This window comes from Phalacrocorax carbo, chromosome 5 (genome assembly GCF_963921805.1).
Source record: "Phalacrocorax carbo chromosome 5, bPhaCar2.1, whole genome shotgun sequence".
In the NCBI taxonomy this organism is placed as follows: Eukaryota; Metazoa; Chordata; class Aves; order Suliformes; family Phalacrocoracidae; genus Phalacrocorax; species Phalacrocorax carbo.
The window spans coordinates 57440584-57584762 of NC_087517.1; the positions used below are offsets into that span (position 1 = coordinate 57440584).

At 39.0% G+C, this 144179-nt stretch overlaps 1 protein-coding gene across 1 annotated transcript; it reads right to left on the minus strand.

Moving 5' to 3' along the window:
- Positions 1-3711: 3711 nt before the first annotated feature.
- Positions 3712-119236, minus strand: INSC (INSC spindle orientation adaptor protein). Its single transcript, XM_064453267.1, has 13 exons — positions 119008-119236; positions 111264-111357; positions 75285-75630; positions 74727-74779; positions 72983-73106; positions 70401-70514; positions 59073-59198; positions 24565-24736; positions 22327-22505; positions 9630-9696; positions 6615-6770; positions 5870-5946; positions 3712-3879 (listed from the first exon to the last, which is right to left on the minus strand). Exons 1-13 carry the CDS (start codon positions 119234-119236, stop codon positions 3751-3753), a joined length of 1866 nt encoding a protein of 621 aa, XP_064309337.1. The 3' UTR covers positions 3712-3750.
- Positions 119237-144179: the final 24943 nt, after the last annotated feature.

Genomic DNA, 144179 nt, shown 5'->3' on the forward strand with positions numbered 1-144179 from the left:
GCAAAACATGCAAGCATCTAAAATAGATGACCCTGTGTTTTCCTTGTTCCTGGTTCTTTAGCATGTCAAGGGCTGAAACTATTTATCCACCTGCCCACCAGCTAAGTGCTTCCAACTTAAATGAACAAATTCACTCTAGACATATCTTTCAAAGCTCAATGCCATCTTCCCTCCTTCCTCTTAAAAATGAGAACACTAGTGAATAATTTTACAGTGTCTAGAATGTTACTTTCAATACATTAATTTTAATATAAGTTTAAACTGAAAATCAAAGCAGATTTCTCAAAATACAGAAGCCAATGTTATTTTCACGGTGCATTGTTGTTCTTTAAAAGGACATGGTCAACATAGATATTTGGAACAAGCCATATGAGATACCAGAATCGGTCTTGTGCTAAGGCAACATGACACCCTACAGACTAAGTCCCATCTTTTGGATACTAACAGGCAAGCCTGAAAAACAGGTGACATCCAATTTACCAAGACATTATCTTATCCCTTATAGATACAAATATTATTTTAAACAGAACAGGTCAGACAAGTAACATTCCACATAAATGACTCATGTACTAAACATCATAAACTGAAAAAATAAAATATATTCTGCGAATGAAACATCTGGGCCCTGAATATCTGTAAACCGTTCAACTAAAGCTGAAATTTGAACACATTGTTCAAAGTCAATGGAATGTAAATCAAATCCTGCAGTTCACTGCACGTTTGTCTAACATTTCTAATCTCATACAAAATCTAAAATGTTCAGAAAAATGTAAATGAAACTACAACATTTCTGACAAGCATAACATGCAGTTTCCAGAATGATTAAGCTAATATCTAACCTACATGCAATCTCTATAGGTCAATGAGTCCACATATATGAATTGATATGTCAATGTATTACACATACTCTCTACCTCACTCTACTAACTATGTATGTATATACACAGGGAGTCAAAAGATTGCTTTACCAAGATACGTATTTTAGTGAAAATCTTTTGATATGAAATATTTTGTTTCATACTACATTGAAATTAAACATGTTTATTCTGTCTTAAGCCGTTCCCCCTTTTTTTCTTTGTTTTTTAAAAACTGAAGAGTCACTTCCAAAGCAAACATTTTTAATCCAGAATTCATTCAGAAGTAATGAAAAATAGTCTTTTTCATTATCTTTAATGAATTTATCTCCAAGTTAGTTAGCAGGAAAGGAAGAGGTATGTTTATTTTCTCATAAACTTTAGCATATAGAAAAATAAAGTGCACAACTTTAGGTAAAAGATTCAGACCTAGCAAAAATGGTTTCAATGACGCTTAGGTGATAACAGGTCTGAACCTGCTCTTTCAAGATATATTTTTCTACTACAGATATGAGATCCACCTAAATGTATTTTGTTTCTATAATGTGAACAGCCACATTCATAATATGAACACATGTAAATGGACAATATAGGCCTAGAATTATGGTCACATATTTACAGATTGAGAATATCTGTAGTAAAATCTATTGATGCGGATTGTATCTGAGAGCAAATTAGACTCGTTCATTGATAATGGCCTGCTCACTGAATATGTGATTGACCTATTAGAAGTGGCTTTAAAACATTATTGGTCTAAATTGCATTTTCTTACTAGCTACTTCAGTTCACTTTACATGTGTGGTCTTTTTTTTTTTAATGAGATTTTAACTTTACCTATTACAGGATAAACCCTACCCCATCTACAAACTAATAACTCTTGTGTTAGTTGCAGCTGACAGGATGAGGTTTGGTACAGCACATTCACAATGGAATTTGATGTGTTGTGTTCTATAAGGAATTATCACGCTATCAGCCTGATAGCAATGGGACCTTATTGAGTTAATTTTTTATGATATTTTAGTTCATTGTTTAGACCAAGAATGTTGATTTAACCATTTAAAGGACCCAGGGTTCAAACGTGTTTCTGCTTAATGATGGAAGTGTTAAAGTCCATCACTTGTATAATACTTTTAAAGCTGTACAGTACCATACATCTTAACAATCTCAGGGGTTTAAGGAGCTGTCTCAAAGTAAGCAAACAAAGCAGAATTCATCTCTGCTCTTACTAGAAAATTACATCTGTGAAACATCTGATTCAATGCTTATCTTTGAGTAGTTGCTTATGACAGAGGTCATTGTATGTTTTCTAATGTTTTAAAACTTCATTCAAGATAGAGCTTATCATTGAAATAAGAGATCACAAGGAAGAAATGTTAAGGCAGAGACTTATTCATCCATATACTCAAGGGGAGAAAAAAGTAGCCACCATTTATGACTGCTTGAAGCAGGACAGATTTCTTAGACACAGAAAATGTGGAAGGCAATCACAGCTTAGCAATTTCCTGGTGCCTTTCATCTAAACACCACATAATACTAAATAAACATTAATGATTTAAGCTGCTTAACATATCTACAAAGTAAGAACAGTAAAGAAGAAATGTACTTACTTTCTTGGCAGATGTCCTAGTACCCTAAAGTTGCCGATCATAAAATGATCCAGAGCAATAGTTGCAAGCCATCAAGGAAAAAATATATATACTTTCATAATCTACAGAGTGCTTTGTGAGAAGTTAGGGGGAAAACACTCTCAAGATATTGCTGGTTGAGTAATTTTAAACTCATGTGGTTTCTTGATTAAAAGAAGAAGGCTAATTTTAGGAGGAAAGTTCATTTAAAAAAATCTATTGTAAAATAATTTCTATTTTTTATGTTGTTATCCATTGGTAAACTCTCCTTTTGTCAACTCCAAGAGGTCCTGAAAGTCCTGTTTCATCGTTTTAGAAATACAGGACTAGTAAGAAAAACAGAAAAATAGGAATTCAAGTTACAATTAATTTGTCTGTTCTGATTATGTACTGTATGCATGCACAACTTTTCACAAAAGCAGTAGCTTGAATATTAAAAACATGTCTGGACACGCTCACTTCCAGTTCTTGTAAGGCTTGGAAAGGAGGGAAAATTATCAGTGTGTAATGATTTTAAATCTTATGTCACTTTGATGATGTGTGTTTGATTTCATAAAGATTTTTCTAGAATTCTCTCAATTTCTTTGGGAAATTCCAGTAAATGTAAATAAAAGAGATGTTTGCAAGTATGTATCCTCTAATGGAGCACATCTTTATACAGCGTCAGAATGTCCTCTAACATCATTCCAGGGCAGTATTTGAAAATCTTCTGAAAAATGTTCTCAGCTAATCACAGTTAGGTACTTTCATAATTCTATTAAAGAAACCCAACAGTTAAGAACTGGACTCAAACTGAAACATCCCTTTCATTTCAAAGCATATACTTAGAGCTTTAAGGATTATTTTTCTTGCAGCAGCAAATGCATGAGAGCATTTTAAAGGATTTCTTAAAAAAAAGCTGCAAAATATTCTAACTATAGAAAAGTATCAGCAATGAAACAGTATTAGAAGCGATTGACATCAGAGCACCAAATTCTTGGCTTCGTTACCTTGATTCAACTATATTAAACAAGACAACAACATTTTGTTAGATTGCAATGATAAGGTCTGTTGATGTGTCTTGGCAGGAAAATAAAACAAAAAATTATCTTTGCAAACCACTGAAACCAGTTTGCTCATTCTGTTTCTTTGCTCCTACAAACCGTATGTTCATGGTTTTAAAATAAATAAGTCATAAATAACAATAGGACTAAAACTAAATAAAATCATATATGTATTATATCATTGTATACCTATCATCTTGATTATTTTCAAATGTTTTTGGCTCGCATTTATACAAAGCTCTCTTCCATATTTGTGCATAGCAGAAAGGAATCCACAAGTCTGGGCTTTACAAGCTGCTGAAAATCTGAATCTTCAAGGCCATCAGGACTCATAACTGCTAGTCTCCGTAAGGCTGCCTAGAAAAATAAAGCAACACAATTGTATTACCGTTAAGGTTTGACAAAGTCTTCATTGCAGGAATCCATTATAACTATCTCTAAATAACAGCCAAGACTCAAAACTGAACTGTGCAGGTCTATGGACTCTTCTACCTGGCTAATCTCTCGTTACTGTCTTCATCTGTCGGCTGAACCTGCTCTCAAACGCAGCTATTACGTGACAGTTCTTTGGGCACATTACGCAGACCTGAGCAGCAAGGACAGTGTGTTAGCACAGAGGTGAGAGTCAGAGCACTTTGATTGTAAACCTGTCTCTGATCTGCTCCTCGTCTCACACTGCCTCTCAGCTTTTGTCTTATTTATGAGAAATATAAGCCATCTGATTCAGAAAGTGTGTGCTACTGAAGTTTTATGCAATGCCCATAACAGAAATCTTTTAGATACTAGTGTAGTAGGAAGAAGCCATACATTTCAAACCATTGGGAACAATTAAAACTGCCAGTTGTTCTGATTATGAGGCTGCACAGTACAAATTGCATTGATGTTACTGTTACCTTCATAAAGTCTTCCCTTCTAAGAAGTTACTTGTTTTTCTCACTGGAGAAAAATACACAGCAATTACATACCTTCTAGCAACCTGACGCAACAGATGCAACTGGAAAGTAGGCTGGCTTTCCTCAAGAACAAAAATTGTCTTCTATTAGTAAGGTCTGATAGTTGTGATCAGCTTATCTCTGTGCTGTTTGTCAATGCAGCACTAACAAATGAGTTAATCGCAGGCTTCAAAATATACAAAAGGTAAACAACCAAACTAAAAATACCAAAGAGTACAAGCCCTCAGACTTTAGTGACAATACCTGTCAGAGCCGGAAGCAGCTTATGTCTCAAGGACAATATTTTTGACACATGTTTATCAAAAAGTATCATCAGGCAATTACTAAAATATCAGGAGAAGCAGAATTGCTGAGACAGACAGGCAGGTAATATCTGAAGCGATAGGCATGAATTCAAGGAATGCGCAGCAACAACCTCAGTGAGACAGAAAAATCGCAGTCTGGTTTGCTGCCATCACTCTGTGGCCTCTGCTCTAGCCATCCTTAACAAACATGCTTGTTTGTCTCTAGCACAAGATTAACAAGCCTTCTTGGCATGTGTGCAGAATAACCACAATATTTCTTATGCTTACATTCATACTCTCCTCATCCTGAATGAGTACTGCTTAAATGAATAAAACTTCTTATGTGCTGGTACAAAGCCAACTGTTAAGAAAGCTGCAATAACCAAGTTTTATTTCTACATTTAAAATAACATTAATACTAAAAAGCAGTGTCAAACAATAGTCTTCAGTCTTCATTAATCAAAACCTATCTCCTAACCCTAGATCACTTATGCCCCCAGAGCACTTTCCTCTCACAGAATACGAAGTGAAATTACTCAGCTCCAACAGCTGGCTGGGGTTCACAGGCCATGCAGTGCAGGGGCAGCAGCTGGACTGTTTCTCTTAAGCAGAGAAAGCGTTAACCGTCTTTTGGCCACTCCTTGGCTGGACTCTATATTGTCTTGGAGACTCAAATTTAAAAAAATGGATTGTAGTGAAAGCAAGAAATCTCCTTTCCTCTCTTTGGCCTCTTTACATAAATATTTCCGTACATATGTGTGTGTGCAGATAAAGAGCTGTTACCCCTGTGATTCAAGGCTCATTTCAGCAAACAGAGCATCATCAGAGAATGGAATTTAAGAATTACTGAAACCTTAAATTCTGAAGTGTTCCACTGAGAAGTTTTAGTGCTCAATGTGAAGATGGAGACATTTTTCCTTATGTGCTTAAATCTTCAATCAGAGGATAAATAATTGGCACTGTACAGGATTATGCTTGAAGGGGAAAACCAGAAGACCCTGGCATGGATTTAAAACATTTCTGCAATACTTATGCATTTTGAAATCTAAAGGGATGGTTTTTCTGCATTTTTTCAGAATAAGCATGATAGAAATATTAAAATGTACCTACCAGGCATGCCACTAAAACAGAATCACTGTTATTTCTTTCAGTTGGTGATCTGCAAAGTTTAATTAGGCGAGGAATACCTGAGTGCACAAAAGAGTATCAGAGGAAATAATTTAGAAAAACAAGCTCCTTATTTTAAGATGAGGCCTTTTTTTAAATGTTTCATATTTATCTTCCTTAGTAGATATGATCTCTAATGCAAAGATGATATGCAAATACTTTATGGACTGTCCATGGAATGATGCAGCTCAGAGTAGTCATAATTAATAGTTGTAAAGCATAAACAAACAAATGCATTGTTTTTACCTGCTATTGCTGTTTCAGAGTGGAAACTGTGACCTCCATTTCTTCCCTATCAATCCTCCCACATGCCCTTAAAAATCTCCAGCCAAAAGAACGTGTTGCTTCCTGTCAGATTCATAACATCTGAACCTGCAGGGGTCCAAGTTTCTGTCCACTGACAGATCCTGCACAAGGGTTTAAATAAAGGAATGGAGGAGGCAGAACTGTCAGTTGGCACAGTCTGCCACAGCTATGTTTTGAGTGGATGCTGCACCTCAGGTTCCTCTGGGAAATGAGCCAGAGGTTCATTTCGCACAACCTCCTCAGTCACACTCTGGACAGACTGCATAGGGAACCTGTTCCATAAAGTATACCAAGTGAGGCTAAAAATCAAAAAGAGCTTCTCCATGACCGGCAGTTCCTCCCTCTTTTTCAGTCTGCCATTAAGCTAGTGATATATCCTTACAGCTGAGTTTTACGGCTGCATCTGCCACTTCAGGATCTCGGCTGAGTCGTGCCAGTGTAACTGCAGATTTCTGTTGGACTCGCTCACAAGCAGCAACTTCTGCTGAATTTCCTGAAGATGATCTTTCAAAGAGCATTTCCATTAAAAGTTGAACACCTATAAGGATGTAAGAACCATTGTTATACTCTCTCCAACAAAAAAACTCAGTCCAAAAAAGCGAAGGGAAAAAGCAGGCTATGTAAGTACAGACAAATCACTGCCCAAGTAAGGCGTGAATACTGCATAAACGTGGACTGCAATTTGGCCATCAGCATTCAGGCACGTCTGATCTGTGCATAAGTTTGTCTTCACTAGGAAGCTAAAGAACTTCTGGAATTAGAAAATGAACTAACACTTCCCTCCTCCACCTTCTTCACTCCTCTACAAGTTGGTATTTCAGATTTCAAAAATTAATTTCAGTCAAACTAAATGCAATTCTTTATTTGCTTCTAAACTAACCTGAAGGTAATCACTAATCTAAAAACCTGTAGTGACATACTTCAGCTCTCTACGTGAAGTTTTGTTGTGAATTAAAGGAAAGTAAAACTTTTTTCCCAGCCTTTAAAAGTTCCCATCTCAAACTGTTTAAGGGTATTTTAGAATGGAGCGTCCTTTAATGAAGGAAATTATTAAACTCTGCCTCTTTACTGTGCAGCTAAGTCTTCACTTCAGAAGAGACAATGTCATCCATGTTGAAATTGTTTCATTAACTTATTGTTGCCTGTAAGAGTTGATATTCTTATTGTAGCAGCACAAAACCAGATGAGACTGTACTGATTTCTATTTTCTAGATTATTTTAAATGTAAGGACAATTATGTGCTATTAGATTCCATATGCTATTAGGCATTCAGATTACTTCAGGTAGCAGCAGAGGATTTTAACTGTTAGAACATTTGCATAAATAATTAAGAGAATTAGCATCAGAATCATGCAGCTACATAATAATCAACGTACAAAAAAGTCAAAGTTGAGAAGAAAAGATATCTAAACTCGCCACGATTCAAAGATCTTTCTCAGTTTGTTAATCGGGCTTCTGACCAGCATCTGGTTATTACAACATTAGGCAGACACGAAAAACCTTTATACACAAGATGAGTGCTAACCCTTCTCAAAAGCCTGGGGGCAAATGCTTCTGTGTGAACTTCCATTGCAGAGTGTATACACAAACTTTACTTCATCACATTGCGCTTGACAATTCACATGTACATCTCCATCTACTGTGGCATCTAGCATGAGTTAGGCCTAGTTGGCATGGCTGTTAGTATTATTTCATGAACTTCAGTCAAGCTTTTACTGTCATAGAAGGAGATGAAATATGATCAAACACCTGTCCCAAACAACAAAACAGGTTTTGGTGTGTTCAAGGAAATAGATAACCAAACAATATAACTAATCTGTTAATCATAAAGGCATGCAAAAGCTTCCAGGGCATATCTAGATTGTGAGTGCTAACAACAGCAAATCAGAAAACGGCAGCACAAGTCAAACCTATGAATCACCAACCATTTGTATTCTCTACCCAAGCCCATAATTACAGATACCTAGGGTCCTGGGAAATATCAGGGTCATACCAAGAGTTTCTAGAAAAGACTCTGGGTAGGGAAGCCCCATATACCTGCACCAAGAGGTCCAGGACCACCACTCCAACCTCTAGGAACACAGGGAGCTTGGAGCAGGGGCATGGCAGGAACCACCACGTGGACCTGACCAACCTCTCTCTGGGACTGCCCCAACTATCCCATGCAACAAGAAGGTCATATAAGACACCACCATGCCTTGCTTCTCCCCCTCACTGCACTGTCTTCTGCACGGAACAGGGAAGTCAGTAATCTGCAAAATTGCATATACCTGTGATTAGATTCCTTCAGTATCCAGATCCATTCAATCTCCACATTGTCATTTGGTCTCAAACTGCAACACCTATCCACCTTGGCAAGGACATCAAACGCACACTCCTCTGCGCACACATGGATCATGTCAACCAAATTAGTTGTGCCTGACTGGCAAGGGCCGGTCATATTTGTGTGCACAGAGCTCATTTTTTTCCACTGAAATGCAAGAAACATCTAAATCTAATATTACATAGGAATTGGCCAATTCTATTTCAAGGCCCACTTCTATGTAAATGCTTTCTGAAACCCCTTCTCTCACCTACAATCAACCATGTCTGAGATTCAAATGGATCCAAACTCCAACTATTCCTATCCAAACCTTAATTAAAAATTTGTGGAAGGCATATTCCTAGGACAGAAAAAGCAATATATGTGAAGCTTCACTGTAATTTAATATCTCTCATTAAAAAAAAAAAAAGCTGTCTCGCTATATTACTTGGCCATGAATTTGCTGGTAGGTTTATTAATAATGCAGTTACCTCTTCCTGTATCCTCATCCACAGAATTATTAACCTAACTTCTCAGACTTTTGGTAGACCTATAACACCTAGGATTTTTTCAGTATAATGTATTTCTCATAATAAGGTTTTTAAAGAAGTGTGGAAAGAAACTGGCAACTGCTGTATAGTAATAAAAACATTATGCTTCAAAATCTATAATACTTCTGAATACCTGTTAAAAAAGTAACACAAAATGCAGGTATGCATGGCTCGGTATCAGATGATGTCTTTAAGTGCGTAAGAATTGCCTCCTCACACAATGTAATTACCAGAATAAACATTGTTAAAACACTTTGTACTACTTTGCTTTATATCTATGAATAAGTCATACAAACGGAGAAAATCAGCTATATGGTCATACATGCAAAGTTTTCTAAAGCAGTGGTAATTTATTTCAGTTACATAGAACCATCCCAAGGACTCATTTTGCACCCTGCAACAATGCGTAACATCCAGCAGAGACAGGATGCAAAACAAAGTATTGTTAGTGAAGCCTTTCTCCTTTACCTTCTAACCACTCCTTTCCCATGTACCCACATTGTCCACGAACAAATACAGAATACAATTCAGCTAAAATACATACCATTTCCTTGAATGATTTCTGAAGCACACTGGTCCAAGACAGACATGTTTGCCAATATTGTTACCACCTGTTATTAAAAAGAGAAGGAAATATGAAGTATAGCCCTACAATTCAGTAATATTAAATAGCACTGTGGTTTATAAAGTTAGTATGGCAGAAATATGTCAAACCCAATAAAATTAAAAAGCATTCTTGTCTATTCCCACCTTTGTGATTTCTCAGGGGTCTTTATCTTATATATGGTTGTTAACTGAAATCCAGAGAGCACAAAAGTAAAACCTCTTTTTCTCACACTCTTATACTCATGCATAAAAGTCTATCATACAGATATCTATGCAGCAGAGTTTTTCAGTGGTCAAATTGGTAGAAAGAGGAAGATAAAAATTTATAATAACCAACTAACCAAAAAAAAACCAACCCTCGAGTCTGACAAAGAATTCAGCCAGGAGCTGCCTGCCCTCAGGAATCTATCCGGTAGTCACATTCCAGCTCAGGCAGAGCTCACAGTGAAGGCTAAGAACGAGCACATAGAGTATGTTCAGTAGCACTAACTTATTGCTACCTTTCTGCTTCAGGGTTCAGCTGAAGTGCTGAGAAATCCTTGCAACAGATTTGGAGTTTTGAGCCTTGATTCAAGGGAGTATTTAAGGAATACTTTTCCGTTTTATTGAAGCCATGAGTTGTGCATATGTTAAAGCATTGTCTCAAAATGAGCTGGATTTAAAAATCTGTTTATACCTTTCCTGAGTTAAGGCCAGGATTAGGTTTCCTGCCAACAGAAGCACTTTTTGAGATCCTGATTTACAGAATTTCTTATCCAAAATAGCACAAACTGTTTTCAGGATTAGGTGTAACTCAGCTTGCTTAAAGTGACACAGCAAGCCATTGACAGAGACTGGATCATGTGGAGCTGTTGGCCTTCAATCACCCTTCATTCCCATCCATTCCCTTCATTGATATCATATACTATCTCTCATACCTCCTGAAAGATATTCTGTTTTACTTCATCCTTCAAATAACTTGCTTCCTGCATGCAAACACATCTCAATATAAACAGAACATATGAGAGAGCAACTAATAAATGTTACAGACCATTAGAATATAAAATAGAAATAATATTGTTTCTTAAGAGTTTTCAATTTTCTCTATTCTAGTTGAGAAAAAAATTATCAGCCTTAAAAGTAATGATCAATATGAGAACTGGTTATCAGCTTTTTAACAGTACAGTGTCAGTTCACAAACAAGCAAACTTCTTAGATGTAAGTAGGCATGGGATCAAATCACCATTCTGATCTCACTTTGCCATTTTAATAACACGGATGACTCATTTCCAATGCTGTGACATAAAGGTCTTCCACTTTTGAAGGTAGTGTTACAGTGTCATCTCTCTGAATAGATATACTTACTTAGGATGCAAATGAGTTGCTGAAACTCTAAAGAGTGACAGGTAGAAATATGGTAACTCTGTATATGTCTATGTGTTTATTCCATATTAATTATTAACTGTGTTTCAGGCAGACTGTGTATGTTTTCTCATTCTAAATTATATCCTGTTAATGAAAATTGCTTCCTCTATGCAGAATCTGTACCCCATGTGGCTCTCTAAGCCACAGATGAAGAATTCAATTAACCACAATTTGAACACGTGCCAATTATTCCACTGCTTCAAGTTATTTTGTCTAATAAGTATTTTCATATATAAAAATATTTTGTGTGTCTCTTTTGACACCAAAAATTATTTGAGGTTATATCTATACTTCCTTTGCATTGATTACATGGCCCCCTATATTTTGCAATGTATTTATGAACTAGCCTAAACGGTTTATATGTAACCTTCTCCAGAGGGCTTTATAAAAGTCCCTTATAATCAATAACCATCAAGTTCTACCTATATTACCTTTTAAAATCTTAATAGGACTTGAAAGGCAGTTAAACTGTAGATTAGCTCACTCTATATGGATAGATTTTTCTTTCCCAAAAAAGTCACATTTTCCTGTGATGTAAACAATGTAACATGAAACAGCATAATGTAAACGCATAATAAGCAAGCTGAATAAAAAGTTGACGTTAAAATGCGATATTTCTCCTATACTTGCCTACTTTAAAATTCAGCACACATGCAGCTTACACAAAAAATTTCCTCTGTAAACAGACCAAAGTTCAAGGAAGCTTAATAGTAAGGATGAACTTTCTGGAGGAAAACACAAACTTAAATGCAGACTCAATTTGCTTTGAAAAGCAACGCTTCTGTAAGCACTGGTATTAATGAAGTCTCATTTCTTTTGGATTTAGTGTTGATCGAAAACCATAAACAGAACTTTTCCAGTGGCAGCTCTCCCACTGTAGATTTTTTTGTCTAATGATACATAGGTTCACACTACAGTCTTTATCTTAGCCTCTCTTTTCCCACTATCTGGCTGCAAATTTCATAAAGCCTTAGGCAGTCTCTCAAAAACAGCTGTGAATTCCTGCTGACTCAGCAAACCAGTTCAGATGCTATTGTGAGACATGGAGCACACAAACAGATAGAGATAAAAGTGACTACCTAAGGCTCATTTCCACCAGAAAAAAAATAGATTAAAATTACTGGAAAAACCTCCTTTGGTACTGAAATAATTTTGAAAGGATTGAAAGACTTGAAAATATTTAACATGGAATCTCTATTGTTCAACTGCAATATTTAGTATTAATTTCATTAATTGTTCAAGATATTTCTTGTAAAAGATTACACTCCAAGATTATAAAGGATTGGCACCTGAGGCAATTTATGATTCTTGCAATTTTTCGATTCCTAAGACATGCAATGAACTTGTACTCAGCTCAAAGTATAAAAAAGAAGATATCCTGAAGCCAGGACATATGAGCTCTGATCAACTGCCAGGGCTGTCATACCGTGCAGAAAGTCTGTGCTGAAGCCACCCACAAACTCCAGCACCCTAGTGATATCTTGATATGTGGGATCTGCAGATGCACTATTAAGCAAAGACTCTCAGAGATTTTCCAGAGAGAGAAAAAGAAAAAAGTTGTTGCTTCATCATATGTGGAATTTTTTAATGAAACATCTGATCGCATGTTCTATTGCCAAACCTAGTGCAGGATTGTAGTGGACTGCCTTAGAAACATGTTCTGCAATTAGATGTGACCCCATCTAATTCCCTCTCAGCGCCTGTATGTCTGCTAGGCCGATCTGTTCTGGAGCTAGATCTTGATCCATGCATCTCCAATATCTGTATTCTAGCAGAGCTGTCCAGTAGATCAAAGCAGACTAGTCCACACTCCAGTCTGTTATCCAGATCCATCAAAAATTGCAGGTGCTTCTCTACGGCAGGACTCTGATAAACATTGTGGCTGCAGCTTTCTCTGAAAGAACTGGCAGCCCTAAAACCACTATAGTAATGAACATCACAGAAGAATAAACTTGATCAACAAATAATGAACTAATACATTTGTTTGCCACCAGAGGAAAGCTGAATTATTCAAGTCAGTTTCACATGATTTACACTGCTAAAAACAACCAGAGGAACAGGCCTCTGGGGTTTATCCCTGCGTTCACCACCTACCTGTTAATATGTGCTATGTACTACGCACCTAAAACACGAAGTAGTGAGATACAGTAAAAAACAAAATGCCAGGAAGAGAATTCTCAGAGCAGCTCATGTTTTAGCACCTTTTGAAGAGCCACCAACTTATCAGAATATTAACACAGAGATAGTTCCACCGGGACTAGTAAGATTTTTCATAAGACTAAGGAGTTAACTTTCAGACCTTAAAAAAAACCATACCCAAAATCAAGGAGCTTTGAAAGTTCACCTTTAAATGATTTGTTGGTGAACTAAACATGCAAGGATATTTGGACGGGAGGGGGCTCCCCTTTAGGTCCATGGGAAATTTCCCTACTTAATAAATAAAATAATAGAGATATTAAATATCTCTATCAAAAATAATAGAGATGTTTCATACTTTTCAAATGTCAGTACAGCATCATGTTGCTGCTCTGGCAGTTGCCCTGGAAATTAATCTAAAACCTAACTAAAAATCTCTATTTCCATAGACAAAATAAGTAAATAGACAGCAAACACAGATACCTCGCTGTAGTGAAAATATCATCTATTATTATAAAATTGGCAGTGTTGATCTTGTTGCTTACTCTAGTAAACAAAATCTATTTTTATAATTTGAAAAGTGTTTTTAGTTCCACATAGTTTCCTTCCACTCAAGCAGCCTTTCACATATACTGAATTTATGAAAGAGGAACCTTCCTTTTCAGTTCTGTAGTCTGCTTTGCACTGAACCATAGGAATTTCAGTTGTCAAGAGTGATTTAAATTTGAGAAACCTTTTAAGGTTAATTAAGAACCTTTAAAATAGTTTTGTTCAAAACCTCTTTAACAACAACAGTGAGCTTGGAAATGCTCTTGCTAAAAAATGTAATCACTAACACTATAATCACACACTTCCTTCTAAACGACTAATGGTGACTAGTGCTCATTAACTAGTGCACAAAGGTACAGAACATTTGTTGCAACAGCGAAAAGTAGAAAAATAGAAAATGCTCTGTTATAAACTAAGATATATACACTGAGAATGTAAACCTCAAATGCTTTAGGTTACTAAGAGATTTGAACCTAAAGAGCACATAAGAAACAGAAGGCTTCTTTGATAACTTTCCAATAAGAGGAGATTTAAGACGATCTAAAAGTGTTTCTCATTACTGTGAAACCAGCTACTCGGGGAAAAAAGATGCAATAGGATTTGGAAGATGAAAGCACACATTTTAGCCTGTTAAAAGGGCAATATCTTCTACATTTGAGGGCCACTTACCTCACTTGGGGGAAGGGGAGGTGTTTACGGAGGTGGAAGTTGTGATGCTAATACACCTTTATTGATAATAAAGGCACACTGTTCAGAAAGCATTTATTGACAGTCCGGACATAAACAGAAAGACACAAGCTCAAAATGAGAATTAGCAAGTAATTTAATTGAGTGGCAAAGCAGATCAATATGGAATTGCTAATTCTCTTAGTTAATTGCTCCTTTAAGGCTGATTCATCACTAAGTAAAATTAATTTTTCTATATATTATAAGAGTATTTTCTAATTTGTTCAAATAACTGACATAAGGATAAATTAGAGTGTGACTGCAAAGTTCCAGATACCCATCTTCAGAAAAAAAGGGGCATCAGACAACAAATCAGAAGCAAGGTGGAGTCTTCATTTCTGAATGTATATTAAAAACATCTGAGCTTCACAATTCAAGATCAATCCACAGGAAGACTGCAAAAGAGTTCATACAGCAAGGTTCGAGAACAGGCATTACATCAAGCCTAGATAGAAAACCATTCAGGATATTAGTTATTCAAAGAAAAAAAACTTTGCTAAGAAATCTCTAGAAATTTCTCTGGGACATTTTATTGCTTAAAATAGAAAACAATTCCCATTGCCTCTGACAGCCATTTTTGTGGTTGGGAATTCAGTTTTCTTCCTGAAAACAGAAAAATAAATATACCTAGATAAGTGAATCAGTAGGTCTCTCTGTCACCTGAATGGAAGAGGCAAACATCCCCATAAAATAGTAATAGCTGTTACAGGCAGGATCTGCTTGCAAAGTCTAGATCTACTCAGAGCCTGTGTCAGGGAATTGTAATCTTGGAATGCTGAGGCAGAGCAACAGAGGCTAAGACTAAAGGAATCTTACTCTTTGGAATGAAGGATGTCTTACATATTACATTTTTATTTACTTTATATTGCTGACTAATCTAGCTGATGAATAGGCAGAATAACCAGATTCTCACGTTTTTTGTTTAAAGAAGCACTTAGGAAATGCATCCTGCATGGGTCACATGGTGAATGGGCATGTCCTATAAACCAGGTCATATGACTCTAAAATAGTGATGGAGATAGAGTGTGTCTCCTCCTTCACTTCTGAGGCCAGTTTTCTATCTTTCAGATGAAAATCTGGGCGGGAAGAAACCAATCATCCCTCAGGCTTCCTTCATGGTATTAGAAAGCTGCTTAGATTTTGAAACTGACTCAACCAACCAAAGACACCTAAGACGTGGTGTCCGTAAAGCAGAGCACAATTCGGCCTAAGCCAATGCAGAGTTGTAGGAAACAACTTTGCTTGTCTAGCTAGTCTAACTGGAATCAGGGTTTGAGTGTGAGGGAGGAAACTTAATTAGTCCCGTTTTAGAGGAGGCAGAAAGCGCAGAGAACTAGTTCAACTGCCACCAATTCAAGGAGAGTGGTCAGGAAGTAATTTGTGGTGCCTATCCTAGAAGGTAATAGTTTTCTACTTGAGGAGGAAAAAGAAACAAGAAATGTAATTTGTAGAAACACTGTTTATGAGCTCACCTGCTCAGAACCAAGACTGAAAGCACAACCTTCACCTAGGCAGTGATTCAGTTTTGGAAAAAAAGATCAGTGGAAAAACTCAGAGGCTGTTCAAAATCTGCTATCTCATTTCCTGAAGGACTGAAGACAAAAAGATGACAAACACAGCAAAATGCATACATAACCATCTCTGACGTACAGCTTTATGACTGGTACAGCATACAGCAAAGTCTCTTGTTTATAGTTTCTGCAGTAAACATCCCAGAACCAGCCTGATTGTACTGTGAACCTGGCAGGCAAGGGCAGAAAATAAAAACGGCAATGAATCGTGCTGACATAGCACGTTTCCTCTAGAGAGACTTTACACTGAGTAAGTGCAATGTCTGCCCAACTTTACAGATGATTAAACAAAAATGCAGTGAAGTTAAATTGCTTCTTCAAAATCAGAGTAGCAGCAATATTGGGAATTGAACCCAGGAATAAAAACCTCACCACACCAGGCTATCAAAGAATAGCAGAGTTCTTCAGCTGAGCTGAGATTTTACTCTTCCAACTGAACTGCTTGCTTTGCAAGTTGGAGCACATTGTCTTATCCTGCATCAAATCTAAATGTTAAAGGCAGAACTGTAACTAGATGGGTGTTTTGTCTCAAGAAGGTTTAGTGTTTAAGAGAGAGTCGGTGCTGGACCTCTGAAATGTAACAATCCATAACTCTGACCACATAATACCAGTCAATACTGTTACTGATATTTTTATATTGTTCAAATGTATATGCATAGACAGAGATAACCAGTTAAAAAGAAAGGACATCAGGGAAGCAATTACAGTCTTACACATAAAACTAATTTGGATATCAATGATGCTATGGCATGGTTAAAATTCAGGTACAGTCAGGTGACTAATTTTCATTTTTTCATTTGTTACTAATTGTCTAGTTTCTTGCAGAATTTCTTAAAATAAGAAGTTTTTAAATAATTTAATTATGTAATTTATCACCTCTCTTTCTAGCTATATTAGTTGAAAACATGTTTTCTCAGTATGATCTAGTCAATATTGGAAAGGATAACACAATTTTAGCATATAGTTTACCAACCACGGTTCACAGCCAGAGTGCTGAGAGGGAAGGCAGTTCTAACCACACATCTTGTCATCATTATAATAATGTCAGAGCTGTATATTAACAAGCAGTTGTGGAAGAAAACTGTGAAGATACCCTTTTATGACCTAGTTGTCCTTATGTAAAGGCTTTGTGTTGCGTTTTTACCCACAGTATGTAAATGTAAAGAAGTGTTTTGAACTGCAGAAAGGATTTGTAAGCATGCAATTGAACCATTTGGGACTGTTAAATTTTACGTGCAGCTGATCGTGAAAACAATCTTCAAGAACTAGAGAGGAAGCTTAGGTCTACTCAAGTCAGGCCTGACAGAGGCGGACCACCAAGCTTTGCTCCTAACCCCATCACTGGCTGCTTGTGTAACATGCCATAGGTGATTGAGTCCCAGGGTACAACATGCATTTCTTCTCTGGGAAAGACCAGCCAGTGGCTCAGCAGTGGAAGGGGTATTCCTCTTCTGATCCAGCTGGAAGAAGGAGCTCCCGCTTCCAAACTTGTTTTGCTCCAAGAAGAGAACATTAAAAAGCATAAACGAGGGCTCTTCATCAACTGTTTTCCCCCTGACCAGCAATGATTTTGTCTAATACTTCCTGTCAGATGTAAGGAAGACAGGCACCTACCATGGGCTCAAACTCTACCCCAGGTTCCCTGTTCTTGTTAGCCCATACTGGCTTCCGTACATTTGGGAAAATTTGGACAGCAGTTTAACAAAATGGAGTCGGGAATCCCACAGTCTTCATGACAACAAGCAGGGGAAAAAAAAAAAAAAAGCAGTCAGCAAGGAGTAATAAATTCCCCAGTATTCAAGAAACTCAGATTGACAAATAGCACTGCAAGTTCCTTTGCATCCAGGCAGGGATTTTCAAAAGAAGTCTAAACACCTGTTAGTATTATTAAAATCACTGCTCTCAAAGTTTTTCACTGGGTGTTAGGGAACATTTAAAAATCAAAACTTCTTTATGTTAAAGTAATATCTGTCTCTGCTCTCCTTTTGACCCTACAATCTCCCATGTAAGAGAAGAAAGGGGGGAAAAGTCAACAAAAGGAATATGCAAATACCCTGAAAAAAATGGAAGAGCAGAGAAAAGGATCTGGAACCTACAGGAAGGATTGTATTAAGGGTTTCAAATCTTAAATGAGACAGAAGGTCTTAGCTTCAGAGCCTGCAGAATCTCCTAAACACCAAGAAAACAGGAAAGAATTTAGCAGAAAAAAAGCAGTAACCTCTTCCATTTTCTTCTTCCAACTTAGAAGCCTTTCTCCACCTCAAACTTTTTGAAACATAATTCTCTGATTTTAGACCTAGAAATAACCACTTTAAAATTTATGTGTTCACTGCACATTAATTCGTTGTCTGTCTGAATAACAGAAGATCAGAAGCTGTTAGACTGTACCTCCACAACTTCACAGGTAAGGTGAGAATACTAGCAACACTGAAGAGACAAGTGGGAATGCAGAGAGAAAAATTTTAGTATACATAAATATCCTGTGCACAAACATACATATTTCAGATTTTTCTATCTAGAGTCTAAGATGATGGTTAAAGTAAAGAAGGCTCTGAATGATGAGGGCCTTGGCTAAACCCTGCTTCTGACACTGCCTAAACTCCATTAAGTCATCTGACTGTATACATTACACTGCTGAATTTAGGCATGAACCCTTCTGAAAGAATATTTTGATGCTCCTTTGAAGTAAAAAATCCTGCTCTCCAGAAAATAAGTATCTGCAGTCAGAAAAAGAACATGGCATGTTCATATCCATTTTGACCCAAAACTAGAGGCTAAGGCATCTGGAAATTATCGCTTTATCTGATGACTCTTGCACAAAGTATTTTGTTATAAAATGTAGCAATCTCAATGTAATACTGCCAGTTACAGAAGCAATACATGCTTCTATAAAATGGGCAATGCTTATCTTGCTCATCAGTAAGTCCAGCACTCAGCTGTAGATTTCTTACCTGACCTAATATAACACTGCCTGGGAAATGAAACAGGAAGGAGGCTGGTTTTCAGATAGTGAAGTCAGGAAAAGTTTATTATCATTTGCACACAAAAACTTTTCAGAAGTCAAAAGACAGAACATTTTTAGAGGTTCTTGAGCAGAAAAATACTTTCTGCAGGCAACACATAATGCATCTGACATTCAGCTCCTAGGCAGAAGGTTATTTATTTGTACCATCATGGATGGTGATAACTAGTGAGTGCAAGCTGCTCTTAGAAAGGTTTTATAAAAGGACATACTGTGACTTAGAGATAAAATGGCACAAAAGAAAACGAAACTCACTGTTCCCTTCTTGTATTTCAGCCATCTTTCTCCCATTTTTGGCTTACAATAAGCATGATTCAGTCTATTTTAGCAAATTACAATTTTCTTAAATCAGCAGTAATGCTAAAGTAGTAATGAATCATAGAATCATAGAATTGCTACGGTTGGAAAAGACCCTTAAGATCATCGAGTCCAACCGCTAACCTATCACTGCCAAGTCCGCTACTAAACCATATCCTCAAGCACCACGTCTACCCTTCTTCTAAATACCTCCAGGGATGGAGACTCCACCACCTCCCTGGGCAGCCTGTTCCAATGCCTCACCACTCCTTCAGTAAAGACATTTTTCCTAATATCCAATCTAAACCTCCCCTGGTGCAACTTGAGGCCATTTCCTCTCATCCTATCACTTGTTACTTGGGAGAGGAGACCGACCCCCACCTCGCTACAACCTCCTTTCAGGTAGTTGTGGAGAGCGATAAGGTCTCCCCTCAGCCTCCTCTTTGCCAGACTAAACAACCCCAATTCCCTCAGCCACTCCTCATAAGACTAGTATTTAGGAATACTAGGTAGTTTTCTATAGGATAACTGTGTTACTTAAAGTTGTCTATGAAAAACAGGGCATTTAAGTCTGAGGGGCTCTTTCATAATATTTTATTTTAATCAGACCATATTTTGTTGTATTTGCTATGAATCCTTTCTTACTTTGTTTAATTATTTCAACATTTAGTATAGCTTAATTCTAAGTTGTTTATTTTACTGGCCAGGATGACTTGATCATTCGGAATGGACATTAGTCCATAAAATATATTCCACAGTGGTTGCATATTCCAAAATAAGACCTTGAATCAAAAAATTTCCAAACCTACTCAACTTTAATCTACATATCCTTAGGCAAATGTTTGCTGGCTGGGACGTAATGATATATATAATGGGAAAAGTTAGCAACTATATTATGTACCTGAAAGGAATTAAAGTACATGTATCAAAAGCCAAAATGGTAATTTAGAATACACTTATAAAATACAGTATTGTAGTGTTGTTTTTCTCTCTGGCTGAGTGTGCTTTCTTCATTGCAACAACTAGGCACAGAACAAATTAAAAAGCAATATATTCCATAAAACTGTCATTATTGGCAGACCACGCCCCTCCCCCAATATGACACTGAAACAAGTACCCTTTTGAAAGGTGGGCGATCTACTCAAACACACATTTGTTCAAGAATTCAAGGGAAGACTTCTCTTAAGGCTGTTGCATTACCAAAACTTCTTGACTAACAATACTGACAGCTCTTAAAGACAAGATGAGCAGCACTCAGATTCTGCCTGAGCATCAGGTGCTCAGTAACAGAACAACACAAGGCAGGATTTCATAGTCTCCTTTGCTGCAGAAATAACAAGAGGTCAGCTCAGAAACTTACTGCAGCACACCACAGAAAATATCACACCTTTCTGATCTAGTTTTTCATTCCAAGAAGGAATGTAAGGGGTTACTGGGGATGAAATCACCTCAATTCTTGGAAGGGAGCCATTCAGTTCTCTGTTCCTCTAGCTAATGAGATGTCCTGCAAGCTGCAAAAGGCCTGGAACTAGCCTGTTACCTAATAAAGTCATACATATTTCTTTAAATGTCTGCCTTCCTCATACAAAGAAGGGGCTTGCTATGCTACCCACAGAGCAAACTGCAAACTCACAACTGACAGCAGAATTAAGATGAGAGCATAAATAAATAAGGAAATCAAAACCATAAGAGCTTACAGGAGGAATAAAAAAGAGAACATGAAGAATTGTACATATGTAATAATAGTATACATCCATGTCAAACACCACAGCTGATGTCCTTGACTTTGCCCAAAAAGCAATATAGTAATTATGGCTTAACTTCACCTTTTCATAAACAATTCTGAGCTGGAAAACTCCTGAGTGCTCTTAATATAAGCTAAAGCAGCCTTAGTAACCCCTCTAGAACACCAATAATCTGTTTCTAAGGTCCCGTGTACCTTGATTTCCATGGCCTGGCTCCTGTTGAAGGGTACACAGAATTTTCTGTGGCAGTGCAGATCCCAAGTCTATCGTAAATCATCTTGGGACTACTTCAGAGGTGGGAAGGGGATGGGCTTGTAAGGCCTGAATTATGGACCTTTAGTTATATTCGCAATGTCTCATAAACAGAAGTAGGTTAGCAAAGCTGACTAGCAACCTCCATCCCTCAGTAAGAGCTACTGAAACCCTCAAACCTCATACTTGTTACTCTGCTGAGGTGAAATTCATCACTGAGATGCCAAGCGAGCAGTGCCTTTGCAGCACCCCATTGCATGGCGGTACCTGACAGGAACAAAAGAATTCCTTCTGACTTCGTCTATGCATTAGCACAAGCCGTCAATTTTCTGTGTCTCCTTACTAAAAAAACTGGTGAAAAAGAAAGGGAAATGCAAAAGTACATCAGCAGTATTTGCCAGTAAAACTTGCAAACCATCTACCACGCAGTTAGGACTTGATCCAAAGCCCACCGACGTCAATGGGCTGAGGATCAGATCCTTATTCAGCTTTTGGAGCTAATTTATCTTTGAACTGACAATTGTATATTTAGACTGCAGTCTCCACATATATATATTCTATCTGCCTCAAAGCTTTGTCCAGTCACAATTCCAGTCCAGTTTTGAATACCTCCAAAGATGAAGTTTCCACAGCCTCTCTTGGCCTCTGTGTCACTGTTTGGCCATCTTCATGATGAAAAAAAAAATTAGCATCTTAGAAATATGGAACTACTTTTTTTTTTTTCCAAAATCACATTAAATCTGTCCTATTTCATAGTTCTCATAATAAAAAGGAACAGAAGCAGATAAAGAAAGAGCAATGTATTGAACAGAAACAAGAACGGAAGACGTGAAATCAACTTAGATTTGACTACATCAAAACAGCCATAGATCTGAAAACTGTTGACTTTTACGCAAATGTGCTCAGACAGCATCTTGCTGAGAAACTGCTCACCTGATCTCGGGAGTATGGAGTATCCACTATGTGTTTGTCTGAACATGCTGCTAGAAGAATCTTCATTGCATTTAACTGGAGCAATATTTCACAAGCCATGGTATCAAAGAAAGTAATATTGGCAAGAGCTGCTGAAGCCAGCAGGAAAACTTCACCAGATGAGGCTTCTTGGCACAGTTCTAGGAATACAGAAAATAAGTTGAATAAAAGTCATTCCCTCACTGCAAATAAAAAAAAAAAGTGGTTAGGTGTTTCAAAGCAATATTTAAGCATCTGCAACTTGCGTTAGTAATCTCACTATATAAGACCAAGTTCATAATCATCAAGATAAAAAATAGAACAAAGCAAAGAAAATAATCCTAATTTTCTCAATTATGTAATATGTCACACTGTTAGGATGTTTTATAAAGGATATTAACATTAGGTACCTTCATCTGAACCACAGAAGCAGGGGAAGATGGTAAATATGAACCTAGACACCAAGTGTTTCTAACATTCACCTAATTAATGAGATGATCTACCTAGTATACCATTCTACAGGGAATACTCCACTGAAAGTTGTTCAACATAGAACTTGATATAACTAAATAAAATTAAATACAGGAGGCAGAAGGCCAACAGTAACTGATCCATAAGAGAATAATTCTGCTATATATTTGATTCTTTAGAATAAGATACATATGCATGTTGCCTATCTCTAAACCTGTTTCTCTATAGTTAAAGATCATCCTGCATATTTTCCAGTTTCAGTAAGAAGCGCTGAAGACTCAGCTCCCTTTAAATTCCTTGCACACGTTTATTTGAACTAAGATCTGAATCACCTGGCAATTGGATTTCAGCATGGTTTAGAAACTAAACATATTACAGTAATTCAATTACTGAGTTATAAATATTACAAGGAAATTGGTGTGTGATTATTGAAAGGGCTCTTCCAAAGTTATACATGTTCTATTTTTAATGGTCACATTTCTCGGGCAGAGTATACAATTCTAAAATTCCTGTGGAACTTAAATAGTGACAATCGGGGAAATGCTCCACCTGCTAAGGTCTTCTGGATAGGCTGTTCAGATTGTCCTTTGACTGTTATAATAACCTGGAAAATCATCTTAAATAAGTCAGGCCACATGCATCCAGCAATCTACATACAGCAGAACCAAGCTCAGCACAGGTTAATTCCACCCACTGGATTCAGGACAGGTTCGGGGCAAAATCTTCAATATCTGCTGATGGACAGTACAGTCATCAGGAATAAATTGTTTCCTTGATTTCTGCAGCACTAGTTCTGTTTCGGCATATCAAAGAATGCCTAAATACATCTCAGCTAATTCTCAGCCACTGCACAATCCTCAAGCACTGGCGCTACTATACTTTTTTCTTGTTCTATTTAAGAAAAATAAAACAAACCCACCGCAATAACATTCATGAAAATTGAAGTGCTGTAGTTTAGCTCTAACCATTGGGCTCAGTAGAGAAATATCCAGACCTATTGATCTATTATACATGAGAAATCAAACCAGATGACCCAGACTGTTCTTTCTGACATGAAGCTCTGGGAGACTCTGAATTTCCAGATCAGAGAGAGGAAGAGAATGCTTGACTGAAAGCTTCTGGCATTTGAGAAGGATGGAGTACAGTGCCAGAAATAAGAGATTCCTCTCTTTAGAGAGTCATGAGAAATATCATCTTATTTTTCTGAAGTGTCCTTACTGACCCTGGTTAAGGAAAAGCTTGCTGTTACCTTTGTCTCATTTTACCATAGATCAGAGGCCTAGACAAGAAAGGCAGATCTATTATTTTCTTGTAACAATGCCCATAAATTATACGATACTGTACTTTTCCTCTGAAGTATCATACAAATGTAGGTGCAGTGGTGAGCTTGAGTTCTAGCAAGTTTAGAAAACACAACAGGCATAAAGGTTAGCAGCTATTAGAAACTGCTCTTTTACCGACAAACATGGGAAAAGATGATACTTTGGTGAGACATTTCTGTGGCTGTAATGGTAGAATTTCACACAGATATTATTTTGACAAATATGCATAAATTCTATTCAAATATGGATTGGAGTAAAAAATATTATGCAATTGCAGAATGCTCTGATTCAGAATTAAAACTGAGTGCTTTTATCGGTTAAGGAAAGAATGGCAAACATTATTTAGGGAATATTTCTAATGAAAGGAAGCCCTACCCCACCCTGTCATTTTAACTGGAAAGGCTCAAAAGCCCTATAAAGAACTTACTGACAAGTGCTGTTACAATTTCTTCCATATTTTCCAGAAAGCTGCTGAGATGCTGAGTGAATGTGAGATGTGGAGATGTGATCTGTGCAATTACTGCTGCTGCTTCTGCATGAGTAGCTTCAGAATGGGTGCTGTCAGTAAGAATGTCAGCCAGGCACAGTATCCCATCAACCTATGGAAAAACAATAGTTATAGCTTGGAAATACTTCAGGAAATACTTTTTCAACCGAAGATGGGTTAATAGTTCTCTTTTCTTGGCTATTGCTAAACTACTCAGTTTATTTTCAACAATGACTTAAACTTGGTGGCATTTAAGACATAGAGAGTTTCAATTTAGCAAATACAAATGAGTTCAGCAAAGTTTGTTGACCAGCAAAAGGTCTTGCATTTCCTTCTCCCGTAATGGTCTGCTGAATTGATTTTGGTCAAACAAACAAGTCTTTTCTGACAGTCGTCTCAAGTTAAACCAAGTCAATCCAAAAATAAGCTCTGATAAGGAAATGCTAACAGCCACTGCCTTGTCTGGGTGTCTCTCACTACAAGACCTAAGCCTGAGTGTGCAGTAAATTCTTCAGAGACATATTTTTTTGCCACCTTTTTCTGACTTTTTCACAGAGCCAATGCAGGATCCAAAAATCCTGTTAAGGAGAGACCCTGACCAAACTGCACCTGATGAGCTTGCACAGCTATCACATTAAAACTAATTCCCTATATCCTTTGCTTACTTGGAAGAGAAACAGAAAAATTAGTAAAATGTACATAACTTTATGCTTTTAGAGTGTCTGAAGTGTTCTGAGCTCATTCCTTACACAGTTTAGGCAGACACATCATTTATGCAAACTTTGCTCTGGATTAAAGGAGACCCATTGCAAAACAAGACTGCAACAGACCATAGCCAATGGGAGAGCTTAAACTGCAGAAACAAATCATGTGTTAAGAGCCAAACCCGGCAAATGAAGGTCCTCTGTAGACAAGGACATAATCTGTGAACTTTCAAATTAATAGGACTATGCTTCTCTCCTTGTTTAACATATCCCTGAATAATCCATCACATTGTCAAGCAGGTAGGTAGATGTCCTTAGAGGGACAGAGCATGTAGATTTATGTAATTAATTATGGACATGTTTATGTCAAATCCACATAAATTCACTAATTAAAATCTTTATGAAAATGAAACTAATGTAACTATAGGACAGTTTACAAATGATCAGAGCTTTTAGAAATTTCACTGAATGGTTTAAAAACTGGCCTTATTTATTTATTTATCTGAAGTTCTGAAAAAGTGTGGGGTCAATTGCCTTATATGTTGCTTGGACACTTTATAGATACAAAGAGGAGTTATGAAGGCTTAGCACTGAAATATACTTTAACAGTCAAACAAAAGCAAACCCACATTTGTGTTGTACATTCACCAAGAATTTTTCTTAGGTCTGTTGTTCAGACTGCATTCTCTGTCTATTCAAAGCTTCCTCAGAACATGCACATTAAGTCTTATCCATTATCTCCACAAAGGATATTTTATTTGCATTTTTGTTAGTTATTAATACAGAATATTGAGTTATCTTAATTACTTATCCTGTGATGGGCATGAATTAAATTATTTGGTAAGCACTGACAGTTACTGTATTTTACAAGAAAAGCTCTCAGATTGATGGGAGCAAAAATCTACCCTCTGGAAGATCATTCATGGGAATGTACTTTTTAATAGGCAATAGACTATATCATTGGAACTCTAATAACATAGATAAATACAAAAGAAATTATATCTCTATTTTCCCTCAGATTACAAATGGGATTTAGTATAGAAGCTCAAGTACTGGCAAGAAGAGGAAGAATAAATTTTCAACGTTAAACTTTTTCTTGACAAGCTTTCAACATTAATCTACCTACAGCAAAATATTTCCTCCTGGTTATGGCAGAATTCTACAGCTTGAAACAGCAGATTCACATAATTCACTTGGCTTCAAGGTATATTAATAGATCTCAGTGTCAAGAATTAATAGATGTCCTCACAAGATGATTTAGTAGCCAAAGTGTGCTAGACAATATCATATGCAAAAACCCCCAACTTTGTCACCTTGAAACCTCCTCAGATCACACCTTGTCTGGGGTCCAAAGGATGCTAATAACAACAGTCAGTATAAAAAGTTAAATATATTCCCAGGCATTCAAAAAATACTTCACAAGAAACTTCTAAGATCTGCTAACAGGATACAGCACTCTTCAGCTCTAAATTGACTAGTTAAAATTCACTTGGCCAACTCTTACGACCTCGAAAAATGACTTTAGAGTAGTTTTATGCTGTTTCTGAACAAGTAATGGTTCTTGAAAGACAGGTACAAGCACATAGTCAGATTTTTCCAACACCACTGATTGTTTATATCTATGCTATAAAATACAAGCTTCTAACAATAAAAGGGCTATACTCAACTTTAAAATTACATATTTGATTTTTTTATTTGCTAAGTAATTGTTTTTGGAAATCAGGAGTTGCTGAATTGTAAATAGAAGTGGATATATGTTTTTATTCAGCATAAAGATAAAATACATATTTTGGATCCATGAAAGCCAGCACTAGTTACTCTCCTTTCTATTCAGAATCATATAAAATACTAAAAAATTCAGCCTGGAATTTGCTCTATACACATTTGTCTCACATCTTAAATATAGAAAATAAAATAATTCTACTCCAGCAGGCAACCCCATTTACAAGTGTCTAGCAATAAATTTTAAAATGACAGGGGAACAATCTAATAAAAGCACTTTAACATCCAAAAAGAAATTGCTGCTCAAAGCATTTTTATAATTAGCTTTCACACTGAAAGGAACTTTGGATGGCTGCCCTGTTTTCTGTTTAATTTTGGTGAAGTAATCAGCTAAATGTCAAATCTGTTCATCACCTTGGCAATACAAAAGAACCAGTTAGCCAGATAATGCAAACAAATGAATTCCATGAATGCAACAAGGTGCTGTTTGGACCCTGCATTTGAGGAATGGCGTTCAGTAAATGCTTAATCACTAATATTTCAATATTGATAACTGGAAAAATGCCAGGAACTTACATCCTTACGAGCATAGGCCTGTTATAGAAACTTAATCCAAGTGACAAAATAAATACGTGACCTCTTTACTGCATAGTTCAGGTCTTCTGAATGGAAATAATTTCTTTTCTCTGCAACAGGAATGAATGAGTTCTGGGGCAGCCCTCTTCTTTCTTCAGTATACCTGTTCTTCCTCCTAAAAATATTAAATAAAACTAGGCATCTGTTAAAGATACCAATACAGAACTTGGGATGAATTGTATTAAGGAATTCATGATTTGAAATATTACACACGACAACAATCTTAACTATCTGCTTTCCTCAAGGAGGTTCAAGGCAGGCTTTCCATGCCACTCCAGGAACCAGGACTCATTGCCTTCTTTTCAATGTCTGTCTTCATTTGTATAAAATGCTGCTGAAGGCCTTTTCTCACACTATGACTTTCTCTAACATTCCTGTCTGCCCACTCTTAACACTCAGGTGATCTCTACATATTGGTAAACTTTCTGGAAAGTTTTTTTGCATTCTCTAAACTGATCTCCCAAGTCATCTTGCTGAGATTGCAAAGCCTTACAGGCTATCGGCTGATTTCCCACTGTCAAATCCATGGATAACACTATCAGCCTACAACTAGGTGCTTCTGGAAAGCAGCATCAGTGGGTTCCAAACAGTTTTAAAGGAAGAATGGAAGGGAGATGCTGAGATCCAGATATAAGATGGCAAATGTGGAAACAAAATCACAAAGGAGATTCCTTCTTAAACATTGTCTCAACCTTCCCAGGAGGGCAGAGGAGGATTTCAAAAGCAGAGGCTGCATCAAACAGTCAAGAACTGACAGATCAGAGTTGTGTTTGGTTTATCCTTTCACACATGCTGTGTATTAGCACCTTCAACTTGAAGCTAAGGACAGGTTAACTCTATAGGTGAAGACATGAACATTAGCAGACTAGATAGAAACTGCATAGCTGGATAAAAAACCAAACACATTAGAATTTATGGGATAAAGAAGAGGGAGACAGAGAAGGAAGGAAGGAAGGAAAAATCATATTCAGAAAATGTTTGGATCGCCTGCTCAGCATTCTTTAAACACAATCTACTTCACTCGTCAGACCATCACATGAACCATGAAGTCACCTCACTATTCTACAACTCCATCGAAAATGTCATCCAGCAGAATTGATGTACTGATATTTTGAATTCCTGGTCATCAAGGCTGAGGCATATCCTATGTCAACTTCTGTAACTTATTCTGCACCTGTATAAGGCCTGCAAGTCTTGTTTAATTTCTACATTGAAAGAAAGGAAGGAAAAAGGACAAAAGTATTCTACCTTGCCCACAATGATCTTTCATATTTGAACAGTTGCCCTGCCAAGTTCTCTGCAGAGAAAAACTGCCTTAGCTCCACTAACTGAGAACTGTGCTGATTTATACCAGATTAAGATTTGGTCAGCTATTTTTGAAGTGAGATGATATATTTATAGAGTGATGCCATTAAAATTTCCACAAATACTATTCCAAGTAATCAAAGCTACTGCAGCAATTCTGTGGCAGCATCAGTGACCAGTGGACATAACTGCAATGATTTTTATAACTACTGCTGTACAACAGTGGCCATGGAACCTCATTTATAAGCCATATTCTATACTCTACAGAACAGTGTGGGGCTGAATAAAGATTGAAAGTTTCCCATATCAGCAGCTTTAAAACTGCTGGCAGCAACCTTAACTTTGAATCTAAATTGGCTGTGAGTGGGTGCTTTGGTTCATGGCAACATCAGCTAAGGCTTCCCTTTTAAACTTCCCTCCTTCAGAATGTGGTCAAGCTAATGAAGAGGTATTTGTTCTTCCTTGCATTCAGCCATCAAGGGGCAGCGTGAAGATGATCTGATCTATATGAGGAATATTGTTATACGGCATGAAAAAAAAATCTCAACCTTCTCCCCCCACTCCCCCCCCCCAAAAAAAAAAAAAGAGACAGTTGGCTGTATCAGCTTGAGGGATGCACTAAATGTGGCAATGACTAAGTAGCAACCTTGCAGCCATGCTGTAGGAAAAACCAAATTGCAGAGCAAGATGAAATAACGAGTTCCTAATTCTGGGCTAACTAGGATTGAAAGGGTAAATAGTATGTAAACCTTTTCTCCCTATGAAACCTAGGGAAAGCAGTCAAGCAGTCACTTCACAGTGCATGTTCTTTGGCACTCAGAGATGCTCTAAGCTTGTTGCAGATAAAAAGTACAACTGTTTGTCAAAGAGGTAATAGAGAACAAGTCATTTTACAGAAAGGATGGACAAAATCAATAAGATTGACTTCCAGACATCTATCTTGTCTTTGCTTCAAGAATAAGGGAATAGCTGGCTTTGAACTCCCTCAATTTTGAGAACTGGTAAGAAGGGTAAGACAGTTTTTTAAAGTATTATTTCTGTAGTCAATAAAAGAAACAAGGTGCTGCACTGCTATTAGCCTAGCAGTTCACATACTCTCACTCCCATAAGTCACAACTTACATTGCTTCAAACCACTCTCTACAAACATAGGTGAACCACCCAAGGATACATTCAACTTCCCTGATCTACTCCTCACATGCCTCCAGTTCTACAGGATAGCTGTTGAGTGGCTGCGAAGGGCAGAAGGAGAAGAGACTGCAATGGAATTCACTTGCAGTGATATAGAAGTCACCTGTAATTCAGATCCTTCTACTCAACCACTGCTGGTGTTTATAGAATTGGGATGCATTGATAAAATAGAAGGAAAACTACTGAGCACAAATGAGTATGGTGGTTTGGAAAACAAAAGACATTTGCAATGGCCTTTGCACTCAGCATTTGTTACATTCTTGTTCTGTCACAGCTAAAAGACCATCACAATAATGACTGTGTTATCTGTAATCTCAGAGGCATATAAGAGGGGAGAATTATTTGTGTTCACGTATGATAGAGATTAAATTCATGTTATATGACACATGACAAAAGCCAAAGTTTTCTCAGGTTCTTTTGCCCTACATTTTGTTGGGCTGAAGATACTGGCTTCGTTTTAAGCTGCAGAAATCTATTCCTATTTGTAGGACGTTCTTGATATCTGCATTACAAGTTCCGGAAAGTATATGCTTGATTCTTTTAAATAATGGATAAGGCTTCATATATTATACTTTGGGGTCTGAATTTCATTAAAATGAAGCCACACAAGGCACAAAAAGGACTTGGCAACAAGATGAGAGGAACTGTCATGTGTTATATAAGAATGCTGAACAAGATACTGGGACCTGAAGTCTGAATTAGGGAAAGACCAAACATTAGTAGTTTCCACAGAGCCCTCATTTTTATTTACCCTGGGGGATCATAGTCTGAGAAAAATAAAAAAACCCACCTCAACTATTCCTATAAACAAACAGGGGCTTCAGGGTTATGCATAGCAGGGCACTCCAGAAAATGAGATGTGCTCACTGAAAAAAACATGCTCCGATCATCTAGTTTTAAATAAATAATGTCACAGACACTTCATCGCATGAGGGCATATTCTGAAACACCTGGTGTCTGGCATTTAAAAACAAGAACACTCTTTCAACATGTTTGATTACTTTGTATCATTTAGTTTTTGGTGTGCCACCATGGGTTTTATTTTCAAGAAGTGTCTGTTAGTGTACCTCTTCATGAGAAAAAAAAATCCCATGCACACCACATTTTTAGAGGACCCTCTTCATCTGTTACAATAATGAGAATGTGGCTCTATCCAAAAAGAGCAGCATGGAGGTCACAGCCAGAGAATCAGTCATTATCAGCTAATCTAACTCTTCATAGTGTCTTTCTTCTCTCAGGAAAAGTATCTAATAATCTTCCTGCTAGAATTCTGGATGTGTTTAAGTCAGTGCTTTCAAACCTTAACATGATTGTGCTAAAGCATTAATAAAAGGGATTATTATTATTATTACTGTAATTTTGCATACAACCTCTCCTTTCATCAGATTAACATTCTTGAACAAATCATTACACCATGAAGTTAGAAACAAACATAACCCTACCCTATGCTCAAAGTATGACAATGAAAACACCACAGCAGGAAGTAGAGAGTTACATTAGAAAGTTAGAGAGAGTGAATGAGCAATGGAGATAGCACAGGATGTCACTTTTTTAACTATTACTTTAAATATGAGATTCTGCAAATGCATTCAGAAACAGATCCTTATGCAAAAAGTTTTCATGAAAATATTTCTCATTTCAAGAGTGTCGGTTTGTTTAGCCTAAAAATTATCCAGAGTCTCTGAAATGCAAGGCCTCTATGGTATTTGAGTCACAGGTACACTGATTAAACGTACCATAACAGTAAGATATATATCTAATAGAATGTATTAAATATATACAGCAACTTGTTCAGAAAAATGCTTTTAAACTTAAACTTATATAATTGCCGAAACTGACTCAGTGCTTCAGACATGTTGTTCTCTCTAAAACTTTTTGTTGCTCTTAAGGAAAGCACAACGAGGCACCAAAAGTTAATACAGTTGTTTGCTACATTCATTACTTCATAATGGCTGTTGAATTATTTGAATAAATTAAGAATAAATAAATAAATAATATACTATATAATATTAATTAATAAATAAATTAGCTCCAGAACCGACTTTGTGTGTGCCAGATTTTTATTGGCAGAGAATTTTTACAAGCAAGTTATAGAGCTTTATTATAGCCATTTATAATGAAAACACTCACAGCACTTTAGCTATAAAACTTTTAGTGAGCAACTCAATAAAGATCCATTCGTGTTGTAATAACAACAGAGGAAATTGCTACCCTTATTCAAACAAGAATTTCAAAAAGCAAAAAAGTAGTAGTTTTCATCTGGTGAAAATTGATGCAACTTTACTGGCTGCAGCAGACTCAAGCTATTTGGTGCTAAGATTGCTCTCCTGACAGATAGGGAAATCTCCTTGGGTCTCCTACAAACATTGATTTATTTCTATGACTGCAGTGGCAATAAAATAATTTCAGAATTGCTTTAAGCATAAGAAATCCAAGTTTAAGATCATCTGTTTGCATGGAATCTTTATGAGCAGCCAGAGGTCTATTATGACCCATCAGGTAAAGTGATCTCAGAGGTTTTTTCCTCCATTAACACCTCCCAGTACTGCTCTTTGGTCAAATACAGTTGCTATATTGATTCTATATTAGAAGAAATAAGGACAATGCTAAGAGGCTGACAGAATGGAATATTTTTACAAGCTGAATTTTGACTTCTTCTACTCAATGTTGTTTGCTGCCTTTCCAGGTCTCAACATAAATAAGCACCCTTATTGAGGATAACAAACATATATATTTAAAGTTAAGCTACTGTTTGAACACTGCATTGAAGAAGGAACAAAACCACATATTTGTTTACACTTTCTATTGATGTTACTTTTTCAGTAAGCAAAGATAGCACTTTCGTACAGGGGCAGTTCCAATCTGCTTTCAAAATCATATCTGCAAGTCAAGCTTATTTTCATAAACTGATCTCACATCAGAAAACCATGTCAGAACTCGCTGAAATTGAATTTACCTAGTGAGCAGATTCCAGCTTCAATAGCCCAGGAACTTCTCTGGTTATATTAGATGGAAAAATGTGTAAGCATTGTGTTATGGCAAAGATAAAACCTCAACTCACCATATTTTACCTAAGAAGCTGCATAGATGTGGGAAAATAAGCATGTTGTTGAGGAAAGCCCCAAATACTGTTCTGATTCTGTCATCCAGTCACTGTCTATTTTTCTAGTAGTGTCCCTAATTTATGAGTCAGTTCGTTCACTCTTAGAATAATACTCATAAGAGATGTTATGACAGAAAGAACCTAACAACTAGCAAGTAGTTCACTTCATATAAGCAGTAAAAACACTAATTCCATACTCCAAACCAACCTAATCCTCCAGATCTGTAAAGCCCAAGTCTGGGCTAGAAGTTTCACGTGATCAGGCTTCATTCTGCCACCTGCCAGCCCATAAACAACACAAAAAGAACCACCACAGCTCTCCACAGAACAGTACTGGGCTTCCCCTGGCTCCAGGAGAGGCTCCCAGGACCTATTGTCTTCTGTTTCAGAGGGAAGCACACATAACGTCATGGGACATCTAGAAGAGATACTAGAAAATGGTGACAACTAGAAAACAGGGGTATAAACATGTCACTCTGAAATCAGAACTACCGAACCCTTGCAGCCAAAGAACATAACTTTAGATCAAAGTATACCAAACTTGTAGAAAATGTTCAAATTCTCTTAAAGATCCAAGAGTCTGGGAGAAAGAAAATGCTGTTTTGGAGGACAGCGCCTTGCTAGGCACTAGAACGAAATAGTGGCTTACAGGATTCTCTCCTGAGACGTGCTTGCAGTGCACTCTCCCTTTCCAACAGCACTAACAAACAGAATAAACGTCATTTGCCTGAGAATCTATTTTAGAATAATTCAGATTGTAAATAAAATATTAAAATGGAAATATTTTTACAACACTTCAGCTCTACAGCTGACAAAGAACAAAAGGAAGAAATAATTGGGAACATGTTTCTATTTATATTAGGGTTGGAAGATCTTTCAGCCACCTCTCTCAGTACAGCTGTGTCCAGCTTCATTGGGTAGCAGGTAGATCCCTGGTCACATTCTTCTTACCCTTGGGAAAGTGTTGCACAAGACTGACCTAGCACTGTAAGCGACGATAGCAACTGCTAGGGAAAAGCCAGTGGAAAATCTGTGATTTATCACTCCCGCTATTTTTCACCAGAGGTGAGTTCAGCATATTTTTGAAATTTACTTTGATTAATGTCTGATGAAGAAAGAAAGCTATACAAAACAAGACTCAACATAAACAAATTATGCCAAAATCAAAGTCAACAAGGATCTGGGTAGGGGGAGGGTGTGTGAGAATAATCAGTGCAAATAATTTTTAAAAATAACCCACACATTTTATTCTTGCTTATCACTAGATTAGTAGACTCCAAACAAAAAGTTCAGGCCAATATCTCTTACACATTTTCTTTTGCTCTCTACATATAACTTAGAGATGTTCTAGTAAAGATCATTCAAAACTTTGTCTTGGACTGAGTCTCTGGTGTGTGAAGAACCACCATCTCTCTCACTTTCCATGAACAAAGAGCTTAGTTTCACAGAAAATGTGTGAAATGTGCCTTGCAATTCAGGCACGTTAATCATGTGACAATCAGAAGTCTTATCGTTCCCCAGTGAAGTTAGGAGACATCAATAAAAGTCTTTCCACAGGATCAAGACCTAGTTGAGCTAAGAACTGTTCCGTGTCCCATATTTTCCCAAATTTCACAGTAGGTCTTTACAGTTACAAATACTCTCAGACTGCCTAGACACCTAGATGTTCTTTCTGTTCACAGTGTCTGTTTAATAACCTATACAACAGTTGATACATTGAACAAGTGGGCTTTTGTTTTCAAAATATTTATAGAATTGGCAGTTCTTGAAGAGGCTTTGTGTGTGCGTCTGTGTGTGTGTGTATGTACAATAGTTAGACTCACAGGGTTTTGCTGGGTGACTATACATTTACCCAGTACCCAAATCAAATACCAAAAGTAATTATCTCCATATTGTTCCACATCAAAATCATTTCCATATTGCCAGTAGCAAAGATAGCAGCAACACCGCTGGAGTACTCTAATTAAATGCTTTCACTCAATGCCTTCTAGCGGTTCTTCCAGAAAGCTTATGGACAAAAGTTTGTCACAACAATGTGAAATTTTGTTAACCGTGAGAGCTGTTAAATATCAGTATATTTACTAGATGTGTCTTCACAGTCCCAAACCAGCTAGGTTACCATTCGTATGTACATGGTATTGCTCTTGAATATATACACGTTTTAAATGTGTTTCCATCTTGCTTTTCTTCCCTGGCACTGTTATGTCATTCTTAGAAGTTACAATGACTGGTTGACAATTAGAGAGTACCACTTTTACATTCAACATTCAGACCCCAAAGAGAACACATATTTATAACAGCACTCAGACTTCAGCAGAGCAATGCAGAGGGGTTTTTTAAGTCTTTTTCTAAAACACTTTTTAAACTACTTTGTAAAGCATCTCTTATCATGCATCCAGGGAATTTTAGAAACAACACATTTGCTTCTAATTAACTGTTGATTTCCATTTATATTTTCTCAGGTCTAAAAATCCATTAACTTTGAACTCTGGAGACTCATTAATCACATCACTGAGCAAAGGTACCTTTGTAGCAAAGTAGACGCAAACTACCTTCTAGATGGTCCTTGCCACTGCAGAAAGCTAAGGCTTCCCGCTCATTATGCACAAAGCCTGCAGGGTGTGTCTTTGTCATTTCCATTGCTAGCCATTATGGACTAGTAGCCCAGCTGCAACAGAGATATTGGCTTAGCTTTTATGGACAGCTATGGCTTAGATCCTTCGTTGTCTTACTGAAGGGCACCATTAACCATAGGTAAAATACAGACCTCATTACATACCAAGATGAATGGCCAAGGTAAATGCAAAACAGTACCTACTCCAAAGCCTGAAGGATTTTAAAGGAAAGCGCAGTTATGTTTCTGTTCTAAACAGCTGGCCACAAACCGTTCTGCTTTAAAAAAATAAGGTGGGAGGGGGTGGGAAGTTTATTGAGCTTGAACAAATTATCTTTCTTTCTTAATTCAATTGTAAATCTTAATCCATGTTACTGAAAAGGTCTTTGTTTATTATATCCTTTCCCCTCTCTCTCACTAGGTTATTTTCTCTTTCCTGCAACTCTGAAATACCATTTATTGGTGTAGGCTTGGCCTGGCTGCCTTCTTTTTAGGATTAGAAGTCAGCATTCATAGCTTTCTTTAAAAACTAGGAGTGAAAAGGAAAGAAAAAAGCCAGCAGCATCTCTACTTAAAATTACTTACTTTTCCATTACCAATTCCAGCAATTGCCATACTTTGTGTCTTTTTTTTTTTCTGTGAGTAAAATCAATTGTAATTACATGAGTATGTCTCAATTACCTGTCCTTTTTTGGGATGACAGTCTTAATCTGCTTAATTGGACTTCTCTGTCCTAATGTCTTCTCCAATGCCCTATGTCCTAGGTCTCTTACCTTCTTCATACATTTTGTGGCAAGTCCTTCATTTTGACTAGTTCATACAAGACAGAAATCCTTCTAGCAGAGAAGTAGTAAAACTGTGCCAAAAATTAGATGCAAGTGTGTTATGTCATGTTTAAAGGAACTTGAAGGGAAGATGAACCAAAGGGGAACAGCACACAGAACTTTTACTCGTAGTAACATCAATATCACTTGCAATACAACTTAGATGGCAGAGCCAGTACAGTAAAAGTGTAGTGTGCTTCTCAACATAATCTGACATAGCAGCACAGAAGTGTCATGGGCTGGGGAATTCAAACGCTGCTAGTTCCCTGGGGCACAAATCCTCAAAAATCCCCTTCTGAGTTAGAGGAAAAACAATTTGTTATAGCCTTTAAACACATACAGTAAATTCTTCTAACAGGAGGAGGAAGTCAAGAGACATATGGCTTCTTCTTGCATAAGTATTTCCTAGGTGTGATCCTGTGACTTGTAACCCAGTTCTTCCAGGATACAGGACGAGATGGGAGTGATCTTTAGTGAGTAACAACAAAAGTGTCTTATGGCTTTCAATAATTTTGCTCAGAACAAATCAATATCTAGCTAAAAAATAAATTTCAAACCTATTCTAACGGCTCTGATTTGCCTTCTTTTTCATTATCATTTCTTCCTCAACCTAGACAGTTGGACAACATCGTGTTTGGATCAGCCATGAAGTTCACATAAGACATTTGAGGCAGCTTCTTACTCAAGTTATTTAATTTTGCTCTCACACCCTGTGCTATAAAATTAAGATAACAATCTACTTACCTACAGCCTCAGAATGCTTCGATAAATGCCATTGCAGTGATGCTACCTATTATCATTAAAATAAGCTGTCATTTATCCAGAAATTGTGAGAGTATATCTTACTCTGAATAGTAACCTAATCAACAGAAAGTCCTGGTCACTGAATGGGATCACTTGCAAAATATAATAATGCAACAGTGACAGAGAATGCACTTAATAAGGAGCCTCTTCTGCTTAGTGACTGTTGCACCTATGAAAACAATTCCAAAATGTGTAAATAAACTGATCCAACTTGTCATTCTCCCTTTCTTAAACTCTTGACTGCAAAACAACAGTTACTTGAACATGCTTTACTGCATCGAGCCTCTCCTTGCATATCTAAAATAAGTCCCACACGGCCCAAATGCCAAAGCATCCAGTGCTTACAATGAAATGTTAAAATAAATGCAAAAAAAAAAAAAAAAAGGGAGTAGAGGGTGCTAAATCAGTTAAAGGTGACAGTTTTCTAGGAACTCAGGTCATCATCCTCATTAATCACATTTTTCTGATAATATCAGACACTGAGTAAGTGTGCAACCTGGAACTGAAATCTAAGCTCAATACCACTAGGCGCACAGAGGCATTATTCTAATCCATTCAATTCTCTTTGGTACTACAAGTCAGTTACTCCCAAAACCCTCCCCGCAACTGTTTGCATTACATAACTCCTGAGAAAACAACATAGAGAGCATGACACATATAGCCTCATTTCCCATGAAGCAGTGTGTTGACCAGCCTCATAGTAAATAATATATTCTTTAGAGAAATCTGATATTCCATGCGCATTGTAACTTATCGAGAACTCCACATCATGGGACTTTGATCTGCTTACAGCTTATTACTAATGTCCATTTGGTTTTGGTGGTGCTACTGTTAGCATTGCCTGGATTTAAAATGTGAAAATGTGCTCCCTAGAGACTTCCTTCCCACCTACATGACACGTCTGGCATTCCTCCTGTTCTCACTCCTCTCTCACATACCTTACAGCCTATTCAGACTATTGCATCTAAGCCCAGACAGCAACTGAATCAAGAGACATGCTTTCCTTCTGTTCTCCCTTGCACCCATGCACACATGCTGCTCTTCACTTTCTCTCCAAGCTTTTGAGGCTCGTACTGTCACTATTCAGGCAGTACTTTCAGGGCAGTGGGAGTAGAGGGCATTTTTCCCTCCACTCCCCAGGAATCTCTGGCATTAGATATTGCTTAAAGTTTGTGAACTGATGCAACTAAAGCAGAGGATCTATCCAGCAAGAAAAAGGCCCTCACACTATCCACAGTTTGTTGTGAATAGCTAGGTAAATATGTGGATAGCCTAAACTTTTCAAATTAAAAGCCAGGTTGACAGGTAAGAGTTCTTGATTTAGGAGAACTTTTAAGTTGTGCATAGCTTTGGTCCTCAGAGACCTACCTTCCCGAATCAATGCCTGCAGTCCTAAACTCGGCATAGATTTGGGCAAGCCTTACCCAATAGCAACAGAAACTTTGCTGTAATGCCAGCCTCCACTGGGTGCCAGTATTGCATAACGCAATGTATGGATTACGCTGCATGAATCAACAAATTGGCAAAAATTACTTTCAACCTGCACTTCACTCTCACGAAGTTTTCAAAACATATTCAGAGTTATAGCTCATTTTTTATGTCCTTAAAATGCCATATGATAATCCTTTTAGACAGAAATACAAGGAACACTACAGCTAAAAGGCTCAAAAGCAGAAGTGCTCAGATTCTGTCCTGATTTTGCACTTGAATAAGTCTTTTAGCCCCATGAGTGAATCTGTTCCTCCATGCTGACTGATAATCAACTCAGCACTCTAATTTGACCTATCTTTTTTAACCTCTGAAGGGACAATAACCACCTCTCCATCTAATGTGCTTTGATGACAGCTTAATTACCACAATGGTAAAACCTTACTACAAACCCATATACGACTCTAACAACATTTACTTAGTAAATGTTCTTAAAGTGCGTGCATGTCAGAAGGATGGCAGTAATGCTCAAAATACATTATCAGCCTACCTTTGAATTTAATGGCAATTAAATATTAGTTTTATGGAATGGATATAATTTCCATTTGATGGTCGGTGGATATCTGCAACTTGCTAGATACCAAATTTCATTCTGGTGACTTAATCTGGAATCCAAATATACGGAACTTGAATGTTATGAATCACTTTCAAAAATTCTGGCCAGAAAATATAATCTCCTTTAGTCTATTTCACAGCATTGCTGCTCTTGGATTTTACTTTATTTCCTTTTCCCAGGCCTCTGATAACTAACTAACTAAATAAATAAATAAATACTATAAAGATTTCATTTCAGTCTTACCTAATGGAAGATTTTGAGAGCTTACACCAAACATGAAAAATTCTTACAGGCAAGAGATTGTTGTGAAAAGATTCCATGCTTTCCTTCCATACTGGAATCATTTGTCTTACCCTTCATCTGAGAGTACTGGCATAACCACAATTGTTTCCAGTTGCTGAAGGCGGGGGAAGCAATGTCTCAGTGCTTATGAAGCCTACCTTTATAACTTCTGGTCTTTCCTCTCACTCCTCTCAACACTCTTGTCTGGTTGACAGTCGGTGGCATTGGTAAGTACAGCCATTTCTACAGCCATTCATCTCTGAAAGAATCTTAGCCTTTTCCTAGCAGAAATCCAAAATACTTTCTTGAAATTCTGCTATATTCTGACACAGATTTTCCTGCAAATATAGGCTTATGTGACTCTTACATGACAACATCAGTTGTATTATCACAGAGATGGGCAAAAAGAGAGAACATGTAAGCAGCTGTCTGGCAGTACAGGCTCCTCTAGAGCAAAGAAGATATAGCAGTAAGAGAAAAAGAAAGAGACTATATGACAAAAAGAAATCCACAGAAGCGGAAAACAAGTAGACTGAAACTTAATCTGACCCACAGTTTTTTCACAGCCAGCCAGTTTTTTCACTTGCACCGTGCAGCGAAACAGACCTGTGGTGCAGGTCTGCAGGCAACAGACAAGCCCGGTGCCCTGAAGTCTGGCCATTCCTGCATCCCTGAGAAACTCAGAAGTGGCTGATTGTGGCTAACAAGAAACAGCAATTCATTTGGCAAGGTAAACTGCTAAGTTCAAGAAATTCACCCAGAGCAGGAAATAGAAGTACTTGCAAAAGGCGATCGAGACAGAGGCAGCATTTCACTTTACAATAGCCCTGCTAGGGCTCTCTTCTCAGCATGCAGGCTGTTGTTTGTCAGACATGACAAGCTCTGCAGGAATGACTATCACCCACGTAGTTGCTCCCATTATGACTACTTATTGAATCATATTAAAAATAGCAACAAGATAAAACAACTGTCTACCTGCTCTTTAAATTGATACGTGGATTTTAGACATACGGGTGTGGACGTAAAGAAAACGTCACAAATGGGAAGATGATCAGGTTTATAAATCAATTTGTGCTATCACAAAACTGGAAAATCCCTCTCTTTCCATTACAGCTCAACTGAAAATTTCTCAGCAGGAGAAAGACCCAGTGGTACTTCAGGAATCTAGAGCACGTATGTTCTTCCCTACTTCACCAAAGCCTAGGGAAATTGAATGTTCATAGCCAACAGAAAGACTTTCCAAAGGGGTCTTGTTCTGCCTTCAGAGTTCTTCAGAGCAATGGTCAGGCTACCAGAAGACTTCAACCTCAGCACTGCTGTCTCATTTCACTTATTTGTTAGAGATTATTTTCTCTTTTCGCATGTGATGATGTCATCACATGCAGACCTTGCATGGCTCTAGCTGCACACCTTCACGTGACAAGGTCTCCAGTGGCATAGGATTTCACCTTCAGTCCCATGAGCATCCAGGTCTGCATTGCCTTCAGACCAAGGATGGAAGACGCATATTTCCTTACCAAAAATGATGCACAAACAGGTGGGAGGAAATGATATTAAGTCCTGGGGCACAGAGGCAATGATTTTAACTGGTATCTCAACCACTCAAGTGTAACTAAGGACAGCAGTGTAGGACTAGTAAAACTAATGAGACACCTTCTGCTTTACAAAGATATCACTGTTCACAGGCCCTGAAGTTAAAAAGTAGGCTCTATCACGAGTTCTGCGTTTTAGAAGTACCTGTCTTGCCTTTGGAGAATTCAGCTGCTACAGGAAGTTGCTTCCTTCTTCGGCAAGATTACAGAAAAAGTTAGAATTATAGAATGATAGAATAGTTTGGTTGGAAAGGACCTTTAGAGGCCCCCACAGTGAGCAGGGACATCTTCAACTACAGCAGGTTGCTCAGAGCCCCACTCAACCTGACCATGAATGTTTCCAGGGATGGGGCATCTACCACCTCTCTGGGCAATCTGGTCCAGAGTTTCACCACCCTCATCATAAAATATTTCTTCCTTCTAATTAGTCTGAATCCACCCTCTTTCAGTTTAAAACCATTACCCCTGTCCTATCACTAAAGGCCCTACTAAAAAGTCTGTCCCCATCTTTCTTATAAGCCCCCTTTAAGCACTGAAAGGCCACAATAAGGTGTCCCTGAAGCCTTCTCTTCTCCAGGCTGAACAAGCCCAACTCTCTCAGCCTGTCCTCATAGGAAAGGTGCTCCAGCCCTCAGGTCATTCTTGTGGCCCTCCTCTGGACCCACTCCAACAGGTCCATGTCTTTCCCGTGCTGAGGACTCCAGATCTGGATGCAGCACTGCAGGTGGGGTCTCACCAGAGCAGAGCAGAGGGGCAGAATCACCTCCCCCAACCTGCTGGCCATGCTTCTTTTGATGCAGCCCAGCACACAGTTGGCTTTCTGGGCTGCGAGTGCACACTGTCAGCTCACGTCCATCTTTTCAACCACCAGTACCCCCAAGTCCTTCTCAGCAGGGCTGCTCTCAATCCCTTCATCCCCCAGCCTCTCTTGATACAGGGGGTTGCCCTGACCCAGGTGCAGGACCTTGCACCTGGCCTTGTTGATCCTCACGAGATTCACCTGGGCCCACTTCTCGAGCTTGTCCAGGTCCCTCTGAATGGCATCCTGTCCCTCAGGGGTGTCAGCCTCACCACTCAGCTTGGGGTCATCTGCAAATTTGCTGAGGGTGCACTCAATTGCATTATGTCATTGATGAAGATGTTAAACAGTACTGGTCCCAGAACAGACCTGAGGGACACCACTCATCACTGATCTCCATCTGGACATTGAGCCATTGACAACTACTCTCTGGATGCAACCATCCAGCCAATTCCTCTTCCACTAAGTAGTCAACCCATCAAATCCATGTCACTCCAATTTAGAGAGAGGGATGTTGTGGGGGACCATGCCAAAGGCCTTATTGAATGTGTCCTGGTTTCAGCTGGGATAGAGTTAAATTTCTTCATAGTAGCTAGTATGGGGCTACGTTTTGGATTTTTGCTGGAAACAGTGGTGATAATGTGGAGATGTTGTAGCTGTTGCTACGTAGCAGTTACACTGGTTGAGGACTTTTTCGGCTCCCCTTGCTCTGCTGGGTGCACAAGAAGCTGGGAGGGGACACAGCCAGGACAGCTGACCCCAACTGAACAAAGGGATATTCCACACCATATGACGCCATGCTCAGTATATAAAGCTGGGGGAAGAAGGAGGAAGGGGGGACATTTGGAGTGATGGCGTTTGTCTTCCCAAGTAACCATTACATGCGATGGAGCCCTGCTTTCCTGGGGATGGCTGAACACCTGCCTGCCGATGGGAAGCAGTGAATGAATTCCTTGTTTTGCTGTGCTTCCACGCACAGCTTTTGCTTTACCTATTAAACTGTCTTTATCTGAACCCATGAGTTGCCTCACTGTTACTCTTCCGATTCTCTCCCCCGTCCCACCAGGGGTGACTGAACGAGCGGCTGCGTGGTTCTTGGTTGCTGACTAGGGCTAAACCATGACAGAAGGCCAGACAGATGACATCAGTAGCTCTTCCCTTGTCCCCTGATGCAGTCACTCCACCACAGAAGGCCACTAGGTTGGTCAGGCAAGACTTGCCCTTGTTAAAGCCATGCTGGCTGTCTCGAATCACCTTCCCGCCCTCCATGTGCCACAGCTTGTAGGAGGATCTATTCCATGATCTTCCCAGGCACAGAGGTGAGGCTTACAGGAATCTTTTACTCAACCAGGTTGCTCAAAGCCCCAGCCAGCCTGACCTTACACACTTCCAGGGATGGTGCATGCGCAATTTCTCTGGGAAAACTCCAGCGTCTCACCACCTCATGGCCAGAGGCAGTTCCCTCAGCCTGCCCTTGTGTGTAGGGGGCCCCGGCCCCTCACCATATTGAAGGCCCTGGGCTGGGCCCACATCCCACGCATCAATGTCTTTCCTGGTCTGGGGAACAGAGAAGTCTTCACTGGGAACAAAAAACACATGAATGACAGTTCATAACCTCCAGTTTCACCTTCTAGATAACATCCACTGTTGTCCCTATTACTACTCAAGTCCATTTGTGTTGCGCTTTCTCAGTATGCCCGTTTCATCTGAATCACTGGCTTTTTGCTTTTTAAGTGCTGCGTTTTCATTTTCTGACTCCACACACGGGTCCTCTTGGGTCAACTCTTCTGCTTCGCTGTAGCTCTCACAATGGAATCCAGCATTCTCTGCTATGACAGCAGGATCATCCTCCTCGTAACAACAGCAGCACTCCTCAATGCTTTGGCTGTGACGAAAGTCCCTCGCCTCTTCACTGATGCCAGTTACCTCATATTTTTTCTGCATTAAATCATGACCACCCCTTCCCATAGTGAGATCAGTTAGCAGGGTTTCATTGCACAGATGCTCCTCATATTCTATGCCCTCCATCCTTTCTGCCAGTTCTTCTGCAGAGGGCTAGCTCAGGTCAGGTCAATCTATGAGTCCTGTTTGTGCTTGTAGCAATCAGAATTATTATTGACAGGAGGGTTTCAGCCCTCTCTCAATTATTGCCACCTGTATGATGAATTTAAGCTTCCTGACAGCAGTGTGCTTTCTTCTTTGGATTTTGTGGATGCCAGGGATTTGCTAGAAGCAACTGCTTTACTAGTATAAAGAGCTTGATGCTAGGAACATGGTGTAAACGATGCCAGTATAACGAGGTTTGTTTTTACAATACCCATCAGACATGCTTGTTTCTCAGAAAATAATCTTCCTTTCTCTTTTCCTTCTTCGTTTATATCTGCCTGGATGTGGAGGATGAGAGCCCCTCTTAGCATTCATGCAAGCAGCCACCATACAAGAAAACCACACACAACAAGTCTATTACAGACAGGTTTATCACTAAGCAATGCAACTGTTACACACTTACTGCCATCCTGCTATGTAACAGTGCATGTTTTCCCCCGTGTGCTGTTTCCCACTTGTGTGCTTGTCACCTGTCAGAGGACACTGCCGTGAAGACGTGCATGGAAGCTTAGCAAAGAGACTGCAGAACTGAAGCCATTAAGATTCAGCACCACTTAATACTGAAGAAAGAGCTCCTCCTGAAGGCAAAAACTGGGACCTGTGGGTCTTTAACTTGTTTGAACTTTCCATGTGTTTGCACTGCAAACAAGAAGATAACGCTTTTTTACTATGCTTGCACTATATTGAGCCCTAAGCCCAGAAAAAGGAATATGCAATCCAAGGAGTGCAGTTACAGCGAAGCAAACAAAAGTGCAAACGGGCTCCATTGACAGGTGGGGAGGAACTCCAGCATGCAGGCGAGGCAGTAGCGTGTGCTGGGGAATGACAGTAGGGTGATTTCTTGCCAGAGAACTGGCGCGCTGCTTGGCACCGCTTAGGGTGAGTAATGGATTTCAGTAGTCATTGACAGACTATGATGGTCACTGCTTATGTTGCATTATATTGGCAAGAGCTCTGTCCATACTATTTGTTTCTCTCCTAAACAGCTTGATTTATGTGCAGATTTCTTCACGATGGCATTTTTGCCCATTTATTTCTATTTCGGGCCTTATCCAAACCCTGCTGGTGTAACTGAAAGCTCCTTTCCAACTTCTGCTGTCTCCATGATGCCATACTTGCTTGTCTCTGCAAGAGTCCTAACGTCATCTTGTCTGTCTTTGTTTAAAAGTGGGTTTATCTGGATCTCAAAACCTGGACAGTATTGGCATGAATACTTCAGAAAGTGGATTTAGAAAGGAGGACAAATTTTCCTCTTATGTACATCCCATGAAGCCTTGGTGAAACTCCAAGGGAGATCTAAACTGTCTACCTGTGAAGAGATTGACTTTTTCTATTAAACGTGCTGTCAGATTCTATGATGTCATTGCTGCAACTTAACAGGGCATATAGAAGAACAAAACATTGCTAGTAGTTGCCCAAGTTTTAAGGGATAATAGTGGATAACTGACCCTGCACAAGAATTAGCAAATCACACAGAGAGTTTACCTTAGAAACAAGGTCTGTAAGAAACAAATCTCTTACAGTGGGTTCCTGTAAAACATGTATGAAAAAAGACAAATACTGGAGCTTTGTTAATTTTGTTAATATCTTGAAAGTGTAAAATTTTTTTCTTGTGATTGAAACTAACAGTTTATTTCAAATAAAAAAAAGTGCTGTACTTGGTGACAGGAAAATAAGGCCATCTGGCGGTTATATAAAAGCGTAAAGGGGGCACACATACGTGCCCAGTATGGCAGGATTTGCAGTATTAGGGTATAGTGTCCAAGGCCTTAGAGAAGTCCAGACAGATGACATCAGTAGCTCTTCCCTCGTCTACTAATGTAGTCACGCCACCACAGAAGGCCACTAGGTTGGTCAGGCAAGAGTTGCCCTTGGTGAAGCCAAGTTCTTGGGGAACCTTTCCCACACCTTCTTTGTGAGAACGAAGTGTCAGAGATGAGCTCTTATTAAAACTGGAAAGGCTTCTGCCTTCTCCATTTCACCTGCTGATCCTACAGGGATTCCTTCTGCTAGGCCTCATCTCAGCTGAAGATCCTTGTCAGATCAAACTTTTACTTGAAGTCTAAAAGCTAGTGGGGTTAAACAAAACCAGCTATGCACAACAAGGCCTAAGAGGCAATCTTCAAAACTCCACATTACTTACAAATTAAAGAATAACACTAAACACCTTGCTCAAGTTGTCAGCTCAGGTTTATGTCAGCCCTGACTAATCTGTGGATTTTACCTACCTACCAAGATGCAAGCTGGAGAGGGAAGCCTGCCATTCTATGACATGCAGCAAAGTATCTCTGAAAATTGAGACTGGTTTTGCATATCAGTATGCCCTGATCCATGCAAAATCTTGCTCATCCATTCCCAGGGACAGCAAACAAACAAATTGAAAGCCCTCTGAGAAGGAAAGGCTCTAGGCAGTACTGGCAATGGAAAGAAGAGTCAGTGAAAGAGCTATTGTCTGGGAACTTAATGATAGACAAGAGAAGTAAGATACAGTAAATATATGAACAAAGCTGTTAGATGTTTAGTTTTTCAAAAACAGGATTATCTTAAATGGATGAGTTTGTTTTTCCAACAGCTTTTTAAATGTTTTCAAAGATGCTTTATGAAACATGAAAGTTTTAGTATAAATCAGGCAGAGTGCCAGACCTAAGTGGTTTCCTGCAAACAAGCCTAAGCAAAAAAACCCATTATACTGACGAACAGACACATCTCTACTTCACCTGCCATTAATTATTATTTAACCTTCACTTTTTTAAGAAATACAGGGAGACTCATACAATACCATGGGTGAGCTTCAGCTAAGCCACATGGCAGATTTTAGCTCATGACAAATGTGAGATAACAAAAACAAAGGAAGGTAATTGTGTAAGTTTTTTCTTAGGAGCACACACAGGGTGCTTTACCTGACTAATTAAATACTTCCAGCCCTGACTGAAAATGCTTGCCACGTGGAAAGGATACTGAGTTTCAGGTAATTAGTCAATTGGCTTACACTGGGTTTGATTACCTCTGTTTCTTTTTCACAACTACCTCTGGGGAAAAAAACTCAGCTCCAGCAAGAGTTAGCATTTGGCCCCTGCAACAGAGTCAGAATATACCAATACTGACAGGAAAGACGTGAGATAGTTTTGGTTTATAATATAAAATTTTCCTGTATGTACTTTTTCCCTGTTTTGTAAAGTGTTTTCTCACTTTGTTGCAGTGATGGGTACTTGAGAGGAGAAAAGAGGTTTTGAACCATGTATTTTGAACATAATTTTGGCAAACATTGGGTGAAAACAAACAAAAACCACAAGCAACTGTATATGTATAAAATGAGATTTTGCAAAATACAAATTTGTGAATTTCCCTCCCAGTAAGAATATCCAGAGCTTGCATATTTTGGGAGCACTGCTGGGACCTGATTTACAAAGGCTCCTTAGTACCTGCAGCTGGAAAAGATTCCTAACTTACACCAGCACTGAACCCCGTGTCGCAGCACAACTCTTACAGCCTCACTGCTTAAGCAAGTGTGAACACTGTTAAGTGCTGTGATGCAAGAGGCTTGTTAACCCCATGTTGAACTCAAAGAAGGGTAGTAGCACTCATGGGAGTACAAGAATTACAAAAGTGGTTTTGGAGAAGAGCCAAGGTCTAAATTGAGCATAAGCTGAGGTTTATGTATTTTGCTAGTTTGAAATACTACTGAAAAACAAGCCCAAGGAAGTGGTCAAGCTGAGAAGCTAACTCAGAATACAGATGATTTTATGAGGAAAAACAAATTTCTGCAGCACTCCTAAGTCCCAATAGATGACCAATATTCATTACCAGACCAAAGTAAGGCAGTCACTTGGTCTAGCAGCCTTCATCATGTTATCCTCAGGTATAATTGAGATCAGCTCATTTATGGATGAGTCAAAAACTCCAGCAGATGGAACATACAGAGCTATGTTTCCTACTGGTATGCCCCAGAGAAAAGAAATATAAATCACCTGGAACAAGGAGAAATTATTTTTTGTTTCTGATCAGTTTGGTCATTCAATACTTCTGTAAGTGTAGTTTTAGACTAGTGAGGAATTCCATATCTGCAGTTAGATGAATGAAGAAAGGATTTTCTCCTTTTACTTTTTAGTAATGCGCATCTGTGAGAGTTCAGTCCTTAAAAATTAAACATGTGTAAAAAGTTCAAAGTTACCATTATGCAAGCAAGAATAGATGTACAAGAAGCCACACAGAGCACCAGAAAACTCCAAGAGTCATAGTTAATTCAGGTAGGAAACTAAATGAGGCAGAAGTATTAGAAGGGAAAATAACACTAGTACTGAACTCTCAGGCTCCAAAGTCATTTCCATCCCTGTTGTGTAACAAAATCTACATAGATGCACTTTTCTTCCTGCAGAGGTCTCTGAAATCAGTGGGGGTTTAGGCAAGCTCAAAGGTCAGCCAAACAAGAAAAGGAGGCTCTGAGCAGTAAGCTCTTTGGACTTTTCTAACGAGTCACAAAAATCATTGACAAGACCGAGCCCTGAAGTCCGCAGCAGGATGGGTCAGTTAAACTAGTGTGTCTAATGTCAGCAGAGATTTTGTGAGGGTGGAGCTATCTAATGTGTCTGTCTCATTTAATAAGTATTTTCACCCCTGTCTCCTCACACTTTATTATGGCTACAGCTAAGCTATTTAATGCGTACAATGTAAGCACATTCAGTATGTGTGGTTACGTATGGATACAAATGCAGATACGCAATGCAACAGTTTCTTCCTAAGTGAGAAGAAGAATTATGAAAGCTACTCATCTGATAGGTCTTACTGTAAGGCCATGTTTTTCCAGTTTCTTTTCTGCCTCTATCAGGGACAGGAGGAATATTTGAGGCCCAATCTAGCTTTCCCCCTGCACTCTTTTTAAATGCTTCAATTGATTCTCATTAATCTCTGCCTTCAGTTTAGGGGCTGAGTAAGCTTCTTCTTTCATCTTAAAATTAAATTTGCTTGATAGATTATTATTATTATTATTAGGTAGGGAAAACCCACCTGTCATTTGATGTGTTGGCTTCTGTTCCTTCAGACGTCATTCGTGGATCATTTGCTGCCCTGATCACTGTCATCACTTTAAGCAATATTTTAAATCATTACAGAAAAATCATCATCTGGTGATTTCCAAATTATTTTTCATTTATAAAATTCTCTTAACATCTTGACTTTTGAAACATAAATCTGGAGCTATTTGGAGTGCTTGAAATAAAATACTTAGTGAAATATAAAATCAATAGGTAGCATAAAATACCAACATAACTGACTGCAAAAACCATGTGTAAATTATATGGGAGCCAAACAAGTGCAGAGTGGTAACCTGGCACCAGCTCAAATTTTCAAAATGAAGTTGGAGGGAATGGCAATCTACAGGCACTGCTCCAATTTGATCTTGCACATTGAAGTGTACGCCCCAGTAACCTGGCATAGGCTGAGGACTTTCCTCTTCAGATTTCAATGAAACTTATCTTTTTAAAACAAGAAGAAAAAAAATCTGAAGACACTCGCTTCTGCACCTCAGCTAAAAAAATAAAGGTGTATAAAAAGACAGACCTGAAGGGTGGATGAGAAGTTGTGCCTCCTACGGTAACTGCATCATATAGGGGAACCTAATGCCAGAGTACACTGATTCTATCAGCTCTCGCTCTGCAAGAGCACTGCTCTGGAGCCATGAAAAAGATACAGCAGAGCAGTGGCAAGATCTGCTCTCAGCACATCATTGATAATACCTGAATGTTACTGCAATGCCTTCTCCTGATCAGGTCTTACTGAAACATGACACAACTTGAATAAAACAGGGCTGCTTTAACTGTTATGAAATTTTTGCACGTGGACATGTTACCACAGATCTGTGCTTAAACAATATACCACCCTCAAGCACAGGACAAGGGGAAGCAAAGCCTAAATATGTGGGTGGCATGCAAGGAATCACACTAAAGGCAAAAGACTTAAAGTGTTCATTGTTGCGTTAGAAGACAGCTTGTGCTTTTATTATCAATTTATAGATATATCTATCAATTCATAGACTGCCTGCTGTGCCTCTTACTGAAAAGACAGGCAAGGTTTGTCAAAAAGGTTTTGTATCTATTTGATCTGACTCTGAAAGTGTTGCTTTGTTCCACAGCACTACATGTTCGGTGATCACCAAATTTATTGCGGTCTGAAACCTCAATCATGATCAGACATGCACATCTGTTGACATTTTTAACAGGTGGTGGTTCTCTTGTTTTTAAATGAAATTACTCACATGCTTAAGGCTAAGTTCATGTGTGTATGTTTGAAGAGATTGGGCCAGGCCTGATATCTAAATGAGGGTCTACTGATAAACAGAACTTGTGTCCTCCAAACAGCAGCTATTCACCAGCTCCTTCGCTAAGTCTCCCATTGTCCTACTTTACCAGTATTATCAAAGTGTTTATCTTTAGTGCTACGCTTGCTGACTCCTTTCTCCCTCTTCTAAAACCTGTAATATGATTAAAGTGTAGCAAGGTTTGTAAGGAGAGGTAATATCTTTTATTAGAGCAACTGATACATATCTCCTTAGACCATCAGGGCTACATAACACAACCAGTATAATTTAATTAGTCATTTTAACAGAATTGGAATAATGGCAGTGACCTCAGCCAAAGCATTTTGTGTACATTTTTTTCCTACAGAGATCTGGCAATGCCCCATAATCCTGCACTAACATGCCTGTCTTTATTCAATTCCACATCTCTTGAATAATAAGTCCATCAAAAACACCCTTGCTTTTTGCTTTGCATGATGAAGTGGATACTACCATAAAACAAACAAATTTTGATCTGCTGTGTAACTGGCAGAAGGTTTTCAACAGACCAAATGATACTGCAGAGATTAGCCACCCGTTAGTTTTCAGGGTGGTGTTGGTGTTGTTTGGGGGGGGTGGGGGTGGGGGTGGGGGGGTGTTTTGGTTTTGGTTTTAAACATGTTTTCACACTGCTTTTCAGTATTCAGAAACATGTCCCTTCTATGACGTCCAAAGCATTTTGCCCTAGAACTGCAGCCGGTCGCATCTGAAGATGGTCAGATTCTGTAACGACCTAAGGAGTCATGCTATGCTTGCCTGGGGTTGTGCTGAAAGAAGCTGCATTTACTAATTATGTATACATAGCTGTGTAATCAGGAGGTAAAATTTGAAACACCACCTAAAAGATATTAAGCCAGCAGTTGAGGAAGGGCAGTTCCTGCACCCTCAGATATGATTTAATGAATCTTGCAGGGGCTTTGACAGAAATGTAATTTGCCAAACCCAGCACATTTTTCACTGCCAATTAATTAAACTGCATTATGGAGAAGAAGTGTCCAGTAAATTAAAGAGCTGCAAGCCTAGAACTTTACATTATCTAATTGTACCAAACTCAGCTACTGAAATAGATTTGCCTGGTTATCAAAAAGGCTATGAGAAAAGCAGCTTTTGAAAATGTTCCCCACGCTATTCCTTAAGGTTGACTTACATTTCTGTCTCATGGTAGCTCTTCATTCTCCTGTGACTTACACCACTACCCATTGATAACGGTGAGGCACAGTTCACAGCTCGAGCTATCAATGACACCAATTTTCATTGTGCTCTGCACTGTGTGTCAAAAGTTGCATGAATTAGTCTTTAAAAGGTTATCATCCTCTCTCAAAATCCAGAGCAACAGAAATCTCTTTATCCATTCCTGCTTACTGTTTGTAACTTCACAAGCATGATTTCAAAGCCTGGCTACAAACGGCCATGGAAGATGAGCCAAAGCAATGTTCTCAGGTGGAGAAAAAATGCATTATGGAAACCAGAAGAAGATTTGACTCTTCAGCCAAAGGGTTGTAAAAGGAATGAATCACTTGAACTCTTTCCAACTAAGTCATCTCTCATGTTCTTAGCATGCAAGGCAGTGTTCTGTGGTTTTAAGCACACAGAAAGTTTCCAGTCTCTTCCCATCCATGAAGCTTCACACGCACAATTTTGGAGAACAAAGAAGAATTATGTTCTCCATAAAACAGTATTGAGAATGTGTTTGGCAACATGACCTGTGAAAAACCCAGAAAGGATTATAACTTTGTGTGTTACCTGTTTTTGTGGGAAAGACACAAGAGCAGGGCCCCTCAGCAACTTACCCCCTTCTAATGACTTCTAAAAGTCCTTTATTTCACTGTTAATACCCAGCTTTGTCCTGTCTCACTCAGGAGACAGAACAACATGAAATTCTACTTTCCATGAATTAAAACTAAATTTTGAAAACTACAAGCTTTCTGAAAATATTTTTCTTAAAAAAAAAAGCTTAATTTTAAGCTCATTAATTTAACTAGCTTTAGATTAAAATACCTATGTAACTTTTTGCATCTTATAGGCCCTGCTAATCCCTTCTTCTGAAGCTAACCGGGTGCCAAACTACTGAAACAGGCTATAAGAATTTTTTCATATGTTAACGAGAAAAAAAGAAAGCTCTTCTCTGAGGAGCAAGAGAGGCTAAAAGGCTGAGGCAGACCTCTTCACTTCCTGACATTTTCTCATTGCTGGAAGTCCTGTGAATAAGCTGCAACTTGCCATCATAAAAATCAGCATTCGCTGCTTCTTAGAAAGCCGCACGCTACTCTTGCACTTCTTACAAGCAGCAAACAATCTGCAGACATGCTTTTAAATGTCACAACCTACGAGCCTCTTCTTCCTAATCACTGGTAATCTCACACACCTTTTCTAGGAGATCATTACTAATGTTTTGCTTCCCCTGGTATTTTATACTTGGAATATTCAAATATGAAGACAGCTATGCAATTAATTCAGACCAGGCAAATCTGTGATCTCTTATATGGCACAAAGTTATTTCCAACACCTACCAGGTACTGTGAAAATAAAACCATTCATCATTGTGGAGCATTCACATGGTGTGACAATGAAATCCATGGGTCATCAGCTAACTTTTGTGTTCAGATTTTAGAAGTGGTGGCTGTAGCCTTTTATGAGGCCATCCAAGCTCTCATAATCAAACTCCGCTCTATAATTCTCACTTCTGTCTCACCCTACAGCTACATGACCCTTAGTGGTTTTAGCAGCTGAGATTTAAGGCAACACATACTTCATGTGAAACCAAGTTAGTCCCTGGTTTTGACAGATTAAAGTTCAAAGTGGTTAGAGCTGAATAAAGTAATCAGCTCATATTCACCCAAAAGGCATGAAAAAATTGTAGTTGCAGGTTCTGTAATAAATGTTTTACTTAATTCCCACCAAAAGCTCATTTTTCATACATATCATTGACAGACTACATCCCCATCATGCAGAAATTATTATTGTGTGTAAGAACACAGTTGTTCTTAAAGATCAGACAGGGCTCACAGGGCTCACAGTGAACAACAGACTTTAGGTCACTCATGTTTACAAAGTCTCCGTGATATTCATACAGTTTCCCAACCACAAAAATTGCACACTTTCTACTTGCTTCCCCCTTCTTCAGATTCTTTTTCTGGAGGTACGTAATCTGGTATAATGTGCTTTAAATTAAGGTTTCAAAGCAATTTATAATCTATTCCTAGGCAATTTTGCTTAAAGCACAGTGATAAAAGCTGTGTTATTTGTTAAAAAGAAGGGTTTATTAATGAAAGTAACAACTGTTGACACCAGTCTCTCTGGAATATCTTCTCTTAATGAGTTGATTCCAGGTGTCTTGCTTTCTGGAGTAGTTTAAATAGTGTAAGTAAACATACACTGCGCAGTGTTAATATTTAGGCAGCTGCTTGAATGACTGTTTGTATAAATCATTATGGTTTTGTGGCAGCTGAGCCTTGATCTAGCTCCCAGCTGAGTTGCAGCTTTTTAACGTAATAATGTTTCACATGCATGGTAAAAATTGCAGTACATCGCACTATCTGTTTCTCCTATTTATTTCTGAACTAACTCTGCAGATCTTTTACTGCAGCAGGAAGTTTGCCTCAGTGAAAATTACACAACTGAGCTGCAGCATAGTGCAAAAATTGGAAAACCATGTCTTCTAGCACCAGCTGACAGCAAGCATTGTATGGAGAGACCTGAAACAGAGAAACTGCCAGTCTTTAGACTTTAATGAGGCTGAATGTTAGCATATCAACAGAGAGTTCTGCAAAACAACGACCTAAGGAGGCCTTAAGAGGGGAAAGGGCTGAAGAACCTCTTTAGGCAAACAACATGCAAGGTTGCTTCACGTTGAAGACAATATCTGTTAGATTTTATGAGTGTCTTGACAGTGAGAATGGTATTTGAAGTACAGTTATTCCAAATGTAATTTTCAGGATGTATATTATCAATCAAGAGCATAATTTTCTTTTCCTTTTTAACCTTAGGTTTCATGAAACGCACACATTAATCTATCCCAACTCTGTTCCTTCAACAGTCCTTCCTATATGAGAACCCTTGAGGTGAATTAAGTTTCCAAAGCACACTCATGAAGGTTCAGATATTCTTCCCTCTAGAACCCTAAAACAAATGTCTGTGATGACAACCAATCTCCCACTACATCATTGCATTTCTGTCCTAAACCTCATGGCTGAATACACAAACAGGTCTGTATGTTCAGCACTGACACTGTTCTTAAGTTTCCAGTCATGCTCACCCCCCCACCCCACCCCAACTCCTTTAATTTCTGGTTTTAGCAATTTTAGCTATTTTCTCTATTATCTATTACCTGCATTATATATTGTCTCTGCATAAACTCTGGAATGCCTAGACCAAGAAAAACCATCCTTTCTGATGCAGTGAGCTTTCTCCTAAAAACTTTGCATGCTCAAGTGCCACAAGACACAGATGACAAAGCTCTCTTGGGTACAGGGAGAGGCAGCAACAAGAATAATGCAAAGAAGGAAAATTCTAATTGCTTTTCCAGTGTCTCTCCAATCCTCTCTGCAGTGATAGGGCAGCTGAGCCCAAAGAATAATCTCAAACCTGCTGGTGTTGCAGTGGATTACAAAGTTAAAGTGTACCAAACAACCAGACATCCATAAGCAGCTTGAAGCACCAAAATTACCACTTGTGGAGCACATATTACATAGAACAGCATTCTTTTAAACTGAGAACTCGGTCACAAAATGAGACTATTTCTTCGCTATCCTTCTACTTTAATTACTGTCCTAGTTTCAGCTTGGATAGAGTTAAATTTCTTGATAGTAGCTAGTATGGGGCTATGTTTTGGATTTTTGCTGGAAACAGTGGTGATAATGTGGAGATGTTGTAGCTGTTGCTACGTAGCAGTTACATTGGTCGAGGACTTTTTCAGCTCCCCGTGCTCTGCCGGGTGCACAAGGAGCTGGGAGGGGGCACAGCCAGGACAGCTGACCCCAACTGACCAAAGGGATATTCCACACCATATGACTCCATGCTCAGTATATAAAGCTGGGGGAAGAAGGAGGAAGGGGGGACATTTGGAGTGATGGCATTTGTCTTCCCAAGTAACCGTTACATGTGATGGAGCCCTGCTCTCCTGGGGATGGCTGAACACCTGCCTGCCGATGGGAAGCAGTGAATGAATTCCTTGTTTTGCTGTGCTTCCACGCACAGCTTTTGCTTTACCTATTAAACTGTCTTTATCTGAACCCATGAGTTGCCTCACTGTTACTCTTCCGATTCTCTCCCCCGTCCCACCAGGGGTGAGTGAGCGAGCGGCTGCGTGGGGCTTGGAGCTAAACCACAACAATTACCTGAATAATTTATTTTTGTTTAGTTCCTGGAGCTCTGTAGTTCAACATACAACAAAGTAACAGTATCTTTTCAAAAGGCAGTAAAGGACTTGCAAGTGAAAGAACTATTCCAAAACTGGCATTTTAACCAACTGATTTTGCATTACTGTACAAATAGCCAAGTAGATTCACCTAAAAGAATAAAAGCTAGTCATTGCAACAACTATTTGGTCACTGTAATTATAGAAAAGATCAGCTTGTTTATCAGGATGATAAACATCTTGATGTTTGTCAAGATCAAAAGTAATAATGGCTTTTCCAAGTGTGCTGGTAAGAGATTGGTGCAGATCTATATTTAAAGATGCATGACTAGGAAGAACAAGAATTATTTTTTAAAAATGAGGAAGGTATTTTTGCTTAAAATAGGCAATTTTCTACATCTTTAGAAATTAGCATTCAATTGTTACTTTCCTTCATTAGTAAACAAGAGCAGTATTTTCACGTTGCAATCCAAAACTCACTCAGGACAAATAGTTTAAACCCAGTATAACATCAGCCACATTAAATTTGCACTAGTAAAGAAAGCCTAATATTCAGGTATCTTAAAACCCAAGAAAAACGTTAAAATACACTCTACTGGGATTGGCTCCTGTTAACTACTGACTTCCTTGCTTGTTTTCTAAATAACCATCTACATTAGCGCAGATGTTCTTGTTACCTTCTTGTGTTGCTACTGAATTGACAAGATCAAAAAGCATTGGATAAATAAAAATATTCCTAATGTCTTTAGTAATTAAGCACTGCAATTACTGTCGACCACCCCGTTTTAGTTTACCTCCCAGATAAAAATTCCATTAGAAATGATAGCTCTTGCTGCTTTCTTCTAAGTGGTCTTTTAAACACTTTAATGGTTGTGAAATATAATTGAAAAAGAGGGGGAGAATGGGCTTGTGTGGGGTTTGTGGTTTTTTAAATATTTTTTTAATCTTGAATTACCTAATCTGAATTATCTGAGGCCAAGCTTTATTTGTTTGAATGAAGTTTCTGTCATTAAAAATCAAGTTCAAATTGCACTGATGTTTTAATGCACTAGGTGGCATAATGATATTCATATTAGGGCAAATTAAATGTTTTACCACCACCCAGGTACTGAGTTGGATTAACAGAAGATACCCTTTCTGCCAAATAAGAAGTCCTACAATGCTGGTAATTTCTGGTAATTTCTGATAATATGATCTGAATGATAATGTGATTCTGTAATAATGATAGGAATGCTAATACTGTAACTTTCTTTGTTGTTCTTTGCAAGAGTACTTCAAATTCTGAAAGAAAAAAAAATTCTGATTTAAAGACAACAATATAAAAAACTGTTCACACCAAAATACTGGTCATCTGATCCACGCATTTTTCATTGATTCCCTACGTTCAGAATATCTTGTTGCCTCTAAATAGGTGTGCAAAAATGATGAAAAGAGAGTACCAGGTGCAGTAAAACTTTCTTGTTTACTATTCTTCTTCAGCTCTATAGACTGGCAAATCTGGCTGTCACCAGCTGACAGATTATTCACAGATGACAGCATTGTACTGCCCTGTGTTGTTTAACCTCCATTAGCACCTGGAGGGACATCAACCTCCTTGCAGAGAAAATGTCTTTGTTTCTTTTGATATATGAAATATCCCATTCTCCCCCACCAGAAACCCAGGCATATACTGGACCCACATAACATACAGATCCTCAGCAATGCAGTTTTAGGCAAAGAAGTTGACAAAGTGATAACCAGATACCCCTGTCATAAACCTGTCTGTTCAGTCAGGTGAGTAGGATTAATGTCCAGCCCCTCACTTTGCAGACTTTGGTTTTGCTAAGATGTGATTTAAGAATTGAAGGCCCAGGTAAAAAATTAACTACTGAAAGCAGTTGTAGGGATTTCAGTTAAAAATCCTTTAAACACTACTCCAGTCCTGATTGTGACGAAGTTTACCCCGAGCAATTTTACTTTTGACCAATATTAAAGTAGATCACAGACGTATAAGCTTGAGAATTATAATTTTTCTAGGACTCCAGTTTCGTCATCTTTGATATGGGCCACATTAAATGCATACTGACACTGCCAGGAATTAGACCAGGTGAGTTGAATCAATCTTTTCCATTTCTAACTCTATTAATTCCACTATTATAGTGGACATAATGAAAGAGCCTTTTAGGTGGATTCTGGTGTCAGACTGAACCAGCATTATGTAAAAAAAAAAATTAAGTCGTCTTCATTTACTGTAAGCTCAGAGACTTGCTTTTTGCTGCAGATGTTCTGTCACAGTTTCCTTGAGTTCTGGGCAGTAAATTACAAGATATGTCAACGTAAAGTGGCAGTGAAATCATTTATCATTAACTTGAAGAGGCCATTATTCAGCTGTGGAAGATGACTGTTTTACGAAATACAAAGGATGAGATCATGATTTAGTGCCCAGAAGTGTTCATTTTCCAAAACACAGCAGTATGTAGTGAGAGTGAGAAAGGAACGGAGCCTAAGCAGCTGATATAATTTTATCTGGATAATGTTTTGATGTTTGCAATCCCAGGTAAAATCAGCTTTTATGAGACTTGTTGCTGATTAGCAGACACATTTTTCTACTGGCTAGCTGCTATGTGTGTCCCAGTTCTTTCCGTGCAATTACAACTCTCACTGTAGTACCACAAGCAGGTGCCCTACCTGAGCACCAGGAAAGGTTTTTAAGAGGTATAAAGCTTTCTGTCTTTTAAGGGTTACTTGAAACATTGGAGTTTCTAAACAAACACTTCAGAGAGTCCAGAAATTATTATTTCCATCTCTTTTTTTTTACATAGTCACTAAACTGTTTTATGAAAATCATCCTCTTAAAAAGCGTATTTGTGCAAGTAACTGAATAGGATAATGTTATTGCTGGGTCTAATTTTGTGAAGACTGAAGAAGTGTTCTGCATAGAAAAAGTAAGCATAGTATGCAGCACAGTATCAAACACCACCAAGTTATCAATTCTTAGAAGAGTTTAGACAGGACTTCTCTGTTTTATGACACGGTAAAGAACACTGAAGCGCCTACCTTTTCCAGCTGGTGCATCCCTTCCTCTACACAGCAAATGGATGCCAACGTTCTCAGTGTCTGGGGATAAAGGCACCTGAAACAATCCTGGCGACAGATCTTAAAGAGGGCAACTACACCTCCTTCCTGCAGGGGAAAAGCAAAATCAGAACAGAAGCACTGATCGTTTCCCTAGTATTTAAGTGAGACTGAGGTGGGGGGGCAGATTCCTTTAGTAATTCATCCAAATTAGTTACAATCGCACCACCAACAAAGAGGATGTTAAGCTCACACAGCGAACTCAAGTTGATTAATGCTTATACACTAAGTGATGAAAAAGTAATATAGCCTCAGTGGGAGGTGTGCTTAAGCGATCGACTTTAGCAGTTACAAGCATAATTTAAATTAAACTTGACAGTCTTGTGAAAATTACAAAGAATTATCAATAGGTAGCAATTGGAGTGACATTTAAGTGACAGTTCAACCATGTACTATTAGGTTAAAACAGATCTTTGTTAGCATATATTTCCCATTCCTCTACATTTCTGAGCTCCTTACAATATTTACTTAATGCTAAAATATGAAAGAGAAAGTCATATCGTTGAAAAGCTACTGAAAATAATGTGGAAACAGGTGTCAAGTTCTATAAAGATATAATCCATATCTTCATCCTCTAATACGTAAAATTTGCACTCCTACACTTTTTTCTTTAAATATGGCAGTAATTACAAGGATTTGAGTACCCATAGATCCTTATAGTAGCTATCCTTAATGATTTCCAACACATGGAAGTGTTAGCAAAGTTCACGTAATAAATGAAAGATATAAATAAATACAAACAATATATGCACTTCATGTAGTGGGGCTTTTTCTGGATTATCCCACATTTCAAAATGTTATGCCATCAGGTGGATTACAGATGCCTTATATTATAAAAAAGCAGACATATAATGAAAAGGAAAACATTTAAAATATTAATGACAGATGAAAGATCTCAGACTAAAGTATTCAGATTACACTAGTAAATTAAAAGTAATTGGAATCATAGACCAAGTGTAATATACACTTTTCTTTTTAAGCCTGTTTCAGTAGCTTCTATATAAAAATATTTTTCAGATTCACAGAAGTAATCTTTTTTCTTCTTAACTATTTGTGTTATTTGAAAGCTCAACAAGTTCTTCCAACATAAAACCTCCAGACTACCATTCAGACTTCACTCTCTTTCAGAATCCTACATTTTTGTACTAGTTCTGCTGGAATACAGTAGAAAGTAATAGAGCAAGCAAAGCTACCTCTTCAGTCTAACAAAAATATATAAAAATTTATAAGGGAGTTAGAATTCGACAAAATTAACACCTCATGTTTTAAAGATAGAAGTTTTATATTATGTCTTTGTACATGTGTATGTAATTTCTGTGAGATCAGTGAAGACAGTGGGCTTACTGAGGTCTGCTAAGAGTAAAATTTTTTTCTGGAATTAGAAGAAGTTCACATATATCTGTACGAGTTATTTTATATTTAGTACTGCTATGTATAGCCTACTACAGAAAGACATTTGAGGGTTTGTTTTTTTTTAAAGGCAGTACACTAACAAAAAAGCTTCAGTCATATTTTTCCTTCCACAAAAGGATACTGATATTTCACAATATACAAAAAAAAGCTATTAACAGCGTTGTCCTCAAAACCTAAGGTAACTGGGATTATTTTTTTTTTTAATGTTGTTATGAGTTTGAAAGTCCCCACAGTTCAGTGGAATCCAAGATGATCTGATTCTCTGATTTAGTCATCATAAGCAGGAGTTTATGAACAACACTAGTAAAGCTCCAGTGATGTTGGCACATTTGCTTCAAGCTTTCTGTATGACAAATGGGTGCCCTGCTTTTACCTCTGATGGACAGGAAGTGATTTATCATTGCATTTGTCAGGAGGAGATCTAAACTGTTTATTTTGTGCCCTGTGTGCCATTACCAAGCTGTAAAATATTGATTACAAGTAATGAACCTGGTGAGCTGTAGGTGAAATATGAGTGAAATATGGAGTAGGTAGGAAATGCTGAGCCTGATTCTATGGCTGATCAAAAACACTCACCTCACTGGGATCTCAGCATTCCCCAGAATTTATCTACCTTTTTCAAGATTTGTCCCCTGTATCTTTTGCAATGATGACAAAACTATTCCATCTGACAGGGATACACATAAATTGGTTAAATGGGTAAACAGTACCATACAGACAAAGAAACAAAACAGCACCGAGCTTTGCTTGCTCTGGAGATTAACTTGCATCTTTCCAAAAGCTCCTGTTATGTCTACACATGCCTTTATTTATCCTTTGCAGACTTTTGGTCAAAAACTGGAAATGCCAAAATAACAAATGAAATGCTGCACTTGCTGTAATTCAAGTTTCATTTGGGACAGGCTTCACATACTCTGTGAAGCAGTGTCTGAAAAAGAACTTTCTTTACTGCTTGATGACCTACTTCTCTCCTATATTGGATTAATAGGAATTCAATTTCCTGGAGACATTCCTGAGATGCTTTTCATAACGGCTAGCAGTATATAACAAAATCCCCTGAAATACAATCACAAAAAGTATGTGGAGGAGGACATGAGTATAAAAAGCCCCGATGTGCATAGTGAGTTGAGTGAGCAAAGAGGGGAGAGAAAAGACATCCAACTCTAAGGTGTAATATTTTGCAGTTTCAGCCTGAAATGACTCAAAGTCCAGTGAATTCTCATCATCCTCATGATGGGCGACAACATTTATAATTGGCTTGAAAGATGATCACCAAAGAAATCTCCATAGCAAATACTTGCTAGAAAAGGAACTGATGCACAAAGAAGGTAAGGCCAATACGTATTTGAAGCTTCTCGGATCAAGATATCTGCTTCATATCTGTAGGCAACTCAAATAGTCAAACATTTACGAAGAGTGTGATCAGCAGGTATAGATATCTTCATTATAATTTCTGCCTCTATGTCTTTTAGAAGACTATTATTATAGCATCCAATACCAATTGGTATTGGACTCTAATAGTCATCAGTGGAATGGATTTATTAACAAAGACCTTTTTTTGGTATCACTCTGTCCCAGCATTTATTTGTTGTAATTGTGGAACTGATTTTTACCGATTCTTGTTGTTACAAAGCCAAATCAATTTAGAACAAGTCCACTTCAAGTAATGCTAATTTTTGACAAGTGCTCAAGTCCACTCAAAATTTATAATTTCTGGGGTTTAGTGTCTCCTTAAGCTCTCCAAGCATGAAGGCAGGGTTTTAACAACCAAGATTAACATATGATTTTTAATATGAAAGATCCCAAGATCAAAATATATTTGATTTAATCGTAGAATAGTTTGGGTTGGAAAGGACCTTTAGAGGCCATCTAGTCCAAGACCCCTGCAGTGAGCAGGGACATCTTCAACTACAGCAGGTTGCTCAGAGCCCCACTCAACCTGACCATGAATGTTTCCAGGGATGGGGCATCTACCACCTCTCTGGGCAATCTGGTCCAGAGTTTCACCACCCTCATCATAAAATATTTCTTCCTTCTAATTAGTCTGAATCCACCCTCTTTCAGTTTAAAACCATTACCCCGTCCTATCGCTAAAGGCCCTACTAAAAAGTCTGTCCCCATCTTTCTTATAAGCCCCCTTTAAGCACTGAAAGGCCACAATAAGGTGTCCCTGAAGCCTTCTCTTCTCCAGGCTGAACAAGCCCAACTCTCTCAGCCTGTCCTCATAGGAGAGGTGCTCCAGCCCTCAGGTCATTCTTGTGGCCCTCCTCTGGACCCACTCCAACAGGTCCATGTCTTTCCCGTGCTGAGGACTCCAGATCTGGATGCAGCACTGCAGGTGGGGTCTCACCAGAGCAGAGCAGAGGGGCAGAATCACCTCCCCCAACCTGCTGGCCATGCTTCTTTTGATGCAGCCCAGCACACAGTTGGCTTTCTGGGCTGCGAGTGCACACTGTCAGCTCACGTCCATCTTTTCAACCACCAGTACCCCCAAGTCCTTCTCAGCAGGGCTGCTCTCAATCCCTTCATCCCCCAGCCTCTCTTGATACAGGGGGTTGCCCTGACCCAGGTGCAGGACCTTGCACCTGGCCTTGTTGATCCTCACGAGATTCACCTGGGCCCACTTCTCGAGCTTGTCCAGGTCCCTCTGAATGGCATCCTGTCCCTCAGGGGTGTCAGCCTCACCACTCAGCTTGGGGTCATCTGCAAATTTGCTGAGGGTGCACTCAATTGCATTATGTCATTGATGAAGATATTAAACAGTACTGGTCCCAGAACAGACCTGAGGGACACCACTCATCACTGATCTCCATCTGGACATTGAGCCATTGACAACTACTCTCTGGATGCAACCATCCAGCCAGTTCCTCATCCACTAAGCAGTCCACCCATCAAATCCATACAACCATAATTCAATTAAGAAAATAATCCATACAGCCATAAAGTAATAAAAAAGATTTCTGTGAATACATCCCTGCAAAGCAGCCCCAGACAATGGTACAGCAGGGAAGTAATATTGATGCTTATGTATGGCAAAAGACTTGCCAGAAGAATATTTTAGAATCATAGAATCATTAAGATTGGGAAAGACCTCTAGGATCATCAGGTCCAACAGTCGAGCCAACACTACCATGTCTCCTAAACCATGTCCTGAAGTGCCACATCTACACATCTTTTAAATACCTCCAGGGATGACAACTCCACCACATCTCTGGGCAGCGTGTTCCTATGCCTGACCACACTTTCAGAAAGGAAATTTTTCCTAATATTTAATCTAATCCTCCCCTGACACAGCTTGAAGCCAATTTTTCTCTTTCTATTGCTAGTGACCTGGAAGAAGAGACCTTGCTACAACCACCTTTCAGGTAGTTGTGGAGAGCAATAAGCTCTCTCTTCAGCCTCCTCTTCTCCACACTAAACAACCCCAGCTCTCTCAACCTCTCCTCATAAGACCTGCTCTCTAGACCCTTCACCACCTTGACTGCCCTTCTCTGGACATGCTCCAGCAACTCGATGTCCTTCTTGTACTGAGGGGCCCAAAACTGAACACAATATTCAAGGTGTGGCCTCACCAGTGCCGAGCACAGGGGCATGATCACCTCCCTGCTCCTGCTGGCCATGTGATTCCTGATACAAGCCAGGATGCTGTTGGCCGCCTTCGCCACCTGGGCACACTGCTGGCTCATGTTCAGGTGGCTGTCAGCCAACACCCCCAGATCCTTCGCCGGGCAGCTCTCCAGCCACTCCTCCCCAAGCCTGTAGCGTTGCATGGGGTTATTGTGACCAAAGTGCAGGACCTGGCACTTGGCCCTCATACAGTTGGCCTCAGCCCATCGATCCAGCCTGTCCAGGCCCCTCTGCAGAGCCTTCCTACCCTCAAGCAGATCAGCACTCCCACCCAACTTGGTGTCACCTGCAAACTGACCAAGGGTGCACTCGATTCCCTCATCCAGATCATTGATAAAGATATTAAACAAGATTGGCCCCAACACTGAGCCCTGGGGAACCCCACTCGTGACCAGCTGCCAACTGGATTTGGCTCCATTCACCACAACTCTCTGGGCTCAGCCATCCAGATGGTTTTTTACCCAGCAAAGAGAGCACTTGTCCAAGCCATGAGCAGCCAGCTTCTCTAGGAGGATGCTGTGGGAGACAGTATCAAAGGCTTTACTAAAGTCCAGGTAGACAACATCCACAGGCTTTCCCTCATCCATCAGGCAGGTCATCCTGTCATAGAAGGAGATCAGGTCAGTCAGGCAGGACCTGCCTTTCATGAAGCCGTGCTGGCTGGGCCTGATCCCCTGGTTGTCCTGCACTTACCTGGTAAGCTCACTCAAGATGAACCGCTCCATAACCTTCCATGCTACTGAGGTCAGACTGACAGGCCTGTAGTTCCCTGGATCCTCCTTCTGGCCCTTCTTCTAGATGGGCGTCAGATTGGCAAGCCTCCAGTTGACTGGGACTTCCCCTGTTAACCAGGACTGCTGGTAAATGATGGAGAGTGGCTTGGCAAGTTCTTCCACCAGCTCCCTCAGTGCTCTCGGGTGGATCCTATCTGGCCCTATAGACTTGCGAGTGTCCAGGTGGAGCAGCAGGTTGTAAACTGCTTCCTCCTGGGTTATGGGGGGTTTCTTCCACTCCTTGTCCCTGCCTTTCAGCTCAGGGGGCTGAATACCCTGGGGATAGCTGGTCTGACTGTTAGACTGAGGCAAGGAAGGCATTTAGTACCTCAGCCTTATCCTCATCCTCAGTTGCAAAGTTCCCCTGCACATCCAATAGAGGATGGAGATTCTCTTTGGTTCGTTTGTTCGTTTGTTAGTGTATTTGTAAAAACATTTTTTGTTATCCCTTACAGTAGTGGCCAGGTTGAGTTCTAGCTGGGCTTTTGCTTGCCTAATTTTCTCCCTGCAAGACCTAACGAGATCTGTGTATTCTTCTTGTGTTACCTGTCCCTTCTTCCAAAAGCAGTAGACTCTCCTTTTTTTCCTGAGTGTCATCAGAAGCTCCCTGTTCAGCCAGGCCGGTCGTCTTCCCCACCGGTTCGTCGTGCGGCACGTGGGGACAGCCTGCTCCTGTGCCTGCAAATCTTCTTTCTTGAAGAAAGCCCAGCCTTCCTGGACTCCTTTGCCCTTCTGGACTTCCTCCCAAGGGACTCTCCCAACCAGTGCCCAAAACAGGCCAAAGTCTGCCCTCCGGAAGTCCATGGTAGTGGTTCTGCTGTGACGCCTCTTCTCACTTCGCCAAGAATCAAGAATTCCATCATATCATGGTCACTAAGCCTAAGACAGCCTCCAACTGCCACATCTCCCACCAGTACTTCCCTGTTTGCGAACAGGAGGTCAAGCGAGGTACCTCCTCTTGCAGGTTCATTTACCAGCTGCGTGAGGAAGTTGTCTTCCACACACTCCAGGAACCTCCTAGACTGTTTCTTCTCTGCTGTGTTGTATTTGCAGCAGACATCTGGTAAATTGAAGTCCCCCACTAGAACAAGGGCAACCAATTGTGATACTTCCTCTAGCTCCTTGTAGAGCACTTCATCTACCTCTTCATCCTGGTTGGGTCATCTAAAACAGACCCCCAGCAGGACATCTGCCTTGTTGGCCTTCTTGGCCTTCCCCCTCATCCTTACCCATAAGCACTTGACCTTATCATCAAAGTCACTAAGCTCTATGCAATCAAGGCACTCCCTAACATACAGAGCCACCCCACCACCTCTCCTTTGCCCACCCCTTCTGAAGAGCTTATAGCCGTCCATTGCAGCACTCCAGTCATAAGAGTCATCCCACCATGTCTCTGTGATGGCAACTAAGTCATAGCTATCCCACTGCACAATGGCTTCCAGCTCCTCCTGCTTGTTGCCCATGCTGCGTGCACTGGCGTAGGTGCACTTGAGCTGGGCTATCGGTTTCACCCCCTAACCCTGTCATGCTACCCCATAGCTCCTCTCTGGTGGGCCTGGCTACATCCCCTTCCCTCTTTGAACCTAGTTTAAAGGCCTCTCGATAAGCCCCACCAACTCATTTCCAAGAATCCTTTCCCCCTTTGTGATAGGTGAACTCCATCTGCCACCAGCAGGCCCAGTGCCATGTTAACCTTCCCATCATCTAAAAAACTGAAATTCCACCAATGGAACCAGCCTCTGAGCCACGTATTAGCAACATTTGGTTCCAAAGGTTAGAAACTGATTTGCAGACAGAAGCCTGCCCAAAAATTTTCCTGGGTAGTTGCAATAAATACTCTTCTTGGGTCATCCTTTCCAAATTTTCTCTTTTTGCTTTTAATATTATCTAAACCAGTGGAGTTTGGATTATGCTGCCATCAGCGTAGGTGTTGTAGATAAACACTACATATCACGGTTTGAAACTCACAACTCAGTGTTGGTTATTCTATTAGCTCAGATTTCAAGGATTTTTATTATTATTATGGCTTTCTCCCTTCATTTCCTATCTTACCCTTGCTACTAACTAATTTTTGTTAGAGATTTTAGTCTTTATACTTCTGACAGCTAGTAAGAACCACTAGCTTGCTGCCAGGGAAACTCTGGTGTGCTTTAATGTTGTAATTATAGCTTGGGACAGGAAAAACGCTAACAGCGTTCCACAAGATCACTCATTGTCATGGAGAGTAAGACTTCAAGTTTACATGAACAAATTTCTTTGGTTTGGCTTTCACTGTAAACAAATATTCCACTTCTCTGGTTAGTTTTTACAAAGTTAATGATAACTCTCAAGGGAAATTCTGTGTCTGTGGGAGATTTTGAGATCTTTACAAAAACTGAATCCATACTCACACTCTTAATGAGTGGGTGCAGTTCCAGATTTATTTATTTTTTTTTAATCATCCTGCACTGTCGCTGTCATAGCTAACTACTCAAGTGGCCAAATTCAAAATTCTGGTCTGTTATAATTCCTCTGCCACCTTGCTCACTGATACAGATAACTGAGGCAATACAGAGGGTGAAGGGTGATAGCGAGTCGGGAAAATATATTTCACAGTACACAGAGGAAACAGACACACAGGACAGGCCATGCAATCACTGCTGTAATTCAGCAACTAAACACCACTTGGGTTCTTTGCATAATGGGGTGCCTTTCCTCACTTGTGAACCTGTGTCACATCCAGGTTTTCACAAAAATTAATTTAGTGATTTATGGAAGGTCAAACTTTATTTCTGCTAAATTATGGAAGTCACACAATGATAAAAAGCACAAGACCAATTTTCCTCAATCTGTTAGTTCTGCACTTCCTCAATACTCAATATTTTAACATTGTTTTTGAATACCACTGAGTGGAGCTCAAATATCAAATTTGGAAAAAATTAAGTCTCTCAGGCTGCTGCCAGGATCCACTACACGTTTCTGAGTCTGCCTCATCTGCAGCCTTCAGAACATAGCAGTACCTTTTATGGTGCAAATACCCATCTAAAGGCAGATCAGAAGTAAAATGTATTAAAAGCCACTGTTTAACCTCATCTCTGAAGCAGGGCAAGGGATTGGCCCACCACTCCACAAGCAGAAGCTTGGGAAAGGAGGTTTTCTTCTTTCTATATACACTGTGGATATGATTATCCTACCCTCAACCTCACACAATGCCCTGCCTTTCTCACTTTTTCAAGATCCAAGTGGCCTCAAAGGTGCAAACTCTGCAGGGATTGCCAGTATCATTGATGTTGGCAAAATGATTCGTTTGTAACAAAAGTTAGCATCAACTACTCAGGGAATTAGAACACAGGCTGACAGAAGTAACTATAATGATGTTCCTCTGCAAAAGGAAAACAATGGTTGCAAAGTATTTTTAAAATTACATCTCTACATATTAATAATATCTCTAGCCACCTCTGGGCACACAGCTGTTTCTCTGCATACTCCTGAGGCATATACATGGTCAACTGTAAAGTTTCTCTTCACTTCTGTGGCTGGTACTTAAAAAGTACCATCAGGAGAGACCCTAAAAGAATGCCCAAGATGCTGAAGGGAGTGGTAATGGCTTATATCATTGCAAGGCCACTCTCCATAACCTTTGAGAAGTCATGGAGAACGGGGGATGTCCCAGAGGACTGGAGGAAGGCAAATGTTACCCCTGTCTACAAGAAAGGCTCGAGGGAGGATCCGGGTCATTATAGGCCCATCAGCCTTACTTCAATCCCTGGGAAAGTTATGGAATGAATCCTCCTGGGGGCCATCACAAGTCAAATGAAGCACGTGATTGGGAAAAGCCAACATGGCTTCACTAAAGGCAGATTGTGCTTGACAAACCTGGTGGCCTTCTACGACAAAGTGACTTGCCTGGTTGACATGGGGTGGGCGGTGGACATTGTCTACCTGGACTTCTCCAAGGCCTTTGATACAGTCCCCCACAGCCTCCTCCTGGAGAAATTAATGCGTTATGACCTAGACAAGCGGTCTGTGCAGTGGGTGGGGAACTGGCTGACAGGCCGCACCCAAAGGGTGGTGATAAATAGCTTTTTCAAAATGGCAACCTGTCACAAGTGGAGTCCCCCAGGGATCGATGTCGGGCCCAATGTTATTCAACATCTTCATAAGTGATCTGGATAATGGCATCAAGTGTAGCCTGATGAAGTTTGCAGATGACACCAAACTGAGTGGGGAAGTAGGCACTCCAGAAGGGAGAGCTGCTCTGCAGGGAGATCTGGATAGGCTAGAAGAGTGGGCCAGCAAGAATCTTATGAAGTTCAACAAGGACAAGTGTAAGGTCTTGCACATGGGAAAACATAATCTGGGAGCGCAGCACAGACTGGGATCCACCTGGCTGGAGAGCAGCTCCGTGGAAAGCGACCTGTGGGTCCTCGTGGACAGAAAGCTCAACATGAGCGAACAGTGTGCTGCTGCAGCCAAGAAGGCCAACAGGATGCTGGGTTGCATCAAAAACGGCATCGCCAGCAGAGATAAAAAAGTCATTATGCCACTATACTCAGCACTTGTCAGGCCACACCTGGATTACTGTGTACAGTTCTGGTCCCCGCTATACAAAAAGGATGTGGACAGGCTGGAAGGGGTCCAGCAAAGGACCACCAAGATGATCAAAGGACTGGGAAGCTGCCATATGAGGATAGGCTGGGAGAACTGGGTTTGTTCAGCCTTAAGAAAAGGAGGCTTGGAGGGGATCTCATCACCATGTACCAGTACTTAAGGGGCAGCTACAAAGAAGATGGAGACTCCCTTTTTACAAGGAGTCACATGGAGAGGACAAGGGGGAGTGGACACAAGTTGCTCCTGGGGAGATTCTGATTGGACGTGAGAGGGAAATTTTTCACAGTGAGAACAGTCAACCGTTGGAATAATCTCCCCAGGGAAGTGGTTGACTCGGCCACATTTGACAGTTTTGAGACTAGCTCAACAGGGTGCTGGGCCATCTTGTCTAGACTGTGCTCTTCCTAGAAGGGTTGGAGTAGATGATCCCTGAGGTCCCTTCCAAACTGTGATTCTGTGTGTAATACACCAGATGGCACAAAGACAACTGTAGTTGAACCAATGGCCAGAAGCCTGTTGGAGTTTACCATCCTACTGCAGTTGCTTGCACGGGCATTGAGCTTTACTGAAATAAAGAATTTTGGAGTTTGCACCTTTTTTGTTGTGTGTGGGTTTTGGTTTTGGGTTTTTTTTTTTTAATCTAATAGGGTATTTTTAAGTCAGGCTTGCAAAAAAATTAGTTTTTCACAGTAAGTTTTGTTTTTCTTTAAACTAGATTATTTGTCTCCTTAAATACAAAATTTCATCTTGTACAGTACATTTCAAAACTTGCAACCACTACTGTGTTAAGTAAAATAACTTACTTTTATTAGTGGTTTCCTTTGGATTAATCCATAAATCCCCTTACCTTAGCTATGATACGGCACAGATGGGCACCTTCCTGGGTAAGGCTGAATAAACTACTTATTGCTGACTCAGTGATGTACACACTATCCGACAGTTCAGTTTGTCTCAGCAGGTTCTGTGTGACATAAGATAATAAACATAATTTACTTCCAATGAAAAACATTGCTGTGATATTTAAAAATAAGACTGAGTAGAAAGTTTAGTTCATTTAATCCATATCATCTTACTTCTCACCCAGAGAAAGGAAAGAAAAAGAACATGGGCAGGAGTCAAACTGATAACACTTTAACATTTATCATTGCATTTGAGTAACCAAGAATAGTGATATTTAAAAATAAATATGAATACAGTAAGAGAACAGGTATGTGTTTGAGAATTTTCAGTAAAGAACCTTCAGCTACTTAGTAAATTATTGTTGGGTTTGGCCTGGGATTGCGCTAAAATTTTCAGAAAGCAACTAATTGTCTTAGTGCTGAAGCTGTATCACAAAGTGGTACAAGATTTCCACTTTATTTATAAGGAATATTGCTATACCCTTTCTAACACTACTTTCTAAGGCTCTGGGTTCATCCCTATTCTCAGTATACACAGAAAATATCATTGGCCCATATAGGGAATTTTCATAGAGAAATACAGTTTATTTCTCTAATGTATGAAATAGGTTAAATATTTTTATCTTTGTAAATAGTTGTCTTGCTTTTGCATGTGTGCCATTGCAGCTTCACAGAGAAACACAGTTGCCAGAAGAATATGAAGTTTATTTAATTTTACTCTTTCTAAAAGTACATACAATTGTTAGAGGAAGACTTAATCATATTTGCTAGGAGGAAGGTGGTAAGTATTTTTATATTTAAACCAACTTTGAAGGAAGTGCAAAGAAATATGCCACACTTTACACTGTTCATTGATACAAAATTAAATTATCTTCCCTTTAAGAGCCTGTGTTCTCCCACTTTTAGCACGCCCCCTTCAAAAAATGTTCCATAAAAGACATAACTTATCAGTTCACATTTTGATATGAACCTATCCTAAAAAAATTCCTGATACACTGATTAGAAATGAAAGGTCTTCAGTCCACAATTTAAGCCGAGAGTTCTGGCCTCTCACAGGCACTTAGTCTGCTAAGACAGAGCAGCAAGCTACCCATAGACAATGCTGTTATATGGCAGAAGTGGGCTCACAGACTGACTGAATGCCTCAGAAACCTGCTCTTAAAAATATTTTAGTTAATGGCCTCCAAACTAAGCCTTCAGCCACACAGGATCGTGCAGAGTAGTTAATTCTGCTCCCTTAAAAGAAAAAGGGACACGGATTTCAGCTGCATCAGTAGGTATCAAAGTGCCCAAAGACAGAAATATTAGCAATTATTAGAGCAGAACTGCTCTTGAGATTAAAAAGAACAACCGCAACCTACTCACTGAATTTGCAATATGCAAATTTATTTACACACTTCAACTCATATGTGGCATTTCATTTAGTTCTCACAAATCCTAACCAAAGTGAATTAGTTTCTTAGGCTTCTTAGTTTGACTGTAATTCTGCAAATGTATTCTGGAGATTTTCACTTCCTAGCAATAAGCTTTCAAAATTATAAGGGATGTTTCTGAAAGAGCTACATTTTTTTTCTATCTTAATGCATCAAGGTACATTAGAATTTAACCAATACCACATATTAATTTTGTTTTAGCATTGTAGTAAATACTATTTAACTATTTCCTCTTCACTAAGCCTCTCATTTCCTCTTTATCTGTAGGGACAACATAAAATTTCAGCATAACATCACCTCTAAAATATGGACAAATTAATTGAGCATAATTACATTTGGAGTTTTTTATTTGAGAAAGATTAGAGGGTGCAAAGGAATTATTAATGAGATCTCAAGAAAGGAACCAGTGTAAGCCAAGATTGATAGGTTAGACTTGCAAGTTGCTACTATTTTAAGAATGGTCTAATGGAAAAAAAATTAATGCATTTTAGTCTCAGCCTAGTTCCTCAGTGTATTTATTTATGTTTAATCACCACTGGAAGCTATATATCATGCCTGCAATAATACAGCACTGTTTCTGGAAGGTTATACACACACACGTATATAACCTGTACACAACACTATTTTAGCACTACTTCCTGGAGAGTAAGACACGCACTGGTTAAAATGTGTGCTATAATAATATACTTCCTATACATACATCTTCTAAAATGTTTAACTTTTAATGAGAATCACTGAGAGGAGGAGAGACTGCTTTCAAGGTTTCTAAAGAAAAGCAGTGTCTGCATGAAAAGAAGAGAAGATGCATCCAAAGGTCTTATTAACAAGATATTGTCCAGAAATTAGATGCCTTGCAATGAAGGAGGCCTATCAGGAAACTGAAGTAACATATTGAGCCACAAGATCACTGGGTTTGGATTTGAGGTTATTAGAGAATTTGACAATACAAACACCTAAATCTCTTTGCAAGACAAAAACTGTTCATAAGTTTGCTGAAGATTGAGACCTGTGATTATAATCCTCCTCTTAACTGACACTTTCCCTCAACATTCAACAATTTTGAAAAGCATTTTTTTTTCTTTAAACTATAAACTAACCTGTGCCTCATGTGTTAAAACCAGCTCTATTAACTGGCCAAAATACTGAGCAACAGTAGTGAGTGTTTCATTAATACAAGATTTCATCGACTTCAGTATATGTTCATCTTCAGTTTGTACGCACCTGAAAGAAAGAGAAAGGAGAGGGATGGTGGAAAAGAGATGCAACAGACAACTACTGTTTTACGAAGCTGATTGTGACAGGTGAGCTCTCTGTTAATAATGGGAATATAATGGGAATTCACATGAGGACACTGTCTTTGTGCCATTAGCATCACACCAAACTTTACTCGAAGCTTTATCTACACATAGTAAGTATACCATCAAAGGACAACAGTGGACATTAGTGAATAATTTTGGGATCACAATTTACTTCACAGACTGCAGGCCAAATTTTGCTGCAGGTGCGGTGTTTATACCAGTGTAACCCTGCTATTTCCACTTATGCTTATAGTTACAGTCACTCTAGGATGCCTGCATTTCAACTACAGCTGTGTATATCCATCCATCATTCATGACCAAAGTGCTTTCAATAATTTTAATTTCTTTGTCATAGTTTAATGATAGCAGGATAAGGACCCAAAATGAATGTGCACCCAGATCAGTAAAATTAATTTAAATTTAAACAGCATACTCAAACATAAAATTTGGCCTTCTATGCAGAAAGATTACATACAGCAGCTTTACAGAGTTAGTATAACTGTCCTGTAACAAGTGATATCTGGCTGTAACTGAAGAAGTGAGATAAGATGGAAAACTTTATGCAATTCAAATGAAATAACTCATACTTTCTCACATTTGAATTGTTAAAACATATTCCAGCCAGGCAGGCCACTGTAATGGAAGATATCGTTTGGCTGATTACTGTCTTCATCTGCACAGCAGGTCCTTTCAGCTTTACCTGTCTTCCACCCACCTATATCAACTTTTTGTCAAACAGACAAGGAGGGAGAGGGCTGATTTGGGGCAGACACTATGAGGTCGGAGCTCTCATTAAATCAGTGTGTCTCATAGTAGAATATAAAAGTAAACTCTGATCTGTGTGGATTTGGCAAAAAGCAACAGTGCTCAAGAAATGTTCCTTCCTGATAATTAGATGGTGCCCTTTTCCCTGATGATTCCCTGAGCAGAATGACTTGCAGTGTTTAAAGTAAATCAAAAAAGACTGAACTGTGCTGGAGGAAACAGGATAACTTCTGTTAGGCAGGGGAAATATCATGAGAAGAATTATAAAGAATTCTTTCTTTCCAGTCTCAGCATTCTCAAGTGCACGGAGCTGAGTAAACCTACAACTGCAATTTAAAGGAATGTGTATTTATTTGGGTTTGGTTTACTAATACACGGATACGTGCATACAGGAACGTGTAGTATGACCATCTTACAACATAAGTTTTCACACCACTTGAGATCTTGGCTCCACAGAACTTGAGAACTTTGTCATTGATATCATTAGAACCAGACTTTCTCCCCTGATGTCTAAAAGCCCTGAAAAATCCACTTACACGCAGCTTTGTGCGTGTGCCAGGCCCTTTGTGCAACAGCAGATCCCATCTTTCATTAGGATGCAGTTTAGATAAAAGCAACTCGCTTCACCCACCAGAGGCTAATATTTAGAAAGCCTTTCAGAGCTGCAGGGGCCTAGTTCAAACATTTGAGGGTGTTAGTAGATTTGTACTTCTCATTAGAAATTCCACAACATAATAAAACAGCAAAATTAATATTTCAACTAGAAAATTTAAATTACCTTTCTGTGAATGCTGTAAATTCTGAACACTTGTCTATCAAAAGTTTTTCAAACTACAGAGAGAGAAAGAGACAGCGGTTTGAAAGCAATATCCATGCACACAATTGCTTTTTAAAAATAAATATTGCTTGTTTATAATAATTAGGGGAAAATCTTCCAGAAACATAATATTTCATACAGACGCCCTTTTTCTACTTTTCTGCATAAAATAAATAGAGATAAAACTGAAGTTAACAAAAAAGTACTATTTTCTACATTGTAAATGCAAAGAAACTCACAGATGGGCTATCTAGTTACTTTAGTCCAGTAGTCCTCAAAACCAAAACCTTTTTCAATGTAATTTGTCAGCATTATTAATATTCAGAATCAGCCCTATGAAAAAATTGGATCCAAAATGAGTCAAGAATTTTTCCATAGCTGAAAAAGGATTAGAAAGTCTTAAACAAGGAACTAGTATCAGTATGTAAGGAATTCTTACAGATTGTTTAAGGTAAGTTTTAACTATTACAATTAAAAAAATTTAAAAAGACAAACATGGCAGCAGGTAAGGCATCCTACCTCATGCATTTCTTCTGAAGAATTCCTGGTGAACGTGTTGTATTCATTTACCATTGAGCGTACATGGCAGTTGACTCTTACTGTCATGCTGTGGACTCTCTGCCATCTATTTTTTTCCAGCTTTTGAGCAATCCTGGTCAACTCTGTGCTTATGATCCAAGCTCTTTTTAACAGCAGCTGTAAGTTATCACATGTGCTATATCGTGAGGAAAGGATAAGTTCATTTTGTTCATCCTTCTCAATGCTGATTGGCTTGGACTGGAGAATACACATACATTCACAGTCTGTCATCAACTTCAAGTCTTCCATCCATCGCTGAACAGAGTCCACCTGAATTAAGTGCATGCTAGAAGGCAGAGAAAGAGAAGAAAGCATGAGATAAACCAAAACAACCTTAGAATAACCACCAGCAATAAAATACAGTTGCATCCACCTACCAGGTTGCAACTTATTGACAAAAGGCAACTAACCCAACAAATAATTTGCTTGCAGTAACACAGCAACATGCTTAACTTCCTGTTCCAAACAGAAGTTTTGGGTTTCTAATCACTTTTACACCACATACTCTGCTACAACATTATTTGTGAAAAATCAATAGAGATAAGTAAACAGGAGAAGTTTAGACTATGCTTTTGGGGAGAAATGTTTCTTGTTCATTCAGAGTTCAATATGATAAAGGAGCAAAGTTGTAGGTGTGTTTCTCTGTTGTTTATGGGACTGTACCATCAGCTTTTTCTAGACATTTTTGCCCATTAGACACTTAACAGAAAAAGTTTTACCTTGCAGCACCTCTCCATAGCCCTTCTGCCCACACTGACACAGCCAAACCAAGACAGCGAACGATACTGTCAGCAATATCCATTTCTGCCCTATCATAATCCCTTGAATAGCTTCATCTGGATTCTATTTCCTGACCAGCCTTTTACTTCCCCCCGTATTTCTCACTGCTCCCTGTACAATTTGCACATCTGGCTTCCAAAGCACATTTTTGCACTACAGCAAATATGCTGTGAACCAGTGAGGCTAAAAGAAACTCCTTGATGAGCATACCCTGACACAAGGGCAGTGGGCCTGCATTTTGCGCCCTTGCACCTTCCAGCTATTAAAATGTGGTACCTGAGACAGCAGCTGTGCTGAGCTGTTCTGAGCTTGTCTTTGTGAGGGATCCTGAGCTCCCCCAAGGCTTTCTAGAGTTGCCTAGAATTTTTTCTTATAGTGAGGTGCCCTCATCCTAATAAAATAATCCTTAATCCTCACCCCAGCCATACACACATACAGAGCCAGGTTTTATTAGGCATCACTAGTGTTATTAGCATTGTATCTAAGAGTATATGAAGGTCAGGCATAGGACCCTAAGTCAGACAGAGCAAAGTTTGCAAAACTGCATTCATCCTTACCTACTTTGTCGTTGCAGACAGGCTATGGTTTCTGCTTTTGTTTCACATTTAGCTCAGGGAATTCCTTTGGGGTAGCCCCTGATCCCTTTGCCCCCCTGGAAATTTGCTCCCTCTCGAGGCCTGCCTGGCCCATTGCTGCTTCCTACAGTCTCTCAGACTGCACAAAACTCAAGCTCCCGCCTTTGTATTGACTCTCACCTACTACATCTAAGGCTGGACCTCTGTTTCCCTTTCCAGGAGGGAGCTCCCCAAGGAATGAGCATTACCTCCGCCAAGGGGTCCCATCAGAACCCTTGCTTCCAAATGAAGGGCAGAACAGACACCATCCATTTCCAGAAATCCATCTAGATTTTTTTTCAGATTTCAGAGTTTCAGTAGGTCCCAGATAATTTTAGCTTATATTGCCCCTCTCCAATCGCCACAAGAAACCAGTTCCTTTGATAGATATATATAGCTAAATACATACAGAAAAAACATTTTTGCTGCAACAGTAGAGGTGTATATATATAAATATATACATAAATCTAAGGGACACTTACATAGAGCTAAGGGAAAAAGTCAACAGTTATTGTTAAAAAGAAAACTGTAATGTATTTTCAAATTACTTAAATTTTCCTTATCTTTATGCAAAAGCTTAGAAGATTCGCAGTGACAGTTGCTGAAGTTAAGCATGACTGCAATAGTAAAGAAAGACTTTATCAATATCTGTCCCCCACTGGGCCCATTACACATCCCTTCTCAATGCAACTTCATTCACTGGTAACAAAGCAAAGCAGGAGGCCAAGAGTTCAAAGAATCACTGCAAGTCTCCATGACATAGGAGATTTTTATCTTTGTACATCTAAAACTATTTCTGCAGAATTTATAAACACAAACTTGACCAACAAATGTAATATACACATACACAACACACTTCCAAAAGGGGCACTTTACTCAGAAAAAAAAAAATCAGGTTTCTGATCTATCATGAATAGTTTTTTCTGACAGTTTTCATGAGCTGAAGACTCAGTCTTAATTTTTGGCTAGTCTTTTTAACATTAAATACTTCAAAATTTTAGTATCTCTTCCTCTAGTGAGAGATGGATTGATACTAAAAGATTCCAAAGAATTAAAGAAGAAAGGTAAAGAAGAAAAAAATTAAGAAAAAGAGTCTGGGCTTAATTATTTTTTCCAAACTTCTGTTGGTATCCTACAGCTAGTCTGACAGTGTAGTGGATTGTTGTCAACTTTCTGGATACACAGTTTTATAAGATGCTACACCAGAAAAGACAAAAAGAAAGTTTGTATTTTAGCGCCCATTCTTTTAATAAAGATACTGATCTATTGCAACTCAGCATCACAGCAGTAATGGTCTTTGCTATTATATAAAGCCTTACTGTTAGAACAGAATTTTCAATTACATTAGCCAAGCTAAAGAAGACCAAGTGGAAGGGCTTTTTTTAATTCTTGTGCTTTCATTTATACACTAAGAACCAGCTGAACTCAAGAAATCTCCTTCCAGATGACTGAAGTAATATTCCACCAAAATTTATTAACATACATATGAAAAGGAGGCTTACCTCAAGCATAATTTCATGTAAATCAACAGCAAACAAGATACAAGAGATCAGTTTCATTGATCCAATCCTCCTTTTCACCAAATACAATGAAAACACTTTTAATTTTAAACTTTACAGGCTACTGCTATTTAAAGTCTTTATTTCACTCAGCTTTGAATATTGTGTAATTGCATTTCATGATCGATTGTGGCTTGCTTTCTTCTTGCTATGTGTAGTCTCCTTATTGCCTTTTTGGATCTGAAGCAAGGTTTCCTAATAAACAAAAATAACAACTTTAGAAGTTTGAGACCATGATTTATAACGATGTGCATAGTTTGCATGCAGTACAGGATAAACTCATTTGACACAGAGTAATGTATTTTTCATTTCTAAAGTGCACTATGATAATTGATTATATCTCTGTTTAGTAAGTACAAATAAACTCCTACATTATAAATTCACATGGAAAAAACCTAGAATAGAAGGTTAGTCAGAAAAAAAAATTATTCATATTTCCTCTAGTCCCAAAAGTCAATCTTCACCCTGAGGAGAAAAAAGGATCGTAGGGTTGTACAAAAAAGAAAAAAAAAAGGTACAGATGTAAAGAAACTCTCCTTGTTTGTTCCTACTAATTGTCAGAGGTACAACTGTAGAACTTTGGATGTTCTGTCATTGAAACTCACAACAATGGCAAAAAGAATAACATTCACCTCCTTTCAAGACAGAAGAAGCAGAGAAAACACCCTTGCTCACTACATCAGTTTTTCTGACACATTGTTGTTTAAAATACACATATATCGTGATTACCCAAGGGAAATACATAAATGATTCACCTTCATCCACATCTCCCTGTATTTAGAGAAAATATTCCTAAGCATTCAGCAGATTAATTTGTAGACTAATATTTTTTATATTAAAATAAGGAAAGAAAAAGTGCAATTGTTCCTAATTAGCTATTAAGAATCACATTCCAGACAGCATTTACTGAACTCCAAAAACAAGTTGAAAATTTCCGTTTTGCCTCCCCATTACTGGAAAAAAAAAACCCAACAACTATGCCTACAAAATAAAAACAACTATAATGGGTCAGACCATAAAAATTTGTCTAGCCCATTATCCTGCTCCCAACATGGCCATTAGGAGATGCATAAGGAAAGATTATAAGAGGCATGGCAAGAGCCGAGCAACCCCTCCTTCCCATCTCCTGGCAATTAGTGGTTTAGGAACTTCCTAAGCCAGAAGTTGTGTCTAAGTAGGATGTTTTTACAATCCATGAAGCAAAAGTAGCCATTAATCCCTTTTTGAACTCAGTTAGGCTTTTGGCCTTTACAACATCTAGTGGCAGTGTCTCATATTGTTTGATTATTTTTTGTATGAAGAAGTGTTTCTTATTGTTTATTCTAAACTTGCAGCCTGAAGTTATTAACACAAGCTCTTTAGTTCTTGCATGCTAAGAGATACTGAAATGGTAGTTCCACATTCACCCTCTTTGTGTAATTCTTTTTTTTTTTTTTTAATTTGCTTTACCCTATTTTCTCTTGGGTATCTCATTTCCAAATTAGAGAAACTCAGTCTATCTAGTCTGTCACCATACAGAAGTGATTCCACTCCTCCAATCATCCACTTACTCTCCCCCCCCACCTTTTCAGAAAGCCTTTTCCAGTTTTCCTGTGTCCCAAGATACGATTGCAACAACAGCACACAACATCCAAGATTCAGGTAAATTATAGATTTATACATTTGAATGAAATTTTCTGTACTGTCTGTATTTTCCAGCAACTTACAGAATTAAATTTCTCTTTTACTGAAGTGTTTTCCAGAGAACCGTTTCATTCCTACCTTCCAGAAAATCTACTTTTTTTGATTTCAGAATCTTTTCCATGATTGATAATACATAGTTTAGAGATTGCTATTCTATATGTATGATAAAAGAGATTGTTCTTCACTTCCCTTCCCCTCCTCACACGCACTACTTTTTGCTCATTAACATATAATTTCTTCTGGTATTTTAGATTTCAGTGACTCATTATTGTGAGACTATTTGTGTTTGCATATTATTTTAAATTAACCTGAACAGTTCCTCATGAGCAGGAAGTGTTGTCTTCCTATTGTAGCTATTTTTCAGGTCGCTAAATACATTAAGCAAGATTGGTTTGAGCATAACGGACCTTACTGGTATGATTTTCCACAGTTCTGTTTAATCGAGCAACAGTAGCTGGGTAACTGGCAGAGATCCTGATGTATATAGATAGTAGTTCCCTACCAGTTAGAATTTCTGAATTTAGTATGTCATGGCATATTGACAAAAAAGCAATTTGTCTAGACGCTATGCTATAAAAGCAGCATTTCATATGAAAATAGCAGTAAAAATAATTCAGTGCAAAATAAAAATTCAAAAGAAAGTCTCCAGCATTTCTTCAAAGTCATTCTATTTTAACTGAGGTTGTAAAATATTTGATGAAGTATTCAAGAGCACTCAACTGAACTTAAGTAACTAGCAATTTGAATACCCTGAATTCTAGTGTGCTTGCCAAAAACCAGTCTTTTAAAAATTGTTATTTTGACAAAATCATTTGGTGTCACTGGCTGAGACCAACTTAGAGCAACAGCATGTTAAAAGTACATTGCTTCAAAATATGGTCAGAACTTGTTTCATACAGATGTTTCTACACTATATAACAAACTGCGGGGAAATGTCATCCTGGCAGAAAAACTCACACAAAAAAATATTCTATTTTAAATTTCTAAAAAGAGGTGTATCATATTCAGAGTTCTGTTATCAATTTCTCTTTTTTTTCCTCTTTTCTATCATCTAGTAAGTAGTTTGTTAGCTAATGAATCACAAGATCCTTAGGATAGACAAGATAGATTGACATCTAGATTGCTCTATCTCATGTCAGTGCTACATGACTACAAACTTGAAGAATTAATACATAGATCACTTGTTTAAAGCTTCCAGCTTTGAGGTCTCTACTACAGTTTTACTGGCAACACATACACGTCTTTTTTAAATTGCAAATGTTATAATGAAAAAGAGTTATACCTCCATTTTAGCACTGTTTCACTAAGTGCAAAAGTTTCATGTTTTATAACATTATGTTGAAATCTGAGCTGATCAATTCATGTGAATAATTCCAGTGGTCATATTTATCAAGTGTAAAGACTTCTGCTCAGTCAAATTATGTTTTTGAGGCTTCTTAGCCTTTTTATCCATTTTCACCTATTATGACAGATTTATTACCTATCCTAATGATAGCATTTAGTACAGCTTCCAGATAAGCCTATGGTGAAAGTCAATGCCAGGTCTTACAGCTGTGCTCAAATTTATTATTCTAATTAGCAGAAGGTAATTAATTGGCAACAAACAACTTCTTGAATGGATTTAGCCCCCTCTTTGAGCATAAATCATCTCTAATTTTTTTCTAATTCATCTTTTCAAAATTATTCATGGGTACCCAATATACCCAGGGCCAGTTTCTACATCAATACATTGGACAGCAGAACTCAACCCTCACTGGAAGGATTTAGCAAAAAGCCACAGGCACCGCTCTTATTTATCCTCAAGTTGCTCTACACAAAATTAATTGCACAAAAGAGCTTTGTAGATCCATGGCATTGTATTTGCACTGATTTTAGCTAGATTTTATAGAGCTAGCTAGAGACTAGCTTAGAAGATACAGAATAGCTTTAAAGTAGCTGAGAATCAGATTCCTGATTTTTAAGTGAACTCACTTGCTTTGTAACTTATTTCTAATGTAATAGAGGTCTATAAATATTTGGTATTTGTAATTGATGTGGCAAATTAAAAGATTAGCCAGATAATTTCACTGTGTTCTTTTCTCGCCTTGATTTTACATTCTTCTTTTCCAGTAGAACATCAGCAATCTGACTTCATCAGGACAAAAGATGAGTTTAGTTTCACTAAGAACTTTTTTGTTTTTCACTAATAAAACCAATTTAGTTCCTAGGTTTCATTAAAAAAAGTTAGATTGTATTAAAATGGTTTTTAATTTTACTCAATGATTACTCAATCGTTACAGTTACCAAAGTCTAGCAATTTCCCCAAATGAAGTCAGTAACAGATAATACAAACTACAGTCTTGAAACATTTCTCAAAACAACTTAAGGAAAGGTGCACTGTAGCCATCCACATATCGTGAAGTGTATTGTGGAAGGCAGAACTCTGTTAGACAATATCGATCACCCATCTATATTTTAACATTTCCATTTAATGTTGGAGTATGTTTAAATCACAAAGAAATGCAGCAGAATCACAGAATGGTAGGGGTTAGAAGGGACCTCTGGAGACCATCTCGTCCAACCCCCCTGCTTGAGCAGGCACACCCAGAGCAGGAGGCACAGGAACGCATCCAGGCGGGGTTTGAATGTCTCCAGGGACGGAGACTCCACAACCTCCCTGGGCAGCCTGTTCCACTGCTCTGGCACCCGCATAGGAAAGAAGTTTTTTCTCATATTGAGATGAAACTTCCTGTGTTCCAGCTTGAGCCCATTGGCCCTTGTCCTGTCGTTGGGGTCTATTGAAAAGAGCCTAGTCCCATCATCTCGACACCCACCCTTTAGATATTTATAGGTATTTATGAAATCCCCCCTCAGTCTTCTCTTCTCCAGGCTAAACAAACCCAAGTGTCTCCGCCTTTCCTCACATGGGAGATGCTCCAGTCCCCTGATCATCTTTATAGCTCTCTGGTGGACTTGCTCAAGGAGTTCCACATCCCTCTTAAACTATGGGGTGCACAACTGGACACAGTACTCCAAATGTGGTCTCACCAGGGCAGAGTAGAGAGGGAGGATAACCCCTCTTGATCTGCTGGCCACATTCCTTTTTATGCATCCCAGGATACTGTTGGCCTTCTTAGCCACAAGGGCACATTGTTGGCTCATGGTCAGCTTGCTGTCCACCAGCACTCCTAGGTCCTTCTCAACAGAGCTGCTTTCCAGTAGATCAGCCCCCAGCCTGTACTGGTGCATGGGGTTGTTCCTCCCCAGGTGCAGGACCTTGCACTTGCTCTTGTTGAATTTCATCAGGTTCCCCTCAGCCCAGCTCTCCAGCTTTCCAGCCTGTCCAGGTCTCGTTGGATGGCAGCACAGCCTCCTGGTGTATCAGCCCCTCCTCCCAGCTTGGTATCATCAGCGAACTTGCTGAGGTTACACTCTGTCCTATCATCATGGTCATTGATGGATATGTTGAACAGGACTGGACCCAGCACAGACCCCTGGGGAACACCACTAGTGACAGGCCTCCACCCAGACTCTGCTTCATTGATCACAACCCTCTGAGTTCTGTGGTTGAGCCAGTTCTCTGTCCACCTCGCTGTCCACTCATCCAGCCCACACTTCCTTAGCTTGCCTGTGATGATGTTATGGGAGACAGTGTCGAATGCCTTACTGAAGTCAAGATAGACAACATGCACTGCCCTCCCTTTATCGACCCAGCCAGTCACGCATCGTAGAACACTATCAGGTTGGTCAAGCATCATCTCCCCTTGGTGAATCCATATTGACTGTTTCTGATGACCTTCTTTTCCTCGACATGCGTGGAGATGACCTCCAGGATGCATTGCCCCATCACCTTTCCAGCGATGGAGCTGAGGCTGACTGGCCTATAGTTCCCCAGGTCCTCTTTCTTGCCCTTTTTGAAGACTGGAGTGGCATTTGCTGTCCTGCAGTCCTCGGGCATCTCTCCTGTCCTCCACGACCTTTCAAAGATGATGGAGAGTGGCTCAGCAAGAACATCCGCCGGCTTCCTCGGCGCTCGCAGGTGCATCCCATCAGGACCCATGGATTTGCAAGGATCCAGTTTGCCTAGGTGATCTCTGACCCAGTCCTTCTCAACCGATGGTAAGTCTTCCTTTTTCCCAATTTGTCCTCTCTTCTCTGGGGGCTGAGGTGCCTGAGGGCCAGCCTTAGCAGTAAAGACTGAGGCAAAGAAGGCATTCAGTAACTCCGCCTTCTCTGCATCCTGCGTTACCAGGGCCCCTTCCTTGTTCAGCAGTGGGCCCACTGTATCCCCAGTCTTCCTTTTACTGCTGCTGTATTTAAAGAAGCCCTTGTTATCTTTGACATGCCTTGCCAGATTTAATTCCAAGTGGGCCTTGGCCTTCCTCATCGCACCTCTGTAAGTAGAGGCATTACCACTAGTTTCAGGAAGCAGCATGCCAATGGGCAAAATAAATAAATATTGGTAACAAAACCAGAATTACTCAAAGATCACAAGTAAAATATAAATGTATTACAGTAGTGGTAATAAGTTAACTGTTTTGTTGACCAGGGACACCTCAATATTGCTGCTTTTCTGGTAACTAATATTTATAGGCCTCTTCACCTGACCTGAAACCAACAGCAGTCCCTATTTGCCATTTACTAAAACTTCAGTACCACCAAATTCAGTTTTGTATCTGCACTCTGGGATGATGGAGTTACTCAAACCACCTGCCTCCTCGAAATCAGTGATGCTACAGACAAAATATGTTAAAACCACAAAAAGCATGTGCCTTTTTAATCATCCATCCAACTTCTGCAGGGTGATCTAATGAAGACCAGCCCGTGAAACATAAAACTAAACATTTGTGGTCAGGCCACTGCATTTTGTGAAATCTTATGCATTCACCAATACAGAAACGTCTATAAGGAAAGTAAAAACACTCTAAACACTTATAATATATAAGCTATGATGTGCAAATTTACTGTAACTTCATCACACCTATTTAAAAGGCCACATAAATCATTTAGTATTAAGTGCTGCACCAATGTTCTTCTCAGATCTTTATATTTTTTCTGAGAAATCCTCACTGTAAGTTGTCCCTCTAAAAATGTCTGGAAACATTATACCATCCCAGAATTACTGGCACATTATAGAACATAAGAAAGACACAATATGTCACTGACCAATTCAGCTTGCTGATTAGCTTATGTAAAATACAGGATAAACTTATATCAGTTGTCTTTACATGATTAAAGTAGGAGCAGGTCCTTTCCAGCCTCTGTCAACTGAAAGGATAGTCCGAAGGCATAAGGACTAGTTCAAACTGGTTTTGTGGATTTTTACTTTGTGCCTGGTACATTAAATTACTAAAAGAGTAGCTGTCTTGACAAGCACATAAGCCACTGAGTTCACAGGAAGTACATACAGCAGTGAAAGAGAATATAATTTTGTGACAAAGGAAAATACTAAATAGACTTTGCTATCAGCAAGTGACAGTATAAGGCTGCTAATCGGCTTGCTTACAGGCAAAGCTGAACAAACAGTATGCTAATATTGTCACTGTGATCACTAACTAAAACATGTCTGTTGAATTTATATTTGTATAGTATTATTAATTCATACTTGCAATTAATACTACTGCATTTGTAGTGTCATTATACACTAGTAAACTGACTAAAATTTCCAAAACACGTTAGCTTGGTGAGCCCTGTGATATTGGCATATTCAGACTTAGTAAACTGTTATGGACTCAGATGAGACTGGATGGACTTTGATCCAGCTTGAGGGATCCACCAGACTTAGAAACAGGCAATTTTACCCATTCTAAAATTCAGACAATATGGTAGATGGGGAAAAATGCTCTCCCACTGGCCCTACTGCTTGAAAGTCCATTCATGTTGAGGTAGGGGTGGGAGACGCCAGTATAAATCCACTGCTCCTAGATCCCTTCACCCAAACCTGTTGGTATGAGTTACTGGCATGCTTATAGTTTTTTAATATTCATTTGGCCACTAGTAAAACTAGAAACTAAGGTGAACTTATCAAATTCTGCACATGGAACTCTGTGATGGAGCACTTTTTTAAAATATTGGTCATTTTTAATCTGTTTATGTGTAAGAGTCTGTTACTCATTGAAGTTCAGAGATATCCCATTCGCAACAGGACACTAATCATCATGTAAACACTGCTTTCTTCTGCAAGCTCAGTATGCACTCCATCAGCTACATTGGCCTGGATGTTCTCTGGGCTGAGATTTCTCACTTAGCCAAACCTGCCAAATTATATGGCACTTCTGTGCTCTGCACAAAAAAAACCCCAATATTAGGATAAGACCATCTAATGAATTCTCTCTTGGATCAGCTGCTGTTCACTTTTAGTGATACTTAGAGATATCAGTGTGAGGTAGACAGAAGAGTTATACATGAAGTTAAAAAAAATCCGCTGACCAAGCTTTGTGAATTATATTGGTTCTTTTGTTCAGCATGTTACTTGGTCATTTGTTCTGCAGTGAGTAAGCAGATTCCCTTCATTCCTCCAGTAAATTGCTCTTTGATGAGCTGGAAGAAGTAGCCATTCCCTCCATCTGAGGTTAGGTCCTGAAATAAGAAACTATTCTCCAATGCACAGACAAAAGCAGAGCTGAAGAGGCAAGATCCCACCGCTCTTGTTTCCTTTGCAAATGACAGCTTGGGTCTTGCAAAAAAGACTCATTAAACCATTATAGGAGTCCTGAAAAATGAGATGTGAGAGCTGAGTGGTCTTAGCTTTGTGCATAATGACAGAATCCTTTACTTTGGACTGTATTTAGCCCAATGGAAGCAGAACAGCATAGCCTGATGGAACATCACAACGCAGATCCACTCATAACATTTTTACAGCTTCTTTCAGGATTTGAAGTCCAACTTCATGATAGTAATTGATAATCTTTAAGGGATATTGTCATCAGCATACATTTAAATTGCTAATTACTGAGTACATACAAAGTTCTCACTCCCTTAAATAGCTGGGCAAGCTCCCTGTGTTGTGTGACGGAAACACCAATAAGGCCATCAGCAGGAGAGAATGTGCTCCAGATATTAACCACATAGTTCCACCCAGTTTACTGCTTCCTGATGCAACTACACCTGTAGTTGCAGAGGACAATATTCCTCAGAGCCTTATAAGAACAATATACTGTAAGAGAGAAGTCCTTGTAAACACCTAGCAGGGAGGGAAAAATAGAAATGAAAGAGAACACCACCGCTGGAAATAATCTGGGGCCATAGACCGTGGAAACACTCAGCCACAATCACAAACAAGGACTAATTTGGAGACTAACATGGGAGTGTCTGAAAATAGTGCCAGTGTCTCACTGAACATATTTTTTTCCTTCCTCCAAATCTGCCTTAATTTGTAGTTTAATAACAAACAGTACAGCCTTCTGTGCCTTTTTTCAAAGGAGTTATGACATGCATTATGAGCACCACCATTAGCCTTTCCCCTTTTACTATTTACTCATTTAAGGTCCTAACCCTACTGATTAAGTAAAGCCTGGATTACTTAATGAAGGAAGCAACAACTATTTTGCAGGGAGTTATGAGATCAGTATCACTCAGTAGACTACAGAAATTTGGGGATGGTCAGTCATATCTATTGCACAGCAGCTCTAGCTAAAACTGTCAAAAAAGGGGTAAGAAAAGGATAGCCTGGTGTTGGCTTTTCTAAGATTCACATTGGAACATTAACCCTTCAACAGACAAGTTAGATGAAAACTAGCAACACAGTGCCATGAATATAAGAATGAGTTATTAAACATATCTTAAGTAGTCTCATTCAAAAAAGAAAGCAGTTTCTAATCAAATTCTATATTTAAGCACATGCTTATATACTTCTGTAGAAGGCAGAAGACTGAAATGAAGTCTTACATCATCAAATCCACTCTTCTGATACCAGAAGCAACCAAATAATTTGTTCATAGTTGGCTTAAAAATCAACCCTAAAATAGTTTATTGTAGGGTCAAAAGTGTTCTATTAAGTGGCTATTCTAGAATTACATTGCTCTGATGGTTAGAAACATCTTATTTCTGATCTAAATTTCTAAGAGCCAGTTTATTCCCATTTCATTCCTTATTGCCTTTTAAATAAGAATTTGTCTTCCAATGCATTTCTAGAAAGCAAACACATGCTCTCAACTTCTGTTTTGCAAGACTTAACAAGCAAAAATCTTTAGATTCTTTTATGAATCTATGTTGCTTTCCACTCCCCCGGCCCTAAACAGTCTGGTAGATCTGTAGCTGCTGCAAAACTGCTTTTTCACTTGATATCATGCTTGATAGCAAATGAGGTCTCACAGTAACTTGTGCAGTGACATTAGTATTCCCTTATCTCCACCAGAAATATCTCTACTTCATACAGTCTAGGTCTGATTTTGCTGCCTTCATCACCACATCTGATTGGCAAATGCAGTCAGACATCTCAATATTAATTAATATACATAGGTACTTCTCCTAATTTTTTTTCCATGGAATGAGCTACAAATTGTTGCAGACTTTCTTGTTCTCCTCCCCTAAATGCATACCCTTGAGATTTCAGTTACTCATCCTTTTTCTTCAATACTTGAAGTCCACGTTTAATCCTCTGCTTTCAGAAATAACCCTTGCCATTACCTTTTCCCATTTTGCCCCCTGTTTAATAGCTACTGTTTTCTGTACTTACTAGTAAATTACCATGTGTATAATCTCTACTGTCTTTCCTTTGATAAAAGGAAAAATAAGCAAAACAGTTACCTAGTTACCCTATCAGAGAATGATAGCAGTACAATGCATCTTCGGCAGGTTCATGTTTTGGCATCCAATTTCCCATTTATTGCCAAATATTTAGCTGCTCTTTACTAGAATTCTTCCTTAATTTCTCCTCTCTTCCTTTTCCTTTACAGTTATCTCTCATTGCACCCTCTCTCACTCCTTAGATATAAGCATTATGTTTTGCTACTTTCTACCTGGAGTTGCTACAAAATTTTGCTAGCAAGTTCTGCCATATAGTTATTTTCCTGTCTTTTGTAGACCGAGTTGTTTTGCTTCTCCCTCAGATATGTTTCTTTCTCTTTCCGTGCATGTGACAGAGTAAAAACTAGATGGTTACTGTTCCTGTCTGCACTGAAAATTAAGTCTTTGTTCAGTCAGGGTACTACAACTGTGTTTAATATCTACTCCTTACTAATTACATAAAATATGCATTTCTTACCTTCTCCTCTTTTAATCTGTGCAGTTATTGAATTCAGGTAACATTCATGCATATTAACTTACTTTCCTGAACAAAAGTCCCGTTGGAAAAAGTAAAACAGATAGTATGTATAGACTAGAGCCTCTTAAAAGGCTCTTTAATAAACACAGACCTGCCATGTTAGTCTCCCCACCTGGACCCTTCCTTATGCTCCAAATTAAGGTACAATAACACCAATTACTCTGTGTACGTTTGTGTGTACATGTGTGTGTATGTACATGCACACACGTGTATGACATTTCCCTTCTCTACACACTACATCCCTCCTAAACAAAAGATTGTGTTTAAGGCTCTGATCAAACTGGAAAGGACCCGTTTCACTCCTCCCTTTTGAATGTTCTTCAAAATTCTGATTTCTCTTCCCTTTCCCTCCTTCAGCTGACAGTACTATTTTATTCTTTCTGCATACATATCCACTACTCACTTGCCAGCGAGAGACCCCTGAGCCAAGCAGAAGCAGGAGATATTTGCGCTCCATTTGCTGTACACAGCCAGACTTGTATTTTCTGAATTACTTCAAGCTTGTGTGGCTCTCCAGCCACAAAGAATTTACTGAGAGCAGAGTGATCTAGTGGACAGGTTCCTTGAGTAGAAATTAAAAAACTTGGGCTCCACTCTTTGCTTTCCTAGTAATATTCTGACAAGTTTTGTCACCTCCTGCCATCCTCCTCTCCTGCTAGACTCTGTCTCTCTCTTCTGCTTAGTCTATGAAGTGACACTCTCTTGCTTTTGTGCAGTGTTCTGATCTTGACAGGGGCTTCCAGATGCTACCATAATGCATGTAGTGAGGAAAGGCAAAAATCTAAGTTTTTCAAAGCAATCCTGAGAGGACTTCTGAAAGATAAATAGCAAAAGGAGAAAGGAAATGAGTGGTCATTTTTACTGCCATATAGCTGCTTTTGAATGAGGAACAACAGCTGAAGTGTGAAGAATGCCTGAGCTAGAACAGTCTCATTAAAATGTAAAATCCAAAGCAATTGGATTCCAAGACCTGAAAAAGACAAGAGTTCAGGAGAGTTCTTCAAAATGCCGAATGAGGTGAGGAAACAACCACAGCGTGGTTTCCTGGTGAAAGTAAAGATGAGTGGATTAGGAGTCCCACAGATTGCTCATTGCTTGGAAATAATTCATTAGCGAGGACTTTTCACCTTACTGCTGTTCACAGCAGCTCTGGTAATCTCAGATATAAAAGAGAAGCAAGGGAGAGAGCAAAGCTTGCTGACAAGAACCCCACTGCACAGGTGTCAATCTCCATCTTCAGAAGGGACCAGGTGAAAAGAATTACGTACCATGGAGAATAGAAATGGGTGGCTTTTACAGGGACTGAGAGAATATTACAAATGATGTCAAGAGAAGACAGAAAAAGATCTCTTCTTTTTCCCCCTTTTTAGTGAGTAGAATGAAACAGCATATCTATTTATTCCTCTTCATTTAGTGAGAGCAGGGTTTGGGTCACTGTCAGTGAATCTAGCACAAATAAGTTATCCATGATTCATAAGGGTATGCAGGCTCCACATTCTGCACTGCATTAAAAACAGAACAATTATGTTTTCCAGGAAAAAAAACTATAATTATGTTATCCTTGCAGAAAAATAAGTCAATTATCCCTTCTTAATTAATTATTTAGCATTAATAAACTCTTACTGGCCATGAAAGGAACCTGGGAAACAGCTAACAGGAGCTAAAAAGTGTAGTGAACACCATTGTTTTGCTATAAAACATGCCAGGTTCAATGCATTAGCCTAGGGCACCAAATACAAATAAACGGGTATTTTATGTGAGTACAAGATTTTGCATTAAAAACCAATTAAAGGATAAGTGGAACTAGGTTTTTGTCCTGCCGTAATGTTTTATGATACCTCACAGTAGAGCAAGTTGGATGTGACAATGTATCAGAAATGGAAGCAAGGCAATATTCCATAATATTAACTCTCTTATAGTCACCAGCCTTAGCTAAAGAAATTTGCTTCATATAAATTACTGTGGTATAACAGAACTTCCTCACAAATGGGAAATGTGTGTCTGATACCAAAAAAATGAGTGGCTTATTCATTGAACATTCTCTTTTACTTTCCCTTTGTCAGTCTCTGTTATGAGAGCAAAGTCTTCAGAAGGAAAAAAGCTCTCTATGTATTTGTCAGGTGTCTGATTAACAAACCTTTCCTGCTGCCATCATACACCCAGAAAATAAGATAACTGACATCACTGTTGAGAGAAGCAAATGCAAGTAGATCCAGTTTTCTATGTGATTTCTGTGTTCTACTGCTTTCCAAAATGCAAAATGAGTCAATATAGCTTTATTAAATAATTTTCATCACTCCATAAAATTTTCAAAGTACATGCTCAATAGTTTCCTCAAAGTCTATCAGTTCTCAGGCAGGATGTACTTTTCTATAACTGCCATTAATTAAAAAAAAAAAAAAAAAAGCAGGAATCTCAGCACTAACTTGCCACAGACTGCAAGCAAAAGGCTGTGCAATTCAGATTCCACCTCTCACCTGACACCTGTTTCTGGAAGGACTCAAACAATGGCCTCAGATCCAGATCCTAAATCTGAAAACATTTGAAACAGGATCAAAACTGTGCACTTTGGGCCATCTCTAACTTGAAGGGAGATGGAGTTTCTCCAGTGTCCCTCTCCCACTGAAGTTTTGTTTAACTAAATTCATTATTAGATTGGAGATTATCCATAAAAAGCAAAGGAACTGAACCTTCCACCCAAAATCAGGGGACAAGAACCAATTATGGAATTCCCATTTCTCTTTGATATATTCCAGAAAATAATAATTTAAATAAATGTGCTCTTCAAAAGGCACTGACAGGTACCTCTGTTCTCTGTTACCAAAAATCCAGGTACCCCTAAACGCCCTACACACAATGAACCAAACAGGAAAGTGCCCCTGCTTTCCTGCTTCTCGCTACTGCTATGCACAAAAGGTGAAGACAACCCATTTCCAGTAGACAGCAGAAAAGAAATGCCAATGAACATATTTAAGGCTGGTTAAAAAGCAGGAATTAGAAACAGCATGATAGAAGGCACAAGCAAAACAATGCTAGCTCACCATGATCTCCCACCTTTAAATTACATTCAATTCTCTATGCAGAAGTAGTAAAAAAAAAAACCAATGCTTCATGGTACAAAATTACTCCTATAATTGAATCAGTTAAAACATTAAATATCCTCTGTCTGTATTTTGCCAGATGTGTACTGACAACAAAATTTTTCTGCTTGTGTCTTTGCTTTTCTCTTCCCTGCCTACCTTTTCCCACCACCTCAACCCTCCAGACATGTAACTTGAACTCAGAAGTTTTGAAGACTTGAGATACTCCAGACTGCACTATCCAGGTCCAAGTGTGATAGTGAGGCTTTGAAGAGCAATACTGGTAGAAGTGTCATTGGTCCTACTGAGTCTGGGGAGGGATGGGACAGTATCCTCTCCCTGTATTCATGGAATATCACCTGTGTCCCATTGCACCTTTGATCTATTAAATATATGGTTGGGTTTTCTGTCAAGCATAACCTTACTAGAACTAGTCTTTGTGTATTTCACAGCTGCCTGGAAAGATGGCTGGTAAAAACAGGAGTGAAACTCGGGGGGGGCATATACCAGTTAACTCATTATCTTACTTTTGTCCATATTGTATGAATAAGCTTACTTGCAGAAACACACACAGTTTAAATCAAATGCCATGATACTTCATATGAAAATAAGTAGTTGCTAGATCCATGAGACTACAGACCAAATATCAAAACACTGTTTAACACATCAGACCTAGTAGCAGCTGGCCATTTTCTGAGCAATCTTTTTTGTTTCTTTCTTCCACTCCCTGCCTGTTTTATGTCAGATCAGTTTTTATGTACCAGACTTAACTTGCAGTCACAATGAAGACTGCACATATATGCAACCCATGCTAGTCAAAAACCCAGAACCTATGGGTTAATAACAGGCCAAATATCTCCTGACAGATCACGAAGTGCTTCCCTTTAACACATTTTAACTTCATATTCCAACCGCTAGCTCTTTGCTGTTCTAATGTTAGTCTCATGCAATAGATTCTTCTGGAACCATTTGCCTTTCAATACACATACACATGTTTACCTGGAAAGGTATTAGGGCATCTATACTGAACTTAGGCTGAAGTCCACACTTCAAGGGATATTTTTAGGAAATAGAAGCTATCTGGGAGATGGGAAAGTGTTCCTCTGCTGGTTTCAAGTACTTGAGTGGAATAGACAAGAAACACTATCTTTATGCAAAGGTAAAACAAATACATTTGAAATCTCAAATATTCAAACAGAACCACCATTTCTCAGCCTACTGTACCCAGAATTCCTGTTAATTTGGTGCACAACTTCAGCTCTGAGAAAAACAAATGCAAAGACTTGGTAAACAGTCCAACAACACCTTCTTACTTCCCTTCATTTTATTTGCAGTCCTAAGCTGTTGTGAAATAGTCATCTTACACCTGCATACAAAATTCGCTCAACTTTCTACCTTCATATTTCTTGAGAACACTGCAGAAGAGAGATTCTCAAAGGAATTCTCTAGGCCATCCTAAATAATCTCTGGGTCACACTACTAATAGCTAGGATATCCTTTGACCACCTCTTCACCAGTATGCGGCTCAGTGTACCACTTGCCTAGCACTTGCACAGATACCTAATAGTGACGGCTTTCCAGGCACCACAGTTTCACAGGGTCCTAGAAAAAAAAGTTTGGAGAAGAGTGTTAAGGCAAATAATCAGCAGCACTTTGCAAAAAGTTCAACTATTTCTGACATAAAAGAACGCCTGAGATCCTAGCATGTCTTCTCTTATGTAACAGAAGTAAATTACCTAATCTGTACCACATTTATCTGCTTGAAGTAGAAAAACTTGTCCTAACAAGCTGCAGGGATGTATACAGACCTCTGATGATAATGGGCTGTTTTCACTCTTAACACTCTGAGATATAAAACATAACTAAGTTCACTTCTAGTTATAGATTACTTAAGGACCTAATTTGGGAAGCAGCACTGCTGTACTCCAGTGCAAGAGTGACTGGAGGCTACGTATAGGTTCAAGTAAAGCTAAGGTTAATATACCTGCAGAAAGCATGTATCATTACTGTATTACATTTGTGAAATATTATGCATGTTCCAGCTTATCAGATCTATCTTTCCTCATTTATTTAATGCCTAGGTGATCATATCTGCCAAAGGCATTTCTTCGGAGTATGGAACAGGTAATCAGTGTAGAGGCATATGAAAACTATTAAGGTGGCTTCACGTCTTCTTCATATGGGTCTCCACGTAACCATACTTCTACAACAACATGGGCGTGTGCCCGTGTACACACACACAGAGGGGCCTCCAGATGAAATGTTGAGTGGGGGGAGAAGGAACGATGTGACACCAAGTATATACAAAGCTAACACAAATGGAGGGACGACCTCCCCCCATAATTTTGGTTTTCTTTGTAACCTCTCTTAGTAAGCAATTCTGAGAAAATCTCAGCTCAGGTGTCATCATCAAAATCATCATGTGTACAAAATGGAAAAAGCAGTGATGCAAAAGCATTCCTTGAGACGCATTGGGGGGCAGCAGGAGAGAGAGTTACATGTAAAAAATAAATCATAACTCTCACTCAAAAAAATGCCCACAAAAGATAGAAGTAGAGGATAGACAGAGAATGGTAGTAAGCTTTTGAAACATATGGAGCCCTTTTTATTTCTTCCAAATGCACTTTTAAACCTCTTTCTGGAGACACAAGATCCTGCACAGATTTGCTAGAAGAATAAACTGAAATCAGATTTTCTGTGCTATTGCACTGTGAATAGAGTGTGTACTGAACGTGTATCATACATAACCCTACATTGTGTCAAATTAAAAAGCAGATAGACAAATGCTGTCCTAAATTTTAACTGAAAAAGAACATCAGAACTGTCCAAAGACCTCCCCTGTTTCTCCCGCAAGCACATACATACACACACTGAAATTTAATTCATAACCAGAGAACAGTATCAATTTTAGATGCTAGAAAGTTCACAAACATAACAGTAGAAATGGCTTGAACTCTTGTCTACAATTATAAAGAGAGTAATAAAGCTTTATTACTCTAGTTTCCCACCTCATGAAGACACAGGGCCTGATTCATCCTACCTGGCACTAACAAAGGCTGAGAGTGGATGCAACTGTGGTATAGCTCTGACGCTACTGCAGACAAGGCAACTGTCAGTGTGCTTTACCTTTCGCCTCTGTTACCACAGTCCTTATAGCACACACAAAGCACTGGTGAGGCTGTGTGCCCGCAAACATCCTCCACACATGGTCTTCTGGCCCATCTACTCCTGGATGCTATACTGCACTTAACAGTCCTATGAGGCTTATGTTCTGCTGGCTTAAAGGCCCTCTGTGTGGAAGGTGTTCAGTGGGTGGGCTGTGGAGGATTGGTTCATCCAACCCAAACTAAGGAGCTGGAGCAAATGAAAAGCACGGTCCCTGCTTCTCATGTCACAACAGACATTTAAATTTAAAAATCCAAATTCAATTTTTTTGGTTGTAGGATCAGTTAAAGAGGTGTGTAAACTGATACTGAGGTGTCAATTTAAATAGCAAAGCATGCTCAGTTTGAGCATTTACTGAGGGTCTTGCCTGTGTAGCAACTGGAACTACAGTAGAACAATGCTGAGTCTGATGCACACTTTAATATTCCCCCCTTTTCTACAGCAAGGCAGCTGCATAGCTGTTTACTCAGTTGGACTGTCTTCACACTTTACCAAGAAAAAAATTTACTTTTTCAAAATCACTGGGGTCAGCCTCTCACCCAGCAGTTGAACGACAGAGAACCTTCAGTGTGATTCCAGCCCTTCAGAGCAGAACAAAATGCTTGGGGAAAAGAATTATCTTATTTTCCCCTGGCAGTAGCACACTGATTTCTTTCCAGGTTTTTCCTGGTACTTTAGCCAAGAGCCAGACGGGGTTAGACTCTCTACCTAGCAAAACCGGGAGTGTTTTGATTCACTCACAACACAAACACAGCCCTTACTCCTCCACATCAGGAATGTGCCACAGGAAGTTCTGACAGGCTTGAGAAAAGTTTGTTTGCTTTTAAATTAGATGGAAAAGTCATCTTTTATGTTATGCCTGAACTATTATTGAGAGAAGTTTCTGTCAAAATAACATAAAAAAAAGAAATTTATGAAGAGACATTGCTCTGCCGTATTTCTCCATCCTGACTTCCCACACTGGGTGCACTGGACTATAAGAAAATGTTAAACAATAGGAGAATACAAATATTGTTACTTGAAATCTGGAAGCCTGAGGACTTCAATTATATTCTCAAGATTTTGAACCTGACTTAAACACCTGTGATTCTGTGACTCGTGACTGCTTCAGGCTGGATGCTTGCAATATTCACCAGATCACCACCAAGGTCTCATCCTTTAAACCTTGAAAACAGGCCAGCATGTCAGATTTCATAATGAAAATTTTAGCCTTAGTAATTTCTTTTAAATTAATTAGTTTTGAAAGTGGCAATTTTAAAAAAAACTTCACAAAAAGGAAAAATTGTCATTTTGCATCAATGGCACAAGACGGAGATCTCCGATCTTGAATTCTGAAGCCACTGGCCCAGAATTCAAGCCTGGTCTACAAGTCAGCCTGCAGACAACTATGGTTCCCTTACTTTGGCATCCTGACAAATAAGAACGATCTGAACAGGTATCATTAACTGATTTTACTGCTTCCCAATTCTAGTATGTTCCTGCCCTTTGCTTTTTATTTCCCTCCACTCCTCTATATTTATCCCAGAAGCAAACGGGCTAACGCATAATACATCAAAATCAATTTGACCCAAGCTTGGAAAACCAGTCTATAAATATATAAGAGGTATCAACATTAAAAAAAAAAAAGGGGAGCAGAGGAGAAACAGAGAGAGCCTGCTGCAAACAGGAGATGGAACTCCTGCATTCACAAGATTCTTTCCAAGCCAAATTATTCCTTGATTCTGATTTACTTAAATCTCAGAAATCAAAGGTGAATTACTGAACAGTCATTGAAACAGTAATTTCACATACTGAACAAATATCGTCCTCTTCACATATAAACTGTTTCACCTCAATGAAGATAATACAATTCCAATTCCAATCTAATAAAAATCTAATGACATTCACATGATTAAAAAAATTACACCAAAGAAAGGGTAACATTCTGGCTACTTTTTCACAGCATCTCAGCTATACTACCAGGGCAAAGAAGGTAAAAGTCTTCTGTGATGAGAATATCTGAGGCTCTCTGGCCTTAAGATGGCAGTACTCTCAGAGAGCTCATAGACCACTCTGTTGCCAGTGTTGTGACTCTACTGGCAGGCCTGGGTGTTTGGAGACAACAGACGTGGTTAGAAGTTACCATTTAGTTCTCCCAAGTCAGCAGTACACTTTGTGCTCCAAACTCACCAGAATATTTTTAAAAATGGGAAATTTGATGTAATATCGCACTGTGAATATTTGCTTCCTGCCTAGATAGAAATCATAGATTCATAGTCATGTAATATCCTTTACCCTTCTTGCATAAGTAGTATCAAAACCAAATTTTCATTGCTGTAGCAAAGTAACCTACTTCCTGCATCATGTGTTTCAGATGGAATCAGTTCATTTCAAAATACAAAGTAGGTAAATTTCAAAAATCAAACATTTGTGTGTGCACAGCTGTTATTGAGCAAGATATTTTTTACCTGCAGCACTTCCCAAAAGACTGCTCTCAATTTTCTTGCCATCCATTGAACAACCTCAAACTACTTTGATACCACTTCCTGGTTATCCCCTTTTTTCTTTATATTTTTCAGCTTTCCCCTGTTTTGCTCCTGTCTAATCTTCATTCTGAGCTCAGTCCTTCTGTCATTTAAGATAGTGGAAATGCATTTCCACTAACTTTAGTTGGACAGAATATTATGTTCTTGATGTAGATATTTTCTATATTTCCATTGTACTTCTGGAATAACTTCAACAATAAAGTAGCTACAAAAGGTGAGATACAAAATTCAAATACCTGAAGAATAGTCTATACATGCAACATAGTAAGAAGTTTGTTTTTTTTAAAGAAGAAGATTGCAGATCTATAGTCCCTTAGGCTTATTGCCCTACATATATTTATATATTGACATATATACACACACATACGTATATACTAAAAAACTGTTAAGGAGCAAAAAGAATCAAGGGGCACTGCTAACAGTCACATTTCAACTTTAATATTAAACTCTTGTATGCATTTTGCTCCATCACTCCAAATCCCTCAGGGTTAATATGAGCTCAGAAATCCAACCACTACCAGACACTGGCAAATTTAATGAGACTAGAAATGAGGTCAGACCAGCACATTTCTTAAGATCACTATACAATTTGTCAAAAAGAGGAAAAAAGCAAAAAAAAACGTTTACAAAGTTTTAGTATTGTTCTGCTAGCTTTCTTAAATTTGCTCGTTACAGGTTACTGAACAACTGATTACAAGATCCTCCCACCATCCCCAGGCAGCAGTGAACCAGATTAAGAGAGACCAGGCAATTAACTAAGGAAGAAATTCCCAGGAAATGTGAACTGAACTGACAAATATTGTATTTAACACAATATGGCACTAGTATTTCTAATAAATACCTGAGAAGTCACAGTAAGATCATTAAAATATCCTTCAGGAAGTGATCTATTTTTTTAAATTGGTTTGTGGGAAAACACCTCAGAAATAACAAGGTATGGGTAATTAATCATCATCCTCTGTTATAGTCATCATTGTAAGGAGGTGGTATGGTAAAGTGAACTGTCTTGCCAGGCAACACTACTGTGAAAATGGTGGCAAAATAAAACACATGGAAGGAACAAGTTAGTTTTTGTGAACAGAAACATACGCTTCACATTTACTGAAAGCAGCTGCTCAGTAGTATTCAACATCACCAGCCTGCAACAACGAAACAGGATGACGCACACATATCAGGCATAACAAGGCATATGAGGTCATAACATACCAAGTGTCATTAAAATAGCAACTTGTGGAGACAGCCTAATAAGGACTTCCATTGTGTTTCCCCAGCTGAGGTAGAAAAAGGAAAGACGCAGGAAGGTAAAGTGGTTTGCCTCAGGCAAGAAGATTAATCAGCAGTATAACCAGGGTAGAATCAGGAGGAATGATGTATAATGCTCAAATTAAAATGAAAGCTTCAACAAACCTTACTGCCCTTTGGAAGAGAGATGGCAACACCGTCTTTTCTCACAATAAGACAATAATGAATTCAGAGAATCTGCTTTCTTGAGCGTTAGGATCCCGTCATTACTTTGATCTCTGAATCGCATGAAGAGGTGTATTCCCATTAAGAAGGACCACTTGGTTCTTTGCCCTCTTGGTTAGCACAGTGAAGATGAATATCTCTGGAATGCTTCAGAGCAGCTTGCATTTTATAGAGGATAGATATTTTTGAAACACTGAAGTCAACAAACAAGATTTCATCCTTAATTGCCTTCCAGGGCTAACAAGAATTCTAGCGACATTACTTATACGATAACAACAATAATATGGCCTAGCTGCTAAAATGAGAGACAAAAGTATGGACCTTTATTCTTGCCAGCAGAATACTAAATTCAGATTGCTCGGTGCGCATAAAACTACATTGAAAGTCAAGGTCTCACAACAGTTTTGCAAAACAGGTAACTACTAACCCTATACCGTAAATGGAAAAACAAAGACACAGTCTTTACTGTAATTTATCAAAGTTCAGAAAGACCTGGACAGTAACCAGGTCAAAGATTAGACACTGCAGATGCTACATTTTCCTTGTAAGCTGTACTGTTTACAACTAATACTATTTAACTCCGCCTTCCTGAAGACTCCTTATTACTTGCAAACTCTTCCATGCATGACCAAACTTTATAACAAATCCAAAATAAAAATTTTTAAGATGCACATCAAAATCTGCAGTCACTGCAGCAAAAAAGGTCTCTGTACAGTTCACAGGCAGGGTTTGAGGCACTCCTATGCTCTTGTGGAGCACAATAAGAACAAGGATGCAGGTAGTTTCAGGATGACCTGCTGACGCCAGCTCTAACATTTCTGTCTCGCTGCTTCTTACACCCAGGAGAGAGTGTTTAAGAGCAGCCTTAACCCTGTAAGCACAATGTTACTGCCTGGCACACAGCATTGCTCTGTGACTACGTGAAACGTGATTGCAAGATATAGGCTTGAGTTCTGACACAGCCCTCTGATCTCCTCCACTCTGAAGTGCAAGTTTGACTCCTCCTTATCTTGGGTGACAAAAGACATACCAAGTTATTGTGATGGTCTGATCCTGTCATGCTCTACTGTTTCTTTCTCTGTATTCCTTTTGCTGAGAGAGGTTCCTTCCACATACCCCTTCCCCACAGCTAATACAGCAGGTTCAGAAAGAGTATGTTTACAGTTCAGGCTTAGTATTCTTTAATGCCAGGAAGCTCACATAGACAATACAGAAGCCAAGAATGTGGCTCCTACCAGCTACTCACAGCTGAAACATTATTACATAACACCATAACATTATTGCAAAACTCCTCAATCAAAAGAGCTATTTAACTTTTATGGTAGGTTTTAGGAGGTTTTTCCTAAGCCTTTGTGGCAAATAAGCAAGATGTGGTAAATAAGCAAGATGCCTAGATACTTAAGATTGCACCAAAAGCAAACAGTTTCAAGTTTTGTCTTTTTTTTTTTTTCTTTTTGTGGGGACTGATATGGGACACCACCTGTGAACTAAAAGGGAAAACTTAATGCTAGATACGTATAAACGGTGAATCATTATAATAAGACAGACAATGACAAAATTGAGTTAGAGAAATAAATAACAATATCAATAAAATTACTTTACAATTTTAAAATTCCATGAGCTTCTCATGGTACAGCTATGTATCCCAAACTTCCAAGAATCTATCTACATTACTTGAAGATTCACAAAGCAGACAAGTATCAAAGTACAGCAGAAACATTCAGTAGATTAAAAGAAATCAAAGCCCTGGTATCAATTAATGCATCATTCACAATGTTGGATTGACAAGAAAGACGACTCCCACGTGCAAGATAAAACCTTAAACACAAAAATAACTAGCAAGACTGTCTTCTGAAAACAGAGCACAGGTGTCCAACAGGAGTGGTAGAATACGTGTAAACCTGATCGGCATCTCTTCCAAAATACGCTACAGAAAAACAAGTATGATGAAGACTTGAATGCAGGTACACATAACCGATCACAAACAACATAAAAGTTCTTTGGAAAGATCTTGCTAGTAGCAAGGAAAATTTGCAGAGAAGCACAAACCATGGAGTCAAAGCCATAAAACAATGGCTAGAAGAGCTAGCTACAGGGTGTAAAGATGACAGGATTACTAAATTTGATGTCACAATAAAAATTTCATGTAATACTTGTAAAGATACAGTCAAAAAGGATCATCTATGTCTGGCAGATAAGGTAACCTAATGTTCAGGCAAGTTCTGTCACTGTTATTTCAAAGACATGAATTTGAAGGTCCTTCCTGAAAAGGAAGTCCCAAGTACAAGATATTCATCGGACAGATGGGAACTGCTATTTCTCTAATACTCAAAAAGAGAAGAGTCTTTTCTATAGGCTCCCACATTTCAAAAATATTAATTCTGAAAATAATCAGACAAACTTCTGCTATGATAAAGGCTATACCAGCAATAGCTTGACCTTTTTGTGGTGCTTGTGTACCACATACTATGAAACATGCGACTGACCCTGACAAGAGGGATTCAGGATAAATTCTTAACTATCTCTAAGGATGAAAGATGGTGCTTGGTAATTTAAAATATTTCCCAACTAACAGCAAGCTGGAAATATGAAATACCAACTTCAATGAAAAAAGGTCTAGTGAGGCCAGTTGAACAGATTGTTTAAATTCATCAATTTATTCATATTTTAAAGTCACCATAACTTCACAATTATTATAATGGACAAACTCAAATTTCCTTCAGGTTAAAAGCTAAAATTCATCTGTGAGTTCTACAGTTCAACATAAAATATTTTACAGCACAGCTCTGGGAAGTAATATAATAAGTTTCTACAGCATGCTATACAACTGAATATAAAGATATAGTGATAAAACTATCAGAATGAAAAGGTTAGGAAAAATCTTGCATTCTGGCACACTTTCACACCCCAAAAATGCATAAAGTACAAGTGAAATGCAATTATTTTTACTGCCTGTGAGCTAAACTGCTGACCTACATTTTAACATCCTGAATATAAGAACAGAGATATTTTACCCAGGGATTCAAAGAAAAAAATAAAAATCTTTTGAGTTCATATTCCTTATGAATGCCACCAAATGACAGCAAATCAATAGTTGCTACTTTACTAACATCATCCTTTGGATCCAGTCAGATGGCATCTCAGAAAATCCTTCCCAGAAGGACCATATGGATACACAAATCCGTTTTAACTACCACTATCAAAACCCCCACAAACAACCCAGCTTTCAGTTTGGTTACAGGTGGAATATGAATCACTAAAATCAGAAATACTTCATAGTAAGTTAAGCTCCCTCTGAAGCTATAAAATTCTTTGCTGAATTGTTACATTGTTAATTGTAACAATTGTACAATAACAATTGTTAATTGTTATTGTAACTGAGTGAAATGAGAAGAATGCAAGGTCATTAAATGAGGCATCATTAGTGCCTTGAGCTATGCAATAACCGAATTTATTCCGTGTCACCAGAAGATAACTTTATTGTGTTATTGGCAGAGCACTTTCCTTTCTTCTGGAGTACTCTATTCCTACAGCTTACTGCAAAAAAAAGAGGTTTTTCAAAAAATATTTTCAATTTCCCAGCAAGCATTCCATCCTTGAATGGTTTTTAAAAATTCATAGAGCAGCAATTCATAGAGCCATGTAAACACACTGAACTTTGAACTCTGAAAATCTTCAGCTCTAGCGCTTGTATTACAGATAACGTGCATTTTTTTCTCTAGAGTTTCTTACACTCTTTATCTGACTGCTTTAAAGAGCCACAACACACAAGTTCCTGATATCACCCAAAAAACCCTGATTATAGGGAACATAGGATTCAAATTAGCAGGGCAAGATCTATGCACAGTAAGTAGCCTGTAAAATAGAAACAGGAAGTAAAAATGTTGTTTTCTAGTTTGCACGGAGTGTTTGTCAGACAGGAAGTTCAGTTTGCAGACGTAGGTGGGAAAAGCCAGAAATACAGAACAAGCCCTTGATTACCAGCAGCAGACATTGTGGGAAACCATGAAATACAAAGAATTCAGCACTTATAGAAGATGTCTAAACAGTATAAGGACATAGAGAATCACAGATTAGACAAAGCATTTAAAGCACTTGTACTTAAACATGATTTTATGATTATGAACTTGAGCACAGTCTTAGAGTTGTGCGTAGTTACAAATGGATTGCTAATTCTTGCAGAGTCAAGGTGTTATAAAAAAAGAAAAAGTAAGGCAAATCTTGTGAGGACAGGCACTAACAACAGAAACAGTAACGAAGTGCAGAAGCCACACAGATATAAAGTAGAAAGGTAACAAGAACTGAGATGGTTAAAAAAATAATAGATCAGTATGAGATGAAAGCAAATAACCTTTAATCAGGTTAATTCACAGAAGTCACACCCCTAGGAATCATTCACTTGAGGGATTCATATCTTGGAAAACGGGGAGATAACCAAACAGGAACTGTTTCAATAAACTGACATACAACCAAATGACTTGCTGCCCAAAATTCAGCCAAATCAGAACTTAACCTGAATTTAAGGCCAGATGAAAAGACAGCATCAAAGCTTACAGATTCTCACCACCTACAGAATACGATGAGCAAGAGATCGTTGGCTCAATGAATAAAAAGGAACATGTGCAATTTTGGCCAAGACTCACTTTTTATGACTGGATAACATAAATTTCCCTGCCTTTGATTCTGAGGACTAAACCACCCAGTAGCTGTGAAATTTTAGACCCTCTAGGGACAGAAACCCAACAGGAGGATCCATTCTTTTCCTGACAGCCCTCTTCAGGCTTCTATTTTTTAAGAATATCTGAACATAATAGTAAACATGTTGAAGAGCTCTTCATATTTCTTATACCTCTAACTCTGTTTTCTCAAAACATCTCTTCTCAGCTGTACACAGGCCACATAAAACTCTAGAAGTAAAACCTGATGTGAATAGTCCTTGAAATAATTCAGTTCTTGAACAGGTAGAAATGCATCTTGCTTTACAAAGATTTTTTTTTTTTTAACACATCTTCCTTTAGTAGGAATATTTTGTCGAGTGTTGGGGGTTTTTTTGTATGAGAAATGCAATTTCCATTACAAAAAAAACCCCTCCATCGTAAACGCCCATATTTTTCATCTCATGTGTCCATATGTTCCATAAAGTTCTGCATGGTTGTCATCCTGATTTGGCAGAGAAATAAGGAGAATCAACGCAGTTTCTGCAGTATAAAAATTCTCAACGTCTCTTGCTTTTACTTCAAGTCTCAACTTTCAACTTTTGATAAACATTATCTGTCAAAATATCAATCCCAGAAATAAACAGTTATTTTTTCCTTCCAGTTTCACAAAGGTTTATCATTTCAATCAATACCTCTTTCCCCCTTGGTCAAGGGACAAAGTACTTAGCAGGGTTGTGAAAGACAACATGGTGTCCAGCAATTCATGGGTGGAAGGCATTGGTCCTAGAGCTCTGGAGGTAGGATTAGAAGTGCTTACTTTCTGTTTGGTTACTGAAAACCTGTAAGTAATTTTGAACAATTCACAGAATCGTAGACAGATAGAATCATAGGTTGGAAGGGACCTGAAAGATCATCTAGTTCAACCCCCCTGCCATGGGCAAGGACACCTTCCAATAGATCAGGTCGCTCAAAGCCCCAGCCAACCTGGCCTTGAACACTTCCAGGGATGGGACATCCACAGCTTCTCTGGGCAACCTGGTCCAGTGTTTCATCACACTCATCGTAAAACATTTCTTCCTTCTATCTAGTCTGAATCCACCCTCTTTCAGTTTAAAACCATTACCTTCTGTCCTATCACTACAGGCCCTATTAAAAATCTTGACCCCATCTGTCACGTTTTTAGCTGGGATAGAGTTAATTCTCTTCACGGTAGCAGGCGTAGTGCTGTGCTTTGGACTTAGTATGAAAACAATGTTGATAACACACCAATGTTTTGGTTGTTGCTGGGTGGTGCTTGTACTAGTCCAGGACTTTTGTAGCTTCCCATGCTCTGCCGGGTGCACAAGCAGCCGGGAAGGGAGGGGGCACAGCTAAGAGAGCGGATTCAAACTGACTAAAGGGATATTCCGTATCATGTAACATCATGCCCAGTATGTTAACTGGGAGGAGCTGGCTGGCTCAGGGACGGGCAGCGTTGGTCAGCAGGTGGGGAGCTGTTGTATTGTTTGTGTTTCTGGTTTTTTCCCTTTTTTCCTTTTCCATTTTATTATATTATCATTATTGTTATTATCATAACCATTATTATTATTTTACTGTAATTTTTAAACTGCTCTTATCTCAACCCACAAGTAGGGTTTTTTTGTGCTTTTGCTCTTCCGATTCTCTCCCCTGTCCCACAGGGGTGGCGGGGAGTAAGCAAGCAGCTGCGTGGTGTTTAATTGCCAACTGAGGCTGAACCACGGCACCATCTTTCCTCTAGGCCCTCTTTTAAGTACTGAAAGGCCACAATTGGGTCTCCCCAAAGCCTTTTGTTCTCCAGGCTAAACAACCCCAATTCTCTCAGCCTGTCTTCATAGGAGAGGTGCTCCAGCCCCCTGATCATCTTGATGGCCCGGCCCACCCCACCCCGGACCTGCTCAAGCAGGTCCATGTCTTTCTTATGCTGGGGGCCCCAGAGCTGGATGCAGCACTCCAGGTGGGGTCTCACCAGAGCAGAGGGGCAGAATCACCTCCCTTAATCTGCTGGCCACACTTTTTTTGATGCAGCCCAGCGTACTGTTTGCTTTCTGGGCTGTGAGCGCCTATTGATGACTTATATTCAGTTTTTCATCCACCAATACCCCCAAGTCCTTCTCTGCAGGGCTGCTCTCCATCCAACTATTGCCCAGCCTATTGCCCCAACCCAGGAGCAAGACCTGTGCACTTGGCCTTGTTGAGCTTCATGATGTTCACATGGGCCCACCTCTCTAGCCTGTCATCTCTGCGTGGCAATTCATCCAGAATTTTCTGCAGTCTGCAATGAGATGGTTTTCCAGTTCATATCATCTGCTGAAAAAATAAAGTTTTGCTTTTTCTCTCACTGCAGATTCCTTAAATTCTTCAGTATTGCCCTTGGATTTTGGACCTAATCAACAAATTCCTCTCTTCTTTCACTACAAGTCCTCACTGTAACCGTACCCCCTCCAAGTCATCGCCCATTCCTCTGGAACTAAGCAAACACATTATAAATTTCCAAATATCAATTTCATCTGTCTTTACACATAGTCAGAAAAGGAAACACAGAACAATATTTTTTCTCATAACCAAGCCAAAGCTGAAGTCAAGTTTTTGTACTGTGAAATTTGGTGTCTCCTCCACTTTAACCCTCAGTACCTTAAGCTACTGTTAACTCAAGGGCTATCATGGTGTGGGCCTTACAATAGGTCTGTTGCTATTCTGCTATCTCAGCTGTACGCAGGCTTCTCACACAGACCCTTCTAAAGCCCTGCTCTTTCTGCATGTTACAGAAGCACATTCCTCAGCACAAATTATTAGGAAGGTTTCAAATTTGAACTTAAAGAACACACTGATTTTTGTCTATGGCACTGGTAAATACCAGGTCCTGGGTTTGGATTTTTTTGGTTTTTTGTTTGTTTGTTTTTTAAATACTCCATTTATTTCAGTAAACTCGAGTCTGGGGCAAGATGATTACTATTCTACCTGGACTTAAAAGGCATGCTTTTCTTACATTAATTATGTTCTTGCTTCCATTGTAAATTTGTGCCTATAACAGGATTTTTTTAAGTTCTTTTATGAAGGTCCTTTGTTCAGTAATTTCCATCATATCTTACATAGTGTACGGATCAGATGTAGTCACTAGGGCTTATACAGTTCCTTTCACCAGAGAGAGCACACACACACACTGAGCCGGTCTCCAGCTACCACATTACCTACCATGCAGAAATACAAAAATAGCACTACGAGAAATAAACAACTTACAACAAACAAGTAGGCTAAAAAAAATAAAATCCCCAAAAGGCATACTGGAAGAAATTCAGATTTCTTAAGAAGTAATAGATACTCTAACACTGATATTCTTAATAACAAAAGACACATTAATCTTATTTTATGTAACAGGACACCTAAGCAGATTCTCTAGAGGAGTTACCAAGACACCTGCAGATATATAGTACATTTGAAAGAGCAATGCAAGGCTATAAATATGCATGGCGTGATCTCGTTCATATTGTTCTTTCATAGGACTCAGATCTTTAGTTCCACAAAAAAAGGAAGAAAGTAACAAAAGGAGGAAGGACCGTCCTTTGGTTAAGAACTGGGAGACAGGAAACCTGGATTCTATTTATGGCTCTGCCACAGAAGTGTCTCGAGGCAAGCTTTTCCAGCTTTGGGGTGCAAAAGAAGGAAGTGATTTTGAGAGATGAAATGTTACAAAGGACTTAACCACAAGCACCTAGATTTGAAAAGCTTGTCTCCTTTCTCTGCCTCGTCTCCTTCATCTGAAGCAGCGATAAAAATTCTCATCTATATTCCAGTGACAATGTAAACTTCCACCAGAAAACAACAAAATAGTATAAAAACATAACTAAATATAGACACCTATTAGGTTTATCTTCCTGGTCCTCATACTCAAAGTATTCACCTTTTATAAACAAACAAACAAAACCTTTAAATAATCAGCATTGTCCTTTGTTTGTTGAAATTATAAACCTCCAGTATAATTTTTTTTTTGGTTAAGCTGTAAGGATGTTTAGACAATGTATTAAGCAGTCCAGCAGTATGGCATTTCTGAGGATCAGGAAGACAAATTTTCTCTGTCCCCACCTCCACTTCATTTTCAAGAGAACCTCCAAGATGCATAACCCAAATTTCAACATCTTTCAGCAAGATAAAGGGGTTTTCAGTTTGGTGTTTTGTTTTTGTTTATTTGCTTTTGGCTTTGTTTGGGCTTGTGGTGGTGGTGGTGGTGTTTTACCTACTCTCCATAAAAGAACTTCCTTTATTCCTTTTAAAAATAATGTGTAATCATACTGTATTTCTCACAATTGCAACACTGAACTGAATGTATAATCTGACAAGAAAAACCAGTGTCCTATTTCAACTCTTGTTAGGAGTACATTTTCTTTAGATGGATGATTTCAGATTCAGCACTCCAGATGTTAAGTTCAATTTACTATCCAATGTGAAAAGTACAAGAAACCATGACTACAGTGGAAAAAAAAAAACTGGGTAAACTACAATTCCAAGTTAATGAAAACAAAAAGGCCAATGAGCTTCCATTACACAGGAGATGGAGGGAGGGACAGAAGAGAAAGACAGCTTCTCTTCCATTGGTTTTCCCATCTGGAAAAACTTGCCAGAAGTATGGATAAACAATACCAATAGAAAGATGCAAGGAGAGTCACAACAATTTTCAAAAGCTACGTTAAAATAACTCTGCTGCAGAACAGGGATATGCACATCTCTAAGATATACACACATACTTCACATGCTATAGGGAACTGGCCGTCACTGATGGCAATAGATTACTTTTTATGGTTTGTAAAGTGCTCTACATAGGACTACTGACAGATCACTTTTAAAAATAATTTATCTAGTTACTCTCCAAAAACTATTTCCAACTGTTTTCTCTCCTACGAGACAAAACTATCACTAACTAAGTTCCTAACTCACTGAAACAGAAAATAAAGTTTCTGTAACAATAATTTGTTTTTTTATTTTCTCAGGATACTGCATAGTTTTAAATACTGTATTCATAGCAGTCTAGATGTCTATTAGAGAAAGTAGGTCCGACAGTATGTTAGAAAACCACTAGCATAGTGACTCAACACTCCAGAGGCTTTCCAAAACAAGCTGCGATTTCCTACAAAATCTGAGGAAAGAGAAGAGTGTAAACAACAATTAATGCAGCACAGAGACCTGGTTTAAGGCCCCAATACTAAATTCCTTCTACAGCCAAGATAACAGTTGACTTTAATGTCTGCTGTGGAAACACCTGGAATCAGTTTGTAATTCATATGGCACACTTTTCCTATGGAGACAGATATTATTGCTTGGGGATGTGTCTCTTTTTACTTCTGAAAGATTCTGACTTAAAAATGAAGAAAAGCATGGTTGTGACACCACACTGGACTAACCCCAGTTGGATTTGTGTTACCTTTTCCCTCTGTCAGGACAAAACAGTGCATGCCTTTAAGTTAATTCAAGTGCCTCTCACAAAAAGCAGAAGCATGAACTGGAATCCTGAGGCAGGCATACAACCTAGGCTTGCTTACAGGAACAATAAATAATAACTAGTCCTTGAATCTTCTTAGTTGTCTTAAAACCTGACTTAATCCTTTTAAATTGCCTGTAAGATCCATATCACTCCTTTCTCTCACCCAGAGAAAAGCATTTTGTACGATTCCTGGGCTTTATTGATCTAGTCCATACAGCGTGTTCTTTCTGCAAAATTCTTAGGGTAAAAACACATTTCATCATTTTCAATTCCAGCCTTCCCTGTGCCTTCTCCTGTCTGACACTGACAACTTCAGTCTGCCCATCTTGTTACACGGGCTTTCTCTGAAACAACCTTCAAACGGAAAAAGGATTATCTTTCAAAATAAGCATAGAAAATAAGAGCTTCATATTTACTTGGGGGTAGGGGAAAGTATGTATTTATTTTGAAATTTCACTACATAGAATTGCCCTGCTGATCCAAGGAGTTTGCCAAAATATAGTGTTTGCTATATGGGACTTCTCCAGATGACCTGTGCTAAGATACATTGCAGTGCAGAGTCAATGTAAGGCAGCATGGCTTTGTTCACCTTGGCTATTCAGCGCTTCAAGGGCTTACTGATTTCCAAAGTAAGTTTTGGCTAGGATTGAACGAATAGTACCAGTTACCACAGCACCTGGAATCTCCAGACTACGTTCTTCCACATAACATTTCTTCCAGAAGACAATATACTCATATGGTCTTACTGTGACTGTGAGCTTAATGGATTATCAAAGCATCTGCTGGAAGACTCAGGTAGGGAAAGGTAGAGGAATATCAAATTCCTGATGAAGAAAAGCATCAGATTCTGAGATTGCATGTCGGCAACGAGTTGACTACAATAAAGACTTACAATCTGACCTGAAGAAAGATGACTAGGAGGAAGACTGAAATTCTAAACTTTTTTATTTCTGATTTTATTCCTGCATTTAGCAGCCCTGCCGCCCCCTTCCCCCCCCCCCCCCCCCCCCCAAAAAAAAAGTCAATTATACCACATATCAAGACTACAGTTCAATGACAATACAGAAGGTTATTGCATTCATTATTCATTTTTTTCTTTTCATGGAATCTCTGTTGTGCTAGGAGTGAAACTATACTATGCAGATGCCAACCAATGGCCAGATTTTAAAAACCTGTTGATTGGTAGAATCACCAATGTCTCCAGTCCCACCAGGACACCACAGACTGCAGAGATTATACTATAAACTTCATATCATTACCTGATATGAAAATCAACCAGGTTAAAGAAATTTATATTTATAATTTTCAGCCATCTTCACAGAGTGTAGAGAGTTCCAGTGATTTCCATCATGACAAAGAATTGATCCAGTAAATACAGTCATACCTCTACTGCAAACATGTTCATCCATTTAAAATGATGACTGCGTATTCACTGTCATAATTTACCAGATTGCAGGTGTACAAATTTGGAAATGCCTTGAGAAATGCATCCCAGATTTCCACATTAATTTTCAATATTTTGGATGAACATCACCTAAAACTGAGTTTAAAATGGCTTTTTAAGTATCTTTGGATCCTCAAAGGAAAGTGCAGCTGCAGCCTTAGAGGCTTTTAATCACTCAAGTCTGGATGACAGAGGGCACCACTTACCGCTGAACAGGTAACGGAAGGGAATCTAAATGGTCCTCACCCTTAAAAGCCATATTTATCCTATCTTTATGTGCACTTCTCCATAGGCTGGAATCTAGAAAGGAAAGAAACAGACATTTAGTAAGCCCAGGGAAACACAGGCCTTTTCAGTCCAGGGTGACATAACATTCTGCTACTGATTTGTGAAGCTAACTCATCAAAAACAATTCAAAAGGCTTCTTTTCCTCAGGCTACCACACAACTCCAGCAGATAACCAAGGCATAAGCAACACAGGGCTTTCATATTCCTGAAGTTCCTGGACTACTGCACAGGTCAGAGCCATCTGGGTTGAACATTTCTGAGTTAATATTGAGTTATTATTCAGCCGCATTTATTTTGAACTCTAGAGGAAATCAATTTAGTATGATTGTGAGAAATATTGCAAGAGAAAGCAACTGTGTTCTGGTATGATTTCAGGATCATTTAGTACAACATTTACAGAAAGGCCCTTGATGTCTAAATTACTGAAGTGTTGGATCCTTCCACATTAAATGATTTCATTTTTCTATCAGTTTGAAATGCTGTACCCATCTTTTTCCTCCATGTTTTTCCTTTATACCTGGTGGCCAAGAGATGCATCCAAACACTATTGTACTAGAAAGAGGCAAGAGAAAAAGGAGAGAAAGAGCCTCCTCATTTTCACAAAAAGGACAGGTGCTGTCTCCCTCTCTCTTCCTATTAGCCCATCTTACATTAGGGCACTACCACCGTAGATCAATGCATATTCTCAACAAAAGCCAGAGAGGATTTATTCTACCAGAAAAGGTGAAGTCATTCCCATGCACCCATATGGCTAGAGGAAGAACTAACACAAAATACTTGAAGGAAAAGATTAATCCATGACTCAAGAAGAACAAGGAGGAGATGAATGAATTTGGAGGAGGAGGCAGGAACAGTGAGGAAACGATGCTTTCATGGATGTGAAGTAAAACCTGGGATCAATGGATCTCACTCTTGGAGAAAATACTTTACACAGGAAATTAATGCTGTTTGTGCCACCAGTGGAGGCAGAATGTTTTTAATTTAGCTACTTGTGAAATTGTGCCATTTGGCTATTGGCTACATTCTGCAAGCTGAGTCAGCCAGCATTTAAGATATTTGCCACTCCAAATTGCTCTTAATTGACACAGAGTGGTCTTCAGCATCTTTCCTAGCAAACTGATCTCATTGCTAATGCATGCCCTTGTCATTTTTCCAAGATCCCACAAACATTGTCTGGAGTACCTAAAAGTATTACAACCAGAGTAATGCATTCACATGCTCTGTGCACTTTAAGCACCAGATTGCTTTGGTAATGGTGTTGTCCTGTGTTCCTCTCCACCCCCCAAGTTTTCCTGGAGGAAAAAAACCCAAACAAACGAAAAAACCCACAACTTAATCTTCTTAGTCTACGCGTCTAATAAAGTAGTATATTGAAATATAGAAATATAAGACCCTGTTTAAAAAAAATAAAATTAAAAATAGGCAGTTTAAGTGTTATTGATTTCTCTGATTTAAAAAGATTGCAAGTATCAGATATTTGATAGACTGTGCCTGAAAGTTCATATGCCCAAGTATGAAAATATTAGTATGTATCCTCCTGCTCCCAAAACACACAAAGATTTGAAAAGCAAGCTTACTTTTTTTCTTTAAAGCATTTAGCATATGATGCACAGACTTTACTAACAACTGGAATAAATCAGCGATTGTAATTTCTTTTTACTAGTGGAACTTTTCTGTTTCTATGTCAAAGAAATTTAACATTACCAAATACAAATAATTAAATAATCAGATTTAGTTGAAATAGCCAATTATCACTATCTTCATTTGAGAAGATACCCTTAATCAAAGATGAACATGCCTACATAAAGTCTTAATAGACAAGATTAAGCTTTCTCTTCTAAATCCTATCATGTAAAGGACCGAGAAAATAGTCTCTCAGTCTGCAGAAGTACAGACTTATGGACATAAGCTGTCTCCTTCTGATCAGCCTCAGGCACAGGATTTACCTTCTTATGCTATTACCACAAGATCAACAGCTTTCCTCTGGCAAGCTAAAGCTATTTCACCATTAACTCAGCCCACTAACAATTTCTACACATACAAATCAAAGCATCTGCTCATACTCCATTACTTGTGATTGGTGGCACAATGTACACAGACATAAATTAGATTATTGCATGTCATTGTTCTCTATAAATTAGAAACCTGACAAAAATGCAGCTTTTTATACGCTGTATTCCCGCAAAACACACATTTATATTATGGCTGAGAGCCTTTAAAAACATGATCAACTCCTACTTAGAGGTCACTTATGCTCCAGGAACAATAACAAAATGCCACACCGATATCTTAACCAAACAGTCTGTCTCAAGACCATGATTAGATATTAGCTCAAATCTTTAAGCCCAAATTAATGTTGATGACAAAGAAATGCTCTTCCCAAGCACCTGGCAGTCTGCCAGAGGACCAGCTATACCCCCAAGGACAGTAAAGTAACACACAAGACCACCTAAACTCATGACTACAAGAGAGGTTAAAGGCCCAGTGCCTGATATGGCACAGGTTTCCGGTCCTGCTCAGAATTGCTCCTCCATGTGCTGGACAATTGTGGTGCTCAATGCCAGATGTTCAATTTTCAGTGTTCTTATTCACCTTTACGGGTAAGGCCAAGACCACTGTAATTCCTAGTAAAGACCATGACAGGACTGATGAATCCTTCTATTTAGTTGATGGTGCTTTTTATTAAAGGCCACAACAAGTGGAGCTTTAGTCAGCATTCCTAAAAGGAAGGTGTCCTACTAGAGCTGACCATGTAGATGACTGCTTAAATATCACATCAAGTCAAAGCAAGAAACTTTGAGTATAAAATTTTTCGTCTTCTACAAAAAACATCCTACTTGGGATCAAAGGCTTCTTTATGCTGGCAAATACAGGACAACAGACATGGAAGAACAGAGACACGCTGTTACTCACAGAAACACACATGAGAGCAATACGTCATGAAAACCCCTCCAAGGCTTTTTCTTTGAGGGACTGAAAAAGGGTAGGGCAACATGCACAGCCTCTGCTGCAACCTCTGTCTGAATCTCCCTGCAGAGGCATCAAGAAGTTCAACAGCTTTCACACAATGGCTATACGCAACTAAAACAAGTGTGTGTGCACTCATGTGCATGCCTCACGGATACACAAACTGTAAGCATATGCCCATATACTACTTAACCCTTCCCGCTAGCTGCTTCCTCACAGGTGGTGGAGGCAGTGTGGCAGCAAGCAGGGCTACAGATCTGAAACAGTGCCTGAAGTCAGACACCTTCCTCCTAATGACCATTTAAAAGACAGCCCTCTGACTTAGGTTTCATCGAAACATATATATACACACACACACTTTTTGTGTATGTGTTATGCATGTATACACACACTCACATTTATTAAGTATACACATACAAATAGGCAACATTAACAGAGTTGTGCAGGAGAGGGCTAATGTTTTTTTCCACTGGCTTCAGTGGCCACTGATCAGGCCCTCAGGTGGTCAGAGATGCTGTTTAAGTAAACTTGCATTAAAAAAATAACACTACTTGTAGTTCACAGTACTGCTCGCTTTGGCACGAGCCTGAGACATGCTTATACTGAAATAATATAATAGTCCAAGAATAACAATTTTAATACCAATTGTTTAATACATAGGATTTTACATAAACGTCTGCAGATAGACTTGTATCACAATTATAAATAATTACTTACAATCAGGTTAATTCTTTGGGTAGATAGCAGTGTGCAAATGGGGAATTAAACATATTCAAGGCAGCAGACTCTCCTTGTGTCTTTCATCTTTCTCTTTGTCATGTCAACACTGAATTAGATAGTAAGATGTTATTTCCTTGTGTTTACTGGACAGATGTAGATAAGCAGACCACAAACCACATTTCATTCCCATTGAAGACAGTCAGCCAAAACCTTCTTTCAGAGAACTACTACACAAAAAGAAAACAAAGCATCACACCTGAAACAGCACGTCAGCATTGCTCAGAGGAAAAGCAGTGTCAGCAGAGGACGTGACCTACATGGAATATGAAAAAAAAAAAGCTAAAACACCATTTCAAACTAGCCCACCTGTAAGCTAAAGGAGGAGTCCTCTCATCCTAATTTACACCAGGCTTTACAGCACCTGTGAAACCTGTGCAATGCCTCATTAGCACAGTGGTGCAGCTGGGAGCTGTCAAACCACCGGTTCCACATCAGTGGATAACTCCTGCCTCACAGGAACTCCCTGCTGGGAGCTTCCTCTTGCTGAAGTCTGTTTAGCATTGGAGAGTATCTTCTACAGTGCAACATGGCTTTTTAGCATCCTACAAAAGATGTTATTTCTGCTAGGAAAACAAATTGTATCTTGTAAAATCACCCGACCTAAATTTCTTCTCCATCATTCAGCATGTTTGCTTATATTTAGCAAGCTAGAAATTAGAAGTATTTTAGCAGTCAGATATTCTGTTGGAAACACGTCCATGTCCAAAAGTATCACAGTAACAGCACATATTCAAGGTAAAATAAGTGTGACTCATTTATTCCTACTACTGATGACCCTAAGGAAGTTCTCCATCACAAAATGATGTCCTGAATAATTAAACCCTGAAACTCACACAATTAAATTCACATTTTTGAGCTCATTCACTACACACATGTCCACCCTTGTAGAGGCTTAAATCAAAAGGCAAATCCATGAACTTTGGCCACTCCACTTCTAACCCCTAACACCATAATTTCAACACTAAGAACATCTTAAAATAAGGTCAAAGAGCATCATTTCTCTTTCTAAAAGACAGAAATCCACACGTCTAGCCTTTGATTATTAATAATCATCAGAATTAGAAGAGCATGTTAACTATAAGTAATATGGTTAACCTCAGAATAAGAAGTCATTAGCTAAAAGTCATTTTAGACTAGATATCATTTGATTAATATGAACAGTTCCTGTCTGTAGTAAAGTACGATTTCTGTTCTGCCAAACAGTGCCTGTCCTTGTTTTACAATTCTGGGAGTCTGGGAATCATTAGTTATTATTCTCCTGGTACACAGAATAACTGTTAATGGAATGCCACAAATCAAATTAAGAGCAAAATTCTGACAGCATTTATGTGATAGGTCAGAAAGTAAATACATACACTCTGTCCTTCAGCAACACATCCGGTCCATCAGTTTTTCACACTAACCATTTGAGGACTCAGGATCCTGTTGTCATTTTGCATTATAACAGGCTTATATAGACATGAATTAATTAAAATAGTAAGATCCAACTCAGAATTAAGCTGGGTGTCACAAATCTAAGAAGCCATAAAGCCAGGAGCAAGAAATAATGAAGAGTCCTTCAAATGATGCATTAAATATGGTTTGTATTAGCATGGGAACATATAAACAAATGTATGTACCACACCCCTAGAATGCAAAATTAAAACTCGAAGAGGGAGACACGGGAAGAGGAGCTAACTGCAGCATTCTTTCATGGTATCTGCTTTTGCACAGCCAATAGTCAAAGGCAAAGCACTGCTGAGTACTTTATGCCTTACACTACAAGTGCAATCTGAAAAATAAATCAATTTTCACTCACACAGGGTTTTATTTTCAATGACTATTTCTTCCCATCTTTTCTTTCTATTTTCTGAAGAGAGAGGATTTCATTTTTAAAAAGTCTCTACCTTTGACAATATTGCATTTTATATATCACAGGATCATAAAACGGCTTGTGTTGGAAGGGACCTGAAAGATCATCTAGTTTCAACCCCCCTGCCATAGGGGAGAACAACTTCCACTAGGTCAGATTGTTCAATACCTCATCCAACCTGCCCTTGAATACATATATTAAAACATATATATAATATATATTGTATAATATAGTATATATTTCTATAACATTCAAATACAATATATTGAATTATTCTTAAAATAGTCTTATAATTTTATAATTATGTTATAAATATTTATAATATATGTATTGTAATATATATGTGCATATTAAAAAGAGTATGGAGGTGTGTGTGTACATCTATCTAATATAGCTATTAATGTAAACTGAAGTCTGAGGTACTACTTCTCTGTTCTGGATTTTTCTCATCTCAGCCTTACTGTACCCAGCTATACCTTAGAAATATGGGGGGGGGGGGGGGGGGGGGGGGGGGGGCAGGAGAGGCAGAAAAAGATCAAAAGATCTATCTCAGTTCAAATAGATCTTCCTGAAAATTATAGTCAAGGAACATTATTTTGTAGATATTAAGACAGCACAAGAAGTGCAACATTGCCAACTACAAATACCAAGGTGGGGGTGGGGGCGGGTGTAGAAATCTGACGCCAGTTCCTTAAGACATGGTCTCATTCATCTGCATACAGAGTTTGATTCCTTCATTCAACTTTCTGGTTTTAGAGCCTTCAGGATATCCTCCTGGAACACACACAATTTTTTCTTTGTGACCACCACAATGCAAAATTCTGCTTTTAAGGCAAGGCATATGGGCTTGTTCATTCCATTTATTTTAGCAAGTGGATCATATGGAAACACACTAAGTAGAACATCAGCAATGCAACAATATCTGATTGCACTGGGAGAGGAAGCATATACGCATGTTACCCAGGCAATCCAGCTTTCTCCTTGACAAAGCATACATAGGAATGGAAGAGATCCGTCATCGCATGTACTAGTCAGTCCTTTTGCCAAGGCATGAGTTTTCTTACAATGCATCTTTAGCAAATTTTCCTGTTTAAATATAAAATATCTAGAAAAATGGAGTTTACATCATTGTGGACTACATTATGAAAATATTTAAAACAAGGAGATGAGAAAGGCATCTCAGATTTTAAGATCCACCCCCCCACAAAAATATTTTGGGCAAAAAGCCACTGGGCTAATCACTTAGTTGGCATCTTTTTTTTTTAATCTTATCAGTAAAAGTCTTTAAAATCTCCCCTTCTGGAAAAGGCACACCGATTTATAGAGATGGCAGTATTATGGGAGCAAACTGATTAGTGGCCACATTTCTAGCAATTAGCATTTTAAAGGCAGTTTCACTGGAAAAGAATTTGCTTTTGAGGTTCAGGAACTGAATAATAGGTGGCAAGTTGGTGAACTCCAGAGCTGTATTTTATATTTTACGTGATGCAGAATAATCACCTTATAAAAATGTTTATTGGTTCTCATAGCAGTATTAATGCAGCTTGCTACCATAAAATGCTGAGACGTACAACTCCCCTGTATTTACGCTTCCTTTGCTTTCCAACAGACTGCATAGTGCTTTCCCCATCCCTTCTTAAAATAAACCAAACAGCCAGTTTGACATCACCTGCACCAACACAAGTCTTGATTCAAACACTCACAAAAGGGCCATCCCTGTTCCTGGCTACAGCCTTTTGGTTTTGAAGGTACTTCTGAAGAGAAACAGATAAACAGGCTTTAACTCTCTGGTTGCAGACCTCTCTTCACTGTGGATCGCCCTTGGCCGTGGCAGCACCTGCATCAATGGCCCTTACGTGGTGAGAGATCTTTCTATTCAGAGATGCCCAGGTGCCATCAGACCAAAAAATAACTCCCCCTTGCCATTTTTTTTTTTTATTTCATCCCCCCTGCGTAGACATAAAGCAGCAATCGGAGCCCAGCAGCTGTAAATTCAGTACCTCACAGGCATGGCCCTGAGGGCCCACACACTGCCTGTGAGGAAGCCCCCAGCTGCTGCCCACCAGTTGGAACCAGCTCCAGCCAACCCTGAGGTGAGCAAAAGCCCAGCAGCAGAACCCAGCGCCAGCCCAAACCATGCACACCGCCAGGGCAGCGGCCTCCGGGCTGGGGTGAGGAGGTGTCTGCAGCCACCCTGAGGGGACCACGAGGAAACTGCTGCCGGCACCACCTCAACCTCCCACATACCCCTGAAAATAAGGGCGGTTGAGGGCAGGCTGGGGGCTCCCCCATGCTTCCCCCAAATCTGTATTAGAGGTCAGATTTTTGTGTTGATTGGCAATAAATTAATTCAATGAAATTCCCCTGCTTTGGTCTGATTTACCCTCGGCACCATAGCCACATGCAAAGGATTTCATCTTGTCTCCTTAACAGGAGATGGGACCTTGTGTCTTCCCAGTCTCCTTGTGGAGAGAGATCAGAAGTAAAAGGACTTATTTCAACTAGCCATTGCGTAGGGCACAAAGAAAAAGAGGAGGAGATTTTTGCACCTTACCTTGTAGAAGCCTGTACAAGTGTAGACTCTACTGCTCGGAAGAAATGCTTACAGAACATTGCTCTTTTATTTGTTAACACGAGGCTTCTAGATGTAATTAAATTACAGCTAGGATTCATTATTCCCCCTAAAAACTTCAAAAAATTCCAAAAGGCACTTGAAATGAAAAGAGATTAAAGCAAATCATCTCCCTATCCAGGCAGAAAATAGAGAAACAGAAATAAAGTTACTTACCCATTAGTTACATACCCATAAAGTCAAACATGAGACAAGTACAAATTGAAACCAAATATTCCAAGGTCTAATACTGTAAATAAGTACAAAGATAAGACAGTAACTTTGTTTTTAACACCTTCAACAAAGGGAAAAGAATAAGGACCTACGCCAGTTACTTGCTGCAAGGAAAGATGACAGTATCACCTTTGCACATCTCTGTATACAATCCATTTTCTGTCATGAAAGGATTTTGTCTTACTTAATATCAATCCCAGTTAGTCAGACAGGCAGTCTAAAAAAGACATCTTTACTTACATTGATATTCCTCTAAAGAACAAAAAAAATCTGACATTTTAACAGAGATGAGCAAAACAATATTATTAATTCAGCTTACAGCCCACACTACCCAAGTCTTTATTGGAAGTATCGCAAGGCATTACATGGTAAACAGTGGTGGTATTTTCACAATATTTGCCAGCAGCCATCAAGTTTTTCATTTTACAGAGTTAATATCCAGTTGCTTTTTTTGTCATAGCTCCAAAAACCTTGAAACCAGCTTTCGACTGATACAGATAAACACACATTTACCTAAAAGTTAACAGAAACACAGAAGGCGAGGAATAGCTCTCTCTAGTCATTAAGCAACTTCTCTATTTGAATTACCAATAAACTTGTTACCTCTATCATTGAAATTTATCACAATTTTTTCCCCTTTTCTCTACATATTGGGGAAAAGAAAGGACAAAGAGCTATAGGTAAGTTAAAATGGAAGAAAATAAGTAAGAGATGTCAGTTATTGCCTGCTAATAAAGTATCTCAACAGAATATAAGAACAGGAGATCCAGTTTAGCGACAAGCACGGGAGATGAACCAACACACACCAAGGAGCGTGTAAAGCAAGAGTGGTTGAGCTGTGTACTTTCAAGGATCCCAGCTCTCTGAACAGTGATTCTCCTCCACTAGGCTATCTTCATGATAATTGCAGCCTCTACCTTTAAGCATGTCTTTTCTAGGAACAACAAATCCAGGAGATGAGCACACACTTCTTCCTACAAGCTGAAAAAAAAGTAGATTGCTTGTGAAATTACCTATACACAAAATATGAACATTTGAGCTACAACATTCCAGTGTTTTTTCTGTTTCTTGCTTTTTTCCTTTAATAACTCCAATTAACACCTCCAGACAGCCCGTCAGCAGAACTGTGTTGCCTAGTCATTATAATTCTACATAAAGATCAAGTAATAAAGCAGCAGTAGGTTTTTTTCTCTTTTTAAGAAGAAAATACTGCATTTATATTTTTGAACCACTGCCAAAAAGCATTCAATCATCAGATGTCTTCTCCTCCCTCTGTCCTTTGCACAAAATAACATGAAGGAGCCAAAAACCCTTAACAACACAGATGGGGAAACCCCAGCAAAACCAGAGGCATAACTGCTCCGTAGGATCATTCACATATTTGTGCCTCAGGGGCAGGTGTAACATAACCAACCAGAGCACACCTGGAAATCCCTAGCAAATCTAAAGGCTCAGGGGGACTTTGCAGCTTGTACACATTAGATGAGATTTACACCAGAGATCATGTCATGTCTTGGGAACAGCTTGGAGCAGACAGTGCAAAACCTACTTCAAGTCACTGTGCTGCGCTCAGTCTTTGTAATAAGAGCACTCCTTAGCCTCTGGCTGCAGCGCTCAAGGCAGCAAGTGAAAAAAGTTCAGATGGTATTATCTGATGTAATAGCATGGTTTTTGTGGGATTTTGTGGTTGGGGGTGGTTTGGGTTTTTTTTTTTCTTTTCTTTTTGTTTGAGGGTTGTTGGTTTGTTTGTTTGGGGTTTTATGTTTCCCCCCGTCCCTCCCAGCTCATAGGCTGAAGTTTTAGCATGGAAGGGCCACAGTGGAGAGCACAGGCAACAAAACAATAGAAAGAACCACAAGGAGAGGAGCACTGCTTGTTAGCGAGTTTGGATGTTGATAGATGTACATATGAAGAAGTGTGCCACACCTGAGAGCTTATAACATTACTGATCCTGACAGAACAAAACAGGATGCCCTTTTCCAGAAATGTGTCCATCAGTGAAAAGTTTGCATCACTAAGGATTTGGTGAAAATGGGAAAGAGCAAGCTTCAGGGCTTGCCACTTACACTCAGTACAAGGACAAAAACCATTTGTGTAGAGCGAAGAAGGCTTTGTGCTAGGCCTTTAGGATTTTTTAGTTTTGTTTAAAATCCATCTGTGGTGTAGAGTCAACACAACATCCTCCATGGGCTTATAGCAATTTTGAGTAATACACATCGTAACTGTGTTCCATGTTACCATTCCTACATATATTGTAGCTCAATAGGGACCTGTGTAGTTTGATTTAAAAGTGACTACCTACATGTCACAGTACTTTTACATAGTGAAGCCCCAAATTTGGAAGGTATACAAGTTATAGCCTACATATCTTCTTTCTCATTAGTAACTCCCAGATACACAGCAAGTTACTGGGGTCCAGCAACTTCACATCTATCAGCTGAAACACAGTAATTGGCCGTGTTCCTCAGCTGATGTTCGGTAACCTATTATGCAAAGGACCTGGCATGCAAATTTTGAGTACATGATGAACTATCTCACGGTCTGTTCCAGGATGGCTGTATTATTTGTTCTCATGATTTTCTAAAAAGTGGTATTGAAAGAAGAGAAGAATTAGCTTTTAAACAGTATAAGTGTCATTGCAAAAGAGAGGTAATATTTTTATAAATATTTCTCATTATCATCATTATTATTTTATTATTTTGTAGAGACAAGTAGAGACACATACACCAGAAATAGTTGGAAGTAAAATGTCCTAGAGCTAAGCTTTTGGTATTGGCAGCCAAATTCAATGAATTCCTAATCATTAGGCTTAGGAGTGCTCAGATTCCAGACTTTATTTTTCTTCCCCATAGGAAAATGTAACTGTGACCTTGTTTTTTTAACCATACAATTTTGGCTTGAGCCTTGAGTTATCTATGGCTATGCTACATAATTCACACATTACTACTTCACTGAAAGTCAGACAGATACACATTAGATTCACGTTCAGAAAGCAGTCTCCTCACTCCCTTCCAATGCAAGCCTGTGCACTACTAACCCTCCAGGCATGAGACTGGTAAGACCAAGGAAATCTTTAAGTGTGAAAGTTCTCTATGAACTTCCATTCCCAGAAATCTGGTGTTCACTATTTCAGGTGAAAATGCACTAAAACTTAGAGGTCACAGAGCTGACCCATTGCCCTGAGAACTTCAGCCTTCAGGCTTGTTTCCATTGTTACATGTGACATGTGAGCTGTGGAACAGACCATCTCCCATTTGCAAGAACAGGACAAGAGTAGCCAAGTAAACTCCAAATCTCTCTGGAGAGCTCATTCCACTATTAAAATACCAGCATTTTTCCATCTACTGCCTCTACAGAGAGCATTTCACATTTAAGAATTTCATACACGTCTATTTTGCATGATCAGCCTTTGAAAACTCTGCTTATCTCCAAATACCCATTATCTCCCAATATTGCCAATGCAACTGAAGCCAATAATTGGCCTCAGAAAGAAAACAGACATGTCCCTAACCCCTCATGGGGATAGAGCATATATTCCACCTGCAAATATGGCTTTCATTATTTTCAGCATGCCTAAGCTTAAAGATACTGTCAACAATACAACTTTTACGTCAGCTGGATCCAAAGAACTGCCTGTGCCAATTACACTTACATTATAGCAGTAAATACCTGAGGGCCAGGCATGTTAAATAACTCACTAGGTATTGCCAATGCCCATCTACTGATGTGCTAATGCCTTGGCGTCCGAGAGAAGGAAGCATCTGCTACCCAAGCAGTCAGGGAGACAGCCTGCCCTGCCAGCAGTAGACTGTACATACAAGTTTTTGTTTAGATACACATTATGTGGGCAAGATTTGGCATAGATGTTTCAGACAGACTTCATGACCTCTCTCAGTCAGTGCTGAGGTAGAAGAATACCATTCCTGAAGCCACATACCATCTACATCAAAATGGTCTCAACTTGTGCCAGGGGAGGTTTAGATTGGATATTAGGAAAAATTTCTTCACCAAAAGGGTTGTCAAGCACTGGAACAGGCTGCCCAGGGAAGTGGTGGAGTCACCACCCCTGGAGGTATTTAAATTACAGGTAGATGTGGCACTTAGCGGCATGGTTTAGTGGTGGACCTGGCAGTGTTAAGTTAGCCTTTGGACTTGCTCTTAAAGGTCTTTTCCAACCTATATGATTCTATGACTCTACATTCATTACCATGACTTGAATGTCACATATGTAACTTGGTGTTTGTGTGCATGGGGACAGACCTCAGTGAAAACCTGTCCCCAAAAGCAGAATCAATACTTGAACAGCAGTCCCAAACACTATAAATAAATAAAAAAGTTGAAGATGGAGAGCTATGACCAGCAACATGTACATGCAAGGAAAAAAAATGACATCCTTAAGTTGGAAGAAAACATTTAAATTTCTGCAGTGGTAAATGTAAATCAGTTCTGAGACCCAGCCACCTAATTGTCCATTAAGATATCAAAAAACCAGATTCTTCTTTTAATTTAATAGTCTCCTGAAAAAGAACCCAAGAAAATGCTAAACATTACTCATGGTGGAACTACAGGACAGAGCTTTCGACTCATGACTCATCCAATAAAATTGAAAGCAGTTCATAAGCAGATTCTGAAAAGTTTCAAAGCACAAGATGAATTTACCTTAAAAAAAATTCAGTAAGAAGGGGTAAAAAAAAAAATAAAATCAGTTACAGGAAACATAGGGCAGTGGTTACAGCTAGGGAATGAAAATAAGGAAATCATCCTGCTTTCCAGAACAAGGTCTGTAGCCAGCTTCCTCCCAGCTACACAGCAAGTTTAACCTCTCCATTTTCTGAAGTAATGGTGTATCAAATTATTCTACTCTCTTCAGTGCAGTGACAGATTATGTTTGCAATAATGGGGGGGGAAGGGGGGGGTGTTGGGGGTGTTTATTTACAACCCTTGAACCTCAAGGTGATTTTAAAATATCTGCCCAAATCTAATTCCAAGCATTGAAGAGTTCATACATGTAGGAGTGGAATGCCTAGTGCACAAAAAAAAAGGTTTTTAAAAAGAAAAAAGTGAAATGGTTGACCACTGACAGGAGATGACTAACAGGGGAATTCAATAGGGAATAAACATGGAAAAAATAGGTCAGAAACCTTAATGTCCTAGAACCCCTAAGAGATCAGAAGAACAAAACAGAGCGAAGTCAATACTCAGAATGTAAATGCATTTTTTTTGGTAAAACATGTGCCACTTGTTCCCACAAAGTCATTGTGACTCAGAAGCTGGTATCTCATAATCACAGGATGATTGAGGTTGAAGGGACCACAGTAAACTTCAAAAAAGAACATTCTTATGGGTAATACAAGCTACCAAAGTTACAATTAATTAAAACTGGTATCAAGTCTTATACCTCAAGACAGTTGGTACCTGTATTGCATCCCCCTCCTAAGACATCATTGAAAGTTTGGCTTCTGACTTTAACTGAAAACTGACCTTTTCCAGGATAACAGGGAACTGCATGGGAGAACTAGATGGGGCCAGGGGGAGTCAATGAGGAAGACAGACATAAAGCACCCAACAGCCCTGCCACTGCCTTCAGTGGTGAAATAATCCAAAAACATATTGTACATTAAGGAGCGAAGATTGACTGGGACCTTTCTAAAATTACATATACAAAATACCAACTTCTGCAAACAATTATCAAGTCGTATACCCATAAAAGTCAAGAAAAGATATTTTATTACCTGCTCATCTTACTTATTTACAGAATAGAGCCAATATTAGTCAGCACAAGTAGCTGCGTGCAGGCAAGACGACTTCAATCAGGAAGGAAGGGAGGTAATTAAAATGAGGGAAATCCAAAACAGAGTTATACCTACCAATCATGTCATCTAAATTGTACTATTTTATTCATTAAAAATAAAAAGCTTTGAAACAAAGATGCCATATTTTATGCAAGTTCTTGATTACCTTTCTGCCGAGGGAGCATGTAATTTACAAGAAAGAGGACTTAAAGCTTTAAGTGCCTCTGACTTAATTCAGCATGCTGTATTGATGGTCCCATTTAGATGATTCCATTTTAGGCCCCTCTAACGCATTAAAGGCATGACTTACTCACATCCATTTGGCTAATGATCCCCTACTGCTCTAAAGTAAATGACAGCTATTTACAGTAAATTATTCAATTAGATAGAGGGAAGTGCAGTATTCATTTTATATTGTTTGACACGGCAAAACAGAAGTGTGCAAGAAGGCAGGTGGGGCATTTTAATCTTTCAGAATCAATTGTTTAATCCACAGCAAGAGAATAAATATACTCCACAATACTTGTCAGCATCAGATTTTTATTGTAAACATTTTGAGAGACTGAAGTGTTTCAACTCCAGATAATATAATTCTGCTCACTTCAGAAGTCAGCCATCATACAATGCAAGGAACGCTAGTAACCAGCATCTTACAGAACTGCTTTATTTTAAGCACAGTTTCAAGTAACACAAAGTGATTTTTTTTTAAACACATGTTAGCAGGACACCAAATTTCCATTTAAAAAAAAAATATGAGTGAGCAATTCTGAATCTCATTTATTTGTAATGGGATTTATACTAAGTGCCTACCTTACTTTCTGAAACAGGACTGAAACTCCCAAGACATTTGGACAGCAGGGTATTTTTAATTAATGAAATCCCAGGAAAGGACAGCTCAGCCACCCTCACAAATTAAGAGGGGGACTCAGAAAAATAATCAAATAAAGGACAAGCTAGAGAAGTGAAGGTGGGGGTAAAACACAGCCTAGAAGAAGGGGCAATGTTCATACTGCAATAACTCAAAAGCAGTCATATATTCAGAGACCTTTTCATGCATTCCTCTAGTCTTTTCTGTGCACTAAAGGGTGTGCTTACGTGCATGAGCACATGCACATGTTACAATCCCCACTGTATACATACCACTGTGGCCTCCACACCTGGAAAAAGGCTGAAGCCATGACTTTGACATCCCCTGTCAAACACCTGCCTCATAAAAGAGAAAATAAAGGAGAAGTTCTCCTTATTATGGGTACAAACACAAAGCCCAAAGTGCAGGTAAGGCAACTGTGTATCCTGAGCCTGCCAGTGACCATGCCTTGCACAGTTCTCAGGCCTCCTCACATTTAATACAGAGGGGGAAAAGAAAAGGCAATTTGTCTGAGCCGTCTTGGCTAGCCCTGATTTTGGTGGATTTCTCTCTCCTGCAAGCCCAGAGTGCCTCAGAACAAGTGCCGAGCACCCCAAATAGAAGAACACTCTTCCTCTTGCTAACCTGCCAACACATTTAATTTTCTGCAGGCATAGGGCCAAGTTCAGCAAGCAACGCTACAAAAAACGCAACTGTAGCCAGCACCTGTATTCAAAAGATACATTTGAAAGGCTACAGAATGGACTTTTTTTTGTACTCTTTCAGTTCTTCTAAAGCTGCTGGCACAATGAAACCCTTCCTACTCTTTGTATGTATTCACTTACTTCCATGAGTAAGGATTCTACACTGGCTGTTTGTAATGACTAATTTAGTCAAAAGCTTACTGCAACTAGACTATTATGAATTTAACTGTCATTTAGTGTCTATATACCCAAAAGTACTGGCCAGATTGTTCAGAAGACCTCCTACACGCATGGCTCCTGAATTCCTAAGGAAGGTCTGCGTTGCAATGGCTCCAGAGCCTATTTTCTGCAATTTGGTACTTACTGCTTATTTTGCTAGCTACCTTCCCCCTCTTGTGAAGGATTTATCTTCTTTTAATTTCTAGCTCTACCAGAACAAAATATATTAAGCAAATTTTAGTCCAGATTCTCAGTGGCTTTAAGCTTTGGATCTATGCCAATTTTTTTCTAGGCAAAGATTATTCCATTATTATTTGCAGAAACTCAAAAACCCTCTCCCTTTGAAATACATTTTAGAGGCTATAATACTACAACTAATAGTAATAACAGTTCTAAGACCTTTGCAAACAATACTCTGGTCTTTTAGTCTCTAGTGCTATTTCTGCTTGACCTACACCTTTTCATACAAGGTCTTCCTTCTTCATCCTCCTGCTCCCAGACTAATCATACTTACATCTGCTGGCATTCCCTCTGGTGCATAAGGAAGCACCTCGGACTTACATTCTTTAAACACGCGGTGGTCCTCTAAAACATTCTGCAGTTATTTTCTGCTGAAAAATTACCTGCCTGAAAGGCACCGAGTTAAACCAGACTGCAAGACAACTGTTCATCTAGTAAGAAGTTAAGAACAGTCAAAACACCTAGCATGGCACTTGAAATCACCCAGAAAACTCAAACTTTAAAAGAAAATGAACAAAAATCAAGCCATGACAGATGGAAAAAACCAGGGATAATGTATTTTGGATCCACATTTTTAATACTTTAATTCACTAGACTTATCTACACCAAATAATGAACATTTATATTTTTCTAGTTCTGAAATCCCCCACTCAGACAGCCAAACAGGAAACTTCAGAGCAACTGAGACATTCAAAGTACGCTGCCAATAAAGCTGCTACACATCACAGCTATACTGAGCAGCATTAAATGAAGTATTGAGTGTACAAAACAGTACATATTTCTGAGCAGTTGTTCAGAATAGGCTGCCTGGAGTAACAAGAGTTAGAAGACACTGAATTGGAGGCAGGAGTCAATGTTGCACTTCAGTTTTTCCATAAGCTCTTCACAGAGAAGTCCCTCCTTCCCCAGGGCCAGGCTGTGACAGGTGCATTAGCTGCCCACACAGCCGGTGGGAGCACAGCTCCGTGGGCCGCTCACACCCGCGGTGACGGTACGGCCAAGTTGGCCTAAGAAGGTGGCTAATACTGTTGCCAAGAAAATATAAGAGCAACTATTGGAAGGAATGACTTGGCCTGCGATGACTCACTTTACATCATCTCCTTTCAGATGGTAGGGACAGGAATGTTGAGGCCCAGGACTCACAGGTCCCGTGTCGTCTTCCCCATTTACTGCCAACCCCTGCTGTCCTGAGCAAAAGCCCTGTCCCTGTTGTGCAGAAGTTTATCCAAAACAAGGACATTAACTGCTCCACATGGACTTGATTTACAAGTAGTGTTTACAAGGCACCCAAACATACCTTGCTGAGAGGCAGACCACAGTAAAATAATAGCAAAATACAATACAATTTCCTTCCACCATATGCAGGTGCATTATATTTTCATTCATATTACAACAGACATTGCGTCAGGCATGTATGTCAGCTAGAAAATGGCACAATGATTAGTTAACCAAACCTTGATCACATAACATCAAGCTTTGCTTGGTTTTGTTTTGAGGCTTTTTTTTCCTCAGAACACTTGTTTTCTAGCTATGGTAATACTTAGATAAATAAAAGAACAGGCAACATTTCCCTTAGATATTGAGTATGCCACCCTATAATGGCCCCTCTCCCTAATTTCGTAATTCACACATATATAGATTAAAAGAAGTATACGCAGAATTTTTAATAGAACAAAGCACAAGGTAGAACAATTTCCTGAGGCTTTCCAGGCCTCCCACAATGTCAGCAGCTATCTTAGATATCTCTATAGAAGTGGAAGTCCAGCAATTTTCTTTACAGTTTCTTTCTCAGCAGCCAGAGGTCACCTTCTTCTCACAAGTCCAATGAATGCTTTCCTAAGTTATATACTTAGGAGCTAGAAATAGGAGGAGAGAAGCAAGAGCATTCAAACACACAAAGGATGTAAGAAAATATGAAAGAATTCTGCTCTAGGGAGGCACTTGCACTGAAAAGGACTATGACCTGGCCTGAAAAATAAGCAAAGATGATGCACCATGAAAAAGTCTCATTGCACCCTATGCTCCTAGCTTAGTACATCAGTCTGTGTTGGAAACAGTAAGTCCCTGGCAGGGGGCAATGTGTCAGCAACAGAGAGAGCACATTTCAGGCACATTAGGCTGTGTTATACTTTGCTTGTGCATCCTTCAAGCTGACAAGCCATGTTGGCTATATTTGTCATTTGCAAATCAACATATTTGGCTCTCTTCAAATTCATCTTACTTTTCCTTCATTTAATGATTTCTCCAGAAGTGCTTAAAATCAAGGACATTGAGAACTAAATTACAAAATCTGGCATATAAAAATTCAAATTCCTATAAATAGATGGATATCCCGTTTTCTGGAATTCTAATCAACTTCTGCTTTTTATTTCATCCCCATTAGAGAGCAATCTCCAGAGCATTTTTATGAATGCTGAATATTCATTCCTGCTTTTTCCTTTAAAGGATACCTATTGATTGACTGATTTTGTAACTCACATCAATGCGCAGGTCCCATGAGGGGGGAAAAAAGTGTATATAAAAGTACTGAAGATTGTACCTGAAAAGGTAGAAGAATAATAGAATTTCAATGGCAAATCTCTTTCTACCTGTGTGAAGATCTGCACCACAGACTGTACATTGGTGTCTAACACTGCTGCACAGCATGGCCGTATTATAACATTTCTAAAGAAATCCAGCTCCAACTTTATCTACCTCATGTTCATGGATTACCTACATTTTCTCACAATGAGAACCAACACATGTATATTAAATTGCTACAGGCTAGCAGGAAGGTCTCTGCTGGTTAGAGTGAACACTTGGAGAAAGCAGGGAAGCTGGAGCTCTGCGTGTAACACTCCTCATTCTCCTGGTTTCTGTCTCCCACTCTGCTGCCAGCAATTGTTCCTCTGACTTCTTCCAGCTGTAAAACCCCCTCACCAGTGCTGCAAGGGGCCCAGCAAGAGCAGCACCCAGCTTCTGTCTGCCCAGACACCAAAGCAGCCGTGTCAGGGAGCTGAGCGATACCGAGTCACGGCTGAAGGCAGCACTGGGACCCCTGTCCCACGCATGGGGGACAGCAGTAGTCAAAACATACACCCACCTTTTCAGTTATGGGTCCATGAAAATATGAAATCAAACTAGACTTTTTGTTCATAGCCATGTTCCTATAGCACCTTATATAAAAAGCAAGAGGGGAAAAGCTGCCATACAACACACACCTAAAGTAATCTTACTTCAGCTGTGCTTTGGCAAAAAGCCTAGGCAGCAACAAGGTTTTCCCTTTAGCTAGAAAACAGATCCCATTTCCCTTTTTCCATTGTCCACATCCGTATATTGAACTACAGTTTTGGTATCAGCATTTATAGCTTTCATATGGTTACCATTTCTAAGGAAACCACTTCCTCAGTATAGGAACAGTTAGTTTATTTTCATGTTATTCTGCATTTGGCAGAATATTTGTAGAGCATGGGAGAGGGGGAAGGAGAGACCGCAAGGGACAGAAATCGGACCAAAAAAAAAAAAAATATCAAAAGGTAAGTATGTTTCTTCAGATACAATCAACCAAATATGCAAAAAAGTCACCAGGAAATTATGTTCCCAGCTCACTTTCTGCTTTTCTTTTCTCATACAGCTATCCCAACAGTTCTGATCTTCTGGTGGGATTTTATGTAAATGTGAAAGCATGATCTGTAGAGGGACTAAAGCAGCCAGATCAGCGTCTCCAGTGCCAATATTTACCTAGGTGCATCTAGCTTTGCTTTCCCAGACAGCACAGTGCCCTGGAGATAACAGCAACTTTGCTCATCTGCAGTGCCTTGGATATGACACAGCCATCACAGTATCAGTAGAAAACTCCAAGCATTTATATAAGCACAATCTCTAGCACATCTATTAGTACACCATGGTGCCTAGCTAACCAAGGCAGCAAAGGCAACCAGTCTCCAGCGCAGGCTTGGTATTCTGCCTTTATTTTCCTTCTGTTCTAGACAGCTTAGAAAAAAGCAAAATTAAAAGACAGTTCCAGCAGGCAAAGAGTAAATATGTCATTTCTGTACTAAGTTTTGAAACAGCAATTGCAAAACCCAATATGTGTAAGCTCTTCAGGCTCTGAGACAATACCATGGCTTTTAAAGAAAATATAACCCCCATCCTAAGTTTACCCTGGTATTAGCAGCTACAGTCTCCCAAGAGTAGCCTTCCACCTACCCTAACAGTTTAGAGGTCAATGCATTAAAGTGATGCCTATAAAGACACAAGTCTAAAACTCAAAAGCACACTTTTCAGTCTGCCACTGCTGTGGCAGGGATTGACATCAAGCATTGTAGCTGGCTCAGAATGATTTTTTTGACACATAATAAATACTGCCATCAAAAAACAACCGGCCACCCATCCTGAAACATCTCACCTGGCCTATAACAAACAAGAGTCAGAAAAAATGAAATATCCAAAGGTCAGTCCATTACTGGTACAATCAATGCCTTAAAATCCCTTGCATTTGGGCTGAAAAGACATGTATAAATCCTATATGCAGTGTATGTTTGACAATATAGCTCCTTTATGTGAAGAAAGTTGACATTTGCAAATTACTCAGACCCTGATCATTGAGAACAAGTTGACCTAGTTTGAATTCTTCCTATGCTTGCCTTTTTGAATAGGTTTGCTTTCCCAACAGCAATGCTTGGAAAAGTATATAACCCAGACAGCCCTCAAAGATTGCTCCCTACAGTATTTTCTAATGGTTTCTTTCCGAAACAGCAATGTTCCTGCATATAGTTCCTGCATATAGTCAGACTCCAGCTGACTTCTGAAGACAGCTAACGATCAACAGGCCATTTGATTCTAGTGAACAAGTTTTCAAATATTTTTCTTTTCTCCAAATGAAAGCAGATCCCATGAAGCAGATCTCAAAGAAAAAAATCTCTCAAGGAATCAGATCAGATTCAAGGGATCAGATTTTCAAATAGAGAAAACATAGCAAAAAATCAGAAAACTTTTCTAAGTTTGAAGAACACTCATTTTCTGGGTCAAATATATGGCTTCCAAGGTACCACAAAGCACATATCTGAAGTATGAACTGGAAAATTACTTTTCTGAAGCAAAATATAATGTTGCAATATAGAGTCATTAGGAACATAACCTATGGTGAATCAACAGCTTCTGTTTTACTAGGGAACAGCACGGATGCCAGCAAGAGATGGCAATCATGGAGCAGTGCCAGGTTACACCAGCTGAAATTATGGCTCACTCCCCTTGCCATAGAGGGCTAGATTCTAAGAATAATAAACCTGGGCCAGAGCTCAGTAATGTGCATTTCCAGCTATTTTACTTTCTCTGAAATTTTTATACTCTGTCCTGAAGCAGGCAGCGAACCAGAATTCAGCATATGCAATGCAATGAACCATCCCTGGGGAAACAGGGTACCACTTCCCTGCACAGAACACTCAGCTGTAAATGCTGTGCTTCCTTTCCCCCATACACTGTTCTTACCTTCTGCACAGGGCCAGTAAGCAGAAATGAAAAGCTGCTTTTCTGTAGGATCAGAGCACAGGCTGAAACGGTATAAATTAGAAAGTCCTCTTCAGGATATACAATTCAAATTTTGTAGGCATTAAGAATTTATCAGCACAGAGCCAGTTAAAAAACATTTTGTATTGTCACTATTAACTAGTGTATATGAAGAATAATTTTAAAATCAAAATAATTTGAAGACATGTCACAAAAATATTTAGCTGCTCCTCCAAAAGTTTTGCAACTGTATCCACAATTTTCAGGAGCTATTTACTGTAAGCTGTGTGCTACAAAGAACTTTGATCACACAAAACATCCAACTAATAAATCAATTAACATTTCATGATTAGCAAAGCACCATATTAATTACTACTATAATTAGTCTGACTTAAAGAAAACTACACAGATACCCTTATCACTGTGAACAAAGGCAATGCTCATTTCCAGTCAAAGACTGAGATTTTGGTTCTGGTGTTCACCTCATCTCATAACAGTTACGAGCATGTTTAAGTCCACAAAATTTAAAAGTAATCAGATGACCCAAAAAGTTAAGAAGAATAAATCCTTCCCGTTAAAAGCATAAACTGTTCCTTCAGATTATGTGACACAAAAATGCTCACATTAAGGCTTAAAAGTAGCTTTCAAAACCATGAATCAAGAACAAAGAAGCTGGCATACTAATGTAATATAAAGTTCAATTTGTTTTTCACAGCATAGTAGCACAGCTTAGTACTTAGACATGGCATTTACTTTTCTGTCTTTTAATCCATCTTAATAAGCAAGCAGACATTTATCCTACAAGCCACTTTTTCAAGCTATCTATAGGGCTGTTGAGTGCATTTCTGCCTGCTGCAGGCTTGCAGAGTGGAGAGCAGGAGACTAGTAGATGCTTTAGCCTTGCACAGGCACTTTGTGTCTCTATACCGCATTGAGCGTGCACATACTTCTAAAAAAACCCAAAAATCTACCTATTGCCCAAGAGATTGCTACATTTCCATATGCTCCCTCTTCAGTAACCTGTAGTTAGCAGGACTAAGGCCAAAGAATTGCTCCAAGAGACAGACATTTACCATCATTGAATTAACAGGCTTACCAGGAAGGGGATGAATGGTACATGACTCTACTTATTTCACAGTTCTTGTGAACACTAGCCTACCTGCTAGTTTGGATATCACTATAATATCAGATATTATTAAACCGTAGCCTTAGCCAGAGTTGACATAATGCTGAAAGTAAATTCAATTCCTTTTACTTCCGCTAGATCAAGGAATGAAAGCTGAGATCATATTTCATTACCAAAATGGAATTTTTAGAAGAGAAATGAAGGGGCCAATTCAGCCCTTTCAACAAATCTACACCACCTCAAAATAATAGTCAGGTCTGTGATGTGATTAAGGCAACTAGTATCACACTTTGGGGTCGACTTATTGGGTATGTTTTTGGAATTACAAGTTACATCCATCTGGTTGGAGGAACAGCAGTAATGGTGCTCATTTCTAAAAGACCAGCTTTTAATTTTTAAAAAGATTTTTTGTTTAATGAAGAAAAATTCTTTCTGAAATCATATCCTCTCTGGTTTCTTCCTTGGCCCAGGTTTCAGTACTGGGAACTGCTGAAGTCCATCTGTTTCAGACAGACTCATTAGCTGGGCGGACAGAGTACCTAAAGCAGGAATAAGACCCCTCTGCCTGAATAGTTTCCCTCTACAACGAAAAACTGCTGCATTCTCCCAGTGCAAACTGGGCGAGTACAGTCCAGCACGTGCTGCCTGAGTTGTGACAGCTGTCCCAGCCTTGGTTCAGCTTTCTTCTCATCAGCCAGAAGGAACATATGTTGTTCTATGCTGAAAAGTCATTTGATGGTTATTAGCATTTAATTTAGCTAGTTTACGCTAACACCTTTAGAAAAATTCATTGCATACAGTATTTGTCATCCAGCCTCCCAATCCCTTCTTCAATAATATATAAAAACAACATGAAGAAACTTCACAAAAGAGAAGGGTATCATCACCAAAGAGATGCAGAGGGGGCATGTAACACAGTCATGAAACATAAGCAGAATCAAGCTCAACAGCACTAATTTTCTAGTATAACTAATACATCATTTATGATAGTTTGCTGTTAGCTGTGAGTTCTTACCTGAACACATTTTGTTTCAACGGAAAAGCATAAGCTCAGCTGCTACCAGATGTACTTTATCTTTCCCTTCGTGCTAAGTGCACATATAGGTCTCAAACTCACCTCTATTTTGCAGGCCAGAATACAAATAATTCCTTCTGAGTCATGACTTATTTGACAAGATTGCAGTTCTCTCTACGGACAGCCTCAAAGCTCTGCAAGAGGAGTATTTTTCTGTTGTTGTTTTGGGTTTTTTAAGCTGTTTATACATGTTTGCATATCTAATAGCAAGAGACTGTAGAACCCCAAATATTATAAAAAACAGTAAACCCTTTCAAGCACAAAAAGAAGCAAGAACAACTAAAAGGGAAATACCATACTGATGTTATATAACTTAAGGAAAAGCTGCAAATACAAAGTAATTCTTGCTTTATATCCAGGTTTTCAATCCTGCCAGGATCCCAATCCAGGAGAGTACTTAAGGATGTTCGTAGGAACCAAAATGAAAAACCTCACATGTTTAAAACCTGACACCTGCTTAAGTGCTTTGCTACACTAAGGCCAGCAGCCTCAGCATTTCTTAGATAAACTGCTTGTGAGTCTTCACTGAAATTAGTTGCATTGTCCTTCGGTACTTGCCTTTAACCTCTCCAAAGACCCCATGGTTTGGAGCATGGGCCACTTGAGGCTTGCCTCAGCACAGCTGCTATTTCTCCATTAAAAATGCATAAAGTAAAAATGGTTTCTAAGGCTTTGACATAGCTCTTGAAGAAATTAAAGAGACACCTAGTACAGAAAATTTCATTAAGAACAATACTGAAAAGAACATGCCTCCCATTCAATTGCTTAGACTCAAAACTTTTTTCTAATGCCTCATAGGGAATGGCTGTACAGCACACCTATCTTAAGGGCTATTTGGAAGCAGCTTCCCCTGGTAGTTATTTGGAAGTGACACACTTTTCTGGACAGACATAGTTTTCTAGTCAGAGCACTAGTCTGATTCTGATGCAGCCCAGTGAGTCACTTACACCCTGATTCAGCAAAATGCATGTCTAGCCAGGAAAATAAAGAGCATGTACTTAAGGCCAATTTATTTCATTAAGATTTGAGCATGTTCTTTGTCAAATAAAGCAAGTTTCTGCCTTGTTGGACTAAAGGTTTATGTTACTTCCTAGGGAGAAAATTTAAAAAAAAAAAAAAAATCAAACACCAGAGGGGTATTCTTCCCTTTAACTTGCCTTTTTGTCCTGCCTATTTAGTCAAGAAACTATACCAAAATGAAACTTCCTTGGGTTGCCCCTTCATATTCAGCACAATGGAATGGTTTCAATACAGGTTTCTCGGTGCTGTTATGTGGTCCGCCTTCACATGCTGAGTGTGTGCATTAGTCTCTTTAGCAGTGCTTAGTTATGAAGTATGTCCTTAAATACATTAGGCCTTGGGTTTGGGGGTTTGCATTTGGGTTTGGTTGGGCGCAGAGGGAGGTACAAAAAGAATCCAAGAATAAAACTATGGCATTGCGTCCACTTTTGGGCCCCCAGTTTAAGAAGGATGTGGAACATCTTGAGCAAGTCCAGCGGAGAGCTACAAAGATGATCAGGGGACTGGAGCATCTCCCTTATGAGGAAAGGCTGAGAGACCTGGGTTTGTTCAGCCTGGAGAAGAGAAGACTGAGGGGGGATTTCATAAATGCCTATAAATATCTAAAGGGTGGGTGTCAGGGCGATGGGACTAGACTCTTCACAATAGTGCCCAACGACAGGACAAGGGCCAATGGGCTCAAGGTGGAACACAGGAAGTTCCACCTCAATATGAGAAAAAACTTCTTTCCTGTGAGGGCGACAGAGCAGTGGAACAGGCTGCCCAGGGAGGTTGTGGAGTCTCCTTCCCTGGAGACATTCAAACCCCACCTGGATGCGTTCCTGTGCCCCTTGTTCTAGGTGTGCCTGCTGAAGCAGGGGGGTTGGACAAGATGATCTCCAGAGGCCCCTTCCAACCCCTGCCATTCTGTGATCTGAAAGTTTTTATTTCCTTCTTGGAGCTTGAGAGGAAACAGCTACAGTGTATTACCTAGCAAGGTGCTGTTGCTGAGCAGATGCGGAAGTCTGCTTTCCCCCAGCTGCCTCAGCACAGTTATGCTTTTGACATGATGTCACTTGGACACAAGTTGGTTGTCCAGCCCTCCAATTACTCTAGATTAGAAAGAATCACATTCCTCTCATCATTTATTGCTTTATACTATTTCTTCATCCTCCAGTAGCCTCAACAAATCTAGCTCCTGGTTGCCAGATTTGACTAGTATATGGGACACACTCAGAAACCTGTATTTTCTGGGCTGGATGGGAACTCATCAAGTTTAAAAATTTAGTAGCTCTGAGAAAAACTTTCAGTCTATTTTATCATCCATTGTGTGAACATAACTCTTAGTTAAAGACCATTAGGGTAAATTGAATAACTCTAAGATGTGAAAATTTGTCCAACACATTTTTTTTAGACAAATTAAATACCCACAGATTGTAGTTGGCAATATATTTCAAATGATAAAATATGAGACACAGCAGTATGCTGTACAGACTTACACAGCTTTTGTTCTAGAAACACAATGCATAGCAACCAAGTCTGTTGCAATGAAGAAATAGTACCAAAAATATAGTTGTAGGCAAATGATGGTCTTGCAAATGACAATATAGATTCATGCAGGAAAAACAGTACATGAGTGGAATGGATCTTGTGAAGAGGAAGTTGAACATGGACAATGATATCACAACTCTCAAACTCAGATAAAAATCAGTTTATCATTTACAAAAAAGGAAAAAACAAGGGATGGCAAATTGTGTCCGCTTTTGGTTATATGCAAGTTTGTCTCATTCTTTACCAATATCCCAATGCATCTCTCCATGTACTGTCCTTTTTGGTTAAAAGGGACGCTGCAAGGGCTACGCATCTGTCAGGAGGATAATGTTTTAACACATGAAGTAGGTGTCAGCACACCGTGGGGACGACGCAGCATAGTGGCTGACAAGCATTGGCCTTTTCATCATTCATCCTCCAGTCCCCTGAAATATTATCCTACACAGGAATTACCTGCACAAACAGGGGTGTTTTGAATGTCAAAAATAAAAACTCATGTATCAGTAGAAAGTCGGGTTACAAGGGGAAAAAAAAAAACACAGCAAACATATGGAAGTATATAAGATTTTCTCCCTTCCTTTAAACAAGGAAAAGTCAAACAAAAAAACAAAAACCACAACAAAAAGCGAAGAGGCTAGCATCAGCTTTGCCTGCAGACACACGTATGTCTCCATGACCAGCTCACTGAGAGACACCACAAAAAATTCCCAGGTTCTAGTACTAACCCACCACACCTACTTATCTTTACCTCATAACAACAATCAAAAACCCACGCAGGACTAAGTTGCCTATGTATAAAGCAGGACTTCATTGTGCACAGAACTTTTGAAGAATCCTTCCATAAATCCGGGACCCACCAACAGAGAGTACACCTGTTTTTACATAAAGCGTCCCAATATCGTTGGTCACATGCCATGTATCAGTAATGCTGGAAATGCAAGCATAGCTCTGGCGCTTTGGAACTGAAGCATACTTATTGCAGAGATACAGTCACAGTACTCAAAATGCAGTAGTCTAATACTTCCTGGGAGCTTCGAACTTACCGCAAGTGCACAGAACAGCCTGAGTACCTCTGTTTGGCCATGAAATCCCAGACTGGCATATATTAATCTCACTTATCTACTCAACAGGAAATGTCTTCTTTCATATATCACTAGAAAGCACAGATCCTTCAAACGAGGGACAGCGCTTCCACTGCAGCAACTGGCACTGCAATGCTCAAAGAGAACTTAATCCCACGCTCAGATCCCAAAGGGCTCTCCAGAATAAATACAGTGGTCCTCTGTTGGGAACATTATTTACCAAGTGAACCTGCTGACTTCTTGTCAGCATAAGCACTTCTTTTCATCACCAAAAGGTTTGTCAGACCAGAGACTATTATTTTGACACTGCAACGTTAAAAAAAGCAACCATACCTTGCATTTGATCTAATTATGCTATTGCCTACAATTTCTAGTGGCACTTTGAAGTCTGGACTTCACTCTTCTGCAATAGCACTGTAATAAACTGCAGCTACATACAGTAAGGCCTAACAGTTTTTGTAGCGGTATCTTAAGCTTTCTTTTAACAACTCTTTCTTTTATATGCCATAAACAAGGACTACGGTATACCAATAATAATCAGCACTAAACTATAACAGATTCCTGTCAGAGATGACTTGCACTGAAGTTTGGTCAACTGCTCAGCATTCAAACAATTTCACTGAAGTTATTTTCTAAGATGTATCACTTTTTTAATTAAGAAGAATATGTTATTGTGGACAAACCATAAACATCTCAAAAGTTCTTTCACTGCTTGTATTTTAATTTATTCATTTAGTGGGTTTGATACATTTGCACAGTATTTGAGGGCAATATTGCAAAATGGTGCTTACAGTTCAAGGAGGGCCTGCACACAGCTACCATTAGATCAGAGCCACATCTAGCTTCTTTTTGTTTCAAAGAGGTAGGAGAATGGGCAAAGCCACTTATTTGTCTAGATAAAGGCAATTCCCCCTCTTGCTTAGCAGACTTCATAAACAGAGAGGAGACAGAGGGGGGCTTTGCTCATCCCACACGTGCTGTGTACCTGTACAGAGCAGCAATGACTGATTTTATTAATAACACCTTGGAGGTTTCTGGACTCTCTGATACCACAGTCCCCTTCTCAGACAAGCTGTAGAACTGATACACCAGTCACTTCTTTGCTAAGTTTATCCAGCATAAAACCTTTCAGATGGCCCCAAGAGAGCTTAAGTAGCCAAGAGATGAGAGACATCTACAGAAATGAATCTTCTTCCACTCACAGTTAACAGATTTCTACTCTACAACTTTTATTTTATCAGATATCTATTAACTGACCTTCCACTGAATTTTTATAAACATATTGAAAAACCACTTCAAGTTTAACTGCTTTTCATATAAACATGTATATCATTAACTCTATAAATTAATTTGTGGAGCAAGTCATGTGAATCTTTCCCACCTTTTAAATTAACACTAAGCCATTATAAAACATAAGTTTTAAATTGCATCCTGTTTTTCTTTCATTAATATTAGACGGGGACACAGAGTACTAATGCACTATTAAAACCACCACTGAGACAAAATAAAAAGTCAGCTTTTACAAGCCTTACATGGGTGGCTGCCTTATTTATTACAGCAGAAGCCACGTAAAATACCATGGGTGGTCTTTGGGAAAGAAGGTCCTTGGTAGTGGTGCTGCTGCAGGAAGGGGTTGCAGCTTCCCCTCTACCAGGCGAGATGGAAGCAGGAGCAAACCCACAGAATAGACCAGGACAAACATAAATAGGTCATGAAAACATTACAGACATGAGAAAGCGGATTGAACCCAAGACAGGCATGTCCTGAACTCCAAGGGACTTTGAGGAGGAGACAAGACTTCCTATCTCAGATGGGCTGCCAAACAATGGTCACAGCCAGGCTTCAGGATTTTATTCCCCTGCTGCTTTATTCTCCTTTTCCCCAAATCAACACTATATTGTTAAACAATAAACACAGCTGATCCTGCCTTTTATGCAGAATAAAGCAAGTGTTTACCAGCTGCCCTGAAGCCATGAAAGAACAAAAAGAAAAGCTGAAGTCTTCGGCCATGCCAGTACATCAGGCTATCAAAGTGTTTGAACATGGTTATTGTTACATCTCTGTTAACATTGATAAATAGGTTATTATGCAAATGTAGTACAGGATCACTATTTTATTTTTTAACATCGCTATGCAAAGTTCATCTCCTATAAAAAAATATATCTTGACAGATTAGCTCTACAAGAGTAGAAAGCTGTCAAACTTAAAAGGCTGTACCATAGTTCTACCCCACAGCTTTTGGCAAAAGATTGACATCACTCTTCAACATCCCTAGTTAATTTACTGGCAAAAGGCAGAAGAATTTGTACGCCTCTTGCATAAGCTTATGTTAAAATTGCATCTATTTTTGCACCAGATCTTACACATCCAAATCCATCTGTAAATGTCCCTCAGTTTCCACAACACTGAAGCTATTGGGAACCCAGTGTGTCAGAGATCAGACAATGATGAAACCCCTGTCTTCCCACTTGCGGTGTGTCATATGCAGATTGCGTATTGCCTGAAAAAATAAATAGCAAACCCCTGACAAAAAGGTAAGATAAGAGTTTATTTTTGCTTAGCTTTTAGGTACCACATATTTGTGTTTGAACTCTACAAATTCCAGGAAGCCAAAGAGCAAACCAGAACAAACAAATACCAATACAACCCAGTTTTCCCAGGTCTGGCAGCATCGACCTGCTGTTCTAGCAGTTCCTGTAGGAAGTGGTCTCCTTGCACATCTGTTTTACTTTCAGTGTTTGAGACCATTGCCTACATAGAAAAAGATATCAGTCCTCCTTGACTCCTGGGTCCTGTTCTCATGTGTGCCTAAAACTAAATGAGATTTGGGGTATTCACTAACTTATTTTTGCTACAATTTACCTCATCTTTACCTTCCTACACATAGGCATAAATCACTTAAAAAATGAATAGCTGACCTAAAGTCTTCCTAGGAAAAACATTAGTTTGTGCAATGAACCAAATTGTCTCCTCAGACACTTATGACACTTAATTGGCTCCATAAGAACAGTTATCATGGAAACTCCCAAAATCCATTTCTCTACAGTCACCACACCACAGTATGTGATGTGCCACAGCCATTTCCTCTTTCTGAAGATGCACATAATTGTGGTAGCTTGGATAATGCAGTGAGCACGAAGAAATGGTAACTTTTGAAACGGAAAAATGATAGTTTGCACAGTAATTGCAAGCTATCATAAATGCTGGAGTTACTTAACTGCAAGACAGAACAAAGGCTGGCCCCAGTTTGAGGCAATTAAACTCCACAGCAATCAAAATAAAAATAAAAAGCCTTTGTCACAACTGTATTTTTTTGTCTTTACTGGAAATTGCGAAGCAGCTCAGCCTCAATGAATCACAGATGGAGCCAAACTGCAGGTCTCCCTTCTGTGAAGACTCTGATCTGTGTCCTTTGTGCTTTCTCTGGACAGCTGGCTCTTTCGGGGTTGGGGAGGGGGGGGAAGAGGAACAGGCACCAACTCAAAATTTTCTTTCCAAAAGTAGCAGCCGGCAGCCAGGTCAAAGGGAGGCAGGCATTGCTTTACAGAGACCTGGAGCCATTACAGACTTTGTCTGGCATTTAAGATATGATCTCATCTCCACTTATGGGCACTTTGTTTATAGAATCAAATCCATAACAAGTAATGAACAGATTGATTTGGCACATAAAGTCGCTCTTCATTATTTCTCCAAAATCTAGAGTTAGTTACTTATATTTAGTATATGTTATAACTAACAAAGCAATTTAGTTAATACAACCTGAAAGCTATATGAATACTTTCACAGCACTGTGATGGGTCAGTTCCCTCCTTCAAGCAGCATTATTACCTCTTTAGCAATATTATTCCCTCTTTCACATCCGCATCTCATTTTCTTCAAACCATTTACCCCTGTGCCCATTCCTTCAATTTATTTTGGAGGTGCCTAGGCTGGAGGCAGGGGCAGGGAGAAAACAAAGTATTTTAAATTGAAAAAAGCTCTAGACAACTTGAATACATTTTTAACAAAGAAAGCTTGAGGCGATGTGAAAAACTCTTTACATATTATCCTTTTCTAAGAACTTTTCTCCCCTGGCTAGTTCACTGTTCTTGTTATTCAGAGAAATGAGTTCTAGCTCCGTACTCTTCTTCCCCTTTCTCCTCTCATTTCTGACACACTGTATTTGCTTTCAATAGGAATTGGGCATTTTGAGCCTTTTTCATACCCGGTGTGCTAGCTGTTACGGAGGCCTTTCGTTAGGAGATTACATAAATGGTACTTGAAGCAATAACTGTGCAAAACTATATTCTAAAGGAAGAATTTATTCATGCGATAAGAATTGCCTTGTTTATTTTCCATAGAAATAGATCTGATTAATTTAATGTTTCTATTTTCAAAGTCCATTAAAGTGTAGTCTGCCTTTGGCAAATGGTACAGAGACTCACAGGGCTAAACAATGTTTTTGTTGTTTATAGTAAGCTTTATGTACTTGTAGTTTGGGACATAGCTTCTTGTACTCAGGTTTTGACAATGGCAAATAAAATTCTGCTGAAAATAGAAATAAATAGAATTATTCCTGTAAATCTTGTTATCTTCCTAGCTATGTTCAAAAAAACGCAAGGTTTGAAAGAAAAGCTGAAATTACCTCATATGATGCACCATTAGGTGCAAGAACTGCCAGCCAGGATCATAAAAGCAAAAGCCATGAAGGTAAACTCAAGGTACAGGGAACCTAATTAATCCCAAACTATCCTCCGGTCTGTCCTTTAGGCACAATTGCCAGCCCCTCCATCGAAATAGCTCCAAAATCAGCCACAAGGTGTTTGTGAAATAACTTCATTCTAGGAAAATGCACGTTTTTATAAGCACCTTGTTTAAGTAGCATGCTTATCCATGGAAACCCCAGGAAACTAAGAGAAGAGAGAGAGTATTCTTAAATCAAACAATATTATCTGGATCACATCCTGTCACAAGGTCATTTTTCTGCACGTGGGGGATTTTGATGAGAGATGAAACAACAGGGTACTACTCCATGAGCTCTGGCACTGCTCCTGAGCACTGCAGGGTGGGTACTTGCCATTCCTATTATAAGCCACAATTAACAAGAGACAAAAATAGTGTTTACCTTATGCAGTTTATGAGCAGAATCATTTTTAGAAAGGGATTTACAGGAATCTGAAGTCCTACTGTCTCTTCCACCTCTAGAACAGGGCTTTTAGTTTTCTTTTTCGTTTGTCTTAAAATAATTTCCTAAAGACAATTGAATCAAGCTACTTTGTAAAGAAAGTA

Bases quoted from the DNA above. Each gene is read 5' to 3' on its own strand.
- INSC (XM_064453267.1), bottom strand. From the start codon at position 119,236: ATGGGGGAGCCCCCAGCCTGCCCTCAACCGCCCTTATTTTCAGGGGTA. The intron at 74,780-75,284 runs GTAGGATGCCTT...CTCTCTCTGTAG, and splicing joins CTTCAGAAGAAATGCATGAG to TTTGAAAAACTTTTGATAGA. The intron at 59,199-70,400 runs GTAAGGGGATTT...TTTCCCCTGCAG, and splicing joins TGTGCCGTATCATAGCTAAG to GAAGGAGGTGTAGTTGCCCT.